This window comes from Solanum verrucosum, unplaced genomic scaffold (assembly GCF_900185275.1).
Source record: "Solanum verrucosum unplaced genomic scaffold, falcon-dt-bn FXZP01000113.1, whole genome shotgun sequence".
Lineage (NCBI taxonomy): Eukaryota > Viridiplantae > Streptophyta > Magnoliopsida > Solanales > Solanaceae > Solanum > Solanum verrucosum.
In genome coordinates, this window is record NW_026020105.1 from 898,155 (window position 1) to 1,011,817 (window position 113,663).

A 113,663-nucleotide genomic window follows, 5' to 3' on the forward strand; every position below is an offset into this window, starting at 1 on the left:
ATCATCAATACAATGATTCGGGACACCCCTCATGAAGGTAATGAACCTATCCCAAGAACTACTCACAAACTCTCCAAGTAATGCTACAAAATTGTTGAGTTTATCCTTCTTGTTCAACTTCTTGGACACTGGAGAAAACTTTGTTAAAAACGCCTCTGTCAACTACTCTTATGTATAGATTGAGTTGTAAGGGAGTTCATTGAACCACACAGCAGCATCTCCGGTCAATGATAGGGGGAACACACGCAACCCAATGACGTTCATATCCCAATCCGGTCGAAATATACAACTTTTGCAGACATGATCAAATTTGGCTATGTGAGCATGTGGATCATCCGTTGGCAACCCCGCGAACAATCCCCTCGCTGTAAGCATCTACATCAAGCTACTAGTCACCACAAATGTATGCCCCTGAGGTAGAGGTTGTAGGACAAGAGGTCCATCAGAATATTTAGGTTGACCCTGAAATTTTCATGCAGACGTGGTCCTTGTAGTTCATGTGCCCTCAGTGCATCTCCCAATCTATTCTCAACTGGAGCCTAATTATTCGCATCAATGACCCTCGGAGGTTGGAATCCAACACCTTCACCTAACTCTCCCCTGAAAGGGTTAACCGAAACTCCTTAATTATTCATTCTCCGCAAGTTCTATTCAGTCCGGGATCGTAGGGAGTAAGTGGTTCGCCTTGGCTCCATGTACTTGGCATACACTAGAGTAAGACCCTGAGAGAGACAAAAACAAAAGAAAAAGTAAAATTAAGAAATATTTCACCAAAGTTCAATAATGCGATTAAACTTAATCTAAAAACCTTATTCCCCGGCAGCGCCGCCAAAATTTGGTACGCTCAAATTACACCTCTTTTCAGAAGAATAAGTGATTGTTATCACATAAACAACTCAACTTGTAGGTTAGGGTCGATCCCACGAGGAATACGATTTAGACTTAAGTTCAATAACAGTTATATTCGTAACAGCCAATGTATTTCCAAGACAAATAAGTAAAATGGGCGGGAGGGATTTGTATAACAAATTTTGGAAATTATGAAAGTAATTAGTAAGTAAGATTCAAACTTTTTTTGTTATCAAATTGAGAAAGAAACTATGGCGTACGTGTTCCCCATAAGCTCATAACTCCGTAATCCAAGTAATAGCAATCCCTTTCTAGTGTATTACATGCAAAGTGGTAAGTTATATATCTTGAATTCCTTGGTCCGGCTACGTGTGTATAATTTACTAACCCTTACCATTACCTCATATTAAACTTCACATCGATGTATGACTTAGTTTTCACCCTCGCACCAATCGACATTAATTCTATTAGATAGTATCACACTAAATCTATGTTGATAATTCTTTTCTTATTAACTACCTCCTTGGTCCGGCAAGTAGCAACAAGGTGAGTTTTAACGTTGCGCACCGTTAAAAAAATTCTAGACGAAAGAATTATCAATGCATGCAAAACACTATTCGGGAATTACTTAGTTATTATTCATACTTCGTTAATCGCTCATGGTTCCCACAACGCTAGTTGTGGATTTAGTTACCCATATTAGTAAGAACACAATTCATATTTTTAGAAGAAGAAATCATAAACTTACGCAATAAGAATGATAAACCCAGAATTTCAACTTGAATTTCCAAACCAAAATATTCAAAACAAGCTTAGGAAATTAAGAATTGTTAAAGTTGCAAGTTAACCTTCAAAGCCAAAAACTAGGACAAAAGTAATAAAGTCTAACCCCCAAAAATGAGGTTTACATGCCCTATATATAGAAAAATAAGTCCTAACTAAAAAGGAAACGAAATAAGGAAATAATGTTTTCAGACGCAGTTTCGATCGACGATATTGACCTACGGACCGTGGATTGATCTACAATCCGTAGGTCCCTTCCGTGACTCAGGACTTGGGCAGATTTCTAACTTCAAAATCTTCAAATCTCTGAACCAAATGACGGAGCACCAGTACGGACTGTAGATTGATCTACGGTCCGTAGATCAATCTACAGTACGTCGGTTACAATGGTGGTATCACACTTGGTCAAGAATTCCCTGATTTTCCTTCAAGCCTTGCCTGCCCATATACGACACCCATCTACGGAGCGTGAATGGACCTACGGTCCGTGGATCACCTTCCTAGAAGCCCTTTTCTGCACATCCTTCAGTTGCGTCTCTCAGTTTTCACGTCTGAACATATTTCCTGCAAATATGAGAAAAATACATACAAACCAATACAAAATGGCCCTAGACACTCACAATTCTTAAGTGAAATGTATTTAAAATACAGTAAACTCAGGGTATATCAGTGTCACGACCTAAAGTGCGAAGCCTCTCACGACAAGTAGTAAGAAACTCGTGGGCATCCTTACCCACAGCCCCAGAAAACCTCGGTGGTGTCAGCCTGAGAAACACATCAAGCATCTTCTGGTCCTCAAGCGGCATAGGTTTGTCCGCTGCCAAAGGTTGTACTCCCTTAGGTGGTACCTTAACCTAAGGTGCCTTCACTGTAGACTAATACTGCGGTAATGGTGTAGCTGGGGCAGGTGGTTGTTGCATACCCCCAAGCACACCCAAGAGCTGAGCAATAGTGGCCTGGAGATCTGGAGTCAGAACTGGTCCGGATGGCGGCTAGGCTGGCCCCGGCTCCACTGACTGATCTGGGATACGAGGTGATGTAGGGTCCACTATTGGCTCTAGATCCTCCTCTCTCCTGGGTTGGTATTCCGGCCCTCTCTCGACCTCGTGGTCGGCGTCTACCCCAAGCTGGGGCTCTATATGCAGGCTCGGGTGAATCAGCCTCGACCGCGCCACCTCGCGAGCAAACCATCCTGCAAAAGAGTAAAATAAGTGAGATTTCAATTAACCAATAATACATGTTGCACGAAAGTGAAACAAAAGAGGAAATCTTCCTAAAGACATCTTGTAGCTATCATGCCCCGAGCTTACACCCTGGACGTGGCCGGCACTCAGAGACCATGGTTGGCCCCAAGTTAACCCTTGGCCTGACTTTCTTAACTCAACGAAAACCTAACTCAACAGAATAACTCAATACAATGCAAGGTCATAACACAACTCAACTGATAAAATTTGGCCAAAAAGGCAACTCGTGTCTCAAAATAGAATATTTGTATATATACATAGATGAGAGACTCAATACTAACTGACTGACTGTCTATGAAGCCTCTATAACACTGAGATGGATGTTGGGACAGACCCCGCAACATCCTAATAAAACAAAATGTCATGACCCGGGAGCACCACCAAGTCGTAACAAGGCGTATTCGACCCCGAAGGGGTCTTATACAAGCCACATAGTCATTCAATGCATTCAATAATGATAATAGTGCGAAATTAAAAACTTATTTACATCCAAACATTCAAGCTTCATTAAAACAATTTTAAAAACACACAGCGGAAGTCTAAGTCTCACATGGTCATCTTAGACACAATCACAAAACATAAGTAGGGACACGGCCCTTTACAATCAAAAGAAGTCTATTAAGTCTATTACAAGAACCTTATCATAAAATTAGAATAGAAAAGTCTTGTCCTCGACATATGAGGACATACCACAAGATCTTGGAAGAACTTCAAGTTCCAAGCTTACTATAGAACCCGCTCACTTTCCGGAACCTACACTAGTAGAAAATAGAGAAATATGGAATTAGCACAATTAAGTACTAAGTATGATGACCATGCAAAACATGCTTTAAAAGGGACATTTTGGCTAGAAACCATGCATTATGCCACTTTTTGAAGTATCATGAACACTTGCATAAAAGACATACAAGACAAGCATAAACATCAAGTAAGTCATAATATCACCTTTAAACAATATCAACATGAAAACCTGTACCTTGGACCTTCACCTCAAGCAACCCTTATGCTATACCTGGTGCAATGTATGGATTGCGTCCCATACCACCATCCATACTAAGGCACCACATTTAGGTCACTTAAAGTAACTTATCATTCCTTTCTTTCACATTTGCACAACATTCATACATAAGAGGTATATCATTAATTAAGACATGACAAGGGAAAATAACTCATAATATAACCCAAGTATAGCATGCATCTCATATTAAGCATTTGAGAGCCAACATTCTTTAATAACCTTATTTAGGCCACAATTGTGTCACATACATTAGGATTTAGAGAAACTCACTATGACCCTCTCCAAGCCTACTCGTGCAATGTATAGGTAGCATCCCATACTACTACCTACACTTTGTAGAGCCTATCAAAAAACCATAATGAAATCTCACATGATGGGAAGTAAGTGTTATACCCCATTTTAACTCGAGGTCAAAACGTGTACAACATATTGGTGATTTCCAAATTAATTAACTTAAGAAGTCGCCACCTAATTAATTATGGTGAATTAGGACACCTAAATATCTAACTAAGTAATATTAAAATGATTTCAATTAAATGGTCTACTAAACTTAAGATTCTAGGTAAGGACTCTAATTATCCTAAAGGGAAGGGATAAGGCATCCTTTAAGATTCGTTAAAAATACGATTACCGACCAAACTTAGGTTAAAAATGAAAAGAATGCTAAAGGTTAAGTAATTGAGTAACCAAGTTGGAAAACATTTTTTATTTTAAAGCTCTTTTTTACAATTTTATTAGAATGAAAAAGATTTAAGAAAAGAGTAATTTATTTAGATCAATTTAGACAAATCCATGACTAAAAAAAAAAGGTAATTAAAAAATAGACATTTGTTCATTGATTGACAAGGTGCTTCCTTTAGAAAAAGTTTTAGAAAAATAAGAATTTAGAACAAAATATTTTCTTTTTCTTTGTTGAAAGACATTGCCAAGTTTGAACAAAACTGTATAAATTAGTGAGTTTAAAAATGATGCAAAATGAAATGTTTAAAAAGAATTTGCCAAGTGAAGTTTATAAAAGCTAAAGTAACTAATAGGTTTGTTTCTAACCAAAGGTATCCAAACCCAAACATTTATGTTAAGTCAACTATTATGAATCCAAACTAGAAATATCTAAATCACACAAGCAAATATAACATGTAAAGAAAAACACGTAAACAAATAATGCAAAATGTAAGTAGCCATAAGTGACTCCAAGATAGGACCACTTGTTTTGCTTGCAATTTCGAATGGTCAAAGATGTAGTGAAAACTCCATGTGCGGGTGTGAGGATAATGTTGAGTCTATGAGACTCATGATTTGCTAGAGTCTTGAATCAAAGACTCCATTTTGCTCCCAAAGTGTTCATGCAAATAAAAGGAAGTAAAGAAGTGATTAGTGAGACGATTCGACTTTAAACGATAGTGAAAATCAAATGTAGAACTAAGCAAAATTATACAATGTATATATTATTACAAACACAAGATATGCAAGCATCAAATAAAATACTCATTAGCTATTGAAGACTTCTGAACCAACTAAAAAAAATAGCTAAATCATAAAATATATATATTGAACATAAGCTAAACCTCAAATTCTTCATATTCAACTAGGAAGAAATAATTCATAGCCTTCATAATATCAAACAGGCTTCCATGCATATCTCTAATAGAATATAAAAGAATAAAAATTTACACTCATATAACGTGAACAATGAGGCTACAACCATGGCTCTTTTGATATTGATTTCTTTATACATAGCCAACACATAATATTTTTTTAAAAAAATAAAAATAAAAGAAGAAACGAAACAAAAAACGGTTATACACTAACAGAGAGTTAAAAGAAGGCTTAAGCTCAAGTTTTACATATAGCTACATGAGGGAAATCATATGCAGTGTGAGATAATGATATGCTAACACTTATCACTTAATTTCTAATTATGCCAAAATAGAAGCTATACCCTTTAGATATACTTTTACATAACAATATACGAGCTGTAATTTTATAATACAAAGACACCAAACGAAAAATTAACTAATAACCAAAACTGATTTCATGTGAAACTAAAACGGAACCATTCTTTCATTCACAACATCTAAAACGTATAACATTTGAATGTCGAATAAGAAGGGTCTAGCAACTGACAACTTTGAAACCAACTAGAAATAGATTAAAACAATAACATCTTTCTCAAGCTTAAGATAAACTAAAAAAAAGCAAAAAAAGAAAAGTTGTAAAACTTGAAACAAAACAAAATAAACTGATTTCCACATTATAAACTCAACCTAAATAAAAACAAGTCCAAATTTGTACATGTCTCAAAAAAATACAAAATACTCTCCATATAACTTTGATCACAGCCAACTTAAGCAAGCATCATTCTGGGCATATAGATTTCTTAGAATGTATATTTAATCCCGATGATAAAACAGAGATAAAAAAGGGAGTATTACCTGTTGCAGGGCAGTGAACAAGGTGCTTCGATCACAGGTCTACACTCGAACAAAGACGAGCTTGAACACACTCAAAACAAGAAATCCGATAGAGAGCAGAAAGATGAAATGTATTAGAGCAAATATTAATACTTATGAGAGTATCAGCCGCCCCAAAATTCTTCCCGAATGCGAGTATTTATAGGCGATTTAGAGCTAGGGTTGTGTTTTGGGCGGGATTTTTGATTTTTGAATCTTTTCATTACTTTGAATCCGAACGTTGACAAATATTGGACGACTTTCTGATCCTTCACGTCATTTGGATGAAGGAACAAGACTTGCTTCAAATAATACTTGAAATGGAAGAGCTTTAACTATGCTTTTGCTATGGGTATTCTACAATCATTAAAAAAGGAAAGAGGAGATGGAGACGTATCTGGTGAAGCGTTCTTTGCACGGGAATGGTGCAACCAACGTCTGTCAAATGGTGAAAGTACTCAAATGTTTGCTGGAAGAGGAAAGAGTGACCAGCTGCACAGTACCAAAGGAAAACCCTAGCTTCTAATCGTATTGGGTTTATTTGGGAGTTGGGGTTTGGGCTGCTGAAATTGGGCGAAAATGGGCCATTCAAAGGCTAGATTTCGAACCGAATTTTAAAAGAAAGTGGGCTGATTACTTGGTGTGAATATATTGGGCTTTTTTCTTTCTTCTTTTGAATTGTTTTGGACTTCTAACTTAATAACCAATACTTAAAATGTTATAAGATGACAACTAATAATTTACGTGAATAAAAAAAACATCAATATTACGATTTTACGCTAATATAAATTACAAATGCAAAATATTGATGTGAAATATAATGACGACAAACAACTTTTAAAGAAAAGGTGAAAAAGTGATAATGGTAATTTCGATAATAAATATATAATTTTAGTAGATAAATAAATATAGTAGTAAAAATAGTTGTGAAAAATGATAATTTGATACGTTATTAAATTAGAAGCTCAAAACAATGAGATAGAAGAAAGAAGGGTCAAAATTGGGTGTCAACAGTAAGCATTTAACCGACATAGACCATGAGAGCTTGTCATGGAATCCGGTGTCATAAGTCCCCACACCGTAAAGAGGTGGTCTACTTGCCTAAGGAAGACCGGTATATATAGCTTAATGGATCTACTAGCTACCTATGCGGGCACATAGTTTATGAGATAAGGTAGACGATCATTGAAACTCATGCCTAACTATTGGGGGAGTTTCCATCTAACCAAATCCACTCGGTGCTTAACCTACATTCCCATAGAATAGTTCGTTACCTTGACATTATCACATATGAGAGGTGCCATTGGCCTACCAACTCCAAATTACATTCATTAACACGTGAAAGGGTGCTTTAAGCCTACCGTTTCAAGGTTCATTTAGGAAAGCTCATTAACTCCTCTTGAAAGGGTGTCATGGGCCTACCGGTTCAAGTCTCATCATTAACCTTCATGGAAAGGTGCCATAGGCCTACCGACTCCAAGGTTCATTACTATCAATAATGGAAGGGTGCGATAAGCCTACCGATTCCAAGGTTCATTATTATCATGAGTGGAAGGGTGCTACTAGCCTACCGATCCGAGGATTCAACAACCAATAATATAATCATTTAAACAAGAAAATGATGCACAAGCTGTACCAATTCGAGATATGCAATAAATTGGAGAATCCTTCATATTCTATCATCAACATTCATGAGTGTCAAATTGAGAAAAATCATTTCAATAATAACACATTTACATTCATAACATGGTCACATTAGCTCCATTAAATGCCCATTCATAAAAAATGTCATGTAACACTTATATTTCTCAAACTATGCCTTCAAGGCCATGGTCACAATACATTCCATAATTAAACACCTCCACCATAAGTGGATCAAACCAAGCAAGAACAATTTTTTTTATCCATAATATGAGATTAAGCCAACTTACCATCCTCCAAAGCCATAATCAACAACACTCAAGTCCCAACCATTTTTCTTACCACAAGAGAATTCATCCATAACTTGCCCATAAGGCCACAATCCTCAATTCATCCATATACCAACAATTCATCATAAATAGGTATAGAAAACCATATAAATCAACAATACAATCCAACCTATAAACAATTTCATCAACATTAAATCATAGGCATTAAACCCACTTCATAAGCAAATTCTAGGCTTTTAATGAAAACATGGGTTCTTGAAGAAGTTTCATATAAAATCATCTTAAAATCATAAATCAAACATTAATTCATCAATATAATGTCTTAGAAAACGTTTTGCCAATGAACCCATGCTTAGATTAGAATTTGAGATTTTGTTCTTTGAAGACTTTTGAAACCCTTTTGAATGGACTCCTTGAAGGAAAGATAATCAAGGTTCAAGGGTCACCATACCTTTGTTAAGATTCCCCAAGAAAATTGATGAAGAAACCACCTTCAATCCAAGCCCTAGCTCCAAGTTCTTGACCTTCTTAAAAATGGAAGATTGTAGAGAGAAAAGTATTTGAGAGGAGGTGAGTTCTTTTTTAATTCTAATTGGAGTGACTTAAAATGGAAGAATTTGGTATAGAAGGGTTTTATAATTGCTAGGAAAGGCATATAATAAAAGGGGCTTAACTTAGGAAAATAAATAAGGACCCACTTAAAAGTTTCCACTAAATCCGTCTAAGCTCGTCCTTGCTGAAAGTGCTTCACTATTTTGGGAATAACTTTTTACTACGAGATCGGAAAAGGAAAAACTCAGTGGCGTTGGAAAGAGGACTCAGATACCTTTAATTGGATAGGTAATGGTCCACCTAATTCATTTTGATCTAAAAGATATGACCATTTAAAGTTGACCCTCACTCCTAACTTAAAACTAAAAACTATTTTTAGGGGACTGTTTTGAGGGTCTCGGTTCTAAATGATTTCATGACCTAGCTTAAGGTATTGCTAGCTTATAAATGTGATTAATCAACTAGCTAATCAACCCCTTAAGCCCTTAAACAACACTCCAAACTTCAACGACAAGACCCTTACAACTTACTAGTTCAAACGACTAGTTTTCGGACGTCACTGTCATTTCTCCTCACTTCATCAAGTTCTCAACTCCAAACTCACATGTGAGGCTCTAGTTCCACTAGTTCATTTTTTTGGGTCGTTACACAAAATTAAGAACACAAAATAACAGAGTCCTCTAGAAAGCAAGGAGGCTCACCACTGACTCTGAAGTGCTCAGCTGTATCAACAGCGTGCTGGATGTTGATCCTGGGTACCTGCGTCTGCATCATCATAAGATGCAGGCCAACTGGCAGCAGTACATTAAATGTACGAGTATGCGAGCTAGAAAGCTAAGCAACATAGGCTAGAAAGAAATCTGAAAGAAACTGAATAACTTACCTGGCTCAACTCAACTCAACCTGACTAACTAATTTCAATATAAGGCAATTTAAAACAAGTGCATTATAAAGAAAAAAAACTGTTTAAAACCTGCTATAAACTCTGTGTGTATACAAAGATACAATAAGCCTGAGATATATATAGAAATACAAATGAACTAATGTATATAAAAATACAATAATTATTGTGGGAGCTTCTCTAACCGACAACCATCACATAAGAGTTATAGTAATGATACCACGATTAACCTCACGCTGCCAGAGCATCCTGTACCCGGCCAAAAGTATAGGACCTGAACTGCCTAATGGATCCACTAGTCTAATTTGAAAAGGATTCATCTAAAAAGTATGAACCTCTTCTATCCATGATGGCTACATGGTTCTATGGGGGTTGTGGGTTCTTTGAACGCTCCCACAATTCGGTGCTCAATACTACTCCCAAAAAAAAATGTACTGGCTCTTATGTTTTTAAAACATATTCCTTCCTGCTAATTTGAGATAATTACTCAAAAACTTAGCTCAAAGGCTATCTTGAAAATCTCAGTTTCCTCTCTTGCTTCATTTAGAAAGCGATTACTCTTTTTTTGGAAAACTGGCCCGAAGGCTCTTTGGAAATCTCAGTTCCCAATCCTGTTTAAATGAGAAAGCATTTCTTTAAAACTTCTTTGGGAATACATAGTTCCCTAATAACTTTTGAGAAATGAACTCAACTTTCTACTCTTTACTTAACTTGAAACTTGAGCCTTAAAATGAAGTTAAAACGTTCAATAAAGACTCTTGAACAACTTTAGAGACTTGCTTGGACTTACTTCTTGACTTCTAAGATGGACTCTAATTTTACTTGACTTTGATCCAAACTTTCCTCGAATTGGATTATGAATTCAAGGGTAATGATCCCATGTTTATGAATGAGTTCTTGACGTTTAGATGTACCTTCGAGTGTTGGAAACAACTATAAAACATAGGTATATTACCAAGGAACATGCATGAAAAAGTGGGGAATGAATGGGAAAACTTGGCATCATTGGCGCTCTGAGAGGCGCGGAGCGCCAGCCTTCAGACCTCAGAGGGACCTTCTAGGCGCTCTGCTAGGCACGCCGCCCCAAGGGTTGGACTTCAGAGTCCCTTTTGGGGCACGCTGGCTAGCGCGACACCCCAGCCCTTTTTCCCGAAAACTTGACTTTTCTCCTTCATTTTTCCAACTCTAAACCTCCTTAACTTCAAAGGTTCCAACCCCAAACACTTAGAATCATAAAGACCCTTAATATACAATAGATTCAACTCGAAAACACAACCGGAAACATGTCCCAAGTCAACAAGAACTTCAACACAATCACAAGACTTCAACAACCACAACAACAAGGCTTCAACAAACACAACCAAATCTTTTCTCGGAAATTAACATGAGTTTGGCCTGTAGGGGAATGAACCAACCCAACACTATGATCTCACATACCTTAATAGGGATCACCCACGACGAAATCCACGACGATCTTGACGAATCCTTGCTTTGTTTTCTCTTTCTCTTCTTATTTCCTTTTCTCTCAAGAACCCTAACTCTCACTTTTAAAAGGGAAAAACTTATTTAAAATCAATCTAAAACCTGAATATATCCAAAAGAAATGGCTAGGGGAAAAACCAAAATACCCTTGCAAATTCGGACTAAACTGCCTTGCCAACAGGCCAACTTCCAAAGGGCATAACTCACTCATACGAACTCGAAATAGAGCAAACTCGGCGGCGTTAGAAAGACCATCCCAAGGTATTTCCAAACATAACTGGAAATATACCTAACTCATCCTGAGCTAGGAGTTATGACTGTTCAAAGTTGGTCAAAACCTCACTTTTTCCCATATTTAACCAAATTTCCAGATTTTGATTTTTTTCAAAAAATGACTATTTCCAATTTCCAGCTTCTTCATAGCTATTTCAAATTGCCGGATGTTAGAGTAGCCTCCCGAAGATAAGTTACGGACTTCTCCGCACCGATCCGTAGGACTTTACTAGACATTATCTCTGTACAAGTCATACCGATGAACCTGGGGCTCTGATACCAACTTGTCACGACCCAAAGTGTGAAGCCTCTCACAAAAGTAGTAAGAAACTCGTGGGCATCCTTACCCACAGCCTCAGAAAACCTCAGTGGTGTCAGCCTGAGAAACACACTAAGCATTTTCTTGTCCTCAAGCGGCATAGGTTTGTCCGCTGCCAAAGGTTGTACTCCCTTAGGTGGTACCTGGACCTGAGGTGCCTTCATTGTAGGCTGATCCTACGGTACTGGTGTTGGTGTAACTGGGGCGGGTGGATGTTTCATACCCCCAAGCACACCCAAGAGCTGAGCAATAGCGGCCTGGAGATCTGGAGTCAGAATTGGTCCAGGTGGCAGCTGGGCTGTCCCCGGCCCCACCGGCTGATCTGAATACGAGGTGCTGGAGGGTCCGCTACTGGCTCTGGATCCTTCTCTCTCTCCTAGGTTGGTGTTGTGGCACTCTCTCGACCTCGGGGTTCTCAGTTCACGTCTAGCTTTTGGAGGACTTTTCAGGATAATTTGGGCACCCGGGTTGACCTTAGCACAGCTCTCCACCCACATACTAATGGTCAATCGAAGCATACTATTCAGGTCCTTGAGGATATGCTGCAGGCTTGTGTTTTGGAGTTTGGTGGTCTTTGGGACCAGTTCTTGCATTTGGCTGAGTTTGCGTATAACAACAACTACCATTCCAATAATCAGATGGCCCCGTTCGAGGCCTTGTATGGTAGGCGTTATCACTCTCCAGTGGGCTGGTTTGAGTCTACAGAGCCTAGGCCACAGGGTACGGATTTGATTCAGGAGGCTTTGGACCAGGTGAAAGTGATTCAGGATAGACTCAGGACTGCTCAGAGTAGGCACCAGAGTTATGCGGATCGGAGGCGTCGACCTTTGAGATTCTCTATTGGTGATCGGGTATTCCTCCATGTGTCACCCATGAAGGGCGTGATGAGGTTTGGGAGGCGGGGCAAGCTTATCCCCAGGTACATTGGGACTTTCGAGATGTCATCATGACTCGAGAAATTGGGTCATGACAGTTGGATCATTAAAATTCGAAAAATAAATTACTAGTTATGAACAAAAAACTGTTAGCCTAAACTTTTATGCCAAAATATTTGAAGTGCACTGCAGCCAATTATATGTATGGCCTCATGATGCCAAAATATCTTAAGTTAAACATTATATGTTGAAATGCAACCTTGCCAGAGACATAATTTCAGTTAATAATGTCTAAAGTTATGTGGTTATCTAACGATAAATCTAAATGATAATACACTAAAATTTAAATAACAGTTAAAGCAACATAATATTTAAACTAACAAAATAAAACCATACACAATGTAACAACCATCCAAACAAGGTGAAAAATTACAACCTACTCATTTTACAAACAATTTTGGCATGTGACTCCAATTTGTGGATCATTCCAACTCTCAAGCAAAACAGCAAAACTTCTTTCTTTTTTTTTCAACAAAGACTAGCTCCACTTTTTCTTGAATTTTTTTGAAAAACAAAACCAGATTCATTCGAATTTCGATCAATACATTTTCTTTTCCTCCTTCCATGTTTTTTCTCCATTCAGAAGAAATAGAACAAGTATTCTTTTGTATAAGCAGATGAAGGAGATACATTCATAAAAGAGACAACAAATGAAGGCTATGCAAAATGTTATTAAAGAAAGGTTGCGAAAGAGGTTAAGAATGAAATAGTTTGTTGTATATCTCTTACTAATAATTATACACATATTTTTTAAATTTTATTATTGATGTAATTATAATAAAAAATTATAGACAATTAAATTTATAATTATTTTTTATTTTTTAGTTTGTCTTATTCACTTCAATTTGAATCAACCATGTTTTAATATCGGCCGTGTAAGACTGTCTTCTGTTCTTTGAGATGTTTTATTAAATATTTCAAGCTCAAACTAATTAGATTATCAAATAATTAAATTTTTAAAAATATTATCTTAACTTTGAATGTCTTCTAAGATAACAATCACTATAATATTGGTTTTTGTAATTAAAAATATTACAAAATATTATATAAGTAAAAAAAATGATACTCTAATTTGGCACATTCACTGATGTGAAGTATTAATTTTATTTTTAAACACTTTTAAAATAATTTTGATAGTTTATGTCATAATTGATACTACTGAAAAGTTTTTCGAAACTATAATCAATAAGAGAGATTTGAACGCTTGTGTTGTTATCTACCGTACAATAATTTTTATATGTTTATTCATGTCTTACAAAGCATTATAAAAAAATGTTATATTGTCAATTGAAAAAAAAAATTAATTATTAAACTGTAATCAATTACAATATTTTCTTAGAATTTAGGAAAATAAAATATATTTAAAATGTTGAATAAACATGCATATTTCTCTTTATTAAATTTTGGCTTTAGGTCAATTGAGACCCCCTGTTTGTTATGTGTATATAAAGAAACTGTGTAAACTAATTAAAACTTCGAGTTTTTTTTGCAATTCACCCACAATATAGGAATAGTTACTGTTAACTCATTTTATGCCTTTTATTGTAATACGAGGAGAAATGCATGGTTGTATTGATATACATGAGTCTACTTTTGTGTCACGACCCGATTTCTCAAGTCATGATGGCACCTACTATAACCCACCAGTAGGTAAGCCACCCCGTAACCCGGAACAACAAGTAATGGGTATGAGGGTAGAAACTAAACAAGAGTAGGCAAATAACAATATACACAGGCGGAAGCAAACCAAAACATAAATACAAATAAAGATCCCTCCCAGAACCTGGAAGTCACTAGTACAGAGCTACTAACAAAATGAGTACAAGTCTCAAAAGTGGACAACAGAGACTCGACTGTCTCGAAAGGTAAAATACAAGTCTATATACAGATGGAGACTGAAATAGTACAAAACGTCGTGTGCTCACTCCCGTCTCCGGATCAGTCTTCTCCAAGCTCGATCAACGCTGGCTACTAGTGCCCGGACCTGCATCACGAAATAGATGCAGAGCGTAGCATGAGTACCAAAACAACAGGTACCCAGTAGGCATCATAGGCCGACTGAACTTGAAAAGTAAAGGTAATATGAAAAGAAGGAATAACACAAACCGAAGTCAAGAACTAAAATCTAACTAACAAGGGAATGCACACGAGTGTACAAAGAACTAACTAAAGTAATTTATAAGCTAACTACACCTAACTGGGCTCTTATAAGCCGAGAAGGTAAACTCGTGTGCAAGTTAAATAAAAACCCGAACGAACCCCCATAAGCCCGATGAGTACACAAAATAACTATAACTAAAGAGAATTGCATAAAAGAACCTAAGAACGAAGAACACGAATCAGAACCTCAACCATAATTAGTAAAATCTGACAGTACGAAGGCCGGACCTCTAACCGAATGCTCACCAGAAGTACCCAAGTAACCAACCACAAATATCAAGTATATGAGGCCGGAACTCTAACCGGATGCTCTATATAAGTATTTGGGAAATAGAGACCGGAACTTAAATCGGATGCTCTATAAAGGTGTCAATGTAGATGCTGAAAGAGTCCTAATCGATCCACACTCATAAATGTCCGTGGAACGCCGTCCATACTTAGCCAATCAATGTAAGTCCTTGGAACCAAATGGAAAATCAAATTCAAACCGCGAAGTAGAGCTAGTGTCGCCGATGTAACTCGTGAAGCCGTAACATCGGGGAAAATAAGGATATCTATAGTCGGAGAAAGAGTATCGCCTAACTAAGGCCCAAACTATCAGACTCAAGTCTGCTACACCAGTCTACAGGGATCTAAGTCGACCGAGCGACGTCGGGGCAAAACTAAGGCCTATTAGATCCGAATAATGTATTTCTAAGGCAAGCCCTAGTCAAACCTAAACTAAGGCCCAACGTTCTTCAAATAAACAATAATTAAGCATGCAAGCACTCCACATAGCGAGGAGGGTCCGTTAATAACACAAAGCATGCTCACAGTTACCCGATAATTCCCGAAATATGTCGAAAACATGATTTCTTAACACCTATGTAGGATTCAATAACTACCCAACCCAAATCCCAACTAATCAACATGCATTCACATTCTCGAGCTCAATCTAAGAGAGGAAAATCGTAGCCTACCCGTAGGCCAATCACACGCGCTCCAAAATCACTTCTCCGGAGTTTTTCCTTTCCGAACGTACTCGAAACGCTCCCCCGCTATCAAATAGTATCACAACGTTATTACAGTTGTTTAGACACCAAAATCACAACAAACGGAGACGGGTCAATTTTGGAGTCAAAACGAGAATCGTGGGACCCGCACCGAACTGTCCAAATTTGACTCCGTCAAGACACCCTAAACATTACCCCAAACTTGTGTTCCCAAATGAAACACAATTCGGGGCTCAAAACGCAGCAAAACCAACAAGCAAGAAAATCCCATTTTAATCAACAAAAAAAAAAAACACAGCAGCAGCCAAAACTCGAGATCTACAAGAATCTAATGGTGTCCAACACTCTTTGAACACTCTACGATGAAGCCACGACAATTCTCAACACGTGAGACTTCGAATCACTCAAAACCGAGGTAAAATGAGTGAGATATGACCAAAACAATAATACCAAAAACAAAGGCTCGAAAAAGGTACTACAGTCAGGTTTTATCGCGAAATTACCTCAAACGGGGACTCCAAATCACTATCCGAGCTCACCAACACGTTGTCCTCGAAAAATCTCACAACTTTGCCTTTTGAATCTCCCAAATCGGTTGAGAGATAAGAGAGCTATGAGGGTTAAAGTTTTGGGAAATATTGCTGAAAATCTGCATTATATTGCAGATTTTCTGCAATTTTTCCAACAACTAAAAACTACGACGGGGTACTCCGATCTCGTTCGGAACCCCGTGCACGCAAACGAGATATGCAACCATACCAAATTCAACATTCCAGACTCAACGGCGCAGTCGAAATTTCTATCACAGGTCATTTCGATAAAAAGTGGGTCTCATTTCCAAAAGTCATTTTAAGTCAAAACCACAAAAGGGCTCGGAAAGATATCGAAAACCTCCCGACACAAAAGAAGGGTCAATCTAGATCAAACTCGACATTCCGGAGCTAACCACGCTGACGGAATTCTCATCCGAGCGCGTTTACTCAGAATGTTGACCAAAGTCAAACTTAGGCTTAAACTTAAAGTTAAAACGCTTAATCGCACCGACTCACACTGAAAACCTCGGGGGTCATGACGACCATGCTACTAGCCTAAAATGACCCTTCCGGAGCTGATGGAATCGTCAGAATTGGATTCCGATGTCATCTTCTTAAACTTTTGATCGAAAATGATCGTTCAAGATTCATAAGCTCCAAAACACAAAAACTCGCACCAAGACCAAACGAACGACCAGGTGACCGAACTGTCAGTCCCAGCAAGTCATAAATGACTTGGGGTCGCTATAGGAACGCTCTAAACGATACACAGAAGGCAAGACACAGAAATGACCATGAGGGTCATTACAATGCATTTTCTTGACAAATAGAAGATCTTTCATCTTGCCTCTCCAAATATGATAGTTACTACCATTCAAACAAACCATCTTGCTCATATTTGCCTCCATAATTCAAATCAATAATGAACAACAACCAATGCTCTGATACCACTTTGTTGGGGAAGACAAGACAACTTGACAAGATGACCCTAGAAGAAATAAGTCAGCCATTACAGCTCTTGCAAATCCACTAGAGGAAGTAGGAAAAAAAAACATCAAAAGTCATGGTGTCGTCGGAAGGATTTTTCACTATAAGCAGTTTCAGGTTTTCAAATTTTGATACAAATATATAAGTAGATAATCTATTAATGTTCTAAATAAATTTTAAATTCTTGATTATTTAGGAGTACAGTAAGCATTGGAAGAAGATGTTTTTCAACTTTATTAATGAACTTGTACGAATCAAAGTAATGACTGAATTGAATCATACCAAATCAATTATCAAGTTACTTTAATTAAAATTCAGTACTCATGGTTATTTGTTTTACTATATCATTGTTTTTGTTCAATAAATTGGATACATTTAATATATTAATGTTGAGTAATATTTTAAACGTCTAAGCTAAATTTATCTTTTTAATCTAACATCAAATAATGGTATTTGCACGACAACAACAAACTAGAAATTTCTAACCTATGCAAAGTTTTAGAAGGGACTGAATTAGTGTTTGGAAATGCCGACTGAAATGAAGAGAAAGGGGATGAAGAAATAAATATTTTTTAATATTTTTTAGCAATTCATTGATGATATATATAACTAATTTTAAGTCTTTTTTATTATATAGTATAGGAAGTAAATTTTTTATTATTTTAGTGCTTCAAGAAACAGTTAATAATTTCACCATTACAAATTATAATGAACAAAGTTTGAGGAAGATTATACATGAAATAAAGCAAACATATGCTTCGCGACCAAAGTTTGAAATTATGAATAAAAAGAGGCAATAGGTATTGGAATCTTTTAGAAGGAAATATTTAGAGTTAGATGAGTACGTGAGATAAGGATAATAATATTGGTGTTAAGATAAAATTGTCTTAATATTTTATCTATAAGACAATAAAGTTAAAAATAGTGGAATTACTATGAAAGTGGAATAGTTAATATAATTTCATAAAATATTCTTGCTTATCATATTCCGTGTACCAAACAATTGCTTAAAGATATTCAAGACAACACCTTGTCTTTGGGTAAGCGAGCCTAATTAACATTATGGATCAATTTATCTTTAGTCTAATATTATACATTTACCTTTTGTATTAATCATGATTAGTTAATGTATCTATTATGAGCTAAACTTACTGCTTAACCATAATAAATGATCTCAGGAGGCTAGTTTTGGCAAAAAGAATTTATTATAGAAACTGACCTTCGAAGGCTGGTTTTCATTTTTCATATTTTTGACGCTACAAAAATGATCTTCGACATAACTCAAAACTCGAGCCTTGAATTTGACCATAAAACCAAGACTGGAGACCAGATAACTGAACCTTACCGGGGGGACACGAGTCAAAATATAACTCTAACCCAAGATTTAGGAATTGAACCTGACTCAGCACTCGGCATCCTAAGTATGATCCTAACTGACCGAAGACCGATCTTGACCCAGAACCTAGGCCTTAGTCCTGATTAAGGACCCAGTATCCCCATCTTTGACTTAGAACTCGTGATTCGAGACCCAATCCTAACTTAGGATCCAACCTTGATCTGACACAATTAATTCGAGACACGAGGTGCTAGCCCCGACCGATACAAAAATCAAAGTAAATATCAAGTAACAAATTCAAATTAAAGTATCCCTATTTCTTTCATAGTTAATTGGCAAAATAGTCTAGTGAACCCTTGTACTTGTACCTGTTTGTATTGTAAACCCTTTTACTTACCCCTTTGTCATCTGAACCCCCAAACTCATTTAAACTCAACCTGTTGAACCCTTTCAACTCGTTGTGACTCTCAATCGCGCTGATGTCACATTCCATGTCATATAAAATTTGCCACATCATTTTTTATTTTTAAAATAATTTCTTTTTGGACGAAAAATCATAAAGTTTTGATGCAAATTTTACAAAATAAAATTTTAATTTATTCTTTTAAATTAAAATTTTGGATCTCCTTACATAATCTGCCATTTTCACCGTGAAATGGCTCAATCACCAGAAAAAGTTGCCGCTGCCACCACTCCCCTTGCCAGCGAGACCAAAAATACTCTCTCCCTCATTTGTCTCCATCTTCATGGCACACTTTCACCATTTTTCTTACCTCCTCCTTCTCTAACCTCCACAAATCCAAAAACCATAAGCCGCCGCACCAGCCTCGTTCCCCTCTCCACTGTCTTTCTTTTTCCGTACCATCGACGACTCCTGCTAACCATCAGGGACCTCCATATGCTCTCCCTCCTCTCTGGCGTACCAGAAGGCCATAAAATTCCTCTTTGCCTCCAGTGTACCTCGCCGCCTCTGGTGTACCAGACCACCTAAAGAAGATGACAGAAAGAAAAAAGAGGGTTGGACAAAAATGGAAATGGTTGAAAAAAATATAATAACTAGTACTACAAACGCAGCTTCCCTCTTCCTTTTTCCCCCTTTCCCCTTAGTTTCACAGATCTTTGGCTGCTCTCTCCCTCTTCCTTTTCCCCCCTTTCCCCTTTCCCCTTTTCCCTTAGTTTCACAGATCTTTGGTTGCTCTAAATCATTAGCTGATGTTGAGAGAATCTGTAGTATCTTTTTGTTCTTTGTGTTTTGGAGTTGTACCAAGATTCTAGGGTATTTAGGTATTATCTAGTTTTGTTGATTTATCATTTCTCCAGAAGTTTGAGGCCAAATACGATTTATTCATAGATCAATTTCCCTTGATAATTTTGCATAATAATAAAAAAAAAAAGATGGCTGAAAAAAGTAGGTCATTGGGCCAAGAAAAAGGGTTTTTTTTTTCTTTTTTAAGTTTATTATTTTATTCTTTTAATTTAAATATGATGTTCACTTGCCTTAATAGGTGTTTGGTCTCACTTTCTTGCCAACTCAATCATATTAATGCCACATAAGCATGGTCAATGGTCAGAAGTGTTTGATATATTGTGTTTTATTAAGTGTAAGGGTTCAGTTGGTAAAGTGTTAAGTAAAAGGGTCCATAATACAAACTGATACAAGTACAGGGGTGCGTCAGACCATTTTGCCTAGTTAATTTGTGTTTTTTTTAATAAAAAAAAATATTATATCCCTCCTCAATAGATTGTATCATTTCCACCATGTATGCTATTTTTTTTCAGAATCTTGTATCCTTTCGTAAACTAATATTTATATGTAATGATTGGATTATATTGGGATACAATCATGTAATACAATTTTAGTTTTCATTATGAAAGTAAATACTAATTTTAATTTGAATGGTAAAGTAAATGCATAAAATGTAAAAATTATTGGTATACAATTACGAAGAAAACATAATAAAAAATTTCTTTTTTTTGTTATTAAATAATTGTATTCTTTTAAATCAAACAAATAAAAGAATACATAAATTAGATACATAAGAAACTAAAATATTGAAAGTGTAGCTAAGGGGCCCTATTAAATATCAAAATATTGACACTTTGATAATTTTCCCTAAATTTATGTGCGAGATTTAACTCCTTTCCAACCAGAAGATATTGCAAGGTATTAAATATATAATCAAATATCTTGAGGGAACAATTAATATGAAATTATTTGATTCTAATGCATCCAAGTTAAAAATGATTGTTTATGCAGATGGGAGATATTTATCTTGACCCGTATATAAAGTTTGATTTCAGACAAACTATTTATTCACATATGAAGTTATAACTATATCATGATGTTCGATATAACAAAATAGTTGCCACTTTTTTAAATAATGCAGAAATAACCGTCATTCATGAAGCCAACCAAGAAAGCGTATGATTATTTTACAATTATATGATCTTTCTTTGAAAATGAAGATTCCTACAATATTTTATGAAAATAATATTGGTTGCATAGGTCAATTGAAGGGAAGACACAAAGCATATTTCATCTAAAAAGAACTTCATCTTTAACAAAATGGTGGAATAGATGTTCAACAAATTTGTTTGAGTGATAATCTTGCATATTTATTCACCAAGGCGTTGCCTATGTCAATACTTACGAAGCTAAGTTATAAGATTGGAATGTGTTTGTTTGCAAAAATTTCAAATATATGAAAAATAGATCATCCATAAATAAAATATGAAGAAACAAGAATGTACAATTCTGTTCTTTTCTTGATTCTTTTCCCTCTTAAGATTTCTCTGTGATTCGAGGTCTATAGTGATGTATTTCTCGAACTAGGATGATATGGACCTTCTTGAGATTTATTTGATCTCCATTGATCTTTGTGAATATTTCATGAATTTGCAAAATATTCGAGATTTCTTTTGAGAAAAACAATATTTGATGTCTTCATGATCTATATTTGTGAATATCCAAGAATTTATGGATATTCGAGATGTTGATATTTATGAATATTCAAGAGTTTATGAGATATTTGAGATTTTGATCTTTATAAATATCCAAAAGTTTACGGAATATTCGAGATTTCTGTGAGAAAAACAAAATTTGATGTCATTTTGATCTCTTTGTGATTATTCCATGAATTTATGAAATTTTTGAGATTTTTATCATTGTGAATCTTCATGAATTTGCGTGAATCTTTATGAATTTGCGGTCATGGAATTTTTGAGATTTTTATCTTTATGAGTCTTTCATGAATTTACGAAATATTCAAGATGTAGAATCTCAACTAGAATTTGAGGTAAGGTAGAGTAGCTTCCAAGAATCATCTTGTAGAATCCCAACTAAAATTAAACACATCTAGTAGAGTCCTCTAAAATTATAACACTCAAATCATATTACAAGATAAGTATACTCTTTTTTTCTTCCCTAAAAAGTTATTTTTCATTGATTTTTTCTTATAAGGTTTTACATTGAATTCTTTAGTTATAACATTTGAGAAGACATTATGCAAACTATAAATAAGTGATAAAAAGAATAAAACTTACATTATATCTCATATATTTTCATAAAAGAATAATTCTAGATTCAGAAACCACACGTGCATTGATAGATAAAATTTAAAAAATATATACTCTGTCTAAGAAAATTGTAAGATTTAAGTTGTATCAACTATGACCAACTCTTAAACCATAGATCTGTGTAACCAATAAGAAAATTTTCGCAGAAAAGTGGAACAGAATCAACTTCATCTTCTTGCGGTGGTTCTGGAATGTAAGGAACCATTGTTTCGAGTATAGAGGCAGCATATGCATCAAGTTCTTTGTGGTATGTAGCAATGTCATAATCCGGACGAACAGAGCCTTCTTCTTTTGCAGCAGGCAATTTTGATTCTTTTGTGAGTAAACTGATGTTTCCATTCAACTGAACAGATGGAATTACATTAGCAGCACTGGTTTGTCCCAAATCTTGAACAAAAAATTTCACAGTTTGTTGTGGTTGTGATGAAGAAATTGGGAGTAAATTCTCTACCTTTGGGATGATAACCTGAGAAGAAGAATTGACACTCCTCGTAATGCGACATACAACAAATTCATCCTCATGTTGAATACGACCAAGTTGTATTAATGCGTTTAGTAATTTATCACAAAGACGATATTCTTTCATAATCCACACATGATTATTTTCTTCAAAACGGAAAGTTTTCTTGAACCCAATCACTGATTTTTTCCAGTCATAAACTGGTTTACTAATGTCAATTCCTTTCCATGAGCCACCACCGCCAACAATTCCCCTGTTGAAGTTCTTACCATTCCCTGTTTTTTTCTTCTTTAACTGAGTGAATACATGATATTCAGTAGTACTAGTGGTAGTATCGAATATCTGAGAAGGTTTATTGTTGCCATACAAGTCGACAAGTTGAAATTGAACTGAGCTACCACTAACAAATTGGAGAAGTGAGATCATAAGTTGTTCATCATCAAAATTCATCTCCATATTTTATGGATGGAAAACAAAAATTAACACTCCAACTCTATGTATAGAGAAACCAACGCTGAACTACTTCCGAGTTTTTTTATGATTGGGAACTGGATTTGACTAATATACACATAACTATTTTCAGAAATTGTTTAAATAAAAATAAAATTTAGTAGTATTAGGCAATTTGGACTCTAATTATTTTCTATCAAAATTAGAAAGGATTCATATTACCGCTGTTCGTCTTTATGATTATTACTTATTAGGTACTCCTCCGTTTTAAAAAAAAATGACTTAGTTTTCTTTTTAATCTATTTTAAAAAGAATGATCGCTTTCCTTTTTTAGCAACACTTTAACTTCGACTTTCCATGTGGCATGTTTAAGGCCACAAGATTAAAGGACATTTTGGTACATTTGACATAACTTTAATTTAGAACCACAAAATTAAAAAGTTTTTTTTCTTTTCTTAAACTTCGTTCCGAGTTAAATGGAGGGAGTATGATATTACCAGCAGAGTATTTCCTCTCATTAATTAGCTGGCGACTATGATAATTCTATAGAGAATATATATACAACTTTTTCGATAAATTGGATAAGTTCAATCCATTAGTTATTTTGGTAATTAAAGAAATGTTAGAAGTCATAGTTACTATGCCCTTACTTCTTGCCTCATATTTCAAACTCAAAGAAAGCCTTAATAGATTATTTCAAACTCAAAAAAAGCCTTAATCGATATGAGAAAAGATGTGCTCGTATAAGAAAATTGAAAGAAGAAATCTTGGAGCTAGACAAATGGTTCCAACCCTCGTTAAGCACTAGAGCTACACAAACTGTTTTGTAACCAAGCAAATCTTCAAAAATTGCATCACTTCTTCTCTGCCACTGTTAAGGGTAGAAATTTAGCATCTGTAGCCTTTGTCGCCCTATTAGTTATCATTGTTTGTTACCCTTACAACAACATCAAGTATCATACGTATTTCACCTTCGATGTCATCTGCTTTGAAATAATTTTTTGAAGCCTAGAGTCTCTCGAAAATTGTCTATCTACTTTCCATGAGGTAGGGGTAAAATATGCGTACATTGTATCTATCCCAAACTCCACTTATGAAACTACAATAGACATGAATGTGCTAAGAAGTGAACCAGATGTGCTAGTAAAATGTTTCACTATGCACCACTTCCTTGCTCAAGGCAAAAAAAACCACGACCTGTCACACATGGTTTTCAATTGTTTTCACTATTTTCAAGCAACAAGTGAAATACAAACTTCAAGTAGACATAAGGAGATTAAACTCTTAATCTCATAACTACCCTAAGTTCTACATTTACACATCAACCTATGGCAACCAACTTGCACCATGATTCAAATGATCAAGTCGCATTTTAGATATTACATCTAGAAGAGAGTCCCACAAGATAATATTACCAAAGCACATTCTCTGTACTTTGGGCATTAACCAATTTGCTCTTCAATTTTTTCACCTTTTCCTTCTCTTTTTCAAGCTCACTTTAGATGGACTCCGTCTCTATCTATTTTTCTTCAACTAATGTTATCGCTTAGTGGTATAACTCTTTTTAAGATGCATAAAACACTTAAGCAGTTTTGGGGAGGGGTGATTACGATAGGCTCAGGGACAATATTTGAGTATTTGAAGTTGAAGTTGAAAAAAATTGTAGATGAAAACCTGTATTAAGACTTGGAACTTGCCATTACAGTTTAACGTAACTAACTGAAAAATGATGAAAAAATCGAAGTTGTGAAGACAACTGAACCGAAAATACTAAAGCAGTAGGTGCAACTAAACTCTCCTACAGATAGCAATGGAGAGAGACATACACATGAATAAGAAATAATTCAAATGTGAGAGAAAAGGGCATAATCAGAGAAACTCGAAGAATCTAACAGAGGGAGTTTCTTCATGAACCTCAGAAACAGAGCATTCCTCTTCGTTTGCAGCAGTCACATTTGATTCTTTTGGGAGTAAACTAACAGAGGGAGTTTGTTGATGAACCACAGGAACAGAGCATTCATCTTCTTTTACAGCAGGCAATTGGGTCGCATTTGATCCTTTTGCAAGTAAACCAACTTGGCTGATGTTCCCATCCAATGGTTCCTGAATGTTACGAAACATTGAATCGAGTAGAGGGAGAGTATACGCATCGGGATGAGTTTCTTGATGAACAACTTCTTGACGAACAGAGCACTCATCTTCTTTTGCAACAGTCATAGTTGATTCTTTTAAGTCATCAGATGGAATTAAACCCAAATCTTGATTTTCTTGAGCGAAGGATTTCACAGTTCCTTGACATTGTGATGAAGAAGTGGCAAGAAAATTCTCTACAATGGCCCTCCTCATAATGCGACACACAACAAATTCCTCACGCCGAATTTGACCACTCAAGGCATTCAGTTTACTGTCACTAAGGCTATATTCTTCCATAATCCAGAGATGATTTTCTTCTTTAAAGCGGAATTCTCTCCTGATACCAATCACTGATCTATTCTTGTCCAAAATGCGTCCAATTGAGCTGCGTTCTTTCCATGAGCCGCCTCCGCCAAGAATTGCCCTGTGGAAGTTCTTAATTTTCCTCTTTAACTGAGTGAAGACATGATGAGGATTAGTAGTAGTCGTATCGAATAACTGAGATGGCTTTTTGTTGCCATACAAGTCTACAATACGAATTTCATCGCATCCAACAGGCATACCAGTAACAAAATTGATAAGATACCCAATGAGTTGTTCATCTTCGATATTCGTCCCCATTTTTTTTATCGAAAACAAAAGAAACAGAGGAAGAAGAAGAAGAGAGCGCGAGTGAGGATATTTTCGCAGAAAGAAAATGAATACTCACTCCACCTTTCTATGTATACTAGATATAGGACCCCGTGCCAGCACGGGGCCCAATATATATATATATTTTTATTTTAATTTATGTCATATTATGGAATTTGAGAAGTTATTGAAATTTTTATATGATTTTAAAAATATTTTAAATTTTTAGCTATTGTGATTTGTAGTACTTTTTTTTAACATAATTTTGAATAAAATATTTATTACTCTGTTTGTTCTAATTTATGTGGCACACGCAGAATTTTAAATATTAAGCATTTTTTATATGTCTCTTTAATATATTAAGTTGTTAATTATTGTATTTTATTGTACATTTTGAACCTAATTTTTTAATAATATATGTTATTTGCCATGTCCCAATTTATGTGACATTAATTGATAGATTTGTTGGAGTCGAGAGATTTATTTTGTTAATTATTGTAATTTATAGTTTTTTTTTTTCCGTCAATTTCAAACAATATATGTTGTTAATTGATAGAATACTTTTAATGTAATTTTAAAAAAAAAATATGTGTGACTCTCCATGTCCCAATTTATGTGGCACATGTAAAGTTTTGACAATTAACCAAAATTTTAATACATTTAAAAAAATATGTTTAAGTCGTTAAATTTTAAGTAATTTAAATTGTTGTATTATTTATTACAATTTATAATGCTTTTAAAGTAGTTTAAATATTGTACTATTTATTATGATTTATAACACTTTTTTAAAAAATTTATGTCATATTATGGAATTTGAGAAGTTATTGAAATTTTTATATGATTTTAAAAATATTTTAAATTGTTAGCTATTGTGATTTGTAGTACTTTTTTTAACATAATTTTGAAAATAATATTTATTAATCTATTTGTTCTAATTTATGTGGCAGATGCAGAATTTCAAATATTAACCCTTTTTTATATGTCTCTTTAATATATTAAGTTGTTAATTATTGTATTTTATAGTACATTTTGAACCTAATTTTTTAATAATATATGTTATTTGCCATGTCCCAATTTATGTGGCATTAATTGATAGATTTTTTGGAGTCGAGAGATTTATTTTGTTAATTATTGTAATTTATAATTTGTTTTTCGTCAATTTCGTCGACTATTTTTTTTTATTAATTATTGTAATTTATTGTTTCTTTTTCGTCAATTTCAAACAATAGATGTTTATCATATAATCCATTTTATGTGGTACCAATAGAATTTAGAGAGTCAATTAAATTTTGTATATAAGTTTTAAATAATTAAGTTGTTAATTATTGTAATGTATAGTATTAGTTATAGTATTTTTAAATATATTTAAATATTATATGTTAGGTTTTTTATCCTAATTTATATGGCATTGATAGAATTTAAAGTGTCAAATAATTGTTAATTATTGTAATAGATAATATGGAGTATTTAAGTCATTTATAGTATAGTATAATTAATATATAATATGTAGTATTTAAGTGTTATATTATGGAATTTGAGAAGTTATTGAAATTTTTATATGATTTTAAAAATATTTTAAATTCATAACTATATATTTCAATGTACAAGATTTTGATAAAATAAAATCTTTAAAGTTAAATTATAATGTTTTTGAAATTTAAATTATTAAAACATATATAATGATTTTATAGGAAAAAATAATATCATATAAAATTAAATGAAAAGGATAATAAATTCAACTTTTACCATGATAAGGTTGAAAAATACTAATTAAGTGGAAGGAGGTGGGGCCCACTTATATATTTTATATAGTAAGTATTGGACATTTGTAATGATTTAATTGGAACAATGGTAATAATGGTAATAATAATAATAATAATAATAATAATAATAATAATAATAATAATAATAATAATAATAATATTAATAAAATAATAAAATAATAAAATAATGAAATAATAAAATAATAATAATAATACATATATAATAATAATACTAATAATAATAATAATAATTATTATTATTATTATTATTATTATTATGGTGGGGCCCACTTATATATTTTATATAGTAAATATTGGACATTTATTATTATTATTATTATTATTATTATGGTGGGGCCCACTTATATATTTTATATAGTAAATATTGGACATTTGTAATGTTTTTATTGGAACAATGGTAGTAATCCTAGACTCTTCTAATATATAGAGAGTTTTTTTTTTTTTGTTGATTAGAATTTTTTTTATATTTTTTTACCAAATCACACGTACGTAATATATATTTACCCTTAACTAATTTTATCTTTTATTGTTATAAAATATAGTAAGTAAAATTTAATTATTTTAATGCTTCAAATAATAGTTTAATAATTTTACTATTATAAGTAATAAAAATTCGAGTGAGATTATACGTGAAACAAAGCCAACATATGCTTCTAGACCGAAGTTTGAAATTATGAACAAAAAGCAGGATTAGGTACTGAAATCCTTTAGTTAGAAGAAAAGATTTAGAGTTTGTTGGGTACGTGGGATAAGAATAATAATATTGATGTTAAGATTACACTGCCTTAGCTTAACACATCTAGTATTTTATCGATAAATAATATAACCAGAATATCTCGATAAAACTTGAATAAAGTCTTCATAGAAATCAAACTTGATCAAGAGATGACAACTCAAGTTGGCCCATGTTACAATGACCCACTACAACAAAAGCATCTTTTAGAGACAATAAATATACACATTAATAAAGAATGTTAATCTCTTTATCGGCATTAGTTTATTGTCATTGGATCCATGGTCGCTAAAGGTTTTAGGGACATATACAAAGAGTGTTAATTGTCGCTAAAAGTACATATTTAGTGGCAATTAAGCTATTGTCATTAATTAATTGACGCAAAAAATCATTTTTGATATAGTGACGTTTGATATTGAGTAACTTCTGAATAACCTTGCGCAACTCATTAAATCTAGTTTTCCATAAGACAATTTGAGAATAACTGCTTGATGTAGTCCTTCCTCTATGCTGAATTCATTAACTTCATCTATAGTGGATTCAATGGCAAACTCTCCATGAATGAATTTAATTAATTTCAATTCAATTTTGGGTGTAGACCTGGTAGATGAATTGGTTTGAAGTTGTAAGACATATGTTGGTTTATGTGTGGATGAATATTATTTTGGAGATGTTGTGGTGGTGTTTTATCCCCATCAGGAGGCTGGGACATGGCTAAAACAATCATGAGAGTTGCTGCCCTCAAATCTACATGAGTAATGAGAAGAGAGCATATGTTTTTTTTTTTTTTTGGCATAATACATAAATGTGTCATTTAATTTGGCTTCACTTGATATCTATCATGTCCTCCAACTTTAAGTGTGCACAAGTAGACACTCAAACTTGTATAAAATTGAACAAATAGACACATATCCTACGTGACATATTACACGTAGGACGTCATGTAGGATGTGAATTGACACATAGGGCGTCATGTAGGATGTGAATTGCTATATAAGACATCATGTATCTACTTGTTCAATTTTATACAAGTTTGAGTGCTTACTTGTACACACCCAAAGTGTTAATACATCGTTATAACTTGTATTAACATGTGTGGTATTTTATCGATAAGATGATAAAGTTATAAATAGTGAGACTACTATCTCATATAGAAGATGATATATGTTTACTTATCTCATTCCGTATACCAAACAAGTGCTTAAGAATTTTCTAGACACTACCTTGTCTTTGAGTAAGCGAACCTGATTAACATTACGGATTAACCTTAATTTAAGTTGAAGTCTAATTCTATACACGTACCTTTTATACTAATTCATGATTAATGATTGTATCTATTATCACCTTAATTTACTGCTTACCATAATAAATGATTTGAGGAGCTAGTTTTGGCAAAACGAATTTATTTATTAAAGAAACTGAACTCCGAAGGTCAGTTTTCATTTTTCTTATTTTTGATGCTACAAAAATGATCTCCGACATAACTCAAAACTCAAGCCTTGAATTTGACCATAAAACCAAGACTCAAGACCAGATCCTTGAACCTTAGGACCCGACTCGAGGTCCAAGTTCTGATCCAGATCCAGGAGTGATCTTGATCCAGAACCTAAGCCTTAGTCCTGATCAGGGACCCAATCCCTACCTTGACTCGAAACTCGTGATCCGAGACTCAATCCTAACTCAGGATATGACCTTGATCTAAGATCTTTAATTTGTGACTCAAGGCGCTAGCTCCGACTCATACAAAAATCAAAGTAAATGTCAAGTAATAAATTCAAATTAATGTAAATCTTAAATATGTATTTGAATTAGGTTAGTATTGAACTAAATTGAAGATCACTTTAAAATAAATTATGTTGGGTTGGACTAAAATCAGTCCAATATAAAATTATTTGTCCCCAACCCATTAAAGAAAAAAAAAATAAGAATTGTATATTTCCTACTTTGAAAAAATATTCTCTCAACTTAGAGAATGAAGCACATTTATTTAAATTATTAAATAAAATTTGGGTGCTCTAGCATTTTTGTTTGGTTCTTCACTTTCAGTTTTAATATAGGTTCTTCTCCATTTTCCTCGACTATTGTAGGTTGTATCTATCTTTAATATATGTTGTACGTAGGGGTGTAAAAAATGAGTCTTGATAAATTGGTTAAAGAGAGTATCGATCTTATTCATAATGAAAGAGCAAGACGCTTTTTTTTATAGATACAAAGTACAAGAACAATCGATGTGGTTAACTCCTACAAGGACACAAATTCTATACCTAGAAGAGTCCAATACGAGACAAACTGTATACCAGATCTTTTCAATTCAAAATTCAAACTAATGCATATCTATAACTAACTACCAATACGCTATTACGCCCCCTCAAGTTGGAGCATAGAGGTCCCGAATGCCCAACTTGGCAATTAATATTTGAAACTGGTACAAACCTAAAGCTTTAGTAAAAACATCAGCAAGTTGATGTTGTGTTGAAATGTGATGGCAAACCAACAAACCTCGTTGAATACAGTCCCGAACAAAATGACAATCCACCTCAATGTGCTTAGTTCGTTCATGATGAACTGGATTGTTGGCAATATAACGTGCGGCTTGACTATCACAATATAAAGAAACTGGATCCAAACAAGGGACATATAAGTCTGAAAGTAATTGGCATATCCAAATGATCTCACAAGCAGTTGTTGCCATTGAACGATATTCTGCTTCAGCAGAAGAACGTGACACTGTTACTTGTTTCTTGCTCTTCCATGAAATAGGTGAATGACCAAGAAATATGATATACCCACTGGTTGAACGACGGGTGAGTGGACAACCTGCCCAATCTGAATCACAAAATCCTTTTATAGATAAAGGACTTGATATTGAAAGGAAAATACCTTGGCCTGGTGCAAGTTTTAAATAACGCAATATTCGGAGGACAACTAACCAATGATTATGTCGAGGCTGGTACATGAATTGAGACAACAAATGAACTGAATAACAAATATCAGGCCTAGTAACGGATAGATAAATCAGCCTCCCAACCAATCTGCGAAAGGGCCCAGGATTCTGCAGAGGAGAACTTTCATCCAAAGCTAAACGGTGATGCTGCTCCATGGGAAATTTCATTGATTTAGATCCCAGCATACCCATTTCTTTTAAAATATTCAGCGTGTATTTTCGCTGGAAAAGAACTATTCCTTCTGAACTGCAAGCAACTTCCAGACCAAGAAAATACTTTAGAGGACCCAAATCCTTTATAGGAAACCAGGATGCTAAGTAGCCCTTTAAAGCTTTCAAATTGAATGAATCATTGGTGGTAACGATCACATCATCTACATATAGAAGAATAGTTGCAAAAGAATTTCCTCATCGATATAAAAATAAATAAGTGTCAGCCTTGGATTATGTAAAGCCAAACCTTAAAGTAGCAGTAGAAAACTTAGCAAATCACTTCCTTGAGGCCTGCTTTAATCCATAAAGTGATCGTCAAAGGTGACAAACTTTATTATCTTCGGCCGACAAATATCCAGGTGGTGGTTGCATGTAAACTTCTTCGTGTAAATCTCCATGAATAAAAGCATTATGCACATCCAGTTGATGGAGATTCCAATTTCGCACAGCTGCAACAGCTAAAAGGGTATGAACTGTAGTGAGTTTAGCAACTGGAGCAAACGTTTCATTTTAATCTAAACCTTCTACTTGGTTGCAGCCCTTAGCGACAAGGTGCGCCTTATATCGCTCGATTTTAAGATTAGACAATAGATTTATTTCTAGATGGCCAGTCAAGAAATATTAAAACAAGAATATAGAAGTAACTTATAATGACAACCAAGAATTAATTCATAAACCTCAAATAATCAACATTTAATTCGTGGCTACAGTCCCAGAACAAGGGCGTTTAGCCACTAATCTCTAAGAAAGCAAGAAGAAGAAAAGAACCTAAAAAGTATTGACGACTTTTTACTTGATGCCCTCTGATTGATCTCTTATAATTGTCTGCCTCCAATAATTATTTCTATGGACTATTTATAGATGTAGTAAACCCTAAATAAAATAACTGAGTCCAAAATAAATTGGGAAACCAAAACCCAAATGGAATTCGACTTCTGTACAGTGGTTCGCCGCCTCAAACTCTTTGCTCTCTTCAGAATCTGCCACGTGGCAGCAACTTGCAATTCAATTAGAATTCTGCCGATCTTTTCCAAATATATAAATATTAATATAATATTAAATTTAATCTATTAAGCTGTCTACTTAATTTTCTTCGTCAATCTCTCATCTTTAATTCATTTTAGCTCCAAACTTCTTCAACTTTACGTCAACTAAAATACACTATTTAGCATAATTTATAAAATTCAAGCTAAAAAAGGACATATATAAATAATAAATGTGAGGCAAATAATGATTCAAAATATGTATTTTTGGCCTCACATCAGAAAACATAGTGACATAAAGGATAAGTTGGACCAATACCTGAGCAAGTTGTGTTGGATTTCTCTTTGAAGCAAATGCCGCCCCCTCCAATAAATTTTTTTTTTCTTCTTGTAGTGAGTTGTTGTTGTCGTTCTTCCTGTCAAACTAGTCCTTACACACGGGCTAGAGATGGTAATGGTTCAGTATTTAAAATCTAAGATCGAACAACACTAAATTTCTCATTCAATCCCGTAAGAAACTGATGAACCTTCTCTTTTTCCCTTTCTTCTGCATATTCCTTAATGGCACCACAATTGTAGTTTGGTAACTGACAATACGATTCATACACATCCCATAATCCCTTTAATTTGGTGTAGTAAACACTCATTGTTTGATCCTATTGTTGTGTATTCACGATCTTCAACTTCAACTGGTGAACTCGAGGAGCATTCCTTTGTGAAAATCTCTCCTCTAAATCCTTCCAAAGTTCACCTGTTGTATCAAAAAACACTACACTACTGTGAAGAGAGGGATGAAGTGTCACGACCCGATTTCTCAAGTCATGATGGCACCTACTATAACCCACCAGTAGGTAAGCCAACCCGTAATCCGGAACAACAAGTAATGGGTCTGAGGGTAGAAACTAAACAAGAGTAGACAAATAACAATATAAACAGGCGGAAGCAAACCAAAAACATATATACAAATTAAGATCCCTCCCAGAACCTGGAAGTCACTAGTACAGAGCTACTAACAAAATGAGTACAAGTCCCAAAAGTGGACAACAGAGACTCGACTGTCTCGAAAGGAAAAAGACAAGTCTATATATACAGATGGAGACTGAAATAGTACAAAACACCGTGTGCTCACCCCCGACTCCGGATCAGACTGCTCCAAGCTCGATCAACGCTGGCTACTAGTGCCCGGACCTGCATCACGAAACAGATGCAGAGCGTAACATGAGTACCAAAACAACCGGTACCCAGTAGGCATCATAGGCCGACTAAACTTGAAAAGTAAAGGCAATATGAAATGAAGGAATAACACAAACCGAAGTCAAGAACTAAAATCTAACTAACAAGGGAATGCACACGAGTGTATAAAGAACTAACTAAAGTAATCTATAAACTAACTACACCTAACTGGGCCCCCATAAGCCCAGAAGGTACACTCGTGCGCAAGTTAAATAAAAACCCGAACGGACTCCCATAAGCCCGATGAGTACACAATAACTATAACTAAAGAGAATTGCATAAAAGAACCCAAGAACGAAAAACACGAATCAGAACTTCAACCCTAATTAGTAAAATCTGACAGTACAGAGGCCGGACCTCGAACCGGATGCTCAGTAGAAGTACCCAAGTAACCAATCACAAGTATCAAGTATATGAGGCCGGAACTCTAACCGGATGCTCTATATAAGTATCTGGGCAATAGAGGCCGGAATTGTAATGACCCTCATGGTCATTTCTGTGTCTTGCCTTCTGTGTGTCGTTTAGAGCGTTCCTATAGCGACCCCAAGGCATTTATGACTTGCTGGGATTGACAGTTCGGTCACCTGGTCGTTCGTTTGGTCTTGGTGCGAGTTTTTGTGTTTTGGAGATTATGAACCTTGAACGATTATTTTCGATCAAAAGTTCAAGAAGATGACATCGGAATCCAATTCTGATGATTCCATCAGCTCCGAAAGGGTCATTTTAGGCTAGTAGCATGGTCGACATGACTCCCGAGATTTTCAGTGTGAGTCGGTGCGATTAGGCGTTTTAGCCTTTGAAATTTGGCTTAAGTTTGACTTTGGTCAACATTCTGAGTAAACGCGCTCAGATGAGAATTTCGTCAGCGTGGTTAGCTCCGGAATGTCGAGTTTGGTCTAGATTGACCCTTCTTTTGTGTCTGGAGGTTTTCGATATCTATCCGAGCCCTTTTGTGGGTTTTGACTTAAAATGGCTTTTGGAAGTGGGACCCACTTTTTATCGAAATGACCTCTGATGGAAATTTTGACTGCGTCGTTGAGTCTGGAATATCGAATTTGGTATGGTTGCATATCTCGTTTGCCTGCACGGGGTTCCGAACGAGTTAGGAGCACCCCGTCGGGATTTTAAGTTTTGGAAATGTTGCAGATTTTCTGCAATAAATTGCAGAAAATCAGCAACATTTCTCAAATTTCAAACCCTCATCTCTCAACCGATTTGGGTGATCCAAAAGGCTAAGTTGTGAGATTTTTCGAGGACAACGCGTTGGTGATCTCGGATAGTGATTTGGAGTCCCCGTTTGAGGTAATTTTCGAAAAATACCTGCTGCCAGACCCCTTTTGTGAGCTTGATTTTGGAAATTTTTTAGTCTTGTTTTCTTAGCCATTTTAGATCCGATTTTGGTATTTTTTGAGGCTATCTTGAGTGGTTTTTCGAGGAGAACATTGTGGTGTTGTCAGATTTTACTGTAGATCGCCTGTTTTTGGTAAAAACGCTGAATTAGCTGCTGTCCCATTTCTATTCTTTTGAGAAAATTTGGGTTTCAGTTGCTTGTTGATATTGTGTTGTTCCCGAGCCCCGAATTGTGTCCCATTATGGGACATGAGCTGGGGAAACTGGTTAGGACCCACTTTTGGGGTTAATTTCGAAATTTCCTGCGCGGGTCCCACGATTCCCATTTTGACTCCAAAATTGACCCGTCTCCGTTTGTTGTGATTTTGGTGTCTAAACGACCATATTAACGTTGTGACTCTATTTTTGATAGCGGGGCAGCGTTTCGAGGACGTTCGGAAAGGGAAAGCTCCGAAAGAGTGATTTTGGAGCGCATGTGATCGGCCTACAGGTGGGCTACGGTTTCCCTCTCTTAGATTGAGCTCGAGAATGTGAATGCATGTTGAATAGTTGGGATTTGGGTTGGGTAGTTATTGAATCCTACATAGGTGTTAAGAAATCATGTTTTCGGCCTATTTCGGGAATTATCGGGTAACTGTGAGCATGTTTTGTATTATCAATGGACCCTTCTCGCTATGTGGAGTGTTTGCATGCTTAATTATTGTTTATTTGAAGAATGTTGGGCCTTAGTTTAGGTTTGACTAGGGCTTGCCTTAGAAATACATGATTTAGGACTCGTTATGGCCACTATGAGTTCCTTGTGATGTCTTTTGGGTTGACTAATGCCCCTGCCGCCTTCATGGACTTGATGACACCTGTGTTCAGGCCATACCTTGATTTATTTGTCATCGTCTTCATTGATGACATACTGGTATACTCGCGGAGCCGGAGTGAGCATGAGCAGCATTTGAGGATAGTGCTCCAGACTTTGAGAGATCAGCGGCTTTATGCCAAGTTCTCAAAGTGCGAGTTTTGGCTTGAGTCCGTAGCCTTCTTGGGGCACGTGGTGTCCAAGGAGGGTATTAGGGTTGATCCGGCGAAGATTGAGGCTATTCGTGATTGGCATAGTCCCACTTCTGTTGCTGAGGTTCGTAGTTTCATCGGGTTAGCGAGTTACTACAGACGCTTTGTTGAGGGCTTTTCTACTATTGCAGTCCCGTTGACTCGATTGACTCGTGTTGATGTTCCCTTTGTTTGGTCAGAGGAGTGTGAGGCGAGCTTTTTGAGGCTCAAGAAGTTATTGACCACCGCTCCTATACTGACTCTTCCAGTTGAGGGTGAGGGCTTCACAGTTTATTGTGACGCATCCGGCGTTGGTTTGAGTTGTGTATTGATGCAGCAGGGCCGGGTTATTGCTTATGCATCGAGGCAGCTTAAGATCCATGAGCGCAACTACCCCACTCATGACTTGGAGTTGGCGGCGGTAGTTTTCGCGCTTAAGATTTGGAGGCACTACTTGTATGGAGTTCAATGTGAGATCTGTACCGATCATAGGAGTCTTCAGTACATCATGAGCCAGAGGGACCTTAATTCGAGGCAGCGTCGTTGGATTGAGCTCCTGAAAGACTACGACCTCTCTATTCTCTATCATCCGGGCAAGGCGAATGTCGTAGCGGACGCCTTGAGTCGGAAGGCAGTGAGTATGGGTAGTCTAGCCTTCTTATCTGTTGAGGAGCGACCCTTAGCTTTGGACATTCAGTCCTTAGCTAATAGCATGGTTCGGTTGGATATCTCAGATTTTAGACGCGTCTTGGCCTTTATGGGAGTTCAGTCTTCTTTGCTTGATAGGATCCGTGGTTGTCAGTTTGAGGATGATACCTTGGTGGCCCTTAGAGATCGAGTGTTAGCGGGTGATGGTGGTCAGGCTACCTTAGATCCTGATGGAGTGTTGAAATTTGCCGGCCGCATCTGTGTTCCGAGAGTTGGAGATTTGATACAGTTGATACTTTCTGAGGCCCATGAGTCTAGATACTCTATCCATCCGGGCACAACGAAGATGTATCGTGATTTGAGGCAGCATTACTGGTGGAGTGGCATGAGGAGAGATATTGTTGACTTTGTTTCCCGTTGCTTGTGCTGCCAGCAGGTAAAGGCCGAGCATTTGAGGCCTGGTGGCGAGTTCCAGAGATTACCCATTCCAGAGTTGAAGTGGGAGCGTATCACTATGGATTTCGTTGTGGGGTTGCCTCGGACTTCTAGAGGTGTTGACAGCATTTGGGTCATCGTGGATCGATTGACCAAGTCAGCACACTTCCTTCCTGTTCATACTACCTTCAGTACTAGAGGTTAGCTCGTATCTATATTCGGGAGGTAGTTCGTCTCCATGGTGTGCCTGTTTCTATCATTTCAGATCGGGGTTCACAGTTCACTTCCAGCTTTTTGAGGGCTTTTCAGGAGGAGTTGGGAACCCGTGTCCACCTTAGCACAGCATTTCACCCACAGACGGATGGTCAGTCAGAGCGTACTATTCAGGTCCTTGAGGATATGTTGCGGGCCTGTGTTATGGATTTTGGAGGTCAGTGGGACCAGTTCTTGCCTTTGGCGGAGTTTGCGTACAACAACAACTACCACTCTCGTATTCAGATGGCCCCGTTTGAGGCCTTATATGGTAGGCGTTGTCGCTCTCCAGTTGGTTGGTTTGAGTCTACAGAGCCTAGGCCACGTGGTACAGATTTGCTTTAGGAGGACCCTGGATCAGGTGAGGGTGATTCAGGATAGGCTCAGGACGGCTCAGAGTAGGCACCAGAGTTATGCTGATCAGAGGCGTCGACCTTTGAGATTCTCTGTTGGTGATCGGGTATTCCTCTGTGTCGCCCATGAAGGGCGTGATGAGGTTTGGGAGGCGGGGCAAGCTTAGCCCCAGGTACATTGGGCCTTTTGAGATACTCCGGACAGTTGGAGAGGTTGCTTATAAGTTGGCCCTACCTCCAGTATTTTCAGCCATCACCCAGTGTTTCATGTTTCGATGCTGCGGCGGTATGTTCCTGATGTGTCCCATGTGCTCCAGTATGATGCAGTCGAGTTGGATGATCGTTTGACATTGTAGAGGAGCCAGTTGCCATTCTAGCCAGAGATGTGAAGAGATTGCGCTCGAGAGCCATTCCTGTTGTTAAGGTCCGTTGGAGGCATCGTCCAGTCGAGGAGGCTACCTGGGAGACCAAGCAGGAGATCAGAGCAGTTTCCCGGCTTGTTTGAGCCTTCAGGTACTTCTTGATCCTTTCTTTCGCGGACGAAAGTCCTTTCTAATAGTGGATATTGTAATGACCCTCTTGGTCATTTCTGTGTCTTGCCTTCTGTGTGTTGTTTAGAGCGTTCCTATAGCGACCCCAAGTCATTTATGACTTGCTGGGACTGACAGTTCGGTCACCTGGTCGTTCGTTTGGTCTTGGTGCGAGTTTTTGTGTTTTGGAGCTTATGAACCTTGAACGATCATTTTCGATCAAAAGTTCAAGAAGATGACATCGGAATCCAATTCTGACGATTCCATCAGCTCCGGAAGGGGTCATTTTAGGCTAGTAGCATGGTCGACATGACTCCCGAGGTTTTCAGTGTGAGTCGGTGCGATTAGGCGTTTTAACTTTGAAATTTGCCTTAAGTTTGACTTTGGTCAACATTCTGAGTAAACGAGCTCAGATGAGAATTCCGTCAGCGTGGTTAGCTCCGAATGTCGAGTTTGGTCTAGATTGACCCTTCTTTTGTGTCTGGAGGTTTTCGATATCTATCCGAGCCTTTTGTGGGTTTTGACTTAAAATGGCTTTTGGAAGTGGGACCCACTTTTTATCGAAATGACCTCTGATGGAAATTTGACTGCGTCGTTGAGTCTGGAATATCGAATTTGGTATGGTTGCATATCTCGTTTGCCTGCACGGGGTTCCGAACGAGTTCGGAGCACCCCTCGGGATTTTAAGTTTTGGAAATGTTGCAGATTTTCTGCAATAAATTGCAGAAAATCAGCAACATTTCTCAAATTTCAAACCCTCATCTCTCAACCGATTTGGGTGATCCAAAAGGCTAAGTTGTGAGATTTTTCGAGGACAACGCGTTGGTGATCTCGGATAGTGATTTGGAGTCCCCGTTTGAGGTAATTTTCGAAAAATACCTGCTGCCAGACCCCTTTTGTGAGCTTGATTTTGGAAATTTTTTAGTCTTGTTTTCTTAGCCATTTTAGATCCGATTTTGGTATTTTTGAGGCTATCTTGAGTGGTTTTTCGAGGAGAACATTGTGGTGTTGTCAGATTTTACTGTAGATCGCCTGTTTTTGGTAAAAACGCTGAATTAGCTGCTGTCCCATTTCTATTCTTTTGAGAAAATTTGGGTTTCAGTTGCTTGTTGATATTGTGTGTTCCCGAGCCCCGAATTGTGTCCCATTATGGGACATGAGCTGGGGGAACTGGTTAGGACCCACTTTTGGGGTTAATTTCGGAATTTCCTGCGCGGGTCCCACGATTCCCATTTTGACTCCAAAATTGACCCGTCTCCGTTTGTTGTGATTTTGGTGTCTAAACGACCGTATTAACGTTGTGACTCTATTTTTGATAGCGGGGCAGCGTTTCGAGGACGTTCGGAAAGGGAAAGCTCCGAAAGAGTGATTTTGGAGCGCATGTGATCGGCCTACAGGTGGGCTACGGTTTCCCTCTCTTAGATTGAGCTCGAGAATGTGAATGCATGTTGAATAGTTGGGATTTGGGTTGGGTAGTTATTGAATCCTACATAGGTGTTAAGAAATCATGTTTTCGGCCTATTTCGGGAATTATCGGGTAACTGTGAGCATGCTTTGTATTATCAATGGACCCTTCTCGCTATGTGGAGTGTTTGCATGCTTAATTATTGTTTATTTGAAGAATGTTGGGCCTTAGTTTAGGTTTGACTAGGGCATGCCTTAGAAATACATGATTTAGGACTCGTTATGGCCACTATGAGTTCCTTGTGATGTCTTTTGGGTTGACTAATGCCCCTGCCGCCTTCATGGACTTGATGACACCTGTGTTCAGGCCATACCTTGATTTATTTGTCATCGTCTTCATTGATGACATACTGGTATACTCGCGGAGCCGGAGTGAGCATGAGCAGCATTTGAGGATAGTGCTCCAGACTTTGAGAGATCAGCGGCTTTATGCCAAGTTCCCAAAGTGCGAGTTTTGGCTTGAGTCCGTAGCCTTCTTGGGGCACGTGGTGTCCAAGGAGGGTATTAGGGTTGATCCGGCGAAGATTGAGGCTATTCGTGATTGGCATAGGCCCACTTCTGTTGCTGAGGTTCGTAGTTTCATCGGGTTAGCGAGTTACTACAGACGCTTTGTTGAGGGCTTTTCTACTATTGCAGTCCCGTTGACTCGATTGACTCGTGTTGATGTTCCCTTTGTTTGGTCAGAGGAGTGTGAGGCGAGCTTTTTGAGGCTCAAGGAGTTATTGACCACCGCTCCTATACTGACTCTTCCAGTTGAGGGTGAGGGCTTCACAGTTTATTGTGACGCATCCGGCGTTGGTTTGAGTTGTGTATTGATGCAGCAGGGCCGGGTTATTGCTTATGCATCGAGGCAGCTTAAGATCCATGAGCGCAACTACCCCACTCATGACTTGGAGTTGGCGGCGGTAGTTTTCGCGCTTAAGATTTGGAGGCACTACTTGTATGGAGTTCAATGTGAGATCTGTACCGATCATAGGAGTCTTCAGTACATCATGAGCCAGAGGGACCTTAATTCGAGGCAGCGTCGTTGGATTGAGCTCCTGAAAGACTACGACCTCTCTATTCTCTATCATCCGGGCAAGGCGAATGTCGTAGCGGACGCCTTGAGTCGGAAGGCAGTGAGTATGGGTAGTCTAGCCTTCTTATCTGTTGAGGAGCGACCCTTAGCTTTGGACATTCAGTCCTTAGCTAATAGCATGGTTCGGTTGGATATCTCAGATTCTAGACGCGTCTTGGCCTTTATGGGAGTTCAGTCTTCTTTGCTTGATAGGATCCGTGGTTGTCAGTTTGAGGATGATACCTTGGTGGCCCTTAGAGATCGAGTGTTAGCGGGTGATGGTGGTCAGGCTACCTTAGATCCTGATGGAGTGTTGAAATTTGCCGGCCGCATCTGTGTTCCGAGAGTTGGAGATTTGATACAGTTGATACTTTCTGAGGCCCATGAGTCTAGATACTCTATCCATCCGGGCACAACGAAGATGTATCGTGATTTGAGGCAGCATTACTGGTGGAGTGGCATGAGGAGAGATATTGTTGACTTTGTTTCCCGTTGCTTGTGCTGCCAGCAGGTAAAGGCCGAGCATTTGAGGCCTGGTGGCGAGTTCCAGAGATTACCCATTCCAGAGTTGAAGTGGGAGCGTATCACTATGGATTTCGTTGTGGGGTTGCCTCGGACTTCTAGAGGTGTTGACAGCATTTGGGTCATCGTGGATCGATTGACCAAGTCAGCACACTTCCTTCCTGTTCATACTACCTTCAGTGCTAAGAGGTTAGCTCGTATCTATATTCGGGAGGTAGTTCGTCTCCATGGTGTGCCTGTTTCTATCATTTCAGATCGGGGTTCACAGTTCACTTCCAGCTTTTTGAGGGCTTTTCAGGAGGAGTTGGGAACCCGTGTCCACCTTAGCACAGCATTTCACCCACAGACGGATGGTCAGTCAGAGCGTACTATTCAGGTCCTTGAGGATATGTTGCGGGCCTGTGTTATGGATTTTGGAGGTCAGTGGGACCAGTTCTTGCCTTTGGCGGAGTTTGCGTACAACAACAACTACCACTCTGTATTCAGATGGCCCCGTTTGAGGCCTTATATGGTAGGCGTTGTCGCTCTCCAGTTGGTTGGTTTGAGTCTACAGAGCCTAGGCCACGTGGTACAGATTTGCTTTAGGAGGACCTGGATCAGGTGAGGGTGATTCAGGATAGGCTCAGGACGGCTCAGAGTAGGCACCAGAGTTATGCTGATCAGAGGCGTCGACCTTTGAGATTCTCTGTTGGTGATCGGTATTCCTCCATGTGTCGCCCATGAAGGGCGTGATGAGGTTTGGGAGGCGGGGCAAGCTTAGCCCCAGGTACATTGGGCCTTTTGAGATACTCCGGACAGTTGGAGAGGTTGCTTATAGTTGGCCCTACCTCCAGTATTTTCAGCCATCCACCCAGTGTTTCATGTTTCGATGCTGCGGCGGTATGTTCCTGATGTGTCCCATGTGCTCCAGTATGATGCAGTCGAGTTGGATGATCGTTTGACATTTGTAGAGGAGCCAGTTGCCATTCTAGCCAGAGATGTGAAGAGATTGCGCTCGAGAGCCATTCCTGTTGTTAAGGTCCGTTTGAGGCATCGTCCAGTCGAGGAGGCTACCTGGGAGACCAGCAGGAGATACAAGAGCAGTTTCTCGGCTTGTTTGAGCCTTCAGGTACTTCTTGATCCTTTCTTTCGCGGACGAAAGTCCTTTCTAATAGTGGATATTGTAATGACCCTCATGGTCATTTCTGTGTCTTGCCTTCTGTGTGTTGTTTAGAGCGTTCCTATAGCGACCCCAAGTCATTTATGACTTGCTGGGACTGACAGTTCGGTCACCTGGTCGTTCGTTTGGTCTTGGTGCGAGTTTTTGTGTTTTGGAGCTTATGAACCTTGAACGATCATTTTCGATCAAAAGTTCAAGAAGATGACATCGGAATCCAATTCTGACGATTCCATCAGCTCCGGAAGGGTCATTTTAGGCTAGTAGCATGGTCGACATGACTCCCGAGATTTTCAGTGTGAGTCGGTGCGATTAGGCGTTTTAGCCTTTGAAATTTGGCTTAAGTTTGACTTTGGTCAACATTCTGAGTAAACGAGCTCAGATGAGAATTCCGTCAGCGTGGTTAGCTCCGGAATGTCGAGTTTGGTCTAGATTGACCCTTCTTTTGTGTCTGGAGGTTTTCGATATCTATCCGAGCCCTTTTGTGGGTTTTGACTTAAAATGGCTTTTGGAAGTGGGACCCACTTTTTATCGAAATGACCTCTGATGGAAATTTTGACTGCGTCGTTGAGTCTGGAATATCGAATTTGGTATGGTTGCATATCTCGTTTGCCTGCACGGGGTTCCGAACGAGTTCGGAGCACCCCATCGGGATTTTAAGTTTTGGAAATGTTGCAGATTTTCTGCAATAAATTGCAGAAAATCAGCAACATTTCTCAAATTTCAAACCCTCATCTCTCAACCGATTTGGGTGATCCAAAAGGCTAAGTTGTGAGATTTTTCGAGGACAACGCGTTGGTGATCTCGGATAGTGATTTGGAGTCCCCGTTTGAGGTAATTTTCGAAAAATACCTGCTGCCAGACCCCTTTTGTGAGCTTGATTTTGGAAATTTTTTAGTCTTGTTTTCTTAGCCATTTTAGATCCGATTTTGGTATTTTTTGAGGCTATCTTGAGTGGTTTTTCGAGGAGAACATTGTGGTGTTGTCAGATTTTACTGTAGATCGCCTGTTTTTGGTAAAAACGCTGAATTAGCTGCTGTCCCATTTCTATTCTTTTGAGAAAATTTGGGTTTCAGTTGCTTGTTGATATTGTGTTGTTCCCGAGCCCCGAATTGTGTCCCATTATGGGACATGAGCTGGGGGAACTGGTTAGGACCCACTTTTGGGGTTAATTTCAGAATTTCCTGCGCGGGTCCCACGATTCCCGTTTTGACTCCAAAATTGACCCGTCTCCGTTTGTTGTGATTTTGGTGTCTAAACGACCGTATTAACGTTGTGACTCTATTTTTGATAGCGGGGCAGCATTTCGAGGACGTTCGGAAAGGGAAAGCTCCGAATGAGTGATTTTGGAGCGCATGTGATCGGCCTACAGGTAGGTTACGATTTCCCTCTCTTAGATTGAGCTCGAGAATGTGAATGCATGTTGAATAGTTGGGATTTGGGTTGGGTAGTTATTGAATCCTACATAGGTGTTAAGAAATCATGTTTTCGGCTATTTCGGGAATTATCTGGTAACTGTGAGCATGCTTTGTATTATCAAGGACCCTCTCGCTATGTGGAGTGCTTGCATGCTTAATTATTGTTTATTTGAAGAATGTTGGGCCTTAGTTTAGGTTTGACTAGGGCTTGCCTTAGAAATACATTATTCGGATCCGATACGCCTTAGTTTTGCCCCGACGTCGCTCGGCCGACTTAGATCTCTGTAGACTGGTGTAGCAGACTTGAGTCTGATAGATTGGGCCTTAGTTAGGCGATACGCTTGCTCCGACTTTAGTTATCCTTATTTTCCCCGATGTTACGGCTTCACGAGTTACGTCGGCGACACTAATTCTACTTCGCGATTTGAATTTGATTTTGTTTTCGATTTGGTTCCAAGGACTTACATTGATTGGCTAAGTATGGACGGCGTTCCATGGACATTTATGAGTGTGGATCGATTAGGACTCTTTGAGCAGCTACATTGGCACCTTTATAGAGCATCCGGTTTAAGGTCCGACCTCTATTTCCCAGATACTTATATAGAGCATCCGGTTTAAGGTCCGGCCTCTATTGCCAATACTTATATAGAGCATCCGGTTAGAGTTCCGGCCTCTTATACTTGTTACTGTGATTGGTTACTTGGGTATTTCTTGTGAGCATCCGGTTCGAGGTCCGGCCTCCGTACTGTCAGATTCTACTAATTAGGGTTGAGGTTCTGGTTCGATGTTCTTCGTTCTTGGGTTCTTTTATGCAATTCTCTTTAGTTTTAGTTATTCTGTGTACTCGTCGGGCTTATGGGGGTCCGTTCGGGTTTTTATTTAACTTGTGCACGAGTGTACCTTCTGGGCTTATGGGGTCCAGTTAGGTGTAGTTAGCTTATAAATTACTTTAGTTAGTTCTTTGTACACTCGTGTGCATTCCCTTGTTAGTTAGATTTTAGTTCTTGACTTCGTTTTGTGTTATTCCTTCTTTTCATACTGCCTTTACTTTTCAAGTTCAGTCGGCCTATGATGCCTACTGGGTACCGGTTGTTTTGGTACTCATGCTACGCTCTGCATCTATTTCGTGATGCAGGTCCGGGCACTAGTAGCCAGCGTTGATCGAGCTTGGAGCAGACTGATCCGGTGACGGGAGTGAGCACACGACGTTTTGTACTATTTCAGTCTCCATCTGTATATATAGACTTGTCTTTTACCTTTCGAGACAGTCCAGTCTTTGTTGTCCACTTTTGGGACTTGTACTCATTTTGTTCTTAGCTCTGTACTAGTGATTTCCAGGTTCTGGGAGGGATCTTTATTTGTATATATGTTTTTGGTTTGCTTCCGCCTGTTTATATTGTTATTTGCCTACTCTTGTTTAGTTTCTACCCTCAGACCCATTACTTGTTGTTCCGGGTTACGGGTTGGCTTACCTACTGGTGGGTTATAGTAGGTGCCATCACGACTTGAGAAATCGGGTCGTGACAGGAACTCTAACCGGATGCTCTATATAAGTATTTGGGCAATAGAGGTCGAACCTTAAACCGGATGCTCTATAAAGGTGCCAATGTAGCTGCTGAAAGAGTCCTAATCGATCCACACTCATAAATGTCCGTGGAACGCCATCCATACTTAGCCAATCAATGTAAGTCCTTGGAACCAAATCAAAGTAGAACTAGTGTCGCCGATGTAACTCGTGAAGCCGTAACATCGGGGAAATAAGGATAACTAAAGTCGGAGAAAGAGTATCGCCTAACTAAGGCCCAAACTATCAGACTCAAGTCTGCTACTCCAGTCTACAGAGATCTAAGTCGGCCGAGCGACGTCAGGGCAAAACTAAGGCCTATTGGATCCGAATAATGTATTTCTAAGGCAAGCCCTAGTCAAACCTAAACTAAGGCCCAACATGCTTCAAATAAACAATAATTAAGCATGCAAGCACTCCACATAGCGAGGAGGGTCCGTTAATAACACAAAGCATGCTCACAGTTACCCGATAATTCTCGAAATAGGCCGAAAACATAATTTTTAAACACCTAAACGTGATTCAATAACTACCAACCCAAATCCCAACTAATCAACATGCATTCACACTCTCAAGCTCAATCTAAGAGAGGGAAACCGTAGCCTACCTGTAGGCCGATCACACGCGCTCCAAAATCACTCCTTCGGAGCTTTCCCTTTCCGAACGGTCTCGAAATGCTGCCCTGCTATCAAAAATAGAGTCACAACGTTAATACGGTACACTAAAATCACAACAAACGGAGACGGGTCAATTTTGGAGTCAAAACGAGGAAAGTGGGACTCGCGTAGGAAATTCCGAAATTAACCCCAAAAGTGGGTCCTAACCAGTTTTCCCAGCTCATGTCCCAAAATGGGACACAATTCAGGGCTCGGGAACAACACAATATCAACATGCAACTAAAACCCAAATTTTCTCAAAAATTAGAAATGGGACAGCAGTGAATTTACCAAAAACGAGCGGTCTACAGTAAAATCTGACAACACCACAATGTTCTCCTCGAAAAACCACTCAAGATAAACTCAAAAATCACCAAAATCGGATCTAAAATGGCTAAGAAAACAAGTCTCAAAAATTTCCAAAATTAAGCTCACAAAAAGGGTGAGGCAGCAAGTATTTTACGAAAATTACCTCAAACGGGGACTCCAAATCACTATCCGAGCTCACCAACACGTTGTCCTCGAAAAATCTCACAACTTTTCCTTTTGAATCGCCCAAATCGGTTGAGAGATGAGAGAGTTATGAGGGTTTGAAATTTGGGAAATGTTGCTGATTTTCTGCAATTTATTACAGAAAATCTGCAACATTTCCAAAACTTAAAATTCCGATAGGGTGCTCCGATCTCGTTCGGAACCCCGTGCACGCAAATGAGATATGCAACCATACCAAATTCGATATTCTAAACTCAACGGCGCAGTCAAAATTTCCATCAAAGGCCATTTCGATAAAAAGTGGGTCCCACTTCCAAAAGTCATTTTAAGTCAAAACCCACAAAAGGGCTCGGATAGATATCGAAAACCTCCAGACACAAAAGAAGGGTCAATCTAGACCAAACTCGGCATTCCGAAGCTAACCACGCTGACGGAGCGCGTTTACTCAAAATGTTGACCAAAGTCAAACTTAGGCTTAAACTTAAAGTTAAAACGCCTAATCGCACCGACTCACACTGAAAACCTCGGGAGTCATGAAGACCATGTTATTAGCCTAAAATGACCCTTCCGGAGCTGATGGAATTGTTAGAATTGGATTCCGATGTTATCTTCTTGAACTTTTGATCGAAAATGATCGTTCAAGGTTCATAAGCTCCAACACACAAAAACTCGCACCAAGACCAAACGAACGACCAGGTGACCGAACTGTCAGTCCCAGCAAGTCATAAATGACTTGGGGTCGCTATAGGAATGCTCTAAACAACACACAGAAGGCAAGACAAAGAAATGACCAAGAGGGTCATTACATGAAGAGAGTTAAAAATCCAAGATATTACCATGGAATTTCCCTTAATCGAGGCAGCTTCGTTTGTAGAGCTTGTTGTTGGTCGCGAAAGACTACCATCAACAAAGCCTAACTTTGACTAACAAGGCATTTCTCATGGCCCTCCGCCATGTCGAATAGTTATCTTGTGTGAGCAAACATGTAGCCAGAGACACTCCAGGGTTATCAGTTGGTTGCATGCTTGCAGTGTGTATGGAGATGTGGTTAACTCCTACAAAGACACAAATTTTATACCTAGAAGAGTCCTATACGAGACAAATTGTATACCAGATCTTTTCAATTCAAATTAATGCATATCTATAACTAACTACCAATACGCTATTAAGTCCAATTATAGGTAATCTGCCTAATCCGTCCAGAATTTTAAGGATTGAGCTCAAGATAATTTGAATTGGGTTCAATCTCATGAACTCATTCAACCCTTAACCCATTTTCAGAGAATCCTCAATTGAGCCCAATTTAATCTCCAATTTCAACTCGTGTTAAGATTTTTTCTTTGTATTGATGTAACGTATGTTTCAATATTGAAGGTATTAATTACTATCTATTTCATATCTTTTAGGATTTATCTATCAATTTGTAACTTTAAAAAAAAAATTGAGTTAAATTCAAATTGTGGTTATAAAATTTAAATAATAATATATTAAAATTATTGAGTTTAAGCGGGTCAAATTGGGTGGGTAAAGATCCAACCCATATGAGTCCAACCCATTTGAGCCCAAAGTAAACTTGGGCGGGTCAGGACCCAACCCAATTTTTATTTCAACTCATTTTAATATCTCCAATTTCAACTAACCCGTTCATTTAACACCCCAAATTATACGTATAAATTTGGTTTTAATGTATTCAATGTCGGATAACTGTATGTTGTATTGCATGTAAAATTATCTTGTAATATTTGTGTATTCACATGATTGTATATGCTGATACAGGCGGTTAAGCGCGTACGTCTTATCGTGACTGCATCTAACTCAACTGTATTCATTGATATTTTCATTTTTTGAGTTTTATAATATAACTTTCTAATTGGTTATTATATTTGTGTATTTTTCATACCTTTCATCTTTAGGATATAAATATAATTAGCAAGTTGAATTTATAAGAGAAAATGATGACAGAAACTTTAGAATATTTTTTTATTTCAAGATCTTCTGTAATATAAATGCAAAAAGAATTCTCCTTGATATTGATTGAGTGTCTTCATCTTTTTTTAATTGCTTTTGGAGGATGTATTTGAGTTTTTTCCATTAGAAAAGCACCATATCTTTTTCACCCACAATACAAAATTTATATAGTAATAGAAGACAAACTTATAACACACGTTTCGAGAACTAATACCATTAAAAGCATAGAAGAAAGTAATAAAAATTGCATTGTGTCCCATATCTTGTCTTCATTTCCTATTCATTATTTATATATTTCTCTCATTTTACAATAGTACACCTATTTTGAATAATTGATTGACAAAAGAAATAAATACACTTGCTAACAAGTCCAAGTACACTTATATTGAATACAGTTGAATCAAAGGAAACAAATATGGGTGCTTGCGCGCGAAATTCTAATATTGCCAACCACCAACTTCAACTTCAACTTCAACTCCAACTCCAACTTCACTTTGATCACTCCTGCTACTTCAATGGCTTCCAAAAACCCTAATTCCTCTTCAATGTATCCACAACTACTAATTGACCAAAATACCCTTTTCCCCTTTTCAACCTCTCGCCAAAACCTTTACCCGACCATCGACATGAACGACCTTGTAGAAAATCTCTTCCCTCAAAATGACGAGACTACCCCTGAAGAACAACATTACTCACCATCTTCCCCTCCTGAAACCCTTCTCGTTATCCCCGGTTCCATTCTTCACTTGATTGACAAGCACTATTCCATTCAACTCGCCACTGGCGATTTATTTCTACATCGTCTCCGACAAGGGAATAATATCGTCGCTCTACTTATTTGTGTTGGAAGTGAAATCCAGTGGCCGTTGACTAAGGACCTTGCTGCGGTAAAGCTCGATGATTCGCATTACTTTTTCTCATTTCAAGCTCCCAAAGATGATTAATCGGATAAAGAATCAGTCAGTGATTTGTTGAATTATGGTTTGACGATTGTTTCCAAGGGACAGGAGAAATTATTGAAGGATCTGGATGGTATTTTGGAAAATTACAGCAATTTTGCGGTGCAGAAAGTGGAGGAAAAGGCCGCGGTGGTATTGGGTGGACCGGTGGCGAAGGAGTTGTCACCGGCGGATTTAAAGTCGGAGAAGAAGATGGAGGTGTTGGAAGAGCAATGTGCGGCGTATTGGACCACATTGGCGCCCAATGTGGAGGAGTACAATGCCAAGGCGGCAAAGTTAGTTGCTTCAGGCTCAGGACACTTCATAAAGGGGATTTTGTGGTGTGGAGATGTTACTGCAGATAGATTGAAGAGGGGGAATGAGGTTCTGAAGAATAGGTTTAAGACAGGTTCGAAGACTGAGGTCAGTCCTGAGACGTTGAAGAGGATCAAAAGGTATGACCTTTCTAGGATTTGGTGGACTTTTGCTTTTGTTTGCTTGGCTGGCTTGATGATTAGCTAAATATCTTCGTTTTGCTGTTGTTGTTTATCGTTTTGATAAGCTATCTTTTGAGTTCTTGACTGTTTTGCAAAGTAAGGTCTAGTATAGTGAAACTACCTGTTGAATTCTTAAATGGGCTATGAAGGTAGAATGTGAAGGGAAGTGCTTCTGTTTGTTCTCTTCACATGGGAATGCAGGCAAGTTGAAGTAGAGGAGATTTTACGTAGCCCCACATCCACATTAATAGGTGACAGCCTTTAGTATTTAAACGATTGGGATGAGTCAATGCCAGTTGAAGGTGTGATTGTGAAAGTGTCGAATTAGAAAAATTTAGCCTTATTCTTTCGTGCACACTAGTCTTTCTCTTTTGTTTTCTTGTGACAAACATTCATTGAGTGAGAGGATATTGATGGGACAGATGTCATTTGGAGTGAAATTTCTAATTTTAGTCATTACAAGGTAATATCGACTATGACTCTTTTATACATCACTTGACTGTTTTACCAACGTAGGGGTAAGGTCTGCGTTGGGATTACCCTAAATATAGAACAAGAAATACAAGGATACAATGGTTTCTAAGTTTCTGAATGTGGAAAGAAGGGGATGCATATCCACTTGCCAGAATAGCATGATGGGAATGTTCTCGATATTTTAGAGATTTTGCTAATCCAATGAAATTGTTGGACTAAGAAAGTTAAGATATCACTTTCTTAACTGTTTTGGCTATAAATGTATTGAAACTGTTAATCAGTTTTTATAATGTGTCCTTAAAGTCCATCTATCGAACCAAGATAATTTTGGTTCTCTGAGTGTAACGAGTTTCTATTACTGATGATGTTCCTTGATACTGCAAATGCCTATAAATTCTAAAAGCTGCCATGTTAGATTTTTAATGATCAATAGATATGTATGGGAATAAGCAGCACAAAAAGTTTGCTTTCATCTATTTCCACTCCTGGGAAAGGGACAATATCATTAAACTGGATTCTTTTTTCTTAAGCTACCTCTTGCTGATGGATATGAATGTCCCATTAAGATGATCTTAGATACTCATGTGAATAGTCAATGTAATAGTTTTGACGTATTTGGTTGGCTGTTTTTTTTCAGTGTTAAGAGAGTGACAATAGTGACGGAGAAAATGGCAGTTGGGGTCCTATCTGGAGCTGTGAAGGTTTCAGGATTCTTTACTAGGTCCCTTGCAAATTCCAAAGCAGGAAAAAAGTTCTTTAGCCTCCTTCCAGGGGAAATGGTTCTTGCCACTCTTGATGGATTTAGTAAGTCACGTCTTTTTTTTCTCTGTTCTAACTAATTTTGTGGAATTTGTATGCCTCTAAGTTATGCTATTTGCTTTTCTGCCTTTTCTTCCCCAACTGCTTCAGGTCTCAACAAAGAAATTCAAGGCAAGCTTTATAATCCCTATATGCAGTCAACTGGATTAGCTAAGGCATCATGTTTAGACAGTGTAGGGTTCATAGGTCAAGGACATGTTTGACGGGAAAAGAATAAACCTTCATAGATTTTCATCAATTGTCTTAAAGTTAATGAACTAAGTTTAACTGGAAAACATTTATTCATCATACAGTGTTATCATTCCCTATTCTTGGTTACCTTTGACTCAAGAAAAAATAAAATCATTCCCTCTTCTAAATCAGCCTTGGTTATTTGATTCTGTCTTTGGCTATTCTGATCCATATTTTTGGATTAAGAGAATAGAAATTCCTCCTCCTCTTTTTTCTTCTTTTGTTTATGATAATCTATAAGAGCACAGAACTATGCAAAGGGAAAGACAAGGAGATAGGAGAAAAGACAAGTTTTACTTTTGAGTTTCGTATGGCATAATTCAACATCTAACTGTAAAACTACTTTGAGTAATTGTTTTAAGTTTGGGTGGCTCTTGCTTCCTCCCCCAACCCTCTCATACAGGATGCCAAGTGGCATAAGGGTGACAAGAACATCAACTTTATACATCTTGCTTGTACAAATGTATATTGTGAACTTGAAAGATGATATTTGGTGGTTTCAATATAAGTATATGGGCTGGATCTCACAGCAATGCAATTTGTCTTTGGCACAAGTATTGTTTTTTGTTTACAAGTTAATGACTTAATTTGGAAGAAGCCTAATGCAGATATTCTTGTTAATAGGCAGAATATGTGATGCCGTTGAAGTAGCTGGAAAGAATGTGATGTCTACATCAGGCACTGTGACGACTGATTTTGTTTCTCACAGATATGGAGAAGAAGCAGCTAAGGCAACCAGTGAAGGGCTTCATGCTGTAGGGCATGCTTTTGGGACTGTGTGGTCTGTAAATGATGTGATTTCCCTTAAAGACTTCTTTAGCTCCTTTGATTAGCTTAACCACTTTGAGTTTTTGCTATAGGTTCTAACTCCAAGATCTCATTTGTTTTTTGCATTTCTGGAGTTATCACCTATTTACTTGTATCTCCTTGAAGACTTTTAAGACAACCTCTTACTTCACCGAAAAAAAGAAGAAGAAAGGCTCTGAAACCCAAAAGTGCTTTGAAGTCCGCTGCCCTGGCCAAATCTGCTGCCAAAGCTGCTTCTACGGTCGCTGCAGCTGATAAGAAGGCTAAGAATTCAAAGTTCACTTATAAGTGTGACCTTGTTTGACCTACCATTGCAGGTGTGTGCTGTCAATTAGAACCCACTCTTAGATATTTCACTTCATTTATATTATTAGTCATGATAAGAAATATAGTCCATTGTTGTAGATATGCTGTTTTAAATTATAATGTCCACCCAAACTCTCCATCTGTTCTTTCTACCCTCTGGTTTTTATGTATTATTTGTATAATGAGTAATTGACAGCAACAGACACTTTTTGCATCTTGTTTGAACAGTAGCTTTCATCATTAGGTTAGCGTACATGTTGGTGGGTTGCAATCATGCATTAATGGTTTTTTTTGTTGAAAGAGTCCCTCAACCTTCTTCTTTTCCTTCTGCACAATTTTGTTATTGCAGTTGTTAGTATTTCAGATTTTATGATGATAATATTGTCAAGGATGATGCACTCATGTCGGTTCAACTGGAAAGAAAGGAATTCATTGAATTGTTATTAGGGGAGTGAGGGACAATTACTGGTGTGGGGTAAACTGCTAATATTATCAAAGAAAAGTAAGCAAGAGACACATTTAGGAGGGCACTCTAGTGGTCAATGAAGTTAGTGCAAATTTTGGAGATCAGGGTTCAAATCCCAGCAGAAATAACAAACGTGGTACTTGTGTTGGTGGTGGGGGAGGTAGCCATTACCTAATAGAATAGTCATGCAAGCTGACTCGTACACCACTGTTATCCCAAAAAAAAGAAGACGATGGACTTATTATGAGGTTTTTTGTGTGCATCATGGCCCTCAACCCCTTGGAGTTCTGTGGTTGAGTTGTCTATATTGATTATAAGTGATATAAAGTAAGTGCTACTAGCAATAGTTAGAGTTAATTACTGGTAAATCTTTGTAGAATCTAGATGTCCATAGTTAGGCTTCTGCATATCAGCTAACGTAACTCCAGTTCCAACTTTTTTTGTGTGTTTGTTTCATTTGGTGCTATCAGGAAAGCCGTGTTTTGATTCCAATGTGTTCTTAATTACTCTTGATATCTAGAATATGATGAAGTTAATTTTGGACTTACATGCCAAAATGCAATTTGTCAAAAATTAACAGATGAAATAGACACTACATGGACCTCACTATGTTGTCTTTGCTTTTCTCTTAGGTATCAATGCGCTATTCCTTTGTACCTGTAAAGCAGTACGTTGTCGTGAGAAGCTCAATTTAGCTGTGTCTCTTATTAGCTAACTGATGTCAATGTGGGTGGTGGAGACAAGCAGCTCTTAGCAATGACCATTAGACATCACAAGAAAACACTCGAGATAACAGGCATTGGCTCTGACCTCTTCATACTATTTTTGTGTATGTGTGTGTATATACTAGTGAGAGCACCAACCCACCTTCTGTAAACTGTGAATAGTTCAAGTTTTCAGTCTTTATCTTCAAATTTATATTTATGTGATACCAACTAGTTAAGATTAAGATTTGGTTATTTGTTATATTGAATTAAATTAAACACTGGACTTAGTGTATTCAACAACAGTTCGCCTCAGTCATAGTTTTGCTTAACAAGCCTTCATTCTAGTTTACATTGACCAGAAGTCATCAAATATGCAAACTCTAATTTTCTTGGCGTTTGTTGTTATAAATCTGCAGTGGTAGCTGATCAGTTAGCCTTAGTGGTATAACTACCATTTAAGACGCATAAAAAGCTGTAGTTGAAATCTCAGTGTTTAAATATGAGTTCTACTTGGAAAAAAAGTTGAAAATGATGAAAAAATCAAAGCTTGTGAAGAGAACTGAACCGAAAGTATCAGAGACACTTGAGGAGAAAATAATAAAACACAAGATGGCCCATGCTGGTCTCAAACCTGCAACCTTCACATTATTAGCACAATGCTTTAACCAAGTGAGGTAATGGGCTCAATGTTGATTTGCAGCTAACCATTAATCTCTATAATCCAAACAGTGCAGTTTTCTTGTCAAAAACATATACAATTCTTCAAAGAATGAGTTGTATCAACCATCACAGAGTACTCTCAACTCCACAGATTTGTATGACCAATATAAAAATCTTCGCAGAAAAGTGGGATTTGATCCTCATCTTCTTGGGGTTCTGGTCCTTCTGGAATGTAAGGAACCATTGATTCAAGTACAAAGGCAGCATACACATCAAGTTCTTTGTGGTCATAATCAGGACGAACAGAGCATTCTTCTTCTTTTGCAGCAGCCACATTTGATTCTTTTGCGACAAAACTAACAGAGGGAGTTTCTTGATGAACCACAGGAACAGAGCATTCTTCCTCTATTGCAAGTAAACTAACTGGGCTAATGTTCCCATTCAAATTCCATTTAACTCATCAGATTGAATTACATTAGCAGAACTGAATTTCATAGTTTCTTGACATTGTGTAACTCTGAAGTTTTGATGATCTTAACAAACAATGGGCCCTGGTCCCATGAGTATCGCATGTTCCAGGACAAATGTGGAACAGCTGTAAAAACTGCCAACTCTGTTATGGTTGGCGAGCACGGAAAAGAGGACAGAGCTCTCGGCCAATGAGATCACACTAGGTTGTTTCGCTCAGAGCATATTATACCTTTGTTGACGAGAAACTAACACACACACGTCTAAGAATTTTGGCATTAGCAGCTTTCTCTCTCTTGAGCAAAAGAATAAACTTTCAAGAACTACAAGGGACCTGATAGAGTTATCAAGTGAGTCTTAAGTTTGTTCATCGGAAAGTTGTGTTTTGTGTCTTAACTTTGTAAGATCTATTCCTGAACTAAAAAGGAACTTAGATCGTATTACCAGTTAAAATGATTGGTTCCAATGATTAAAATTCTCGAGTAAAAAAGAGAAACAAATGATCGCAAGTTGTCTCGACGAGAAAAAGATGGAATCAAAATAAAATTGTGGCTGACAATATTTTTACTTATAATATTATTTTTGAAACAATGCAACAAAATGAGAATCTGAAATCAAAATTTGTCGATGATTAGAGAAAGAGAAATGACATGAACGACCTTGTAAATACACCTTTACCTTCACTACTACCTCACTGGCTGACTCTGTTGATCAAATGGATTCTTTCTGTATAGATAGACGACCTTCACTACTAAGACATTGAACCTTGGTCTTGGTGGACTGCATTCTGATAAAATCAATGAAGAGATTAAACAAACATTCCAATCGGAATTTTTTTCATTCAACGAAGGAAAAAAAGACAATAAAAAAACAGAGGTGCAACTCTGTAACAAAAAGGGCCAGCTGATACTTTAGATCTTAGATTGTTACATTCCTATGTTTTGATGAACTAACTAACTATGAGATCTGGTAGAGGGATCTGATCCCTCGAGTAGGAGCTATCCAGGATGAGTTAATGCAGTTGTAAAGCTGCTACGCCTACTGCAGTATGTGGGCCCGATAGCTTAGGTGCAGAGCTCTCAGCCAATGGCAGTCTGCTGGATTGTTTTTGTTCGAAGCAAAAGTCATCTCTCTCAATAAAGCACTATTCTCATAAGCAGTAAGGGACCTGATCGAGGGATCTACAATAGTCTTTAGTTGTTATTTGAGTTTAGTGTCTTGTGTTCAAACATTGTAAGATCGATACCTATGCTATAAAGGATCATTGATCATTTCAATTGTAATGTCGAGTTCATGGCTAGAGTTAGCCGTGGTGTGTTCGATTGAAGTTTATGTTAACATCACCACAAGTGTCAAAAGAGGTAACGAAATCCCATGACTTAATCTTTTGCTAATAGGCCACAACTTGTTTCTGTACAGATTCTAAGATAACAACAGCCTTTCATTCTCTCCTTCTGGAGACAGCTTAGGAAAGTATGTATCTTGGAGATTTTAAGTGCAAAGCGTATTCAATCATTTGAGTCGATTAGGGGGAGAGGAAGTAAAGAATCTTATTGAAGCAATTTCCTTGACACAGCCACAGGTTCCTATTGATATTAGTAAAATGATCTTCTCGATGACGAATAACATAACAGCCAGGGCAGCATTATTCACCATCTGCCCCTCCTCCCCTGTTCCATTCTCCACTTGATCGACAAGCACTACTCTCTACTTCAGTACTTGTTCCTGTTGGAAATGAAATCCCGTGGCCATTGACTAAGGACCTTGCTGTGGTAAAGGTCGATGATTTGCATTAGTTTTTCTCATTTCAAGCTCCCAAAGACAATGAATCGGATAATGAAGAAGGTGTTGGAAGAGTAATGTGCAGCGTATTGGACCACATTGGCTCCCATGAGAGAAAGCCGCAAAGTTAGTTGCTTCAGGCACAGGACACTTTTTAAAGGGGATTTTATGGTGTGGAGATATTACTGGCTTACTGCACATAGATTGAAGGTATGGCCTTTCTAGGATTTATCATTCAACAAAATAGCAAAAATAAAGCTAGAGGAAAACAATCAGAAAATTAGTACTACGTATAATTTAACAGATGAAATACACAACTAGCAACTAGTTAAGATTCAGATTTGGTTGTTTGTTATGTTGAATTAAATTAATCACGAACTTGTAAAAAGACAAGATGGTCTCGAACCTGCGACCTTCACATTATTAGCACAACACTCTAACCAACTGAGCTAATGGGCCTTGATTTGCAGCTATCCATTAATCTCTTTAATCAAAACAGTGCAATTTTCTTGGAATTACATTAGCAGCACTGAATTTCATGTATAAGGAAATATTTTCATGAAAAAGTAATTCTAAACCACAAAGTAAAGGACTGGTGTAAGAAGAAAAGTGTGCATTGACAGATAAAATTAAAACCATACACAATTCGGCAAACAAAATTTTAAGAGTTGAGTCGTATCAACAATCAGCAACTCTTAACTCCATAGATCTGTATAATCAATATAAAAATCTTCGTAGAAAAGTGGGATAGAATCAGCTTCATCATCTTCTTGCTGTTGCGGAATGTAAGGAACCATTGATTTGAGTTGAGAGGCAGCATAGGCATCAAGTTGTTTGTGGTAAGTAGCAATGTCATAAACAGAGCATTCTACTTCTTTAACAGAGGGAGTTTGTTGATGGACCACAGGAACAGAGCATTCCTCTTCTATTGCAGCAGACAATTTTGATTCTTTGAACACTAAACTAACTGGACCAATTTGGTTCCCATTCAAAATACTGTTCGACTCATCAGATGGAATTACATTAGTAGTGTTGAATTGTTCCAAATCTTGAAACTGACTCTGAGCAAAAACAGGACTGAATTGTCCCAAATCTTGAAACTGATATTGAGCAAAGGATTGTCCCAAATCTTGATTTTCTTGATTCTGAGCAAAGAATTCCACAGTTTCTTGACATTGTGATGCAGAAATTAGCACAGAATCAAGAAAATTCTCTACATTGTGATCCGAAGGGATGATAAGCTGAGAAGAATTGACGCTCCTAGTAATGCGACATACAGCAAATTCCTCCTCATGTCGAATTTGACCACGTAGTCTCAAGGCCTTTAGTATATTATCACTAGGACGATATTCTTTCATAATCCAGACATGGTTTTCTTCATCAAAACGGAAGGTTTTCTTGAACCCAATCTTTAATCCTTTTTTGTTGTAAACTGGTTTACCATTGTCGATTCCTTTCCATGAGCCGCCACCACCAACAATTCCCCTGTTGAAGTTCTTACCATTCCCTTTTTTCTTCTTTAACTGAGTGAACACATGATATTCAGTAGTAGTAATCACCGTTGTATCGAATAACTGAGATGGCTTCTTGTTCCCATACAAATCTACGAGTCGAATTTCGTCGCATTCAACAGACATGCCAGTAACAAATTTGAGAAGATACCTAAGGAGCTGTTCATCATCAATATTCATCCCCATATTTGATCGAAAAAGAAAAGAAAACAGAGGAGTAGAAAAGAAAGAAGAAGAAGAAGAAGAGAGATAATATATATATATTGTAGAAAGAAAATTAACGAGAAACCGTGTAAACAAGAAACGCTCAACAATTCACACATAATATAAAGTTACCGTTAACTAATTTTTGTGCCTTTTTTTATTATAATATGGTAACTAAAATTTTATTGTTTTAATGCTTCAAAAAATAGTCTAATCATTTGACTATTATGAGTAATAAACAAAGCTTGAGTGAGATTATAAGTGAAATAAAGCCAATATATGCTTTGTATAATGTTTTGAGTTTATTGACTATGTGGAAATCAATAAACTCAAATGCATATCAATGCACATAAAATAAGTTAGAAAAATAATACATAGAGTATAGGAATAGCTATAGTATTGAGAATTGTTCAAATTTCCAAAGGTCATACTGATTGTAGGGATAAAATGGGAAAATTTTAATTAATTCTATCCTAATTTAGTGAGTGATCAAGTAATATGAGACAATTATTTTTAATAAGATATCAATCCGGCGGCAGATGAAATATCACCTTAATTTAGTGCTTAAACATAATAATAAAGGATTTGGCCAAATTTATAGAAAATATCTTGTTCTTATCAATTTAGGAAGTAGTTTTCCAAAATTGGTTGACTTAACTATGTTTATAATATTTGTTAATCTTGACCTTAAAAATTTAAATAAGACACATGTCTCTCATCTAGATGTGCACTTGACGAAATGGAGGGAAGGGGTAATGGAGGGAAGCCAAATCCCATAATAAATACTCAATAAATTAATGTACAACATATTCTTTTCAAGATCCTTTTAACTTTTCTTTTTGATCCTTTTAACTTTTCTTTTTGATCACTACATATATTATCACCTTAATTTTGCATACAAGTAGTAGCCCTTAATATAGAGTTAATAAAAACTAATGAGGATTGTGATGGAGTGGTAAATACTCTTTTATCCTTCACCATATATTTGTTTTACAATAAGTTTATTGGTGAGATTTAGCTTCTCTCCAACAAGAAGACATTGAAAAGGATTAAGAATATATTTAGATATTTTTGAGGAACAATTGATATGAGATTGTTTTATTCTTATACATTCACGTTAGAGGTGATTGATTATGCAGATGTGGATATTTGTCTAACCCACATAAAGCATGATCTATTTATTTACATATGGAGGTACATTTATATCATGGTGTTCGATGAATATAATAATAATTGTCACTTCTTCGAGAATCTAGAGATAACAGTTATTTTAAAGGCAATCGAGAGTGTGTATGGTTAAGGTCAATAACTCAACATACTTTACAATTATGAGGTCTTTCTTTAAAAACAAAGATTTCAACAATATTGTATGAAGATAGTATTGCTTGCATAGCTCAATTGAAGGAACGTTTATCATAAGAGATTGAACAAAACATATTTCACTTAAGTACTTTTTTACGCATGATTTTCAACAAAATGGTGAAATAGGCAAATAGTTATTCAACAGATTTGTTCAAGCGATAATCTTACACATTTATTACTATAGCATTACGACTATCAACATTTCAGAAACTAATATATAAGATTGGAATACATCATTTTCGAGATGTCAAACAAAGTTTTCATCACGAGAGTAAAATGCATGTTTGCCTATTCTCTTTCTCTTAAGTCTTAACTAAGATTTCTATTAATTTATTTAATCCAAACCGTGCAGTTTTCTTTTCATGTATAAAGGAAATATTTTTATTAAAAAAAGTAATTATAAACCACCCAGTAAGGGACTGGTGTAAAAAGAAAAGTGAAAGTGCATTGACAGATAAAATACAATTGGGCAAACAAAATTGTAAGACTTGAGTTGTATCAACTACCACCAACTCTTAACTCCATAGATCTGTAAAACCGATATAAAAATTTTCGTAAAATGGTGGGATAGAATCAGCTTCATCTTCTTGCGGAACCATTGATTCGAGTACAGAGGCAGCATACGCATCAAGTTGTTTGTGGTAAGTAGCAATGTCATAAACAGAGCATTCTTCTTCTATTGGGAGTAAGCTAACAGAGGGAGTTTCTTGATTAACCACAGGAACAGAGCATTCCTCTTCTATTGCAGCAGACAATTTTGATTCTTTGAACACTAAACTAACTGGACCAATTTGGTTCCCATTCAAAGTACTGTTTGACTCATCAGATGGAATTACATTAGCAGTACTTAATTGTTCCAAATCTGGATTTTCTTGAAACTGATATTGAGCAAAGGATTGTCCCAAATCTTGAAATTGATTCTGAGCAAAGGATTCTTGACATTGTAATGAAGAAATTAGTAGAGAATCAAGAAAATTCTCTACATTGTGATCTGAAGGGATGATAACCTTAGAAGAATTGACGCTCCTCGTAATGCGACATACAACAAATTCCTCTTCATGTCGAGCATGACCACGTAGTCTTAAGGCCTTGAGTATTTTATCACAAAGACGATATTCTTTCATAATCCAGACATGATTTTTTTCCTCAAAACGGAAAGTTTTCTTGAACCCAATAACTGATTTCTTCTTGTCGTAAACTGGTCTACTATTGTCAATTCCTTTCCATGAGCCGCCACCTCCAACAATTCCCCTGTTGAAGTTCTTACCATTCCCTTTTTTTTTCTTCTTTAACTGAGTGAATACATGATATTCAGTAGTAGTAGTCGTCGTAGTATCGAATAATTGAGAGGGTTTATTGTTGCCATACAAGTCGACAAGTTGAAATTGAACAGAGCTACCACTAACAAATTTTAGAAGACAGATCATGAGTTGTTCATCATCAAAATTCATCCCCATATTTTACCAAAAACAAACAAAGAAGAAAAAAATGGATTAACACTCCAACTCGCCCTTTGCTATGTATATAGAGACAAACCGTGTAAATTAATGGGTTAAGCGAGTTTTTTTAGGATTGGAATCCATTTTTAGAAACTCACACATAATTTTTAGTTAGTGACCGTTAACTAAAAATATGCCTTTTATTGTTTTAGTATAGTAAGTAAAATTTTCTTTAGTTAGTGTTATGATAAATGGTGAAGTCTATGAATATATTAATTAGCTAAATTTTATTCTTTTTTTTTTTAGTTTTTGTTACAAAAAAGTTTGATAACGTAAATAATTTATTTTTCATTTCAAATATAGTTAGATTTAAATATTTTAAATTTTTTGGGATGAGTTTATATTAAGAATGTGTATAATTAAAAATATTATATTTTAAAACAAATAAAAGAATAGACTAATTCGTAAAAAAATTCAATTAAATTAAATTTGAGTTGATGATACTTTTTAGACTAAAAGGCGATAGGAGCTCATGGACTTGGTATATTGTATAGGAATCACGCCCATACTCGTGTTGAGTCTTTTGCAAATGTTGACTAGGTTGGATCTAAAAATAATAGAAGACCTACTACATGCTATTGTGTTTTTGTTGGAAGGAACATAGTATTATAAAGGAGTAAGAAACAAAATGTCATATCTTGATTCAGTGCAAAAATTGAGTACATGTGGCAATCTACTAATGAAATCATTTGGATACATTATTTTTTAATTGAAATTGGGTTGAAGCATCATACACCGAGAAAAATTTGGTGTGATTAGTGATAATCAAGTTGCTCTTCATATTGCCTCAAATTCGATATATTATGAAAGAACTAAATATATTGAGGTTGACTGTCATTTTATTCGTGAGAAGATTCAGGATAACTTTTCACTGGTTATATGAATATAGGAAAGCAATCAACAGTCTTGCTCACAAAGGCTCTAAATGAAACTCGAGTTGAGTATATTTGCAATAAGCTGGACATTATCTATATCTATGCTCCAGCTGGAGGAGGATTGTTTGTTTGGTACAAAGATTGATAACACATGGATTAGTAATGCAAGGATTAGTAATTTAGGGTTTATTTTTATAAAGTGTTTGGTTAATTGTTTCCCACGTAATTTTGTGTTTGGATTAAAAGTCTACAAAAAGTTTCTTTCCAATTATACCCTTGAATTATTATGTGATTTTCTATTTTATATAATTGGGGTAAGGTAGATATAATTGCTGGACAATTTTTTTTTATTGCCTTCTAGCTACCTAGGAGAAGAACAATTTTGTTGTTATGTTTGCTATTTTCTAACTTGAATTATTTAAGGGTAAATAATTGTCATTTTAATAAATTGATCACTCACAAAACATCAATTTTTCATTTAAAAAAGATAGATCATCTACTTTTAAATCGAATAGATGGTAAACGATAATAAAATCGAATAAACAATCTACATTTACACATAAAAATTGCAAGTTGTAGTTTTAATATGTATGTAATTTTATAAATTGTTTAAAATACAAATGATTAGAAAATCACATATATATCAACAAATAATACATTCAATTGAGATCACAAACGTCATGTGGTAATATATTTAACTTTCAATTAGTAAATGTTAAACAACTCACATTTCAAATTTGTATTGATTTGTACTCGATGTGTTTAGCAACAAACAACTTTCTCTAAATAATAAAAATTGTAAGCTAATTTATTCAAATATTGTATTGATTTGTACTCGATTTGTTTAGCAACAAACAACTTTCTCTAAATAATAAAATTTGTAACCTAATTTATTCAAATAAATTTACTAGTACAAATATAAAACATAAAATCGAGAAAATAAATATAATAATTATAAGGATTTGATGGATATTTTTGTCTCTACATAGATCAATCTCATGGTATTAAATCATATGTATTACTACTAATATTACTAAATGGAAGGCATATAACCAAAATTCTTACCAAATATAACACTAAATAATACCATACATAATACATGAACTATTTCTCTTAATTCTTCCTACCAAACGACAAAGAATAAATAGTCATATTCCTTATAATATACATAGACAACTTAATTATAGGGATTGATAACAAATTTGTTTCCCTTAACTTAGAGTACATGTATATATTGATTATTCTCCTTATGTCATCGATTACATTAAGTTATAGACAGATTTAGAAGGGTACGGTATGGTCCAGTGATCAATGAAATTGATTCATCTGAGTGTAACTAGTTTCTATTACCGATGATGTTTACTAAAAAAGTAGCATGGAAGCTGCCATGTTAGATTTTTAATGATAGATAAGTATGGAAAGGGTAGTGTTATCAAAAGAGAAAAAAAACGTTTACTTTAATGTAAAGAGACGCAAAAGGAGAAACAATACATATATATGTATAGTCTAAGACTAATAATTATAAGCATGAATGATAAATATATAATCTAAGAAATTGATCCTTTTTTAACAATGAAGTGAGATATAAATAGTTTAGTGCCGCCTCTTCAAAAGTATATTTTAGCACCTTGATGAAGACACATTAAGCGAGACAAAGTGTTCAACACGTTTGAGCCTCACTTCAAGACTTAAGCACGGTATAGAGGTAGCAACGCGCTATTCCTCTATACTTTGTGAATCAGTGTGTTGTCATGCGGAAAGCTCAACTTGGAACAAATTGTACAAGTGAAACTGTGTTTAAACATGAACTCTACTTGAAAAAAAGTAGAAATTTTGTGAATGAAACTTGACCTACAGTTTCACGCAACTAACTGAAAAATGATGGAAAAAATCAAAGTGGTGAAGACAACTGAACCGAAAATATCAGAGAGAGACTTGAAGGGAATATAATTAAACACAAAAGGGCTCAATGTTGATTTGCAGCTAACCATGAATCTCTTTAATCCAAACACTGCAGTTTTCTTTTCAACTATTAAACCTTTTAAGAAATATTTTCATAAACCAGATTTAGAAACCACAAAGTAAAGGAAACTGAAATTGTTATGAACGAAATTCTGGATACCAACGTCATACAAGTAGTTATAGTGATGACAAGAGCTATTGGGCCGAGAACAAGCAATAGGGCTAGGTTAATTTGAGATCCGGATTGAGTAGTGGGCATGGAAACGACTCCATCAAAAAGGGTAGTGCCATGTGATTCAGGAATTATGCAAATTGTTAAGAAAAGAGTCTGATTCCTCTCATCTCCGTTCTTAGTCTAAGCTTCTCATCTCCTTCTATCCATCTCTGTAATTTCTGATCTTCTTCCCCTTTGATTACATTCTGAGTTTCGTTTTAAGAATCGCTAGTGGTTACTTGCTTGTTGTTTCCATTTCTCAATTGTATTTTGTATTGTCAACGATTATAATAGATATCATCGTTGTGTGGTAACTTGAGTTGTTACAGAAATGCATTGACAGATAAAAACAATTAAAAACATAAGAACGAGTTGTATCAACCATCACAGATTACTGAACTCCACAGATTTGTATGACCAATATAAAAATCTTCGCTGAAAAGTGGGATTTCATCATCATCTTCTTGGGGTTCTGGAACGTAAGGAACCATTGTTTCGAGTATAGAGGCAGCATACGCATCAAGTTCTTTGTGGTAAGTAGCAATGTCATAATCCGGACGAGTTTCCACAGGAACGGAGCATTCTTCTACTTCTTTTGCAGCAGGCACATTTGATTCTTTTGCGAGTAAACTAACAGAGAGAGTTTCTTGATGAAGCACAGGAACAGAACATTCTTCTTGTATTGCAGCAGGCAATTGGGTCACATTTGATTTCATGTTCCCATTCAAAATACTGTTTAACTCATCAGATGGATTTCACAGTTTCTTGACATTGTGATGAACAACTGCCAAGAAAATTCTCTGAATTGGCTTTCCTCCAAGTGCTACATACAGTAAAATCGTCATATCGAATTTTACCATGTAGTCTCAAGTCCTCTAGTATTTTATCACTAACGCGATATTATTTCATAAACCAGGTTGGGGCTTGGTTTTTTCATCAAAAACGGAACCTGTTCTTGAACCCAATTACTGATCTTTTCTTCTCGTAAATTGGTTTACTAATGTCGGATCTTTTCCATGTGCCGCCTCCACCAACAATTGCCCTGTGGAACTTGTTACTCTTCCCTGCGTTTTTCCTCTTTAACTGAGTGAACACATGATGATGATTAGTAGTAGTTAGGGGTGCCAAATGAGCGGGTTGGATTGAAATTGGAGATATTAAAATGGATTGAAATAGAAATCAGGTTGGGTCTTGACCCGCCCAAGTTTAGTTTGGGCTCAAATGGGCTGGGTTTTGACCCACCCAATTTGACCCGATTAATCTCAATAATTTTAACATAGTGATATTTAACTTTTATAATCACAATGCAAATTTTAGCTCAAGATTTTATTTTTTTAAAAGTAGCAATAATTTTTTTATTTTAATGACGAGAATCTCTCTTTTTCCTATTCCTATCCCGATGGGCTGAACTAAAGCTCTTATTTTCTGTTGAGTGATAATTCTAGTATGCCTTGAATGAACCCCTTGAAAGCTTGATGCAAATAAATGAATTTGTATTCTATGTTTCCTAGCTATATATCCCATTTAATTTTGGTCATTAAATAAATAAAAATTTGACGAATAACTAATTGACTGCTTTTCTTTCGGTTAATCCTTTCCCCATTCCTAGTCTATTAATAGCAAAATGGATTTTTCCAATGTGTAAAATCAAAATTTAATTGACTGCTTTTCTTTCGGTTAATCCTTTCCCCATTCCTAGTCTATTAATAGCAAAATGGATTTTTCCAATGTGTAAAATCAAAATTCCAATGGCTTTGGCTGCTCTAACCTTCCCGACCATGATTTTATTTTTTAGGTATTTCACTGCGAAATACGAAATTGTAATGAATAACATGCTCCCACACATATATCAATTTGGGGCATGAATCAAAACCTTGAAACCACCACAATACCAAATTGTGATAATAGACCAATACTGCAGTAAAGGGTGGCAACTTGGACTACACAATTCTCCAGATAAAAAGTAGCATTCGAAGGAATTGTTTTGGTGCAACAAGTAGAAAAGCTCAAGCAAAAGAAGTCGGAAAATGGCATTCAAAGAGCTTGAGAAGAAGGCTTACTGAGCTTTGATTGTTGAAGTTCAAGTATGACACTTTTTCTGTACCTAAAACCTCTACTAGCCCAAATGTAAGAACCCTGGGATCATGGTTGAGAGAGGAGCAAAGGCTGAGGATGACAAGGCCAAAGTATGACAAATTAGACAGTGATAACAACACGGGTGATGACATTGAATAATCTCCAGATTCTACTCACTCGGTATCTATACTGGTGAGAGGCAATAGGTACCTGGTGGAATAGTCGAGGTACACACAAGTCACCACTAGTATAAAAGAATAACCTAGCTGACAGAAATCACTAATGTGTGGACACATGCATTTGAGTTGATACATAATAATCAAGCTAAAGATAAGGATGAGGTGCACAATATCTTACCTTGAGAGACACTGAAACAGAGTGGCTTCACTGTGATCCAGGCAGCCACAATAGAAGGAAGAGTTAGTTTTGACTTGATGTATATATAGAATTCATCAAAAACCTGGTAATGCAGATATTCTGAAGAGTGAATATCAAAGGTAAAACCTTTCTGACAGAGTACGGTTGATAAAAGTGTGACTGCGCTTTGATTAATTTTGTGCAAGACAAGCTACTAGGGTTTGTCATCAGAGGATGTTATTAGTTTAGAAGAGATTTAGCTTCCACACTGGTTATAAATAATAATGAACAGAAATAATGGCAGATTTCATCCGAATGCATGATGAGTGTACTCAATTTTTTAACAAAATGCTCCCTCGTGCAGCAATTTTCAACTCCTGCCAAAATTTAATCTCACAGTTGCCAAATTCTGAAATATATTCTTACTCCTAGTTGTTAAAAAGGAGAAATAATGTGGTCTATACATGAAGCTTCCAGCTCTGTAAAAACCAATAAATGACTACTTGAGATAGGATATGGTTGCTTACTTGAATATAACAAAATTAGGAGAACTTAATTTTTAAATTACGGAGGACCAGACAATTTGCCAGTCAACCAGGTCAGCCGCTTCCCAACGTTGAGAGATAAGAAAATCTCCCTAGCTGCATGATTGTTGAAGAGATCCAAAGTAGCATAATAAACTTGGTCATTGACACCTTCCAATTTATCCAACGCTCTAATACAGTCGGTTATGGTGAACTTGTCACTGCACTTCTCAACAACAGAAGCTCTAAGTCTTGAAGCAGCAGCCATCTCGGATATAGCTCTTGCAATAGCACCATCAACCCCCTTACGCCTTTTCTTTCGACCTGTATCAGTAGGTGAGCTCACAGATTGAATAATTTCTTGTTCATTGGAATCAGGACCTTCTTCAGACTCTGAATATGACAACTCTTCCTGGGACAGTGCTGGAGGTTGATAATGAGATGATGAACCGGGGAGACGGTCCTTGTGCATAGAAGATCCATTATCTGTCCCTCTACTTCCAGAATCTGCAAATATCACGCTCAGTCCCTTGTAAAATGGGCAGCCTGTGCTCCTTATGGTCTCCACATCTGGATGTTCCTGATTAGTACATGTCAAGGGGGGTTTTGTGATGGATGATTTCTATAAGAACAATATAAAGACCTTGGCATGAAAAACTTAGATATGGTAAACTGCAATCCGTCAATAAATCACTTTTGTGATCCATCAATGAATTACTTAGGCATTGAAAAAGGACGTTTCGTTCACAAGAATCTTCTGGAATTAGGAGTTATAAGAAAATAAAAAGGAAACCAGAGTTCAACTTGCAAACAGAAAAGTGTGTCCTAGCAGCTAAAGTATTTCTTTTCAGAACAGAAAATGTGGGAACACACCTTCATATACCGATCCCAAGCTTCATCTGTTGCTGTCACTAAACCTGTAGTTTCATCCCATTTGAAATCAGTATGATCAAGTAGCAATTTTATAGTAGCAAAAAGCTTTCTTAGTGCAGCATATCGATACTTCAATTGCTCCCTCTCCCATGTAAGACCGGTTCTTTTATGAAACTCATCACAAATACATTTCCAACCTTTCTTGCTAAAAGACTTGTTTTGTTTATTCCCTCCTTGAACTTCGTCTACCATTAACCCCACCAATATTATAGTAAGAGATGTGGTCCACTTAGCTCTACACTGGGATTCTCGCTGCTGCACAGTTACCTGTGTTTTCAAACGAGCCGACCTCCCAGCCATCTATTTGATTGAACAAAAGTACAATTATTAATTACAGCAGTATTGCGCCTTACCATGACAAGCAAGAACAACTCAGAGATAACAGAACTTCAAGCTTGAAAACTTTTGTTTTTCATCTCAAAGAAGGCATTCAAACATCCAAAGTAATCTTCAAAGATGAATACATGTATCACCAAAGACACTTGCATTGAGAATTTAGTATTTACGTAAAGATTAAGGCGTTATCCAACATGAAGCTTTTATCAAAAGGAGAAACGGTATCCTCTAGTTAACAAGACGTTATGTACCAAACACTAAAGAATACCCTCTTCTCTTATGTACCAAACACTAAAGAATATACCCTCTTCTTCCATTTCCTTAAAAGTTTCAATTTTTCATGCATACACAGATGCAAATGAACCAATTCGCCTTCGACCTATCACAACAATTAGCAATTTCAGTGAACCTTTTACCCGGAAACTATAACTCAATACTAGAAAACAGCAATTTCACATTTGTTAACTCACAAACACCAAAGTATATAATTTTTTTCCACAAAGGAACAAATACATAAAGGTCTATTGGCACTCAAGGTATAACACAGTAGTCAATAGAGTGATTTCAGAAGTTCAAATCGCAACAGATACAAAAACATTAGGTGATTCCTTTCCATCTGTCATACAGGTATCCCATTAAATTAGTAGAACAGACCAACATTGGACTTGAAAGAATTAAAGTTTAGTGATGACAACTTCATTGTGGCCACTTGGATACATGGTTCAAATCTCGTCTGACCACTAATCACGCGCCAAAAGTTAATCCAATTCGATTATAAGCTTGATAAAATTCTAAAATTTCCACTTTATACAATTCATAGTAATCAAATAGGTGAAAAAGACGGCCCTAGAAATTACGAAACAGAAGAGAAATTATGTGATCTTTTTTATATGAACAATGCAGACGAATAAATAATAATAAAAATATACATCGAACAGAGAGAATTTACCTCTGAGCAAACTGCTGCTGTAAAAACTGACCTACTTTCGTTACAGTAAACAACTGGATTTTCCCCTAATTCACAATTTTGGCCATCCAAACACGGCATAGCCCTTTTTCTCCTTGTGCGTACGAGATCAAGAGAATATATTTTATAGAAAACCCAAAATCTTCTATCAATTTGCACTTACACCCCCTAACCTTTGACTGTAATGACAAATATGCCGAGGTTAATTTTTTATTATTTATTTCGGCATGATGTTCAATACCCACATTGAGGGGCTAAAGCCTACCTAACAAAGATGACTCCCTGCCAAGGGAAATTTGAATTCAAGACTTTTGGTTAAGAATGAAGGAGTCAGGGGCGGCTCTACAGCTTTGCAAAAAAAGCATGCCCCAAAATTTGATGGGCCTCATTTCTAAAAAAATAAAATAAGTTGTAAGTATTTTTTTTTAAAAAAATATCAAATATTATTTGTAGAAAATATTTTTTTTTTTATAAAACAGCAAAGAAGTAATAAAAGTTTGACAAATTATTAATACTCTGTCTCAAAGATTAAATAATTGACTATAATAAACTTCATAAAAATATATATTCAAATTTAAGGCCTTCATTCGAATTTGTCTTTAGGCCACCGATTTATTAAAGTCGCCCCTGGAAGGAGCATTTACCACTCCGCCACAACTCTTGTTGGTGGCTGAGATTACTCTTTACTCTTTCCAATCGAATTTTATCTTCTATAGTTTGAATTTATCTTTTAATTTGTGAAGAAAAAATATAAGTACTATATTTGATATTTAGTTAAATGTAAAATATGCACAAAGGTTTTATTCTTGAAGTGTTTGATTTGTTTTATTTCTACTAGTCGTTTTCCGGCTTAACTTTAACATTTGTCACGTGGGACTAAGTAGATAAACAAAATGTCCATTTTTTCTGTTATATGTAACCGTGCAATATTCTGAAACATGTACCTGAGCAAAGAAATACCTACGAAAATATTTTGAAAATTCAAATTTAGATATTCAAAATTACTACAAATTATAATTTTTCTTATATTAATATGATTAAAAATATAGATGCTGGTCAAAATTTATAGCATTTGGCTCTAAAAAGAAATTTGTGACAAGTAAAAAGGTAAGGAGGAAGTGTACAATTATATGCTCTTATTACTTTGACTTAGAAAGGTTAACCACTCAAAATTTGTAACTAACAAAAAGGAGACTTGGGAAACAAGCCACTTAATAAAGGAATAACAGTATTTATAAATGAAGATTAACTACTTTGTTCTTATAATTGTGGTATTTGAACTAGTTTGTGAGCTAAATAACTTTGTCCACCAAGACGGGGTAAAATGATTTTTTTTTAAAAACCTAGTATTTTGTCTCTACTGTAATTTGTCCATCCTCTCCTATTATTTTCAAGCGATGCATTAACCGCGAGATCACATCCCGAAAAAGAGAAGGGAGGCATGCCTGGTTTATATAGTACCCATTTGGCAAGGTTCAGCAGGCTGTAAAAAGGTGGGCAGACAAAAGTAACATGATATATCTACAAACAATAGAAACTTAAACGCTCTCCACAACTTGTAGCAAACATGCCTGCAACCAAATTCACTATTTTAACCAACCATTTCAAATCAACAAATTCAAAAAAATAACACAACTTTTGGCCTTCTTCCTATAAATAGCCTTTGCCATTCTTATGTACTTGGCATAAAGAATCAATGTCTTATTTTGTACCATGTTGAGCTCACATGCCCTGAGGCAAGTCAAACAAGCAGTTGAGCAGGCCACGAAGAAAGACAAAACAGTGCCTGCAGCACTTCCAAGGATGCATTTCCATGATAGTGCCATCCGAGTACACAACCACAAACCTTATTCAATTATAAAAATCCCATAATGGTTAAACTTTTTCACAATTCCCCCTCCCGTTGCTTTTTCTTTTTACGATTTCATCCCCCTATTACCTTCTTGACGGGTTGTGATGCTTTGGTTTTGCTGAACTCCAAGGGAAAAACTTCGCAGAAAAAGATGGTTCTCCTAATGTTTCTTTGCATGCATCCTATGTCATTGATAATGCAAAGAAAGCAGTTGAAGCTCTTTGCCCCAGCATAGTCTCATGCACATATACTTCAGCCTTTGCTGCGACAGATGCACTGGTGATGATAAATTTCCCCCCATGATAAGCAGACAGAATACATATAAAGAGGACAGCAATGCAGTAAATCAGTTCCTTCTAACATTAATTACTCTAGAATGCCCAAAAAATAGATAAATGGTATGACAATTGACAAAGTCATACACATTATACAATGGTCCTATCAATTAGTGATATCGCGCATTAAAGTTATTCCTTATTTTTTGACATGGTATTACCAAAACAGGTAAATACAATCAATGTTATATTCTACCAGCTTAATAAAGTTGATTTGCTCTGGTGGGCCTTAGTGAATATGCCTGAAAAAGAGAAGATGGTTGAATATCAAAAGCTAGTGAAACAGAACAGCTGCCAAGTCCAGCATTGAACAAATCGACTTCAACAAAGTTTCTCTCAGAGGGGTCTATCAATTGAAGACTTGATGGCTCTCTCGGGTGAATATGACAAAGCTCCAAATCTCACATGGTCTACTCTATCTCTAGAGTCTAGGAGTTTTTTTCCCATTGCTCATCATGCAATAAATGGATACACAACTTCAATACCACCTATGACATTGACATTACATTACTCCCAGCCTTTGCAGCACTCTTGAAGAGCATATATTCACTGAAACATGGGAAGACCCATAGATCCATCATCAACCACCTTTATAATAATATATAACAAGCTAATTCTCCGGTGGAAGAGCTTGTTTTATTCAGAACAAGCTTTATTCAAGTACTCCAAAACTAAAGATATGGTTAATGATTTTGCTAGCTCAAAAGCAGATTTCTCCAAAGTTTTTTCCAATTCTATGATCAAAGATGAGCAGCCTTACAGGAGGTGACATGGTTAAAAAAATTGCATGACAGTTAACTGATTAACTCAAAGTTAATTCTACTTTTATCTATCATTCCCTGTATTATCATAGTTCATTATATTGAATGCAATAATTAGAGGAAATAATGGCTCTTTTCATAAGACCTTGTTGCACTAGTCACTTCTATTTAGTTGATCACAAGTTATTGCATAGAAACCTGAACTATTACAAATTATGGTATCATTTAAAAAGTAAAAAATAAGAGGACAGCAACAAAGATTTTTAAAAAAGCTATATATTTGACAAGTAGTGGATCACTGACTTACAGTGGAGGAAGTAAAATACGTCAGCAGAACCTAATATTTGGCACCATCACGCTTGAATTCAGTTACATCAGTTTTTTCTCGTCTCCGTTAGCTGTGTCCAAAACAATCTCAGCCAATTGAATGTTACCACTCAAACTAGACGTCTTGTAAGATGGCATGAATGAGAACCCATCAAGAAGCTTAACACACTTCAGGCCCCATTTCACCATCAAAAATCCAATTAGGTGATGCCCACTACACATGGTTTAAATCAATTAGAGGAAACATCTCCCTCAGAAGTTGGATCATCTATACCTCTGAATGAGCTAAGTACACAAGAAAAGAATCCTTAGCTGAACCTAAAGCAAGAAAAGAATATAGAAATGCACCTTCTGTTGTGATATGTAGTAATAAAAACGGATGATGGACTACTCTGGAGTAAAAATGCCACAGTTGCAAAAAGATCATCAAAGGCTTGGTAACCATGCAAGATAGACATTTCAACTTCAGTAGACAGGTCCAGAGAAGAAGGAGAGAACAAGATAAATAAAGATAATCCTACCACAACTGTCATATAGGACATCAGCTCCAAGGATAATGTTTGGGCACAGACAGAAGGTTTGTGTACCCCACACACCCCATGTAAGTCCGTGTATCTAGAAGAAAAAATTGAATAAAATACTTCAATAACAGCATGGGCAATGTGAAAATGAAAGACCTCAAATAGATATCTTGCACAAAATAAAGGCATGAAAGAAGATCTTCATAACACCTACGGAGGAGACACGCATAAAAACTATCACTGTTCCAAGGCATTCTGTATGCTCTTAGATACTCAAGTAAAATGGACACAGTTTACCCCTTCTACACAAAATGCATCATGTGGAATGAGAAGTTGCATATATAGAAAACAAAAGCATGCAGGTTACCTTGCATTTGATATCATTTAAGTCACACTGTCTTCTCATATGAGTGAGCACCTGTATATCAACAGAAAAACAGTTCTTGTAAAACTGAAGTAAGTATCTTGGTGCATATATGGGAGTTCAAGGTGCTGACAAATAAATTCTTCAAAATGTTTGAGACATTCTTACTCAGGATCGGTACTTTCTAGCCTACCTACTAGCATCAATTGTTTAGTAATTCAATGACATCAATCACTACTGCAACTTCAGATTGTTGATCACTAATACTGAAGCAACATGAGTGTGTGAGAATAGGGTCAATGGCAGCTCTATTTCATATAAAGCATCCCCAGGACAAATTCTACAAGTTAAAACCCAGAACAGTCCAACAGTTTCTGTAACCATATTACTTTGATTACCAATACTGTTGTGGGGCACACCAGATTTTTCATGACAACAAAGGCCTCAAAATACACCAAAACACTTTACACTCCAAGGTGATTAAGATAGAGGAGAAAAGGCAAAGGGCTTCTCCTTTACCAATAATTCCTAATACTGCATTCCTGTTGTGCGATGTTATATGGCCAGTTCTTGAACCCAATTTAGATTACCAGTAATATAGATATGTAACACATCCATAGTTTATTAACGGGGTTAAAACACTGTTTCAAGGGCTATGATCAAATAATGAAGTCTCAATTCAGTGTCTACTGAAAAACTAGTAACAAAATCAGACCTCTGATCTGTTTGAATCGTCAGTCAGCGTCACATCTGCACCCACTTTTGCAGCAACCAGCCCAGGCAACGAGGTCCCTGCCCCAAGCTGTAAACCATGATGAATAAGAAGTAGATAAAACACTAATCAAACTAAGACTAAAACACAGTACGCAAAATAGGCAACAAACACTGCTAGGCTTCAACATCAATTTGCAACGAAGTCATAAAATTTTCAATAACAGAAAGAACAAGTAATAGAATAAAGCAAATTCAGGCTCATTACCTCAACCACAGATGCGCTAGTAAAGCGCGACTTTTGTTGCCATACGTACTCGGCTAGAATAACACTGCAAGGCCATACGAACAAACCGTACTCTTCTTTCATGTTCTAGTTACATGCCAAAAGGAAATAGCTATGCTGAGTTCATTCTTCTTGTTTTGCTCGCTTTTGAAATTGTACATAATAGAGTTGTGAAATTAGAGAGATTTAAAAGAGAGGAAAGACCTCGATAATGGTGACGGAGAAGCCATCGGCGGTGTCTTCAGAACTTCCGAAATGGTGGCGAGAAAAAGTAGTCATTACTTCTTCAGCCGGAGACGTACCCGCCGGTTCGCCGTCGTCCCCGTTATCTACCATGCCGCCGTTGGGAACCTCTAATTTGATGTTTTACAAATTTATCCCTTTGATTTGCAACACTTTTTCTTATGCTGCTATATTAGAAAGAAACTTTTGTACATATTGCCCTCAAGGGTGTTTAATTTTTTATCATTCTATATTAAATAAATGCTTAATTATTATTTTTGGGTTACTAATTATTATTATTATTATTATTATTGACTAGAGATCTTATAAAATTACATTAAGTGTAATTGAAAATTTCTAAGCACATTATTTATTTATAGAAGATATATATGATTTGCTCATTCGGTAAGATAATTTGGGGAAATTTTAATATTTTATATTACTTGTGAATTTTCATGTTTATCGGAAAAATACAACTTAGGAACTCCAATTTGAATGTCCAACAGAAACTTCACATTCATATCTATCTAATTTCAAATCATGATTTTATATCTCATATTCAGCGCGTCCACAGTGGACATTTGGTCATGAAAATCATATATTTTTTCATTTAATTTGAAAAAATTAAAGTTAAATTTGTGTTTGATCATACTCACACAAAGAATTTTTAGAATTTGAATGCATTTTTTCTTGTTATAAGTTATACCGTCAAATTACTAAAAATTAGCAAAATCACTTAACTTGACTACCTGAAACATGTATATAATCAAACCTGATCTAAGGTTGAAATAGATAGTACATAATGTCATAAAGTGAATCTCATATATGAGCTACTACATACCATTATAAATATTCTTCACTTTATTTAAAAAATTTGAAGTTGGAGTTGAGGATGATTTGGTTATAATTTTTACAAATAATAATCGGTTGTTTCAATATATTTTTTCTATAAAAAAAAATATCTTAAATAAGGTCATTTTTATATATAAAAATAATTAAAAGAACAAAAAATGAAGAAAATAATAAAATAGTAAAAGTGAAAAGGATAAAAAGAAATAGAATTTTTGATATTTTCATGATCAAATACTAATTTTTGAGTAAGTTAAAATAATTTTTAGAAGAAAAAAAGGCAAAAAATAATGGCCAAGCGGGTGGTTTCAAATTTCATTATTATAGTTGGTATCAAATATTTGATTTATCAAGTATTGAAAGTAAAGATTCTTAGGTGAATTCGAAATTCTAGACATTACATAAAATTATAAAAATTACAATTTTATGTTATATGTAATTATTTCTTAAAAATAATAATTTTGATTGTTAAATTGTATAAAAAATAATCAACATTCTATAATTATTTTTATTGATCAATATTTGATTTGGTGATTCAATATTTAACTTTTAAGTTGATTCATTAATCTTTTTGAGTCAAATATTAAATTCATTTATTAAGAAAATTAATATCAAACTAAAATATCGAATAGTGAATCACCAAGTTTATGTTTTTTGTATTAGGTTGTAGCTAACCTCAAGTAGGAAGATCTTGAATACACGTAATATATATCTACTTATCACTAAATAATCAAATTTAAAATTTAAATGGAAACGTGAAAAGTTTGTAGTGATCGACGCGCCGCTTGTAAATGTCACACGACAATTATCAAATCACGTGGCATACAAGCGGACAATTCAAATGGAGATGACTTCGATCAAACCACCATATATTTGGACTATCTGTCAAGAAAATCGTGAAATTATCGTCATTTAACAAGTGAAAAAATATTATTTTCAAATCTTAAATATTAGAAGGATAAAGTGAATTTTACTAAAAAATATTTATTTATACAATCAAATCGTTTATTACATAATTACAAATAACCTTTTAATACGGACAAACCTTGTTATAGTGTGAAACTAGTTTGGATCAATCAAAAACCATGCGGGCAAAACTAGTTTTTTCACTCAAGTAAACTCTAGAATTAGGGTACTTTCATAAATCTTAGCTTTGTAATACAATTCGGCTTAGATTTTCTATTAAAACAAAGAAGAAAAATACTATTCCAACATAAATAAATTTAGCCAAATAATTTGCTTTTTAAAATAAGTTCTTTTAAATAAATATTATTTCTCCTTTAAAAATTTGTCTGAACCAGTTATTATTTGTGTACAATATAATAACTTTGACATTAAAACGAAAGAAAGTAATAACATGCGAAAAAAAATGGCTTACCCTCTCAATAATATGATTGAATACATGTGTGCTTTAACTAGTGTAACATTAACATATATATATACTTTATATTTTCAAATCTCAAACATTAATTCCATTATGTGTATAAAATTACATTAGGTGTATTCGAAAATTTCTAAATACAAATATTTATTAAAAAAAAAAAAAAAGCAATTTATCTATGCGTCGTCTTATGATGTATAAATGTCTTGTTTATGAACTATATTGATTTGCACATTATGTGTAAGATGATTCGGGAAATTTTGATATTTTTCACTACTTATGGATTTTCATGTTTATGAGAGAAAATACAACTTAAGAAATTCAAATTGCATGTTCAAGCAAATCTTCACCTTTGTCTATATTTAATTTCGAATCATGATTTTATATACACGGGTCCTTAATGAGTATTTGGTCATGAAAATCAAATATTTTTTGCTTTATTTGAAAATTTGTGTTTGATCATACATTCTACAAAGAGTATTTATAATTTGAATGCACATTTTCTTACTATAAGTTATACCCCAAATTAGGGTTGTCTATCGGTCGGTTTGGTTCGATTTTGAAGTTTATCGATTTGACTTATTGGTTATCGGTTTGTGGAGATGCTAAACCGTTATAGAACCATTAAGATATTGACTTATCAGCTATTGATCATTATCGGTTTAACCGTTAAGATTTGACACAAAATTTTTTTATTGAAAATCACTTAGAAATGAGGTGACAAACCAAATGAACCATGCACATGAGTTCATAAGTTATATCTTGCTCAAAAGCAAACACTTTTATATTGTAGAATAGCCAAGAGTTTGAGACAACCAAAAATAAAAGTAGGAAACCAAACTCTAAGACAAGGATTTTATATACAAAATGGTATAAATATAATTATTTAATTTACTATCGGGTTATCGATTAACCCATTAAGAAAAAACCTCAAACCGTTAAGAACCGACAACCCGATAACAAAAAAAAATCAAAACCGTTATCAATACCGTTAAACTAATAACTCATTTTTGATAAACCAATAACTTTTTTTCGGTTTAGATTATCGGGTTCGGTTCGATTTTAAACAGCCCTTCCCCAAATTATTAAAATCTAGCAAAATCACCTAACTTGACTACTTTTTCTTACTATAAGTTATACCCTAAATTACTAAAAACTAGCAAAATCACCTAACTTGACTACCTGATATATATATATATATATATATATATATATAAAGCTTGCTTCGTGGCGGAGCACTTAGCAATGGCAGCAACCGACCTAGAAAGTTGCAATTCGATTAAAAGCCAGTAGCACGATAGTTGTTCCTCGATCTCAGTCCATTCAGTCAAGCCAGAAGGAAAATCAGTGTAACTCCCACCGTCCTTGTTGCTTTAGTCATTTATATATATATATATATATAATTTGTTCTAAGTTCGAAATTGATAGAAGATTATATTATAAATTAAATCTCATATATGAGTTGATACATACTATTACAAATGTTTTCCTTCACTTTATTTAAAAAAAAATTGAAGTTGGAGTTGAAGATAGTTTGATTACAGTTTTTGCGAATTATATCCGGTTGTTTGAATGTATTTTTTCTTTAAAAAATAAAATATAGTTTAAATAAGGTCATTTTATATATAAAAAATAATAATTAGAAAGGACCAAATTTGAAAGAAAAAAAATAATAAATGTGAAAAGGTAAAAAGTAACGAAATTTTCAGTATTTTGATGATCAAATACTGAATTTTGGCAAGCAAAATCATTTTAAGAAGGAACAACAGAAAATATCTTGACCAAACGGATGGATCAAATTTCATTAATATAGTTGGTACCAAATATTTGATTTATCAAATATTGAAAGTAGTGATTCTTAGGTAAATTCAAAGTTTTAGACATTACATAAAATTATAAAGATTACAACTTTATGTTATATGTAATTGTTTCTTTAAAATAATAATTTAATCTTTAAATTGTATAAGAAAAATATCAATTTCTGTAATTATTTTATTAAACAATATTTGATTTGTTGATTTAATTAACTTTTAAGTTGATTCATTAATTTTTTTAGTCAAATATCAAATCAATTTATTAAAAAAAAATCTAAGATCAAACTAAAATGTCCAACTACATTAATGAATCACCTAATTTAAGTTATTTCAACTACATTAATGAATCACCTAGTTTAAGTTATTTGTATTTAGATTGTAGCTAGGCTCTTGTCATTAGTAGGAAGATCTTGAATTCACTTATTACTAGATAATCAAATTCAAAATTTAAATGAAACGTAAAAAGTTAGTAGTGATCGATGCGTCGCTTATAAATGCTACACGACAACTCTCGAACCAAGTAACATACAAGTGGACAATTCAAGTGGAGATGACCTCGAACATACCACCCTAAATTTGGATGGTATGTCGATAAAGTTATAAAATTATCGTCGTTCAACAGGTGAAAGGATATTATTTTCTAATCTTAAATATTAGAAGAGTAAGGTGAAATTTATTCAAAAAAAAATCTTTTATACAATCAAGTCGTTTATTAAATAATTATAACTAACCTCTTAATACAATTAAACCTTGTTGTCGTTCATCTGACACTTTTTCTACAAAGAATTTGGAATTTGGAATTTGAATGCACTTTTTCTTGATATAAGTTATATCCCCAAAATACTAAAAACTAGTAAAATCTCTTAAATTGTATTAAAAATGATCAATATTTTGTAATTATTTGTATTGATCAATATTTCATTCGGTGATTCCATATTTAACTTTTAAGTTGATTCATTAATTTTTTGGAGTCAAATGTCAAATCAATTTATAAAAGAAAATTAAGATCAAACTAAAATTTCGAACTACATTTGTGAATCACCAAGTTTAAGTTCTTTGTATTTAGATTGTAGCTAGTCTCTTGTCACCAGTAGGAAGATCTTGAATTCACATAATACATGTTCACTTATTACTAGTTAATTAAATTCGAATTGTTTAAATGAAAACGTGAAAAGTTTATAGTGATCGACGCATCACTTGTAAATGCTACACGATAACTCTTAAACCACATGACATACAAACGGACAATTCAAGTGGAGATGACCTTGAACAAACTATCCTAAATTTGGATTATCTGTCGGGAAAGTTGTGAAAATATCGTCGTTCAACACGTGAAAGGATATTATTTTCAAATCCTAAATATTAGGAGGGTAAGGTGAAATTTATTTTAAAAAATCAATATACAATCAAGTCATTTATTAGATAACTAGTTCTGGACACGTGCTTTGCACGTGTATATTACACATTTAAGTTATTAAAAAAAAGGTAAATTACTAAAATTTAATCGTGTACATATTCAAAATGTTTAAATGGATTTATAAGACAAATATTTGAAGTATTTAAACTTTTTATTAGTTTATTAAGAATAGAATATTTTTAAAAATATCTTTAAAATTTTAAACGCTGTAACACATAATTATATTGAAAATTGCTCAAGTGGTAATAATGAGGTGGCTTATTTAGTATATAAATCTTTACATGTTGGTGTATATTGTATCTTACCATTTAAATTACTTTTATCATGATTAAAACTATTGTCGTCAATATGACATGAGAGTTAACAATGCATTTAAAAATATATCTTGATTGCACATAACACAGCATATATGCATACGATGCCAACAATAACATTTACAAAAAATAAAATGATAAATCCTTCTTACAAATATTTATCAGATCCTAATAATTGCGATTAAACCTGAAAAAACCCTATTACATTTTTATGTGTCAAACTGTTAATCCAAATACAATATAATTTATATATTCTTATTGTAAAGCGCTTCAGATCTTATTAAAATGAGAATTTAGAATCAAAACGTAAGGACAAATTAAGACAAGGGAATGAATGTGGTCACGATTGTAATAGGGTGTACACCAGTTTATCTGAAGAGTAAAGTTATATGGACTAGCAGATGTTCTTCGCATACTCCTATTAAAATCTGTAGCGTATATAAAACTTTTCGAACGAAATTCACCATTTTTCTTATTGTATATGAAACTTCAAATGATGTCCAAAAGAAAATTACAATATAATTAAAGTGTCAATTACAATAAATAGCAAAAGAAAATAGATATAATCATTGTATTACACAAATCTAAAAAAATTGTCTAGATGATGGTATCGACAAAACACTCAAAGCAGATAACATTTTATTACAATTTACAATATGTAAGACGAAAAAAAAATATCTCTTCCCTAAATAAAGAATGAGAATTAGTCAAACTATTACTGCATATTATGTCTAAATAATGAAACTAACTTTACCATCTTGTAAAATAATTGGATGGATAGTTGTCATTTACCTTCGAGTAATTTGGCTGTCATATGAAATTTAGTTTTTCATCTTCCTTTATTCATTTGAGGAAAAGGAGTGGTATTTATACTATTTTATAGTAGTTCATTTGGAGAAGGTTAAAGGTTAGACTTCATGCGTTGAATTTCATCTCTTAGAATTCTTCATGCTTTGACAAAAACGTAAAAATATTTTGAATAAAATACGAATCATTCTCATTCACATACAGATTGAATACTTTTAAAACTGATTTTGATCTATTTTTATTAGAATATATATTTGGATTTGTAATTTTTTTTTTTATAGAAATAGTGTTTTGAAGGATTAAAAGGTATTTCAACTTTTCATTTTGATGTTCCCACTTTTAGTATAATAATATAATAAATATTTAACATTTTTAGTATAACAAATAACCTCTTAATACAATCAAACTTTATTGTTGTTCATCGTTTGTCCGACACTTTTTCTACAAAGAATATTTAAGATTTGAATGCACTTTTTCTTAATATAAGTTATATCCCCAAATTACTAAAAACTAGCAAAATCACCTAACTTGACTACTTGAAATATATATATATATATAAAATATAATGTCATAAATTAAATCTCATATATGGGCTACTGCATATTTTTATTTTTTTTTAAATCACTTTATTTGAAAATTTTGAAGTTGGAGTTAAGGATGATTTGTTATAGTTTTTGCAAATAATATTTGATTTTCTAAAAAAATAAAATATAGTTTAAATAAGATCATTTTTATAAAAAAAGAAGAAGATAATACTAATTAAAAAGTACAAAATTTGAAAAAATAAAATAATAAAAGTGAAAAGGTAAAAAGATATTGATTTTCACTATTTTCATGATCAAATACCGATTTTCGAATAAACTAAAATAATTTTAAGAAGAGAAAAGGTCTAAGTCATCTACGGCGCCTTAAATTTGTCCGCATAATTCATTTAGACACCTCAACTAAGACTCGTACCTATTGAACACCTCTACCCTCTTGAATTTGAACCATTTGAACACTTTTTTGCCTACATGGCACATTGTTTGTGATTCACCTCAAATAGGCGCGTGAAATGTATTTAGTTTTGCGTTTTTTTTTGGAAAAAGATGTTCTTCCTTCTTCCTCACCTGTTTGCCATCATTTCCTCCACCGCACCAGTTCACGCCACCATCATACATCCTTCTTCTTCCTCTTTTTTCCTCCGATATTTTAGTTCTTCTACTTCCATCTGTTTTGTTTTTCTCCATTGACATTCATGGTAGGATTGGCAGCATCGTTATTGCCACCGCCATGGCAGCCATCATAATCGTCATTTTTATCATGTTAATTTGTAGAGGGCTTGAAGTTTGAATATTTGTTTTGCTGTTAATATAATGTTTTGGGGTTAAATTAATGTAGATTTGTGTGATTTTGTTTGACTAATCAACTATAGAACTCAAAAATAAATCCGACATAACTCAATTTTTCCAATAATGTCATAGGAGTTGGTTAATTTTTCTATGAAATTCATCTTTTCGTACAAAAAATTGAACGAAGAAGAAAGTGAAAAAAAATATATTTCCTATTCAGCGTAAAGAAATCGACAAGAACTAATGACTTGGAGAAATTTATCATCAACTCCTCCCCAACTTATTTTACTTTGAATTTTCTCTTGCAGATGAACCAAGAAAGTTCTATAATAACATATTTACGGGTGGGTTACCGTGTTGTGGAGTGGGGCATCGTAAAGGGAGAAGACTTTTGGGCTCCGCTGATATAAAGGGTGGGTAAGTTAGAGGATTTCTTTTTAAAATGTTTATTTTTAATTTAAAAATAATTTCCTTTTTCTTTTACTTTATAATACATTTTAAAATAATTTTTTGGACTAAAAATACCATACGTTATTATTTAATTCGTCAACTTGCCATGTCATCGCGAAGGTATTTCACACACTTTATACTTTTAGTTTATTGTCAAAAAAATATTCAAATGATTCAAATTTAAAGGGGTAGATGTGTTCAATAGGTACAAGCCTCAGTTCAAGTGTGTAATTGAATTGTGCGAACAACTTTAAGCGGCCGTATATGACTTAAGTCAAGAGAAAATGAAAAAATATCTTGACAAAATAGATGGACTCAAATTTCATTATGATAGTTGGTACCAAATATTTGATTGATAAATATTGAAAGTAATGATTCCTAGGTAAATTTGAAGTTTTAGTCGTTACATTAAATTATAAATATTACAATTTTATGTTATATGTAATTGTTTCTTAATTTTACTAAAAAGGATCAATATTTTGTAATTATTTTTATTGATATTTGGTGATGCAATATTTAACTTTTAAGTTGATTCATTAGTTTTTTTTTGAGTCAAATATTAAGTCAATTTATAAAAGAATCAAGATCAAACTAATATATTGAACTACATTAGTGAATCATCAAGTTTAAACTCTTTGTATTTAGATAGTAGCTAGGCTCATGTCAGTAGTAGGAAGATTTTGAACTCACATAATGCATGTCCACTTATAACTAGATAATCAAATTTAAAATTTAAATAGAAACGTAAAACGTTTATAGTGATCGACGTGTCGCTTGTAAATGGTACACGACAATTCTCAAACCACGTGACATACAAGCTGACAATTCAAGTGGAGATAACCTCGAACAGACCACCCTAAATTTGGACCATTTGTCGAGAAAGTTGTGAAAATATCGTCATTCAACACGTGAAAGGATATTATTTTCAAATCTTAAATATTAAGAGCTTAAAGTGAAATTTACTTTTTTTTTTTTAAATCATTTATACAATCAAGTCATTTATTAAATAATTACAAATAACTTCTTAATACAATTAAACCTTATTATCGTTCATCGTTTGTCCGACACTTTTTCTACAAAATATATTTAGAATTTGAATGCATTTTTTTAAATATAAGTTATATCACTCTCTCTCTCTCTCTCTCTCTCTCTCTCTCTATATATATATATATATATATATATATATTTCAAGTAGTCCGGTTAGGTGATTTTGCTAGTTTTTAGTAATTTAGTGATATAACTTATATTAAAAAAAATGCATTCAAATTCTAAATATATTTTGTAGAAAAAGTGTCGGACAAACGATGAACGACAATAAGGTTTAATTGTATATAAACAATCAAATTTGTTCCAAGCTCGAAATAGATAGAATATAATGTCATAAGTGAAATCTCATATACGGGCTACTACATATTATTATAAATATTTTTTTTCACCTTATTTGAAAATTTTGAAGTTGAAGTCGAGGATGATTTAGTTATAGTTTTAGCATATAATATTTAATTTTCTAAAAAAATAAAATATAGTTTAAATAAGGTCATTTTTATATAAAAATAATAATAATTAAAAAGAACAAAATTTGAAAAATAATAATAATAAAAGTGAAAAGGTAAAAAAAAATGGACTTTCAATATTTTCATGATTAAATACTAATTTTCGAATAAACCAAAATAATTTAAGAAGAGAAACGAAAAGATATCTTGACCATATGGATGGACTCAAATTTCATTATGATAGTTTGGTGCCAAATTTTTGATTTATCAAATATTGGAAGTAATAATTCTTAGGTAAATTCAAAATTCTAGACATTATATAGAATTATAAAGATTACAATTTTATGTTATATGTAATTGTTTCTTAAAAGTCAATATTTTCAACATTTTAATTGTATTAGAAATGATCAATATTCTATAATTATTTTTGTTGACCAATATTTGATTTGGTGATTCAATACTTAACTTTTAAGTTGATTCATTATTTATTTTGAGTTAAATGTTAAATAAATTTATGAAAAAATCAAAATCAAACTAATATATTGAATCACATAAGTGAATCATCAAGTTTAAGCTCTTTGTACCTAGACAGTAGCTAGACTCATGTCGCTAGGAAGATTTTGAATTCAAATAATACCCATTTACTTATTACTAGATAATCAAATTCAAAATTTAAATAAAAACGTGAAAGTTTGTAGTGATTGATGTGTTGTTTATAAATGCTACACGACAACTCTCAAATCACGTAACGTAAAGCAGATAATTCAAATGGAGATGAACTCAAACATACCCCCCTAAATTTGGACTATCTGTTGAGAAAATTGTGAAATTATCGTCGTTCAACACGTGAAAAGATATTATTTTTAAATTTTAAAATATTAGGAGGATAAAATGAAATTTACTCAAGAAAAGTCATTTATTATTAGATTATTATAAATAACCTCTTAATACAATTAAACCTTGTTGTAGTGTTATTGTTTGTCTAAAATTTTACAATTGCTATGGTAAAATATATTTATGGGTATGTATAGTGATATTTAATGACTATTATAATAATAACTATAACGAGGGTAAAACCCCAATCAAAACCATGCGGGTGAAACTAGATTTTTCACCGCAAAGTAGACTCTAGAACAAGGGCACTTTCGTAAATCTAAGTTTTCTACTACAATTTGGTTTGGGTTTTCTCTAACTGCTATTAAAAGCAAAGAAGAAAAATACTACTCCAACATAAACAATAAACACAGGAGGAAGAGGAGAGAGAAAGAGGAGAGAGAAAGCTCGGAGGAGAGAGGAAGAGAGAGAAAGCTCGTCTGTCTCTGCTCTGTGAGTTTGTTTTGGTGCAAAATCATCTTCGATTGTTGTTTATCAGTTATAATAATCTCTAACTTTTATTTGCATTCATTGATTTTCAGTGTTTCTGTAGAAAATTTTGATCGATTCAATATTTGTTTATTTGTTCTTTGGGAATAGTCTAACGGATTTTCAAGTATAGAGTGCACTAATTAGAATCCGTCTTCCAGAGATTTACGGAGATCACTTTTGATTTTTTTTATTCCGTACAAAGAAACCCTAGTTTTGATGATGGCTACACCTACTACTAACCCGGCTCCGGCACATCATTCTCACTCCGGCACCGGAACCGGTGCCGGTGGTCCCAACAGTCCACAGCAGTCACGGCGATCATCAGCCGCGCGTGGCGTTTCCTCACCTTGGATACAGGTTGTTCGCACTGGCGAATCAGAATCTACCGTTGCGGTCACCTCCTCTTCACCTCCACTTTCTCCTCCGGCGTCTTGTGAGCAAGTTGTTCACTCCTCTGATTGTTCGCCTCCTGATGAAGTGGTGATAGCCGGTAATGCATCTTCCTTATCGCCAGAAGATGCTGCTATAGACACTCAGCTTGAGAGTGACACCAACAGCAATGGGGCTAAAAAGCCGGCTTGGAATAAACCCTCAAATGGTGCAGCTGATGTTAGTCCTGTTATGGGTGCTGTCTCTTGGCCTGCTCTCTCTGACTCCACTAAGGCTTCACCTAAATTGCCTTCTTCTGATTCACTCAAATCTCTGTCCGACGGATCAGTTTCTGTAACAGAGGTTATTCCTCCATTCCTTTTCTCTATACTTTGCTCTAACTGATTAGTTTAGGATTTGAGGATTAATATAGCTGATGTTAACTACCTTAGGATTGAGGTGCACTAATTGGTGTTGTTTTTGCTCTATCTGCTGCTTGGTTCTCGTTGTTTTATTGCATGTCCTATATTTTGATTATATATTTTCTGGTTATGTGTGTACATGCTAGAGGAACCTGTGTATGGATTAATAGTCCACACTAGTTCCAGAAGCTCATTTATATGTTAATGTGTGGATCTTATAGGGCACTGGGATGGCATCAGCTTCTCATAGGCAAGCTAATACTAACAATGTGAACCCTAACACTATGCTGAACCATGTTGTACCCAGCCGCCAAAGATCTATGAAGCGCGGTGGTGGTAATTCAAACCATAATGCATCAGCCAATGGTGGCTTTTCTCAGCAACAGGCACAAGGTTTTGAGGTGGAAACAGTCCTTAATAATTCTGTAAAGTCAGGTAATTCTGGTGCTGAGTCTTCTTCTAGGGATAATAATAATTATAGGAATGGTGGACAATGGGGAGGATTTGGATCTCAATCACATGGTGGAAATGACTACCAACATCAACGAAATGCAAATAGGAGAGGCAATGTTGGTCCACACCCCCGTGGAGATGGCACATATTATAATGGTTATGGGGGTAGGCGTGATCAGGAACGACGAAATCCAGATTGGAAACCCCACAGAAGTTGGGGGAATAGGGATGCACACATGCAGCCACAGAGAGGTCCAGCTAGGCCATTTATGGGGGGCCCACCTCATACATCTCCACCTTTTATACCTACCCCCATGCCTGTACAGCCCTACCGACCTCCCATGGTTTACTCTGGTGAGATGTTTCTCTCGAAATCTTTTCTCTGAGTTAGTATACCCCATTTTGTCTCTCTACTGATACTTTAACCAATATGCAGAAGTTCCACCATTATTTTATTTTCCAGGTCCGTTCCCTGATTCACTCAGAATGCCTATGCTTTCTCCTGTACCACCTGTCTACGTTCATGTTCCAGATACCCAGTTGCATACTAGAATAGTGAACCAGATAGATTATTATTTCAGGTAGATGCTTCTTTATTCTATTTGCTTGTAATTGCTCTTATTTGCTAACTCCTTAATTGTATTCGTATTCTGAACTCTTCTTGTCCCTAAATTTTGTTGCAGTAATGAGAATTTAATTAAGGACACATTCTTGCGACAAAACATGGATGAACAGGGATGGGTTCCAGTTACGCTAATAGCAGGCTTCAAGAAAGTGAGTTGCTTGGAGTGTTTTCTTGTCCCTTAGTTCTTGGCTTATATTTTCAGCTGTATTAGTAGCTCAGTCTTTTGAAAATGCATCCCCATGTATTAATTCATGTTATTGTTGGTAACTGTTAATAACGTTGCTGAGCCTGGTTAATGGCCTTTGCTCCTTTTTTATTGGTTAGAAAATCCCAATGATATCTTTTCCTCTAACAGGGAGACAAAGAGGGAGACTGACTACCTGTGATGATGTTTTTGTATCTTATCCTTTTGACTTTCCTTTTCTATTTGTACATTTTTTCTGGTGCAAATGGTGAGCCTCTTTAGTCTTCTGTAACAGCTTGTTTTCGAGGTTTTTAAGTTGTCCTCAAGATTTGGTATCAGCATAATAGAATCATAGTAAAAATAGGACATAGTTGAACATAAAATCAGTGGAAAAGAGCCAGGCCTCTGTCTCTATCTCTCTTATCACTGTTGCCTTTTCTCTCTTAATAGTATTACAAGAGGGAACAAAGGTAGAATTAGTGAGGACTTCAAACTCCTTCCTTAGGGAGGAAAATTCCTTCATTGTCCGAACTAGTCGGGGTGGAATACTTGCAGAGTTGCATGATGTTGCCCTCTTTCTTTGGCAGGTCCATGATATGACAGGTAGTTGTAAGAAATTGAATGGATTTGATCATTCTATGGTATAACTTATGTTATATGGGGCTTTATCTAGATGCTTTTTTCAAAGTATTAATGTTCAGCATATTAATTTGGAGTTGAGGTCACTAAACTGAATAGCTTATTTATCATGAGCAGAAATTCATGTCAAATAAATGACTGTTTTCATATGATATTTGCTGGATTTACCAATGTTCTACCTACGTATATAGTACAGCTGGGCGATGTTGAGTGAGTACCTGTTTGATGGGATGGTTATGAGTGCAATATGTGAATGCTCTCTGCTACAAGGTGATCTGGATATAGTAGGTTGTAGGGTAGGCCTGCTTTTGTTGAACTTTGTTGTCCAAGGAGTATAACTTAAAAAGGTGAAAATATTGACAGCTGAAAATTGTATGAACTATGAAGGGTTGTCCTAATATGTGAGAAAATAAGAGTAGTGAAGAGATTTATTGAAGGATTTGATGAAAATCGAAAATACAGAACACACTTATTCATAGGGGGAGATGCAATTCACATCTTATATCTACACAATGAGGGATGAACTCAACACTAACTCAAATATTCTGACATGCTAGTTCGCTGAGCAATTGATTTTCTAAGATGATATAAAGGATTTTGATCTGTAGCACATTTTATGGAGTTTGTACTTTGACTGAATGATTTTGGTTCAATCTGGTGTGCTGTCTGTATAATAACCTTTTTTGTGATAGTTCTCTATGCCATTTTTGCTGCCACTGCCGTGACATATGTTGGATGATTAATCTTTCGAGGTTGAGGTGAAGGCCCTCGGAGAAGTATGTGAATATTCTTTGAGATCAACGGTTCTTCAGTATATCCTAGTGCAGCATCACTTGATGAATGCCTTAAACATTTTTTTTTCTGATAATTTTGTTTGCTGTGAAAAATCTGGCTTACTTTTCGCCTGCCAATTCTGTGTGCATAACAATTACACACTACAATCAAATCTATTTTTTATGAGTTTCTATTCTGATGGAGGGATAGGTATTTCATGAAAGAAATTGTGGTCATATAAGAAGTAGAATTTGTGCTTGTGTAAATTATTGAGTATCAGAGATAAAGAAATTTTGTGATTAATGCAGAGTCTAAATGAAATTAGTTGAACTTAATATAGAATCCAAAATATATTTCATCTCGATTTATGGTTCCACTGTTCATTTACAGGCAATAAAATACGTCAAATGGTTTGTTTTAAGATAAGAATCGGTTTTTCTATTTTTGCAGGTAATGGAGTTGACAGATAATATACAACTGATTCTGAATGTTGTGAGGTCCTCTACTGTTGTAGAAGTGCAGGTATCCCTTCTATTTCTACATGTGGTTTGTGGTCTTTTTAGGCTTTTAGTCTCTACTTTCTCTGGCCAAAAAGAAAAGGTTCGCTATGCATTATTTGAGTTTTTCGGTAAAGTGCTTGTGTTGTAAAAGAATGGAGCACTTGTTAAAGACCATTAGAGAATGTGACCATGGAATCTTGTGTACACCTAGAGCCTGTTTCCCTTGTAAATAGTTTTTAAGAATTCAATAGCCTTATGCATTGCCCTCCATGTTCTTTGAAGTTGGTCATGCTAGAAACAAAATAATGGCTTGCAATTCATCCCTATAAATGTGTCCTAGGTTCACAGTTGTGCTGTTTGATTTATATAATGAGTTTGTTTGCTGATGTCCTCTAAGCTCATTGAGATGTTTAGTGCTTCAGAATTAGGGAACTGCTTGATGTCCTAATCCTAACCATGAAAATACTTGGGTAGTATTTTGCATTTACACTCTTTCATGGGCCTATTTTGGTGTCTAGTGCTTCCATAACTAGGAACATGCTCCCTATGTCCCATTTTTTATGTGGCACCCTTTGACTTTGCACGGTGTTTATGAAAAAAAGAAGACTTTTAAAACTTGTGGTCTAAGATAATCCTCAGTGGCTGGAAATCATTTCATTAAGGATAAAAGAGAAATTTTAAAGTTAATTTGTTTTCAATTATAGTAAGGTGACATTCTTTTTGGGACGGACTGGAAAGGAAAGGGTGCCACAGAAAATGGGATGGAGGGAGTATTAGAGCCGGTTTGGATAGACTTTTGGGAGTGTTTGGCAAATTTAAATAACTTAAAATAAGTTTAAAATGACTTAAAATAAGTTAAAAGTCAAAAGTAGGACTCTCCCTACTTTTTATTCTTTGACTTAAAAGTCCTTTTAAGTTTTAACTTCAAAAAGTTGTTTCTTAAAAGCTGCTTCTTAAGCCAATCCAAATGGGCTTTAAGTGTAGTGTTTATACTAAAATTAGAAAATACATGATAGTATTTGTCTCTCAACTGTTATGGGTCTTAAAATATTTCTTCCTTGTGTCGCAGGGTGAAAGGTTAAGGCGGAGAAATGACTGGTTTCATTGGCTGATACCACCATCAGTACAGAATTCAACCATGTCAAGTCCCCGATCTCCTCAAATGTCTGGTCCTGATTTGCTTGCAGAAAATCTCCAACGTGTTGTATTTGATTATAACACTACAGGACATGGAAATGCTGAAGCACATCTTAGTAGATCATCATCTACTGAATTAAGTACTCCATTTACGCAGTTTGGCAATGAGATGGCAGAACAGGCTGATGCTCAGAATTCACAGCCAATGCCACTTGGAAATCCAAGTTAAAGAGTTAACTCTTCTGGAGTGAAGAGTGAAGTCCAGGGGTTGGTAGCTGTTGTGCTTCTTGAAGCAATCAATGAGTTTTTAGTTTATACTGTTGGTGGTGGCTATGACATCTCATGAAGGAACTAGGCAGGGAATAAAAGGATAACAAACATAATTGGCAATAGAATTATAATGTCTTTAAGCATTCTTGTAGCTTGATTTTGTTGGGATGTATATTTTGTTTTGTTGGGGACGAGTATTTTCTTTTCCTTTATGTTATGTTCCTTTGTCGTGGTTATTTATTATACATGCCTGGGCAATTTTGGTTCTACTTCCCATGCAGCCCCCCAGCTTTATCTTCTTAAGCCAAAATCCTTGGGGCAGGCTTACTGAAAGGTATGAAGTTGCTGGCTTCTGATCTTTTGTCAGAATGGTCCTGTGAAGACTTTTGTGCTGGCCCTGGGCACTTGGTTATCTTGTTATTGTCTTTCTGTTTGTTTCAAAGCTAGCACCATTGACTCTTTTATATTTACTAGTTATAGGGAACGTGTGTTGCACGTTTGTCTACTACTATTTTATAAAATTTACAAAAACATAATTTATTTTTATAGATATGCCAAAACTTGTATTGATTAATATGTATATGTATAAAGTTTACATTTTCATCCAAAAGAAAAAATTATAGATTCGAAATATAGTCATCTAGACTAAGACATATTCTAGTAAATATATAAGATGTTTTCTCTATACAGACACAACCATGTAGGTTAATATTATAATTTTATTTTTACTTATTTGTTTGACAGCTAAGAAATACTCAAATATGTAAAATCAATTAAGATTATATAACACCTAATCTAATAAGATGAATACTAGCTTTAAATTTAAGAATAAAATATACAACATTATGGAGTATTATCTTCTATAAATATTATATAATAATAAGAGTACATCATCATTTTTATTTTTATCTTACTGTCTACTTTCATTTTCATTTTCCTCTCTTACTACGTACATATATAAATACTTCCCACTTTGTGCCTACATTCATTCAGATTCTTCAATTTCCACGTTTATGAAAAATCCAATGTAATGGAAAATTAACCCAAAATCATTTTTTAAACTAAAACTCCTAGTATTTTAATTTTTAATATAAATTTAAAATGCTCCAATACAAAAAGGGAAATGACATAAGAAGAAAATTATATTGACACAAGAGATCACGTAGGTTCAGATCAAAATTATTGTAGAACTCACGATCCTTATTTTCTTTATTCTTCTTATTTCACCCCATGATAAGCTTTAACTGAAATTACAAAATGATCTTGTATTGTTAATGCCTTGGTATGCCACATCTTTACATTATACTTATTTCTATAAAATTCAGACTATGAAGAATTTGGACTTGGGATTAAAAATGTGAGATGGTGAATTCATATGATGTGTCTGTTTGTACATAGTATTTTCAAAATTTAAGAAAAGAGTAATTTTACTTTTTTATGAAGCTATAACTAAGAATTTTTGAAGAACAAAAAAGTGTCTAGTGATGTAACGGAAGAAAAAAAAGAGACTGTTAATAATTTAGCGACTTAACTTTTCTTTTCAATACCTTAAATGCATTAAAAAGAAATTAAATAGAAGAAAATGCCACTTAACTTTTAGGGAAAATTATATAAAATAACAAACTATTAATTCAAATTAAATGTTATAGCCATAGTTTATTTTAATTGTAATTCACAACCAACATCCCTTTTTTTTGGAGTTAATATCTTAAAAGATCACTCAACTTAGGAATTAATTTAGCAAAGTCATCAAAGTTTGTTTTGTATCAATAAAATCATTCAACTTAGACTTTTGTATCAATAAAATCATTTAACTCAGACATTTGTGTTAGTAAAATCACTCAACAAAATTTATCATTAATTTTTTTTATGTCATATAAAATAGACCCTACAAATAAATAAAATTAAAGAAAACTAATTTAAATTTTTTAATGCGTAAACTTAATTAGTGAAACAAATACTCTTATGATATTATCTTAATTTACTAATTACTAAATAAAAAGAAATAATTAGGAGTTTTATTTATTGGTCCACTAGTGTATCTATTTCTTAGAATTAGCACAAACAAATTATTGATGAAATTTGCGTTCACAGATCTAATTAGGACTCATTAGACCGAATAAGAGTACTAAAATATTTAAAATTGTGAACTCAATTAATTACTTTCTAGATATAACACTTTTTTCTTCAACAATGCAAACTAAACAACAGTGCTCGAACAAAATTTGTCTTTTTTCTTTTGTAACTTTTTTTAAAAAAAAAATGTATAAAAAAATAATTTTACATATTATAGTACTTTTCCATTGAAACTTAAAAATTATTTTGGCTCTGTAAATCTTGATCTTTTTTTATAATATTAATTTTTCAACTTAATTTTTTGCTTTAACCAGTCAATTTTGTTTTAAATGCTTTTTTTTTTTTGAAATAATAATAATAATGTCATGATGCTTACATACTTTAATATTATAAAAGTATTTATTCATTAATTAAGTTTACTCGTAAAAGTTTGTTAACGATTTTAAATTTTATTTATTTATTTATAGAGTTCATATTTATATGACATAAAAGAATAATTTATTTTGCTATGTCAAATGTTTTTTTAATGATAAATTTAGTTAAGTGATTTTATTGATACAAAAGTCTAAGTTGAGTGATTTTATTGAAACAAAATAAAGTTCAACGACTTTTTTAGATAAATTTTCAAAGTTGAGTGACTTTTTGAGATATTAACTCCTTTTTTTTGCCATCTGATTCGATATACAAATAACCATTTTTGGTATACAATTAGTCATTTTATACATTTCGGTATAAAATGTATAAAATGCGTTTGTGTTTGTATAAAGCGAGAGAAAAATGTATATATAAATACAAATACATATATTTTTGTCTTATATACTTATAATTATACAAATACAAATCTTATTATACAAATTACAATGTATAAATGAATTTATACAAAACTGAACAATTTGTATAAAATTAGATGTTTTGTAGCGAATTATACAAATCAAAAGTTCCATAACAAACATAAAATTTGCTATGAAGCGCAATTATGCAAACTATAGCTATAACATACAAATATGATTTTTATGTTTGTTATATGTGAAAGTTACTCTAACTTTTATAGATCCCTTTTCTAATCCAACTTTCAACTATAAGGTTATCATATTACATGTGCAATACACTAATGTTTGACAGACGTCCCCTCAGAATTTGACTCGTCGTGTATTGTCTGACATGACCATTTATGATGAGAAAAACAACATCTTTCTTCTTACCACATTCATGAATCCTCATATGAAGTTCAGCCGCAACAATCAATAAATGAACACCTTGAATTGATGTCAAAATGAACAACTTTTATATATATATATAAATAATAGAGAGAGGGGTGGGGGGGTGGGGGGGAGGGGTGGAGCTACATACAAATTTAGCATCATATATAATTGCTTATTTCTAAGGTATAGATTGAAAAATGTCAAATACTCGGTGCAGATAAAGTTATGCCTTTCAATATTATGAATTACCAAATATAAGGAAAGAATATTAATCATAAAATACCATACATAAAAAAAATAAACTATCACAATAATATTGATGCGGAATAAACACAAACTTACTTTCTTGAAGCTTGTTATAAGATTATAGGAACTCACTCTCATGTTCGAACTCAGTTATACATCCTTGACTAAATTTTTATTGCTACAACAAAACAACGTCCAAAAAATTTAACAATCAAATACTGTTTAAATAACTATCAAAGGAAAATCAACTAAAAATAATAATATAATATTTTCTAATACAATTGAGAATCTAATAATTCAAAAATTAAAAAACATATGAACCATAGAAAATGTTGATAGTTCTGGAATATATATAGTAAGAGGATGCATATTTTTTTGACTTATGAAATTCTTCTTTAATAGACAAATAAATAAAGAAAAGATCAATTGAATAGATAAGATGAATATGAACAGTTCAAATTTTATTTTTCCAACCTCTGAGATTCTCATCAAACGTAATTAATTGGTTAATAAATGGTCACTTCCCATTTAATTGATTATTGTCATTTATTAGATGGTAAATTTATTATTTGGTACAAAAATATCATAGAATCAGTATTTAAATTAGGGGTAGTAACGTTGATTAATTTTAATGTAGATTTTTGTACTTATTTTATTTTAAACTTATGTTTTCCTACTTTTAAATAACTTACAATTCAAAAAATAATTAAAATAATATTATTTAATTAATTAGATGTTTAATTTAGTCTAGGGGTAAAATGGTAATTCAACTTTTCATCTTTGGAGCTTCCCACTTATAATAATATATGATATATGATGATATATATATACTAGAAAGGTATGGCCCGTGTTGAACACGGGCCCAACATTTTACATTTTAACATGATGGATGCTTTGTAACACATGATAAAGTTGAAAGGAATGCATAAAGTCACAACTACTACACATGTAAAAGTACGTTGAATAAGTACTTAAGTTATAATGCCTTCATAGGTAATAATAGGCATTCCACAAAACCAAAACAAAACTACAATCTCTTAAACAAAATGTAGAAACTGATAAATGAAAGCAACACACACAATTGTAACAGAAGTACAAAGTCAGACACCTTTTGCCCATCTTAATCAGATTTTGATCTAGTAATAGTTTCTTCTCTAACAAAGAAACATGAAACTAAATTGAGGTGATGCAATCACTCTCAAAAGGAAACACGGAGATGCCTATTGTTCTTGAATTTCTTATCTCATGTCCCTTTTTTTTGTGTGAAAATACTCATTGAGGTGGCCACCCTAGTTGATAAATTCAATTCGTCGTAATGCGATAAATAAATCATATATCGTGACCTGAATAACAGAACATAGAAATTCTTGTAAAAGCATAGCTAAGAGAAACAATCAACATAAATTACAAAATCATAAAACATTACACATATCATTGCTTCCATCATCTCATAATCATTCATGTACTATTAGTCTTACTCTATCATGACATAAATCTGTACAATTTTATAATGTCAAAGTGGGAGACTAACAGTTCCATATAGACAAAGCACCTAAACACATGATGATTTTCGACCACCAATCTACAACGTATAAACTTCAGAAGTGTAACTTTTACTATTTGGTCTGAAAACATATAAACTACACAAATCGATATGTTCTATACAAAGAGCACAAAATAAGCACCAAAAAATAAAATAAAAATCATGTTTGTAGCAAAAGTATACTCATGACAGAGTTTCTTATTATAACTTCAAAGGAGTTGAATCAACATAGTTGTATAGGTTGCATGTAATTTTTTTTACAGGAATTGTAGAAGTCGAAATATAACACAAGTGTGTTGTTTCATCACTCCTACAGAGGTAAAAACTATTAACTTACAGTAATAAGAACATTGGCAACATCAACTGTACATGATCAATACTTCTCGTTGCTGCAGAAATTTTATTCTGAATAATATTTTCTTCTTCAGAAAGCAGTAGAAGATTTAATTGACCAATTGCACACTGCCTGGCTCAACAGAAAGTTAAGAAATTTTCATATCCTCTTTTCCTTCTTAGTAGTTAAGTCATGTATACAACCACAAATTCAAAGCTGAATCAATATTTGAAAATCCTTTTCCACACGTTTTTTTTAAAAATAAAAAATAAAATCAGTAGGTCTCATATTATGTTCATACTTACTATGTTCCATGAAATAGTTGAAAGAGAATCTTTTGTTATGGAGATGGAATAAATATCATACTTCTCTTTATAAATTTCCAATCAATAGTCGGTGAGCAAATTTAGTCGTCTAGTCTATACGTAAAGGAGAGCAACAAAAGTATCAAACTTACCAGTAAAGGGTGTAGCAATCAAATTGCTCTCTTTTCGTGGCCTAAACATCACCAGTTATAATATATTGTATTGTTGAGCAGCTGAAAATATTTTGAGATATTGCTAAAAGAACAATAATCTCAAAGGTGTACTACCCTTACTCCAAGAGTTCCATCGCTTTGGTCACCGGGAGCCTCATTACCATCACTATGAATGAAGACTTAATATGAAGCTGTTAAACCATCACTTAAGCTAGATAAAATATTGGAAAAAATACTTGGATGGGTACGTTATAATAAATAATTACTGATTTTAGCGATAAATTTTATTTATTACCATTTATAGCAATACATAGCAATACTATGTTAAAACTGCAATATGTATTAAAAGTGAATCATATATGCAATAAAAAATCTGCAATATGTATTAAAAGTGAATTGTGTAAGCAATATAAATTCTGCAAAATGTATTGAAAGTGAATTATGTATGCAATATAAAATCTGCAATATATATTAAAAAGTGAATTATGTATGTAATATATATGTATTATAACTATTTCTTTTTAAATATATTATGCTTGTTTTGTAAGAAATTGACACATTGTTTATAAGTGTATTAAAATGTGTGATAAATGTATTATCCATCAATAAAACTTGTATTATATGTGAATAATAAATTGTTCTGTGTAATATGTATTAAAACTATATTATAAATGTATTAAAAGTGATCAAGTGAAAAAAAAATGTTATTGCTATAAATGGTAAATATTTTTTAATACAGTATATTTATGTAAGTTTCCCTAAAATATTTGTTTATTCAAAAGACATGTACTTTGTAGCTAACATATTGTTAGAAACATGTGATGGAAGGTATCCATTTTGGGAACAAATAGGGAGAAACAAACATACATACATCAAATAAGAAAAGAAACCCAAGGCGATTTATGTTGGCATTGCCAAAGACGGCTTGAATCCAAAAATTATAAATGTCTTTGAAAACACAAATGTATCGAGGAGATGCTTATGAAAACTAAGCTCATACTTCAGAGGTGTTTTCATGATCAATATGTTCTTTCCTCTATGTTATAGCTACATTTTTCACATCAACTCCACGGGAATTCAAATGACATTAAATGCAATTATAGATGAATGATTTTGTAGAATTAAAAGCAGAACATATCATAACATTTATCGATATGAAAATACTGAATCAAGGAGAGTAAAAAGACAAATTAAATGTAAGCTTCGTATCACCATAGAATACAAAAATCACCAATTATATCCAATTGTGTTTTTCTATTCTAGGGAACATAAACCTAACCTGGAAACTTGAGGGAAGAACTTTCTATTACCACATAGGACAAACAACATGGAAGTCCACCCACCGATCTTACACAATAGCTCAAGACTTAAATGATAGTAATTTGTTTTACCTTATCTTCCCTTATTTATTTTTTCAACAGTTGGAACATTTTAGGATTTAATAGGATCAGTTAGAAAAGTTACCAAGGAATTATATGCTTAAAGATTCAATTATATCAAAGAATTGTTTTTTTTCCTCTTTTTGCATTATCATGTCTTTACAGATTAGAAATAACATGTCAAATTTTATTACAATAATTTCTTCCTCTTCCATAAAAAGAACTCAGATATTCAAAAAACATTATCTCAACTATCATCATCATTTTACAAATTCTTTTATTCAATCTCTAAGCCTATTGGGGCTTCTCAAAATAACTAAAGTTACGATTCATGTCTAAATTAGAGTAAGTTTATGAAATCTCCCTTATATTTCATGCCTCATTACCTTCGAAAAACTGAACATAACAGTTATTATTACATAAGTGATACTTACAAAGAAGAACTACTCCATCCATTTCAATTTATTTGTCTTACTTTCCTTTTAGTCCCAAAAAGAATGTCGCTTTCCCTTAAGACAACGCAATTCAAAATTCTTCTATATTTTCTTGAACTTCGTGCCAAGTCAAAATAGGAAAAATAAATTGAAACGAAAGGAGTATTATAAAAATAGCGAGACAGAAAAGGTGAAGCATTATTACAGGTAAATAGATGTATTTTCAGCTTTAACACAATTGAATACCTTGTAATAGTGAAGCAATTATGACCTTTTAAGTTAGAATACATTGTACATAGGATATTGTTTCGATCATCCCTATTATCAACATTATATGATGTTTAAAACAAATTACCAACTTCTTCAAGTAATTGATTAAGACTAAGTTGATTGAAGTGTATATGCATTTCTATAAGTTACTAGCTACAATTACATTAGTGAAATTAGAGAGCCGAATTAAAAGTCTTAGGGCTCTCAAGCCATAAACTACAATCACATATCCATCAACAGGAAATTTCATACATTGAAAAAGTGAGAAAAACAGGGGGAAGTCATGAAGAAAGTTCAACAACTAACCCAAGCAGTGGGATCCAAACTTTTTAGCAAAAACGATAGAACTTGCCACCTTCCTTCAAGGTATGCAACGCTCGTCATTTTTTCGTGGACATTCCCGTTGTAAATAGTTCTCAATTTGTCAAAAGTAATAGTCATTTTTTTTCTTCTAAAAGTCACACATTATATTCTACATTTTTGCTGGACACAAAATTGGGATAAAAAGAAAAACAATAGGAAAAAGAATAGAAAAATGGAAAAACTCACCAGTTTCACATAAATGGAGCTTGAAGAGGTTGAGACACAAATTCCGGAAGAGGTTGAGACAAACTCTTGAGAGTTGTAGTGAGCCTCTCTTGCCTCTTTTTGCCATCCTACGTGCCAATCAGATAGGGCCACAAAGAGTCGTTAATTAAAAGGCATGTACTGTATAATTTGAACCACATTCAAACAAATTATACACATCTCAAATGAATATTTTGGTCATAACCACAAATAACGCACATATTGTCTACTAATCTTGTCCAATAAAACTAAGTAATGTAACTTACAGATTGTTGATTGGCAGAGGAGTATGTTACTAAACATAATGAGAAAAATACGAAAATTTGAAATAGTCTAGTGCTTTGTCATTCTATTGAACACCTTAGGTGCATCAATATTTATTAGCCAAATATTTTAAGAAGTTTTTTGAGAATTGTCAATGAATAAGAAAACAGGAGCAACAAACATGTTCACCATTAGAGACCTCCATCAGCGAGCTTACACATAAATATGAGAAAATAGAAAAATAGTTGAGATGTATACGGAACTTCAGTAAAAGCAGAAGCAACCCATTTTTTTTTTGGTTATTAACAATGAGAGTGCAGTCTCAACAACACAAAAAAGCTAAGATAAACAACAAGATAGAGAAATGTAGCAACTTCCATAATGTTTGATACATGAAGAAGCTGATGAAATTTGAGATCCACAAAAAGAAAAAAATAATATTTTTTTAGAGTCGGATATGAGCAAGTAAAATGTTATGCTAAGGAAAAAGTAAACAAACTCTTACAATCGAATTCGAGAATAAGAAGAATAGTTAAAGAGTGTAATTTGTTTTCAATATCAAAATTGTAGATAAGGAAATCACGAACTTACTCTATGAGAAATGGAGAAATTGAGTAGATTCTTTTGAATCTGAATTCCTATACTTCATCTCTGCAAGATACGAAGGAGCAAAACAACATTAAGTTAAATCTAAATTCAATGCATGCAACATAATTACAACACAAAGGCCAAATAGATGAGCAAATTTGAATGAAAAATCAGACCTAAAATCAAAATCAAAAAGTAAAAATCAGAGATACCACTGAAATTTTTGAGACAAAACTTAGGAGAATATGTAATGACCCTCCTGGTCATTTCTGTGTATCGTTTAGAGCGTTCATGTAGCGACCCCAAGTCATTTATGACTTGCTGGGAGTGATAATTCGGTCACCTGGTCGTTCGTTTGGTTTTGGTGCGAGTTTTTGTGTTTTGGAGCTTATGAATCTTGAACGATCATTTTCGATCAAAAGTTCAAGAAGATGACATTGAAATCCAATTCTGACGATTCCATCAGCTCTGGAAGGGTCAATTTAGGCTAGTAGCATGGTCGACATGACTCCCAAGGTTTTCAGTGTGAGTCGGTGCGATTAGGCATTTTAACTTTAAGTTTAAGCCTAAGATTGACTTTGGTCAACATTCTGAGTAAACGCGCTTGGATGAGAATTCCGTCAGCGCGGTTAGCTTCGGAATGTCAAGTTTGGTCTGGATTGACCTTTCTTTTGTATCTCGAGGTTTTTGATTTTTTTCTGAGCTCTTTTGTGGTTTTTGACTTAAAATGACATTTGGGTGTGGGACCCACTTTTTGTTAAGATGACCTCGTATGGAAATTTTGACTATGCCATTGAGTTCGAAATATCAAATTTGCTATGTTTGCATATTTCATTTTCGTGCACGGGGTTCCGAATGAGATCGGAGCACCCCGTCAGAATTTTTTTTAGTTTTGGAAATTATTGCAGAAAATCTGCTATAAATGCAGAAAATCAGCAACATTTTTTCCAAACTTCAAACCCTCATAACTCTCTCATTTCAAGTCCAAATTCAGTGATTCAAAGGTTCATCTTGTGAGATTTTTCTCAAGGAACGCATTGGTGAACTTGGATAGTGATTTGGGATCCCCGTTTGAGGTAATTTTCATAAAATACCTGCTGCCACGACCCCTTTTTGTGAGCTTGATTTTGGAATTTTTGATACTTGCTTTCTCAGCCATTTTAGGTCCGATTTCAGTGATTCTTAGGGCTATCTTGAGTGGTTTTTCGAGGAGAACGTCGTGGTGTTGTCGTAATTCTTTGTAGACCTCCAGTTTCTGGTAAATATTCTGATTCAACTGCTGTCCCATTTCTAGTTCTTGAGAAAATTTGGGTTTTGGTTGCATGTTGATATTGTGTTCTTCCCGATCCCCGAATTGTGTCCCATTTTAGGACATGAGCTGGGGGAGCTGGTTAGGACCAACTTTTGGGGTTAATTCCGAAATTTCCAGCGCGGGTCCCACTTTCCCTGTTTTGACCCCGAAATTGGTCTGTCTCCGTTTATTGTGATTTTGGTGTCTATACAACCGTAATAGCGTTGTGACTCTATTTTTGATAGCGGGGCAGCGTTTCGAGACCGTTCGGAAAGGGAAAGCTCCGAAAAAGTGATTTTGGAGCGCGTGTGATCGGCCTACAGGTAGGCTACGGTTTCCCTCTCTTAGATTGAGCTTGAGAGTGTGAATGCATTTGGATTAGTTGGGATTTGGGTTGGTAGTTATTGAATCATGCATAGGTGTTTAGAAATCATGTTTTCGGCCTATTACGAGAATTATTGGGTAACTGTGAGCATGCTTTGTGTTATTAATTGACCCTCCTCGCTATGTGAAGTGCTTGCATGCTTACTTACTATTTATTTGAAGCATGTTGGGCCTTAGTTTAGGTTTGACTAGGGCTTGCCTTAGAAATACATGATTCAGATCCGATAGATCTTAGTTTTACCCTGACATCGCTCGGCCGACTTAGATCCCTGTAGACTGGTGTAGCAGACTTGAGTATGATAGTTTGGGCCTTAGCTAGGCGATACGCTTGCTCCAATGATAGTTATCCTTATTTACCCGATGTTACGGCTTCACGAGTTAAGTCGGCAACGCTAGTTCTGCTTCGCGATTTGAATTTGATTTTCGATTCGGTTCCAAGGACTTACATTGATTAGCTAAGTATGAACGACGTTCCACGGACATTTATGAGCGTGGATCGATTATGACTCTTTCAGCAGCTACATTGGCACCTTTATGGAGCATTCAGTTTAAGGTCCGACCTCTATTTGCCCAGATACCTATATAGAGCATCCGGTTAGAGTTCCGACCTCAGATACTTGATACTTGTGATTGGTTACTGGGTACTTCTGGTGAGCATCCGGTTCGAGGTCCGGCCTCCATACTGTCAGATTTTACTAATTGGGGTTGAGGTTCTGGTTTGATGTTCTCCGTTCTTGGGTTCTTATATGCAATTCCCTTTAGTTATAGTTGTTCTGTGTACTCGTCGGGCTTATGGGGGTCCGTTCGGGTTTTTATTTAACTTGCGCACGAGTGTACCTTCTAGGCTTATGGGGTCCCAGTTAGGTGTAGTTAGCTTATAGATTACTTTAGTTAGTTCTTTCTACACTCGTGTGCATTCCATTGTTAGTTAGATTTTCGTTCTTGACTTCAGTTTGTGTTATTCCTTCTTATCATATTGCCTTTACTTTTCAAGTTCAGTCGGCCTATGATGCCTACTGGGTACCTGTTGTTTGGTACTCATGCTACGCTCTGCATCTATTTCGTGATGCAGGTCCGAGCACTAGTGGCCAGCGTTGATCCAGTTTGAAGTAGTCTGATCCGGAGACGGGGGTGAGCACATGACGTTTTGTACTATTTCAGTCTCCATCTATGTATATAGACTTGTCTTTTACCTTTCGAGACAGTCCAATCTCTGTGGTCCACTTTTGGGACTTGTACTCGTTTTGTTAGTAGCTCTGTACTAGTGACTTACAGGTTCTGGGAGGGATCTTTATTTGTATATATGTTTTGGTTTGCTTCCGCCTGTTTATATTGTTATCTTAAATTTTGCCTACTCTTGTTTAGTTTCTGCCCTAAGGCCCATTACTTGTTCTTTCGGGTTACAGGTTGACTTACCTACTGGTGGGTTATAGTAGGTGCCATCATGACTTGAGGAATCGGGTCGTGACAGAATAGTAGAAAAAACCCCAAGCATCAACGATTGAAAGAAGGTTGTGGGAATAATGTCTAAAGTTTCAGTGGACATGCCAAGGCCTTCCGTGAAGATGAAGATGCATACTAAGTTGACTTAGTATAGAGTACTTGTTCTTAATAACTGGGATGGAGAAGATGACCAGAAATTCAGTACACGTGGTTTGCTTACAAAAGTACATGTATTAATAGATGGTCCAATATAAAGTACCATTCACAAAGCTTTTAGTACAACAAATGATAGCAGTGTTCGTTCACCCCTTGTTCACTTATTAAAAAGGGTAATATAGCACCATTGACTCTTCCATATTTATTTATACCTTATCAAAAAGTGGCATTTGTTGCCCTTGCAGAACTTAATAAGCAATCTTTATGCTTGGTTGTGATTTACTTCTTTATATTACAAAAGCAACTATATGTATGTGGACTCAGGATTTGAGTGCAATGGGGTCACCTCTATCTTTAGTATGTCAAATGTGCAACAAAGTTCGGCATACTACTATTATAGTCAAAAATACAACAACAAAGCTCGGCATACTACTATTAAAAAACTTAATGATAATGATACTTAAGGTACCAACTTCAATACGTATATAATATAATATATAGTATCATTCATTTGGTCCTAATGTACAAAAGTATATCATCTGCTCTTAATAATTGCACCAATGCTACTACGTAATTCATCTTTGACGACTTAAAAGATGGAGATGTTCTTTCTACAAACTCAACTTTGCAAGTAAATAACCACCAAGTGATCGACGACTCCCACGAGTTTCATAATACCACTTTTTAATGATTATACCATATATTTTGAAAAAGTTAAATCAGATACACAAATATTTTAAATATGATATTGAATAATTATCTTAAAATTTAAACTCCTTAATTAAAGGTACATTAATAATTAAAATTCTCAGTCTTCCTCCCTTGTCTCCACCCAAAAATGCACAATCCGAGCAATAAGATGATTCAAGCACAACTGTAAACAATACTTTAATCATTCAATTGTTTTTTTTTAAACTGTAGACGACTAAAATGTGATTGTGAGGTATCTGTAAATTATTCATCTATTATTTAAGCGATAGATCTTGTATATGATTATTGAGATGTATCTCAATTTTGTCATGTATTTTACTGAATAAAATTATGTATTCATATTTTGTTATATTTCTTAGTGAAACAGAATGTATGTATCTTGATTCATAATGTGTATCTGATCATTGAAAAGGAATGTATGTCTTTCAGATATGATTTTTTTTACAGATTTGGTGTATTATTTATTTGTATCTCAGTTTTGGTATTATTTATTAGTATCTCAGTTTTGGTACATATATGAAGTCTAACTAGATACAGTACTCAAAACCTTTTATCAAAGAATAAAACGCTATAAATAGATACATGAACTCATTCTCTGCTGACTTATGCATCAGGGGAGGCTCAAACCCGATGGTGGCCTAAGGCCAAACTCAAACTAGAGGCCTTAAAAAAATTATAAATATTTTTATTTTAAATCTATTTTTCTAATTTTTTTTTAGATGCAAAGTTGTTAATAATTTTTGTGTAGTCAATCTCTTCTAATAATTCTTTTTCAATCGATAATATAGCCAAACCACTTAATCTTTCTTGAGACATTGTCGATCTTAAATAAGATTTTATTATTTTTAATTTTTAAAAACTTTTTTCAGTTGAGGCGACTGTTACGGGAATTGTTAACACTATTCAATAAGCAATGTAAGCATTTGGAAAAGAATCAAGTCTTTTTATTTGATTGAATATCTCAATTAGAGTATTGTCTTCTACTTTTATGATTTCCCTTAACACTTTTAATTCAGAAAATAAGTCTAAACCGTCAATATTGGAGTGAGTATTATGTTTTAAGGAACATTCAAGATTAAGACAATATTTTTTAAAAATTCTCATCATCAAATGATCTCAATTTCTTCCCACTAAATAGAAAACCAAATATTTTCATATACTTCAAATTGTTCAAATCTATTTTGAAGTGAAAAGATGGCTTGGTCTACTATGTATAAGAAGTAATCATCTCTAAATGATTCGGGCTGCTGCAATATATTTTTCTCCAAATTTAAAATATAAATTATCAATAGAACAAGTAAATTCTTAAGCTTTGAATAAGAGAGATGTAAGATTAGAATTTAGAGAAGAGAAGTGAGAATAAATAGAAGAGAGGAAAGGAGGAGGATAGAATATATATAAAAATAAAATTAGAAAAAAAAACTTGTACATTAAGAAAAAAGTACACAACTTTTTATTGGAAAGTTAAAAAGTCATAGTCATAACTCATATATATCACTTCAGCCGTTTGCATTTTTTTCCCAACCGTTTGCATTTTCTTTCCAGCCGTTTGCATTTATTATTGTCTTCATTCTAATTTTTTTAAAATTTAATCTTACCTAATTAACTAAAAAATGGGGCCCCCTAAAATTGGGGGCCTAAGGCTAAGGACTTTTCCTTAAGCCTAACCAGCCGCCCTGTTATGCATTCAAGTGACTTATACATGAACTCATTCTCTGTTGACTTAGTTATAATCGTTGAGGCTGCGAGATACATGCTTAAATATATAAGATACAACTTATATATTTAACACTAACCTGAATTCAGCTCTATATAGATACTCACAACGATTTCGAGATACATGCCTAACAAATCATTACTCTTAAACATCAGATCATTAATTTTAATAATGACGTACACATTATTTGTCCAAGATACACACTAGAAAATAATGACACTTTTTTTCCCAACAATAATGTGATATTCGCCATTTGCAAAAATGCCTTGAAAATTGAAGATTCAAAAGAAGGAATTGATGAAGAAGATGAAGTTTATAATTTTAGAATTACTAATCTTTATGATTTAGATTGTTTTATTAAAATTGGTAACAATTGATACGGATGGATCTACTAAATCCGTTTTGTTTGTTAATTTCCCATCATTTACTCTTTTAATTAAGGAATTAAGTTGCAACATTTAATTCAAATCAATTAAATCAAGTATCTCGTCCTTTTAAGTCTAATAGATACATGTATCTAACGGCTTATGATACATATATCCGATAGCGGAAAATGATATAGAAAGTAATATTGAAAACTATCAGCATTCCTAGTAATTAGGATCTAAAGTAGTGAAATTTATGTAGTTTACCCGTAATATTATCCTATGCCTTTATCTGAAAAATTGCAAACGCCAACAAACTGAAAAACTTTAGATCTATTAGACGTTATAACAAAATATATTAAGGTTATTACTAAAAGGATAAAATCCTTCCTCTAGCTTGTTCCAAGTTTATCATGCTAGTTTTGTCTCTAATAGAAGGATTAATGGTAATGTCATTATCATTCAAGAGAACATCTCAGTTTCAACAAGACAAAAAAAATGCTGAGATGATTCTAAAAGTTGATCTTAAAAAAGTGTTTGATAGTTTAGAATGATTTATTATTTATCGTACCCTTCACACACTTTGAATTTCTTCCTTCAATTACTAAACTTATTATGAGTTGTGCTGGTATATATACTACAAATGTAATAAATTACAGTTTAAAACTATAATGACAAGAAATGAATAAACAATTCATTCAGGTTGAGATGTGGATATCTCGCTCTCTTTATAGAGATTTAAGCCCACCGCAGCATAATCTACACCAATCCAGCAACACATCTCTTGACTTATCCCCTTTAGGATACAACAGCCCAATAACATCGTACAATTCAAGCAACTCCGAATTAGTTGAAGAGTTCAAAGCTCTAAAAAAATACCTTCCTTCAAGGCTTTAACATATAAATACTCTCTTTTGTAAGTGAATTAGTTGATGTCTCAATTCTCTCTTTCACTATACTAATCTCAACACAATAATACATACTTCTCATCTTCTTTTACTCTATGTTTCCTTGTTGTGCAAAACAAAGTAAAACCATTATTGTTAGGAACACATGTTTAACTCACATGTTTATAACAGTACTGGCTCTCAGTAAAATATGGAAATAATCCTATTTATGTAACACAAGTTAGAGCAAAGCAAAAATACTTTGGCATCTTCAAACTAATAAACATACCATCAAATAATGCAGATATTTTCTGAAATGGAATTCTCCACTCACTTGAAACACAATGAAGTCTGCTTCAACTCCTCAACAATGAGAGAGCATTCAGTGTTGAAGCAACTAGACAAATTAAGGAGGAATTTATTATGGGAGGGTAACATCCAGAATCACAAGTTCTCATTGGTAGAGTGGGTCAAAATCACAAGGGGACCTTGGAATCAGAAATTTGAGACTATACAAGAAGAGCATGCTAATGAAATGGTTATGGAGATATATATAGCACTATGGAGGACTGAAATTGATGCCAATTTTATAACCCACACTCATTGGTGTGCTAAAATAGGCTCATGAACTGTTGGTATTTGGAAGCACATTAGCAAGCAGACTTCTTCAAGAATATCTCCTATAAAGTTGGCAATGGATTTCAAGTTAAATTCTAGAAGGATAAATGACTTGACAGCAATGCTTTTAAAGGCTCATATCCTGGACTATTCCTGATAGCAGACAACACGAGCACGAGCACCAGTAGGTTCATTCATTTGACCATATATCAAAGCACATTTGCTTTCACCCTGCACAGATAAATATGTATAAAATTAGCCAATTGCAAGAAATGTCTGCACTATATATTGAAAAGCAAATGTTATCGAGTGAAGAACCAGCGATTTTTCCCGGTCTTGAACCTCTCCTCAAGCCTAGCCTTGGTCACTTTTTCAGCAGTCACCTTTTTGTCAAGTGCCAGAAGATCATCAGCATTGACAACATCCTTCAGATCCACATTGAGTGTGTAACAAGTAGCCATGATGTGGTTGTAGTTCACGAGCTTGATGAATGCCTTCACACGAAATTTCTTCGCCTGCTTCGGGTACTTTGAGAGACCTGCAACTAAACAATGGCCATATGGCCTGTCCCTTTTTTTCTTCATCAAATGCCCTTACTATCACAGCTTTCCAGGCAGCATATTTGCCTTGAAGAATGATAACAGCTTTGTTTGGCTTCAAAAACCTTCACCATCCTCGCCGCCGCTGATCCTCTGTCTCTCTCACTATCTCTCTCGGCTGGATGAAATGGTAAATTTTTAACTTACAAACTCTACAAATACACTATTTCACATCAAAATCCAAAAAATAATTTGAATCGCTGAAAACCACAATAGAAAACTAATAAATTTTGAACTTATTAGCACTACAAGTATACTATTTCGCATCCAAATCCAAAAAGTAACTTAACATCCTATTGTATTACTTAAATCACATTTTCAGGTTCTTTAACATCCACATTCCTTGGTGCACAAATCTCCCCAATGCAAGCTCTTGAATAAATACAACACATAACTATAAACACCAAACAGAGACAAACTCACAGAGTACCCCAAAACTACCAAATAAGTCATCACAAACTTTTTTTACTTCCAAATAACGAAGAAAATTTGAAAACAAAAATGCCAGAGTTGTAAAGTTGAACCTGAAAAATAGAGAAGTATCCACTCGATGTTAGGCAAAAAATAATCTTAATTTGACCAAAAATTATATACGAATTATTCAGATTACAATATAAATATTGGATATCGAACATGAAAACAAAAAAAATGAATTATTGTATTTACAATTACTGGTGCTCGAACTTCACAAATTTTATTCAAAAAACCTAAATAACAGATACTTCAAGATTTCGAAATAAAAGCAAATTTGATAGTAATTAATAACAAAGAAGACAATAAATATATGTTGAGTTATTTTTTTGTTAAGATTTAGTTTATTCTTCTTCCTGTTGTTATTTCTTTTCCATCTTAAAATGGATTCAGCATCAAGACCAACATGTTGTCTCTGACAACCGTACCATTGAAGAAAAAAAAGAGTGATGAATCAAGAAATAGCTACTATGGAGATCAGATTGGGGAATTAATGAAAATATTAATGTAGTAAGTTCCATTAATTTTCGAAAGAAAAATATATAAGAGATCTTGAGGAAGGATAAAACGAAAGAAAGCAAAAATGTGTTAAATTATAATTTTTCTAATAAGTTAAAAGATGTCTTTGTTTTCTTATCATCACTTGTGGACATCTTCATGAAAGAGTCACTAAACTACGTACACTTAACATCACTTGACTTAGTAGGTACTTTGTCATGCCTTACATAGGAAATCTTACTAGTCTCAACCTCGAGCTCATCAATTTCCCACCACATGATGAGGTTGGTGGTTTGTTTAGGCTTCAGCATCTTAGTTTGACTAATAACTCATTTTGGGGGGAGATACCGATAAATCTTAGCAAACATGGGGACTGCAAGTACTCCTTGTGAAAAAGACTTTAAGTCTTAGCTAGCTAGCTCAAAGATAAGGGACTATTTTTGGTCTTTTCTCGTGTCTTCGGCTTGTGAAAGTTTTCTTATTGATTTTACATGTTTTTTTTTTTTTTTTTTTTTTTTTTGAATTTCAATGATCTAAGATGCATGTACCTAGCAATAGCAGAGAAAGACAAGAGGCCGAGGAAGGAGTACTTATCAATCATGGCGATACTAGTATATATAAAACAAGCGCAGGAATTAATGGTTGATATCGATAATACAGATGGGAGTTGCATGTTCAATTGAATCCCCGAGAGAAAGGATGGAAATCGGAGATGCATATTTTCAAGGAAACTCCAACTAATTAGAGACATTAATCTCCTTACTTCTCATGCTATTCACAGCTCAACAAGTGGGTAAATTCGCTATATATACTAGCTTTGTTTTCAATCGTGATTTATGAACCAGCTGAGAGTTGATTTCTTTCTATAGAAAATGTTGAGTTGTTTAAAAACAATATTTAAAGTTATAGCTGCATAGCTAGCTAGGTTCATCGGTTTAACATATCCATAAAACAGACTATAAAATCTACTAGCAAAAGTTAAATAGCTTACACACAGTTCCTCTGAGAAACTAGTTTCTAGACACATGTGTTGCACGTGCATCCCATGTAAATTCTTGTAGATTCATTAGAAGATAAAAGTTCTATGAAGATATGCATGTGTGTCCCATGTAAATTTTCTTCTTGTTGTCGATCGTTGTCTTTCTTTCCTTGGTTTCAGGAGCTTGAGGTTCGAAGGGTCTTCCAGTCGTTCTGATACTAGAAACTGGCAAAATTTCACATCATTTCATCTGCCTTGATATTATTGGAGAAGAACTCGAGTACATCGATGCATACTTGTATATGATTAGCTGAACTGAAGAAAAATTACTTTAATCTGTTAATCGTCACTTCAATCATTTGCTCATTTGGCCTAATGCTGGTTAATTTAGTTGAGCTTAAACAAATGGAATTGGAATTGTCTATGTATGATGTTATGACTTGGAAAGGGTCATAACATCATACACAATCCCTTTAGCTCATCTCAAAATTTCATTTTGGCACGTCAACTCAGTTTTGTTCTATTTTAACCCTCCAACTCAGATAGATTACTAATACAAGTTAATATAAAGGCATAATATATGTCATTTAACTTGGTTTCAGTTGATATCTATGCACTTAAACTTTGAGAGCGTACAAGTAGACACTTAAACTTGTATAAAATTAAACAAGTAGACACACATGTCCTACGTGACATAATACACGTAGGACGTCACATTAGACGAATGTGTCTATTTGTTCAATTTTATACAAGTTTAAGGGTCTACTTGTGCACACCCAATGTTGGAGGGTATATCTGTCAACTGAAATCAAGTTGAAGGGCACATAATTATAAATTAACCAAAAGAAAATAAATGGATAGGTAAAGTAGATGAAGGAAAAAATGAGGTTGAAGAGAAAAGAAATAGAGGGGAAGGTTATTAACAATAAAAATATCGATTATTAACGCTAAAAAGGATCCCTCACACATTTTTAAAAAGTGAATAATTTCATTCATCTATGAATCGGTATTTTGTGTTTAAATGATAAATTGGAAATGAAGTTGGAGGGTTAAAATAAAAACAAAGTTGAGTTGAAGTGCCAAAATAAAATTTAGGGACAAGTTAAAAAGGCTATGTATGTGTTTGACCTTCGACTTTTGAAGTCTCGGATAGTCTTGCTAGAAGATGCGCTTGATCAAGACAAGGCATCGAATGTTGATCACGACTTTGTTAGAAATTGGATCGTGATAAAGAGAGAATGCAACTGAATTTTTTTTTCAAAAAAAAAGAAGAAAGTAAAAAAAATGAACTAGTGTTGAGCATGGTGCATGGATTAAAATCTATAACTAGGCAAGAAATTATTATTCTTCCAGATTTACTTAATTGTATCAAACTTTATGTTTCATTATCTTAAAATTAATGAAGTGAAATATGTGAATTTGTTAAGTCGGTTAGTATCTTTTGAAAAACAAAGGAAATTAGACGAAAATGTTGTCATGTAGAACTAAACATAAGCAAATCAAATATATCATAATAGAAATATAATCACATCCATGATTAGTTCAAAATCAAATCTTAAATAATTTGGAGAATTTTTACAAATTAAAAAGCAAAAAAATGTTGTAAGAACATGAAGATCACATATATCTCAAACCCTAGGAGGCACAATCAGAGATATTTTGGACACCACTAACCGACGAAATCAAAATTACCAAAAAGAGAGAAATAAATTTCTTCGATCAACAAACTAGCTAGTACTTTTTAAGTATCTAAAGTAGTTAAATAAAGACGATAAATGTCAATAAATTAGCTCTTTTTCAGTCGCTTAACCGGAATTAGATCCAAGACTTCCCATTATGAGTTCATGACTCAGAGAAAAAGAAACACGTAATGAACAAAGTCAAATTTTAATATGAAAACCTATAAAATTCATCATATTTTTGAATTTCAATGATCTAAGATGTACGTAATCTAAATTATTTCCGGCCCATACAAAATTACTATTTTTGAGCCCAAAAAAACCCATAAAAGAAAAATAATGAAAGAATCAAAAGGAAGTAAGCAGAGCGGAGGAGGAGGGGGGAGGCACAAGAGAAAATCATCAAAACTTTGGCTTAAAGGCAATTTTCTTTAATTTTTTAGTTCATACATTAAAGTACTTATTTTAGTAAAATAAATATGAGGTGCTTAATATGTCTGGTCCATGTAGTTTTTGATACTGTAATTTACGAGATTTGATGAGACTTTTTAAGTCTTTACAATTTTTCTTTTAAAGTTCCACAATCTAATAGCTAGAATTCATTAAATATTTGAAGGAGAAGAAAAGTGCTCAGTTTTATCAAAATTAAAGGCCTAAAGTTGCTCATGAATATATTTAAGAAACATATTTTGAACCTACCCAAGATTGAAGTCTTCAATGGATAAATTTTCAACTATATTTCATAG

At 34.7% G+C, this 113,663-nt stretch overlaps 3 protein-coding genes and 2 pseudogenes across 6 annotated transcripts; 2 read left to right on the forward strand and 3 right to left on the reverse strand.

Moving 5' to 3' along the window:
• Window positions 1-49,305: 49,305 nt before the first annotated feature.
• LOC125825162 (protein EARLY-RESPONSIVE TO DEHYDRATION 7, chloroplastic-like) lies at window positions 49,306-52,860 on the forward strand (annotated as a pseudogene).
• A 14,552-nt stretch (window positions 52,861-67,412) lies between these two features.
• LOC125825263 (L10-interacting MYB domain-containing protein-like) lies at window positions 67,413-69,858 on the reverse strand. The gene is made up of 3 exons (XM_049504612.1): window positions 69,748-69,858; window positions 68,403-68,762; window positions 67,413-68,109 (listed from the first exon to the last, which is right to left on the reverse strand). Exons 1-3 carry the CDS (start codon window positions 69,844-69,846, stop codon window positions 67,570-67,572), a joined length of 999 nt encoding a protein of 332 aa, XP_049360569.1. The 5' UTR covers window positions 69,847-69,858; the 3' UTR covers window positions 67,413-67,569.
• Window positions 69,859-71,511: 1,653 nt separating this feature from the next.
• On the reverse strand, window positions 71,512-75,329 carry LOC125825266 (uncharacterized). 2 transcript variants are annotated; one of them, XM_049504616.1, is made up of 8 exons: window positions 75,127-75,329; window positions 74,905-75,009; window positions 74,641-74,727; window positions 73,929-73,979; window positions 73,562-73,655; window positions 73,389-73,473; window positions 73,021-73,254; window positions 71,512-71,893 (listed from the first exon to the last, which is right to left on the reverse strand). In XM_049504616.1, the coding sequence occupies exons 1-7, from the start codon at window positions 75,256-75,258 to the stop codon at window positions 73,083-73,085; spliced, it is 726 nt and encodes a 241-aa protein (XP_049360573.1). In that variant the 5' UTR covers window positions 75,259-75,329; the 3' UTR covers window positions 71,512-71,893; window positions 73,021-73,082. The 2 variants fall into 2 exon arrangements, with proteins under 2 accessions (XP_049360573.1, XP_049360574.1); XM_049504617.1 differs by lacking the exon at window positions 71,512-71,893 and adding an exon at window positions 72,195-72,501.
• Window positions 75,330-86,226: 10,897 nt separating this feature from the next.
• On the forward strand, window positions 86,227-91,930 carry LOC125825255 (la-related protein 1C-like). Of its 3 annotated transcripts, XR_007442839.1 has the most exons (7): window positions 86,234-87,097; window positions 87,378-87,963; window positions 88,046-88,190; window positions 88,293-88,383; window positions 89,750-89,860; window positions 90,282-90,353; window positions 91,401-91,480. XR_007442839.1 is itself a non-coding variant. In XM_049504602.1 (6 exons), the coding sequence occupies exons 1-6, from the start codon at window positions 86,582-86,584 to the stop codon at window positions 91,695-91,697; spliced, it is 1,707 nt and encodes a 568-aa protein (XP_049360559.1). In that variant the 5' UTR covers window positions 86,227-86,581; the 3' UTR covers window positions 91,698-91,930. The 3 variants fall into 3 exon arrangements, 2 of the variants coding, with proteins under 2 accessions (XP_049360559.1, XP_049360561.1); XM_049504602.1 differs by lacking the exon at window positions 89,750-89,860 and having other exon boundaries at window positions 86,227-87,097; window positions 91,401-91,930; XM_049504604.1 differs by lacking the exon at window positions 89,750-89,860 and having other exon boundaries at window positions 88,073-88,190; window positions 91,401-91,930.
• A 17,063-nt stretch (window positions 91,931-108,993) lies between these two features.
• On the reverse strand, window positions 108,994-110,570 carry LOC125825163 (60S ribosomal protein L27-like; annotated as a pseudogene).
• Between the last annotated feature and the right edge of the window lie 3,093 nt (window positions 110,571-113,663).

Excerpts from the sequence above, each read along its gene's own strand:
- LOC125825263 (XM_049504612.1), bottom strand. The coding sequence starts at position 69,846 with ATGCCGTGTTTGGATGGCCAAAATTGTGAATTAGGGGAAAATCCAGTT. Across the intron at positions 68,763-69,747 it reads CAGCAGCAGTTTGCTCAGAG|ATGGCTGGGAGGTCGGCTCG; the intron begins GTAAATTCTCTC and ends TCAATCAAATAG. Across the intron at positions 68,110-68,402 it reads CTTGGGATCGGTATATGAAG|GAACATCCAGATGTGGAGAC; the intron begins GTGTGTTCCCAC and ends TGTACTAATCAG.
- LOC125825266 (XM_049504616.1), bottom strand. The coding sequence starts at position 75,258 with ATGGTAGATAACGGGGACGACGGCGAACCGGCGGGTACGTCTCCGGCT. Across the intron at positions 74,728-74,904 it reads CTAGCGCATCTGTGGTTGAG|CTTGGGGCAGGGACCTCGTT; the intron begins GTAATGAGCCTG and ends CATGGTTTACAG. Across the intron at positions 73,255-73,388 it reads ACTACATATCACAACAGAAG|TGGGCATCACCTAATTGGAT; the intron begins GTGCATTTCTAT and ends AACCATGTGTAG.
- LOC125825255 (XM_049504602.1), top strand. The coding sequence starts at position 86,582 with ATGATGGCTACACCTACTACTAACCCGGCTCCGGCACATCATTCTCAC. Across the intron at positions 87,964-88,045 it reads ACCTCCCATGGTTTACTCTG|AAGTTCCACCATTATTTTAT; the intron begins GTGAGATGTTTC and ends ACCAATATGCAG. Across the intron at positions 90,354-91,400 it reads CTACTGTTGTAGAAGTGCAG|GGTGAAAGGTTAAGGCGGAG; the intron begins GTATCCCTTCTA and ends CTTGTGTCGCAG.